We start from the raw sequence: 144,179 nt of genomic DNA on the forward strand, positions 1-144,179 counted from the left end.
CAGGAAAACCGTTTGCAAAATCACCGACTGATCAAAAACAATAATATCAGACATGCGCAAATTATATCGCTTCAACAATTCTAATAGATATCGAAGTGGTTTTTAATAGACACACGAGAGACCAATAGAATCTAGTTTGTCTTTGACATTACTTAAGGGGTGGGGTATGAACGTTTGGACAGTATTTATTTTGGGACATTAGAGCACATCAGACATATCGAATTGCATTCTGAATATGAAGAATGTCATTCTGATATCAAATAATTTTTGAAATTCGCAATTTAATACACATTTTATGGCAAATGATTAAAATTGATATTTTTGATATTTAACAGTACTTGAAGTAAACTTTATAAATCTGATGATTTATACTTAAAGTGTATGTAGGTGGGATGAAAAGTCGACGATCAATTGAAAATTTTGACCTTTCGTATTGAAGATATGGATTTTTCCCAAAACACCCAAACAAGTTAGGTCTTTTGGGGAAAAATCCATATCTTCAATATGAAAGGTCAAAATTTTCAATTGACCGTCGGCTTTTCTCTCCTACGACATACACTTTAAGAATATATGATTAGATTTATATAATTTACTTCGAGGACTGTTATATATCAAAATTTGAAAAATATCAAATTTTTATAATTTGTCATAAAATTTGTATTATATTGTGATTTTCAAAAATGAAAATTATTTGATATCAGAAAGACATGCTTCGTATTCAGAATGCAATTCGATAGATCTGAGGTGCTCTCATGTCCCACAAAAAATACTATCGAAACGCAATAAACGCTCATTTTAGATCCCTTGAGCGATTACACGCAATGGATCATAACACACCAATACTTTCACAAATGAAGTGGCAACCAAACCGATCGGACCTCGCTGGTCGATAGTGAAAATACTAATTAAACTTGGGTGTCTGAAATCCCGGATGCACTATTGCTGTTTTCAACCAAGGAAAAGTAACTTAATTGTTGGCTCCAAGTATAAATAAGCATATCTTGCAGATCGTCTCATTTAAACAGTTGGATATCAATGCACTAGTCTAGTTTGCAGGGAGTTTCCAATCCCTAAAATATACCAGCATGGCGCGTATTTTCAACATAACACAGGGACTATTCGTCCGGCTCTTATTCACCGTTTCATCTGCTATAGCTGTTTGGCGAGTGGTATCAGAATCAAAACAGCATATTTATTGGTTATTGCTGTTTTTCAATGTTTTACTCTACGTAGAAGCTATTATCACATTCAATCAAAGGAAATCAGGGGAGTGGAAATGGTAAGTTACAGTTATTTCGTTACCTGATATTCTTCAAACAAGGAGGGGTAAAATTAGGGCGACCTTGACTTTTTGAACGGCCCTTAAAGAGTATTGTGTCCTTAAAATGACTAAAAATGGGACCAAAATTAACAAATGTGGACGAAAATATTGCTTTACGCCTTCACACTCAAATCCTGGCTACGATATGATTGTGGTTTTCAGGTCGGGTATCTGTGGCTGAACGCTTTTGAAGTCTTACTGCATTACAGTACAACTTACTGCGCACTCCGCGATTGTGAATGCAATAAATCGTATATAATTAAGACGCATTAACAATTTAATCTGAACATACATTCATAAAAACCCATTAAAATGATTAATACGAAAATCAATTTTACGTCAATTCTTTTAAAATCTGATTACACCCAATGTCTGTTCGGTAAGTATATGTATACATAACTTGAACATAATTAACACGAAACACAACTATATACTGATAGCAAATAACTATGTCGCATAGTTTAAGGTGTCTTTCTGCGAGGCACCCCTGTATCGGAAAAGAGCACATTACCGTACAAATTGTATACGATACAACTGCTATGGCAATGAGAATTGCAAAAATAAAGTTATGAATCGTTGTCATTAGAGCTATTGATTATGTTATTATCTTTCAACACGATAAATAATATATTAAGTGTACCTTTAAGTTTTTTCTAAAGCATTAATAAAATGTGCTCATTAATTGTAGCCAGCCCATTTATAACAAGAACATTAGCTGTGACGATCTGTTTGCCACGAGTAAATAAATACTAAGCACTCCACTCGATTGAATGGATTAAGAACAAATCTGTGGTTATTTATAATGCAAGAAATTTGACATTTTATATCTTTAATGTTAGATTTAATATTCATAACAATTCATCACAATCATGTATATAATATAGAATTCCAAATCGTAACAACAGGAAAACAGTTTTCAAAATCACCTACTGATCAAAAACAATAATATCAGACATGCGCAAATTAGATCGCTTCAACAATTCTAATAGATATCGAAGTGGTTTTTAATAGACACACGAGAGACCAATAGAATCTAGTTTGTCTTTGACATTACTTAAGCGATTACACGCAATGGATCATAACACACCAATACTTTCACAAATGAAGTGGCAACCAAACCGATCGGACCTCGCTGGTCGATAGTGAAAATACTAATTTAACTTGGGTGTCTGAAATCCCGGATGCAATATTGCTGTTTTCAACCAAGGAAAAGTAACTTAATTGTTGGCTCCAAGTATAAGCATACTTTGAGGATCATCATCTTATTTAAACAGTTGGATTTCAATGTACTAGTCTAGTTTGCAGGGAGTTTCCAATCCCTAAAATATACCAGCATGGCGCGTATTGTCAACATAACACAGGGACTATTCGTCCGGCTCTTATTCACCGTTTCATCTGCTATAGCTGTTTGGCGAGTGGTATCGTCATCAAAACAGCAGATTTATTGGTTATTGCTGTTTTTCAATGTTTTACTCTACGTAGAAGCTATTATCACATTCACTCAAAGGAAATCAGGGGAGTGGAAATGGTAAGTTACAGTTATTTAGTTACCTGATATAGATAGATTAATTTTTCAAACGAGGAGGGATAAAGTTAGGGCGACCTTGACTTTTTGAACGCCTCTTAAAGATACAATATTGAGATAAATTTAAGAAATACATCCCAATTAGGGACGTAGCCAGGGGGTCGGGGCCCACAGAAAATATTCAGGAATAAATGGAATGACTAAAAATGGGACAAAAAAATTGACAAATGGGGACGAAAATTTTGGTATCTGGGATTAACGCGTCTGAAGTCTCACTGCACTACAGTGCAACTTAGTGTGCACTCCGCGATTCTGAATGCAATAAATCGTAGAATTAAGACACATTAACATTAATCTGAACATACATTCATATATATAGTCCATATAAAACTCATCAAAATGATTAATACGAAAATCAATTTTACTTCAATTCTTTTTAAATCTGATTAAACCAAATTTCTGTACGGTAAGTATGTGTATACTTAACTAAAACATACTTTAACAAATGTAACATGTACGGATTATTTGTAATTTCAATTAAAATTAAGAAGAAAGAGTCCCAAAAGTGACGAATATTTAAATATGACGTAATACTACAATGTCTTCCTTTTTATTTGTTTATTTAATTTTTTGATTATGTTTTATAAATAACCTTACATTTCTTCTTCTCAAACACAAACCGAGTTCGTTTAAATGACCGCCGAACGAGTATGCAATAAACTTAGATGAATATAAAAATTGATGAAAGTGAACAGTGGGTTGAACTGGCAACTCTCGGCATTAATTTCCTGTCATTTCTTGTCTATACCAAAGACACCAATGAAACAAGTTGTGAATGCTACCGGGGTGGGCGTTGTCGATAGTTGTATGACGTAAAACCCATGCTGAAATAATATCGCAAGTAAGGCCGGAGTTAATTTAGGTTTTTAAATGATTAAAAATGAATGTGATGTTTAAATGAGGAAGAAATATATAATTAGTTTAATTCATGAGAAGTATATTCACTCCAGAAGTTTCAGCGGAAACGAAGCCGTAGCACCAGTATAGCAGTTTAATTGACTAATAATTTTTGCTCACTGTAGTGTAGCTATTGTAATTTTAATATTTTGCTTTGCCTTACAATTACCACTACATGATGTAGGTCGAGTTGGCAGTTGAAGACATATTATTAAAGCAAATTAGTTTATTAATTATTAAAACAACTCATGGGATCAATTAAAATATAAGCTAAATACAACCTGGCGTTAACCTAATATAATGAAGGTTTTGGACTTTCTCTTCGACTCATAAAAATACATGGAACATTTTCAAATTGCATTTAGTACATCTATAAAGCAATATTTAATATATGTACTAACAAAATGTCAATCTTCCCCCAAAAGTATGTCCTTATTACAAGCCAGGTTGCTTACGCTTAATCAGGAATTGACCTTCAATTCACGCTTGGCAAACCTTATAGCCCTTATAGCCAAGTTTAAGCCCCTTAACTGTCAAAATGTAGTGTATGGTGGGAACTGAACACTTATGTAATATCATGATACATGCAGATTATATCTTAAAAGGGTCAAGTTCATGGTCGGCTTCCTCTTTATGCTTAGTTATGCAGGATGCTCTGATATCATCCTCATCCCAACAACATCTTAACTTGTCAAGATCAACATGGAGATTGTGGTAAACCTAAATGTCTTACCATATGTTTACTAAAATATGGAATATCAAGAACAACAATCTGCTTCGTTTGCAAGCACATGCCATGAATATTGCATTAATTGACACACATGTAATATATTAAACACATAAAAACACCCCCCCCCCTTATTACGAGACAATATAACTCAAATTCTATGCATTACATTTTAAGATTGAAATAGCAAAAAGAAATCCATTTTAGTTTTGCTACTAGTTTTGATATCTATTTGACTGGATAGCTCAAAATTTGTAGCCATGGTGATTCCTTAAGGGAAGGGGTATGAACGTTTGGACAGTATTTATTTTGGGACATTAGAGCACATCAGACATATCGAATTGCATTCTGAATACGAAGAATGTCCTTCTGATATCAAATAATTTTGATTTTTGAAATTCGCAATTTAATACACATTTTATGGCAAATCATTAAAATTGATATTTTTGATATTTAACAGTACTCGAAGTAAACTTTATAAATCTGATGATTTATACTTAAAGTGTACGTAGGTGGGATGAAACGCCGACTATCAATTGTAAATTTTGTCCTTTCGTATTGAAGATATGGATTTTTTTCCCCAAAACACCAACAAAAATTTGGTCTTTTTGGGAAAAAAGCCATATCTTCAATATGAAAGGTCAAAATTTTCAATTAACCGTCGGCTTTTCCTCCCAGCTACATACACTATAAGAATATATCATTAGATGTATATAATTTATTCGAGGACTGTTATATATCAAAATTTGAAAAATATCAAATTTTTATAATTTGTCATAAAATTTGTATTATATTGTGATTTTAAAAATGAAAATTATTTGATATCAGAAAGACATGCTTCGTATTCCGAATGCAATTCGATAGGTCTGAGGTGCTCTCATGTCCCACAAAAAATACTGTCGAAACGCAATAAACGCTCATTCTAGATCCCTTAATTGAATGAGAACAAAATGTAGATTCAACATTTTGGCACTGCAGCAACAAAAAATATTTTCAATGCAACCTTTTACTCAAAGAGCCACCATGGCAACAAATTTTGAGCTGTTTAAGACAAACGATGCATCAAAATTTGTAGAACAAAACTGGATTTCTATTTGTTATTTAAGTTTTTAAAATGTGATGCACAGATTTTGAGTTATTCTCTCGTAATGAAGAGGGGTGATTGTGATGTGTTTACAAGCAAGAATTTTGATAACAAGTGGATGGGATGGGACGGCGTATTCAAGGTCATTCAAACATAGTCAAAGCAGCATAATGATACAAACCCTCCTTTAAGTGTTATACGGCCCATACACCTTCAATTTTTTGGGCAATATCAAAGACCCTAGATACAAAATCTACCATTGTACACTGTTAATGATCGTACGTACAGCGCACAGTGGTAGATTTTGTATCTAGGGTCTTTGATATTGCCCAATAAAGTTGAACGTGTATGGGCCGCATAATACTTAAAGGAGGTTTTTGTATCATTATTCTGCTTTGACTATGATTGAATGACCTTGAATACACAGTCCCATGCACTTGTTATCAAAAGTCTTGCTTGTAAAAACATCACATGACGTAATTACTTAATTATGTACAATGGGGAAAGAGACAATGAATTATATAGGTGGTTCTATCATAGGAGCCCACGTCACAAGGGTCTATTGCCATTTGGTCTAATACCATTTCGTCTAATTCCCGTTTAGCCTATATTCAATTGGTCTATTACCAGAAGGCTAATTGCCACTTAGTCTAATAATCATATAGTCTAATGTCTATTTAGTCTAATATTGTTTGGTCTAATAACCGGTATGTCTACTAACCATATAGTCTAATAACCATTTGGTCTAATATTTCTTTAATAACCATTTGGTCTAATAACCGTTTGGTCTAATAACCGTTAGGTCTAATACTCGTATGGTCTAATAACCAGTTAGTCTAATACCATTTTGTCTATTTATTAATAAACCAAATGCTTGTAAGACTAAATGGTGTGTAGACCAAATGGTATTAGACCAAATGGCTATTAGACCTATTGGTTATAGACCAAATGAATATTAGACTAAATGGTTGTTAGACTAAATGGTTTTAGACTTATTGGTTATTTTAGACTAAATGGTTATCGGACCAAATGGTTATCGGACCAAATGGTTAAAGGACCAAATGAATATTGGACGTAGTGGATATAGACCTAATGGGTTTGGACGAAATGGATGTAGACGAAATGAATATTAGACCAAATGGTATTAGACCAAATGGCAAATCCCCGTCACAAGTGAAGGTAGCATCGCATAGGATCATTTATGGTAGGTTCGGGTAACTTATATTTTTTAACTCTGCGGACCGGAAAAAAACAACGAGAATTTCCTTGAAACATTTTATCAAAAGGAATGGAAGAACATTTGCGACAAAAGGGATAATATACAACCATTTTCACAATTTATACAGGAAATAATATGGCTGTTCATATGGCAACTGTGTTAATGTAAATAAATGTAATCGTGAGTGTGCGCTGGTTCGAATCCGAACGGTTCTGATTTTTTTTCTCTGCTTTATTATAATGCCAGTTTGTCTGAGCTCCATTTCTTTATTTAATGTACATTGGATTGCAGTATTTTGAAGTATGATTTTTCTCTGAAAATAATAGGTCATTCAGCTTTTTAAATGTGTTAGCTAATCGTATGTGTTGCAAACCAGTAAAGGGGAGGAATACACCTATTTTCCTTTCAATGCACATGTAGGCCTGCTAGACATGCAAATCACCAGTATAATCCGGATTAAAACATTTGATTCACTCATGTCTCCTGTAGACATGATAAAAATATAAACATACAGAATCAGCACGCAACCATAACAAAATGAGAGGAAAAAATGAGTTAAAATACTTCCTCTTCAGTTCACTCAATAGTGAAGCAGCATGCATCAAATGTGTAGAGGTAGAACTATCGACGGAGGGGCTTAGTAGTGCACCGGATTCAAATGCACTATAGGTCTAATGTGACGTGAAGAAAAGATCGATAATAATCATAATAAAGTTATGTCCCCTAGTTTATGCAATGGGCGTACCATAAAAATATAGATTTTCTAGAAAGAAAAAAAGCAAGGTACACCAACTTGACGTGGGGGAACAAGTAAAATACAGACTAGACAGTACGTAGGGGGGGGGAACAAAATAGGCATTAGAAGAGAAAGTGTACTAGAACAAGTGATGAAAATCACTGAGCACACAAGTAGACAAAAACCAAACAACCAATGTAGGCCTAAAAACAGGCAAAGTTAGGTGCCGAGTGCCAAAGTTTAATGGCCAAAAATTGCCAATTCCAGAACCCACGGAGGTGTCAGAAAAACAGTACAAAAGTACACTGGAGTGATGAAAATCACTGTGCACATAGTAAACAAACAAAACCTAACAGACAAAAAAAAAATAAAAAATTGATAATGACATTATGTTCCTGTGTTGTTCTGTGTTCCTTTGGAAGTCGACATTTTCCATTGTGCACTGCGTATTTTGACCTCTCCCTAGCAAACGCTGGAGGCGCATCGTATTGTGAATCGACCGAATTGTCCAATAAGTAAGTCTTCATAATTATGCCGAGATTATGTTCTTTGAAATGTAAGTGTACTTTCATTGTAACTGATAGAAATCTTTTCATGACTATGAATACTTTACTTGTGATAAACATCTTTATAATGTCAAGTTCAACTGAATGCGTTCTTCATGATTAATAATATAATTATTTTTCAAAAATCGATCTAGTAGGCATTCTTGTAAAAGGAAAGCGAACACTATTCACAAAAAGAAACGTTTCAAAAATCGGGGCATTTGTTAGGTAAATTGTATAATAATATTATATTCATTATAAACGACCCAGCTTTTAACCTTGACATGCATTCTGTTACATACTGTAACCGATTTCTTTTATACTACATGGTGCAATGTGCCATTTTCTACCTACTTAAACTGATAATGAATATATACAGGGTGTCCCAGAAAAAATTACCGAGTGAATCAAATTGAACATAAGTCGAGAAATAAACATCAGAATCCAAACATTTAAAAAGTAACGCATAGCCTTTTTTATTGTGCATCACTTATGACATTATTATTTGATTCGGTTGACTGGTTGCGAAGAAATTAACGATTAAATAATGCGCGCATTAATGCAATCTCATTAAATTTAGTCCACATTATCTATTTTACAATCCGATGGTGTTATATTATTCATGCTTTCACTGAAGATGAATATCAGTTTGTCCGAGAAAACTTTAATTTCTGCAATTGGAAGCTTTCCATGTTTTTTTTTTGTTTGTTTGGTTAGGTTGTGCAAATATGTTATATTTTAACTTTCCGTAGAACATTTGAGCCAGGAATGGCAATGGTTACAGCTTTACGTGTGATTTTTGATAGCATGCAACATTAATGTTGATGTTTTAAAAGATTTAAACTTTGCATTACAATTTCTTGGATTTTTTTTAAGCCGGTTGGAATTTTTTTTGCAATAGTTCTGTATGCAACATTTATATCAACATTAATGCAAAAATATATTTACAAGTACCGAGCATCATCTTACATGCAAGCTTTCATTTTCAATATCGTGTAGGTTTTCAAATTTGAACAAAACCCGGGACAAAACCTAATAAATGTTTTGCAAGAAAAAGATTGTTTAAAACAGTTAACCACTAGTGCGCATTGTGTTGAATGATCTTTCTTTCAAACTTGGAATGAAGTGAATTGACGCATGCGTTATGTAATCGCTCGTTTCTTCGCAATCAGTCAACCGATTCTAGTAAAATTAGCGTATAAGATGCAGAATAAGATGGGCTACACGCAGATGTTTAGAGTTTTGGATTTTGATGTCTATTTCTCGACTTATTCGCCCGGTAATTTTTTCTGGGACACCCTGTATTGCACATATAATGATATTGGATTGTGAAAAACGTCACATAACTTAAACTAAGTTTTTTAACAGAAAATATAATAGGAACCACTTCTGAAATTAAGGAGTTCATGATGCAGCGGCTCAATGGCGAACTAGCTGATAACTTCCGGATGGTCGGCACTTCCTAATAAAAAGTGGGCATTAATCCATCTTTATCGGCAAACCTTTTGAAATTTGAATTTTTATATTTAATATTGTGGTTTAATATGTTGAAATTACTTGCAAATGAACTAAAATCATCAATGAGTCTGTAGGTCGCCAGTATTCAATATACAACCGTAATGTTAATACACTTTAATTAAAATATCTTAAAATTCTGAAGCGAACTACCTATCAGGAATTCACAATCCAAAATGACGAAAATCTACATCAGTGATTTGGATCAATAATAATAATAATAATAATAAACTGTTTGAATTTGAGAACTTTTGCCTTTGTGAAATTAAAGTAATTAACTGGATCGACTGTTACCAATGTGATCAATCTATTCTTTGTGATATAAATCATGTGTATTAATGGTTTCAAAATGCTTTGTTTCTTATCATTTCCCTGCATGTTGAAAAGCTTACATCAATAAAATGTCAGTTAAGAACATCTTGAACTCTTTACATTTGTAATCACATTACATATTATGTAAAACTAAACGAAATGACTTCGCTGGACACATTAAGGAGATGCTACCCAGGTTATAAAATTGTCAAATTATTGATAATTAAAGTGCATACACGGTTGTTTGACGGTATGTAAAACTGTGTTAATTTTTAAACAAATAGTTGAACACTGATGGCGCGATTCATCTTTTTTAAAATCTTGTTTGCATTTTTGCAAGGGGTAGACACTTAATAATGACATTAGAACATCATAAAAACGAGTAACATATAGCAAAGAAATATTCAAACTATTTTTTATCATGAAATGAAAGGAATAACTCATATTATTGGGCTAAATTAAGGCAAAATTGCCGCAAAAGTGTACAACAAGATCCTTCTGAACAGGATCCGACCCCACATTGATCCTTTACTGAGAAGCAACCAGGCTGGCTTTAGATCGGGTCGCAGCTGTGCTCAGCAAATACACATTTTGAGGAGGATCATGGAAGGCTTCAAGGAGTACCAACTTCCCTTAACAGTCACTTTTGTGGACTTCAAAAAAGCCTTCGACTCCATCAACAGGTCCGTCATGTTTTCAGTGCTGCGGCATTATGGAATACCAAAGGTTGTGGTCAGTGCCATCCAGGTGCTCTACAAAGACTCCAATAGTGCCGTTATGGTAGATGGCAGTATCTCAGAGCCTGTCCAAGTAACAACTGGAGTGCTTCAGGGTGATGTGTTGGCACCATTCCTGTTCATTATCCTGGTAGACTACCTTCTGATGAAATCAACTTCTGGAATTGACGCTGGAATTGTTACCTACCCACGTCGGTCAAGCAGGTATCCTCTCAAGATGCTGAATGATCTGGATTTTGCTGATGATATTGCCCTGCTGGAATCTTCCATAGACCGGGCCCAGTCACAGCTTACTAGGACTGCAACTGCAGCAGCAGATCTAGGCCTTGTCATCAGCGCACCTAAGACAGAATATATGACTGCAAACTGTAACGCCCAACCAGCACTTGAAGTCTATGGTAGTACCATCAACCATGTCACAGACTTCAAGTATTTGGGTTCCAAGATGGGCTCTAGTGTTGGAGACCTAAAAAAACGAAAAGCACTAGCCTGGGCAGCTTTCTGGAAACTGGAACGCCTTTGGAGAAGCCCGTCCCTGCCAATCGAAACAAAAATCAAGCTGTTTCAGACAACGTGTGTTACTATCTTTCTGTACGGATGCGAGTCATGGGTAATTACCAAGGACATGGAAAACAAGATCAATGCATTTGCAACATCTTGCTACAGAGTCATGTTAAACATCAAGAGTGTGGATCTGATTCCAAATGAAACCATCTACAACCTGACCAACACCACTCCACTGGTTGCCAGAGTCAAGATTCATCAACTCAAATTTCTCGGCCATATACTGCGTCTTGAAGATGGCGAGCCTGTGAAAGAATATGCGCTTTATATTCCACCACATGGGAAGAGGAAACCGGGACGGCTGCGCACACTGTACTTACAGTATGTCCAACACCTCCTGGGAGATACTGAAGGGATGCTGCAGCCAAACAAAATTGTTTCGCTTGCCCAAGATCGCATTAGTTGGCGAAAGCTTTTAGTTGCCTGCTCCGCAGCCGACTGATGATGATGATTAAGGATATACGGGGTATTGTTGGTCGAAGCAGCCAAAATAATCGATTTTCATTATCTGAATTAATATACTATTGCAAAATAATACTTTGATATTTTGCAAAAGTTCATTCTACAAATCATATACTTTGAATACTTGCTTACAATAACTTAAAAGTTATTGTTGTTAATGAGTTACGTACGTTTTACAAAAGTGTTGTTGTTTCAGCCCTCTTTACAACATAACTCAAGAACCACAGGACCTACAAAAGTATATCTGTGATATTTGAATTCTTCTACATGCTCGCTATGAATTGAGCAAGATGCTATGAACTACTTTTTTTCTGCTGCTTCGTCGACCAACAATACATCGTATACCCTTAAATTTAAAATATATGTAAATAGCGCCCTCAAATTTCACACAAATATTCAATTTATTACATTAAAATAATCCAAAAATCTAAGGTAAAAATAGCTTTAAAATAAATGCGTATGTTAGTGTGATATATAGGTGTTTGTGTATCAAAAAGGTCTAGAATGGAAAGATTTGTAATGTTTTGTTAGAATCATTAATAAATGATCACATCAAACAACCGTGTATATCAAACAAGATGCAATGGAATCTAATGTTGCCCTGGTATTTCAATATTAGGATCGCAATTTTGTTTTTAAATGTATCACACATTGTTAACATTAATAGAAGTCTCCTGGTTCCTCCTTAAAATAGACACGTCGACGGTTGAGAACCAGAAAGCCTTAACTCATAAACCTGATCCTCAAAATGAGCATAAAGTCGCCAGGGCGCTATAGCAGATACAGTCTATTAAATATGACAAAATTCAAGAAAAGTACATAAATTCTGGAGGAAATATTGATTTTTGAAGACTAAAGCAAGGGGCCACCCTAACATGTTTCATATGATTTTAGGGTATAAAATAAGATTTTCAAATCGTGAATATCTTATGAAGTTATTTTGTCAACTTTATGCTCATTTTGTGAGAGCAAATCATTGTGAAGGCTTTCTGGTAATCTGAATTCTTGAATTGTCTAGCATTGTGCCGAAATTTGTAAAGCGCCATTATGATTTGACAAGGTTCGACCAGTATTTATAACCTTTTCACTAACGTGCCTGACCGATTATTATAGTTTCGTTGACCCATGATAATATACCAATTGCCACCATGCAACCACATTAAAGAATAGAATACCTAATCAATGCTTTATCAAATACTGGGAAATGGATAGCTCACTCGATGTAAAAATATTTATTACCTATATTGGGTTTATAATAATATTAATATGGAGTTATAGATGTTGACAGTTGGTTTCCGAAAGAGCTGGGCTGTGGTTCATTTGGTCTTATACCACCAATTAGTGCACGGATTTAGCCTCTGTAAGGGTGTGTACAGGAATGGCACTGTCGGAAAATTTCATTTTGAGTATATTAATGTGATGCAGCGAAACAGAACGGAATAATGTATGTTTATAAAGTAATAACCAGTTATCACATATTCTTTTGAATTTCAAAAATTGACCGGTCCGTTCTTGAATTATAACAATTTGAAAATTACACCTCATTTGAATCCATTCCATAACTCAAAAAATAATCTGCATTGAACCATCCATGGTAAATACTAATGCTTAATACTTCAGATACAGATCATCAGTTGCTGTATTGAATCCGTGCAAATGATTAAAAATGAACTATCATCGTGCAAGTGGGAAGCAATCAATTTTCAATTGCTTAAATTATTTATTCTAGATTATTTAATATCTTGATTGATTCATGGAATAAAATACTCATCAATTACAATTTACAATAATCTTTTCAGAGCAAAGACTCTAATTTAGAGTCTATGTTCAGAGACACCCTGTCTCAACATTCCTAGTTTTCGTAGCTGCTTCAGAATGTTCATGTTAGTCAGTCATTTGAAAGGAGCTAAGGTATTAGTAAAATGCTGTATATCTTGACAAATAGCTTCTGAGGTTAGCGTGTTGGAAAAACCCCTATGAGAATTACAAATTCAAACTTATTATCCTTGATAATTCTTATAATGGAATGACACGATTAGTCTGTAAAACTGATATTTATCATATTTACGTCGGTTCTTATATAATATACTGGCAATTTAGGTATGGATTAGCCTTTTCGTCTAAAACCCAATTGCAGGATAAATTGCTCAAATCTGACAAATATAATACAGCAGCGCTTTTACAACAGGGAAACCACAACTGGTGTAACTTGGATTAACATTAATGTGTGAGGCGGAGTTCTATTTGCAATACCTGTACTTGCAAAGTTGCAATGCTCTGTTCACAAGGAATTTATGTAGAATGCCACATTGCTATGAATTGATGAACACCATAATGACCAACAAACAGCCAAACCATAGTTTCATCGATCCTAAAAATGTTTTACCCTGAACTCGTAGAATGTAGGAGAGCACATTTCCTCGAATCTTTAGAGCCGCAAAATAGATCAATGATGCATCCTATCATCTAAGTTGAAACCTAATAATTCCATTGATAATTGTTCCTTCTTTCATGCATTCTACCACTTGTCTAACTTGTCAGTAAAGCAAGTGTAGCATTTAATTAGAGTAGCAGTTAATTTTCAAGTTGATGATGCAGCTGATCCCGTACTGACCTCATTGATTCAGCTTGTTTTAGAAAAATATGTATCTGAGGTCACCTATCTATATGTACCCATCCCCTGACCTACTATATGATTTGTCTATTTCATTAGGTCCCTGCAGTCGTAACAACCTATTGGATGTTAAAAACCAAGCTTTAGAAAAGATCGTAACAACATGTTTTTATTTATTTCAACGCTTGTTTTGATCTTGCTGAGCGATTGATAGCTATAATAGACGCTGACGTGATAATACCTAGCTACAATTGGTAAGACAAATAAAGCAAATCGCATAATCTTTAATTTTTTACTATTTGCCACCTTAAAAGAAGTTACCCACTATAAAGAGCAACATCCCACAATATATACACGTTTCCTTTATCAAAACAATGGAGATTTTGGAATCAGTTGATTTTTGTCCACAAATCAAAGTAGGCTTCGTGAATGGGGTCAAGGTCATGCATTCAAGCTTGTTATAAAATCAGTTCCTTATTTTAGCATAAATCGGTCGAACAACATTAATCCCATACTATGGAATTCGCACGCTAATACTGAAAAGCACGAGGAGTTCCTGAAGCAGGAAAGCGTACTTTACATTCAATGTATTGCACATTTTCCTGGGTGTGTAGTACTATGCACTTTCCTGGGTGTGGGTGGGGGGATGTGTGTGTATTATACACCGCATACCACCACCCACACCACCCACACCGCTCGTTTCCAATGAACAGTACATTTTGTATTATGTATGTGCGCCATTTTAGCCATTTTCTCATCACCGAACATTTATAGAGATTGCCTTGACTATGTCTTGAAAACGTCTATTGAGACGATAAACCTAGCGGTTCCGTATGATCAGTCAAGTACATTTAATAACACCTTAACTAATAGGCTGATTTCATTATTTCATGACGTAACTATCTCTACTCAGTAAGCGTGAAATATTAGTCCTTAACCCATTCTTATGCTGGCCCAATCTAATCAACGACACGCGAGCTATATGATATCAATCTTTCCGCTCTTTGCAATCAATAGCAATTTTAGTATTTTATGTTTATAATTCACTTTATATTTCAAAAGTACATTTGAAGGCTAATCGAGTTTATCGTTTTTGTTTATTTCGCATGCCGGCCATAATTTGTTTCAAGCCAGATACATTCAAATCAATGTCCTATTTATCTACTTATTCATCTCTTCTTTTTAAAATATATATAATCTAAATTGACCAGAATGGTTTGTTTTTCCTTGCTAATAATTCGTATTTATTAAATAAGCTGACTAGATTGCTGAGCCTGTAAACAGTACAGAGCAGTATAAGTAGTATAATTAGTACAAAAACTTAAGTTGATAAGCGAATTAGCTATATAGTACAAGATATAGTTTTGTACAACATCAGACTATGACACAAATGATTACCAAGGACATATGGACAAGTACAAAAGCCAAACAATATTATATCTACAATCCAGGAAAAAAAGGTTGGCACACTTTGCCTGTCTTTTGGTATATCTCTTCCCCCGCTCCCCCAATTCAATGTTGGACCAAGCCATGTTGTCAACAGGTCCGTGAGACCCTCCAACATTAAAAGATGGGGAGTGGGGAAGGGTGAGATATAGGGGGTGTCTGTACTTCACATATATTGCATGCATGTTTCACTCGCCTCTCCAATTGTGATAGGGCACGCATTTCCATTGTTTAGTGCAAGTGTGCCAACTATTTTTTTCCTAGATTGTAGTATATTTTTCTTCTTTAAGTGAGTTCTTATATACATGTACATATGAAAGTATGCACATATAAATGAAATAGGGTCAGCACTTATACCCACGAATTTTAATGTCACTTAAATTTCTATAGTAAATCCTACTTATCCAATGATTACGTGAATTCATTTTTTTAGTAGTAGACTAGTTGGCACCAAATAGTCGCCACTAGTCGACTAATTACGACTTCTTGGAAGTCAAAATTTGAGTAAAAATTTAAGGTTACTTTCATGCCCAAAAATAGTTAGGGTTGTACGACTTAGTCGTCAATAGTCGTAGTCGCGTTCATAAGCGGTCGTAGCGACTTTCGACTATGACTTGGTAATAGTCGACTGTTACAAGCCGTAATGACTCAAGGTCAAAATTACCTTTTACCCAAATTCACACGAATGAACAACAATAATACACTGTTTGATTAAGTTAACAACATCTGGTCTTTAATTAAAAGTAAAGCAAAATATGTTTGGTACATGAACAATAAATTCGCATATAATACATTCTTGGTGATCATAGAGTTCTGTTGCAATTTCTGGACGGCTGATGTATATGTCCTCTTTCACTTGTCCTGCAAAAATCACTGTTCAGCAAAGTCCACTGTATACTTGGATTTATATATATTTTTGCGTATAAAATCCTCGCACAAATTTTATGCTACTTTCTCCAAACGTTTTTAAGTTAAAACTCCTTGCACAGATGACAATATCCAAAAATGGTGTTTCTTTCACTGATCACTCGCTTTCTCCAGGAAACAGGACTCTTTCTGCACTGCTCCACTTTATTCCGGGACTTTATTGACAGATGTGTTGTTTTATAAACCAAACTCCAGCAAGTATTTCATACACTCAAAATCTCATTCGTTGCTGTATTAAAATAGCACATTATTGGCTATGCAAAGTGGTTCAAATGTACCTCCTTTTGAAGCACAACGACGACCAAGACGCCGAGAGCCCACAAACTCTCTTCATGTTCTGTAAAGAGAGAACTCCAATGCTTTCACCTTTTTATATTCCCAAAAACCCACAATTTATTAATAGACTATTACGTCACATTCATCTTATTTTAGCAAATGGGGTTTTCCCAGTTAACATTAGGCAACACTGAACATTCTGGAATAGTGGGTATTTTTAAGATTATTGATAACTCTGACTGAGTTTGTTTGTTTACTGTAACCAAAGGGCTTTCCCTAAAACACACAAACTCTTGGTTTTCCACTTTCTCCTATTTCTCATGACATAGTTTTAAGTTGTAAACAAATATAAATATTTAAATCAAATTACTCAAAGCACATCACACCACTAATAACGACTATATATTGGATCCTCAAGATACATTAAGAACATGAAGTAAGACAACATATAACATAAAGTTTGGCAACTAATCATTTGACATCTACACAAATAAATGTTGCCGAAAATGATCTGTCTTGTGATCGTTGGTTGCATTGCCACATATGGAAGCAGTTAGATTACTCACTCAATCCATCGAGATGCACGTGCATTTTGAGCATGAATGGTACCTCGAATTTGTACTGAAATTTCGACTTCCAAATAGTCGTAATTAGTCGACTAGACGCGACTATTTGGTGCTGACTAGTCAATTATTACTAAAAAATACTAAGTTGTGTAACCTTACCAAAATGCACAAATCAACACGTGCATCGCAATGGACTGAGTGATTAATATAACTGTGGCCACATGTGACAATGCAACAGACGATCATGAGAGAGAGAGCAAATATAACAAGATCTATACCTACTAACATGAACAGCTACTACCGAATAAACTTGCACATATCTAAACAAATTTTAGCAACATTTATATTGATGTCCAAAGAGTAGTTGCCAAACGCTCTGTTTTAAAGTTGTCTTACTTCATGTACTTAATGTATCTTGAGGATCCAATAGTTTGTCGTCATTAGTCGACTATCACCAAGTCATAGTCGAAAGTCGCGACTAGTTGCGATTACGACTATTGGCGACTTAGTCGTGCAATCCTATCAAATCCCTACCTTGTCAGAGTGATGTATTAATGAAATTTCGTTAGGCACTTGTATTACAACATTGGTGAAGTACCGAAGTCATGTGTAACAGGCAGAATCTACATTATTTTGAAACTCGATTCTACTGGTTTGGTGTTAACTGGATAGTTAATTAATGAGAATCTTCATGAATGAGTAAGAACTTGCAGATAGCTTTCAGATCATAGTATGTTTCTGATGGCTAACAGGTGGTGTATATCCGTCAATACGGGTATCAAACAGGTCAAAGGGACACATGTTCACTGTATTATGATAAGTAAGGTGAAGTCGAATTTAATTTACTACATGACATGTCCTACTTCGTACTAAAGCATTTTCCACCCTGATGTGGCAGTGACGTCAAAGCGTTGAGGCAGCTGTTTCTTGCGCGCATCTATGCGGCGTCTTTGGGCATGTGCGTGTGTACGCCAGCGCTTTGAGCTAACACTAGCAATTTGTAGCTGCGCCCAATGAAATGTGCACTGACGTCACTGCCCCATCAGGGTGGAAAATGCTTTAGCCGCAGCATAGACATACCACCTGTTTGTCTTGTTTTGGTACTTGTTTGTCTGGGAGCCGCAGTGTGTCACCCTCACGAATTTAGCGAGCGCGAGGCGTGAGGCGTTCAACCGAGCGCATAGCGCGAGGCGTTCAACTGAGCGTAACGCGAGGTGCTCACCACTCTAAAATACTAAAGCAACAGAGCCAGAAAGTAGTGCTAACTTCGCACAGGAAGTATCATTATCCGTATTTAGTATTTTACAGAATATCTCCAATCCAAATGAAACATGACACGGCAATACCTGATATTCCAGGTAATGCTCCTTCGCTACAAACACGAAATTTATGCCACAAATGACCGTCAAACGACTCTCATAACAGCTTGTTAACATTTATTTTCGCCCACAGTTATGCAGTCTACCGTAACAGTTAGTCACAGGGACTTTGCAAAAGTGTGCGATTCACATCTGTGCAAAAAAGTACAGTGTAGCTCTCAAATTAATGATCTTTTGATAAGAGAAGCTTGTTTTGCTTCCGCTGTCGTCTTCTTCTCTTCTTTTTCTTCAATTCTTTAATTTAATCCTTTACATTTTATTTTGAAATTAGGGACAGATCCAGTACCATCAACCTCGCCCCATCACTGACACCAATGCAACAGCAGTCGCTCGGCGAGCAGTGCAGGTAATGTGTCTTGACGTATAGACGCATTCATTAATATCAATATAAATAAATTATGTTGATCTTAAGTTAACTTTGGCAGGACTGCAACGGTAGATTTGAATGAAAAATGGAATGCAAGAGATAACATTATTCTTAAATTAATATATTAACGAAAAACAAACAAACCTACTGCATCACTTTTCTGCAGTTACTTAAGGAGCGTTCGCAGCTTTAGATTGACTTTCTTTGTCCAATAAGTTGCTCCAAAGGCTATTTTACTGATCATTACCGTCAATTCAATTGCAATTGTCTTTGTCACAACAAATCACAGCAATGCGTCTTGTGGAATCCAGTCACGTGTTAACGTGTGTAATTCGCGTGTTGCATAAAATATACAAAACGCCACCGAAACTTTTACAAGTAAAATTTTTATTTAACATGAATAGTATTATCTAATTACCCAACTATTACGTGGTTTGTTTTTCGGAAATGTGATCTCTTGCTTTCTGGCATTAGCCTTTCCGAGATATGGCGGACACAATAGGATGGCGTTGCACGAAAAATAAAGTCTTTTGAATTTGCCGGGTTTTACCCATATTGAAGACTGCCCTCCTATTGTGTACGCCATATCTCGAAAAGGTTGATAGCTTACTCTGCTGAGGTGTAATCATTAAGATCATGTAATTTATTTGTATACTATTACCCCCATGGTATATATCTGTTCCCCCACAGACAATCCCCATCCTCCCTGGCCCTACTTTCTCTTTCTTCATTCTCTCACAGGTATGTCGTCAAAGAGATCATACCTTATATGGGCATATCCATAAAATCAGTGTGAAGCCCTTGTGATGATTTTGGTAAATTAAAGTTTTAACTACGACGGAAAACATGCTGTTCAATGGCTAAGGAACATAATTACATGCCTATGATATATATTACTCTCTTCCTGTGACACGTTGGACGCAGATTTTGTAATCTTCTATGTATGCTTAAACGAATGAGTCAAAATATCAACATTACTAGATTTTCAGACAATTTCTCTACTACAGAAGATTATCAAAAAACTGTGCACAATATTGAAAATGCTAGCATTATCCTTGTACATGTCAAGAAACAAATTGGCGACGGATCAGATTAAGTTTATCATTGTTTTTGACACCATCAGAAGTTTATCTCGTGAGCGAAGTTCATTAAAATGTTTTGACCGTGTGAGGATATTGCTACAGTATATTGCTTGAACTATAAGACGTCTTCTTTTCCCGAGGAATTCCCGAGGAAACGGGTATGCCTAATGTATATATTTGTCATGCATTTTTCCAATTGACTATTCGGCCTCTCATAGCATGCTCATTTATTCATTGTGACCAAATTTGATACTGGTGAAATATTTATTCATATAATCATACCAACTTTGCATGCTTTGAGTTTTGGTACCCTATGATAACAAGTCTGCGCATGCGTCGGCTATCTCCATCTAATTTACTTGTCTAATAACACTAATAGAATGTTCCTTGGTACTGAATGTAAGTAACATGAAACATTTTACAAAGTGAGCATGACTATTACATTGTGACCCTCAAATTTCCTTGTTTGTTTTGTGATCTTAATCAAATATTAATCATTCTATACAAGTCCTGACGAGAACACCCTTGTACTGACGCTTGGCATCTATATATTTACTTCACATCAATAATTCATACTCCGTGGTAGGGCGGTAATTGGAAAGTGCACATTACTACACAAGTACACGGCCCTTAGAAATCATTGTTTTAAGATTTGTCATAAATACCACTAACGTATTGTTTTCACAAAAAAGAAAATAAGTAAATGGAATGGGAGACGTATTTAACTTCAAAAGTTCACCTTATTTCTCTTTTTGCATCGTGTTCGCCTTACAGCCTGCTCTAAAAATGGTTTTAAACAGTGTCCAAGTCATGGTCTTCATATTAGTACTTATAAATGCAAGCTTTCACCAGCCGTTCAAGTAGCCGTTCAAGGCAAATAAAAAATGTTTAACGTCTTGTTTATTGTTTTCAGCATCAGACAAAAGTCCCAATAGAAAAGGCTCACACTAAAACAGCTCTTTGAATATTAAATGATGATAGCAGTATATAGTACCTTAATGTAAATGAAAAAACGATTCTATTAACAATGAGAACATATCCATTAATTGATAATAAACATTTTTAATGTTTAAACACATTATTAGGATTACACATTTACTTGAATTGAAAATCGAGATCCGCCCAATATAATAATAATTTCTTTCCTTTTAACCATGGTAACTAAGTTGCATATAATATGCCAAAATGGGCCATTAATTATTGACATTTAAAATTAGATAAACAGTTTCAGATACAGTCTAGATTCCAGTCGCCAGTGATGGACTATAAATTGACCAATTAAAGCGGATTGTTTCAAATAAACGACCAACTCATTGATCCGATTTTGATCGCCCGTCGCTACAGCGACTATCGCATATACAAAAGTATTCAGTGTATTTTGTGTAAGCTTAAGAGAATCTGCCATCGCAGGGACAAGGTCTTACGTATTCAGATAACAGTCGACGGCCATTGGAGCATGGTGAAATATTATTTTCTTATGTTTGTTATTCTCTGTTTCCTCTCAACCTCAAATTAAAAGACATTATGCGTTTTGTTACCATTATTATGATTGTCAACTATATATTGATCCGAGTTTTATTAGATAAATATACTTTTGGAAACTCATTTGCAAAAACGAGGTAAAATAGGCCAATAATGTAATAAAATTCGTCAAGGACAGACAAAAACACATGGCTCGCGCTCCTAAAACACTTTTTTCCCTAAAGCAAGTTAAATCACAATATAAAGTTTGAATCAACATATTTTCAACTTATTGGTTCAATTCGCAATAGAATTGCATTCGGAATTTATTTCCCGGATTGATTTGACTAGGTTATTGACAGAGACGACAGGTAAATCATTGTATAGCGTAAATTAAATAAGCTACGGTATGAGTGCCAGGTTCTGTAACAACTTAAGTTAAAGCGCCACTATGTGGAATTGCAAGTCATTCTAAGTCATTCTAAATGTATAAACGGAATACATTATAAAAGGTGCTTAAAATGATAATGAACTGATTGGTGTTATCATGATAATCATTCGTTTTATTACTGCAAAGGGAATGCGCAAGTTAATGAACGTTTGAAACATTCCCCTGCGTTGAGACCTGTATTTTGATTTCATTTTTGTAATGATTTATTTTTAATTTTAATTATATTTAAGTTAGGAGGAGAAAGTGAGACAGACAGGCAGACACACAGACAGACAGCCAGACAGCTAGACACCCATACACCCCGACAGACAGACAGACAGACAGACAGACAGACTGGCTGACAGACAGAAAGTCTATATCTTAACCAGTCTACCGAAGGGGTGGTGGCAAGTCCCCTTAAAGGGGGATCCAGTTGACCAGGCAAACTTTCAAGGACAACCCAATTAAGTAGGCTTAAAATATAATCAAGTCAATGTTCACCTCTATACCACTAAACTTTGTACAGCTCCCAACTTAATGTGTTTTCCAGATATTTGTAGCGGCCTTTAAAGAGTTTCTTTTTGCTGCACTAAAACCTTCGGATTTACTACCAAATGACTTGATGTTATTGTGGGACCATACTTTGCACTTATTTTAGCAACATAGCAACAGCTTACTAAATTACAGCTTACCTCGGTAGACGAGGGGTGGAGGCAAGTCCCCTTAAAGAGTTTCTTTTTGGTGCACTGTCTAAAACCCTCGGATTTACCACCAAATGGCTTGGTGCATGGTGTAATTGTGGGGCCATCCTTTGCACCATACTATACACAATACACAGTGCTCTTTCCCATTGACGCGTGACCTCTACAAATAGCCCTACGTTAAAAGTATGGGGATATGACTAGTTAACGTCGCTGTGTGAAAAATAACCGGCCAATATTAAAAGTACTCTTCTAAAGTTCTAGAAAATATAGTTTTTTAACATGTCCTAAATTTTTAGCTAATTTAGATGTTTGGAAATATGCGTACTTTGGTGTTTTAGTTAATGTTATAGGTAATAGTACATTGCCTAGTTAACGTCGCTGTGTGAAAAATAACCGGCCAATATTAAAAGTACTCTTCTAAAATTCTAGACAATATAGTTTTGTAACATGTCCTAAATTTTTAGCTAATTTAGGTGTTTGGAGAGGGTCGCACTTTTGTGTTTTAGGAAGGATATGTAAACGACAGATAACACCAAAAATATGAAGAAATTATTTCCAAAACGTGTTAAGTCAACAATCATTATGTTGCTCATTTTCAAGAATGCTGGTTAACAAAAAGCAGGTCTTTGTCTCATTTCGTGAACAAAAGTACACATACCATTGTTTCCTTTCGTTTCCTTTATAATCGGTTACCCAACTGAAGCTATAATACGCAAACTTTATTGCGATATCGCACATGAAAACAGTCACATGTGCACAGAATGCTGGTTTACAAAAAGCAGGCCATTGTCTCATTTCGTGAACAAAGGTACACATACCATTGTTTCCTTTCGTTTCCTTTATAATCGGTTACCCAACTGAAGCTATAATACCAGCTTTATTGCAATATCGCACATGAAAACAGACACATGTGCACAACCAGAGAAGATCCGATTTAATCAGTTGAGCTGTTTCAATGAGTGTTATCTTGGTTTAATAGCTTTTAATGGGGTTTAAGTCCTGCAAAGGTCGAGATGAATTCTACTGTAGACATGACTGCATCATGCTTATTTTTAGCAACTAACCTATCAGTGGGTAAGACCGACCGTCAAGCTTTGAGGGTAGGGATGTTGAAGTCCACTGATATTTCGCGTTTCTAAGATTTTAGCTAAAAATCAATAACTAACCCATTCCCATCACCACATAGAGCCCATTTAACCCTTTCCAGATACTTGGAGGCGCATTCACAATATGTCGTCATGACAAATTTTGCTATTTATTTTGGTATCACTGGAAACACGTTATCAAATATCAACTATGAGACGGTTAGCATAGCTAAATTTTAGAAGGGGCTATGCACCCCACCCCACACCCTCTTCGGTAGACCTAAGAACATACTTCTTACTCTCAACAACGGGGTTCTGTTATACTAGTCACCCCGGCGCCGTTGTTGTTGGCAGCCACATGATGTGATATATCCTAGTGACATCGGAATAAGCTTCATAATTAAATGCAGAGTTTTTTCCAAGACAATATCCTAACAAGTTTTCAACCGCCGGGATCGAACCCGGGCATGCACCACAACCGATAACTACGTTGATTTGTTGACTTTATAACAGATTTATTCGTCTAAATTCTTGTTTTTGATTTCAAACGATATCCAGAACTGGAGTTATGGTTTGTTGAACTTTGCTTCTTCAGCAAAAGGGTGCCTTATTTCGGTGTTACAAAAAATATGTCTCTTTTTCCACATTGCTGGTAAATATCAAACGGTCATAATTGCCGGTCACTTCAAATCATCCTTAAGTCAGCGAGACAAAATACAATGATTGCAATCCATCACTTGAAGAGCATTTAGCCATAAATAAAGACTAGAGCTATTTAAGAATTCTCTGTATAGGTAGAAGCTTATTATCCTTTTCAACAATAGTATAAATGATTGGTTTAAAAGGTGTTTGACTATCACTAGCAAAATGAGATATATGTAGCACCAACTTGAGGTACCTTTGAATACAACCTTTATGCACATTTTGCACTGTAACTCAGAATACAATTTGCCACTTTACGACCATATATCACTGCCTATTATGTTATCCATTTTACTCATGTGTGACTTCTACCCCCGGGCTTCTATCAAAGGCGCTGGTTCCCGTAGTATTCCTCATTCAATCCAATTCAATGCACGACCTCGGAGTTACCTGCTTTGGCGGGCTATTTTGAAACAGTCATGGTTGCACATCCAGGTACTTCTTTTGAAAGTACTAAACAAGGTATAGCAGTCGCTGATAGGATATGTAGCTTATCACGGATAACCTCTATTGTCATGATTGTAGCCAGATATTTTTACATTTTAATTGTCTAGTCGTCGTATTATATAGAAATTAGCACATAAAATTAATCAAACTATCAAGGTATTATAACCTCTACATCTTGTCTTTTTGTTGTTGTTGTTTTTATCACAAAATATGTTACACAGTTCACAGTTAATCTCTTCCACTATATTCGCCATACAATAATATCATTTGATTCAGAATCGGTTGTGAATTACATGATCAAACTGAGTCGTATACCAATATTCCTTATTCTGAGACTAATGATGTGAAATACTTAATATGCATAAATAATGTTACTAGAATAACAATTTATTTTTCCGTTATTATCCGCAGTTGTGAATTTATTATTTTTCATCTTATACCGAATGGCGCGATGAGAACTACAAGCGTTGCATATCTTTTAAATCATAAAACATCCGTTCCTGGTGTTATTACAGTCTGTTTACCAACATGTGAGATACTTGCACCGCCGATACATTGTTCTCAATACACTCCCATGCTTGTAAATATATCAATTTAATGCATCCTTTTAGGATTCAAGCGGACCGCAAATTTGCCTTGTCGCCAAAATCTATACTAATTGAAGCGAAATTATATGGATTTGAGAATTGCTCTCTACCTTGGTCGTATTTAACAGGCGTTTATTTGCCAACAAATTCTAGATAGCTCACAATTTTAATTAAATGCATTTTCAGTTTTCTTTGCCAGTAGACCTATATGTATTTATTATTCTTTCTGACTGTGCGAGAATTTTTACGAGGTTTTGCTTCACATCTCACCTTAAAGGGGGATCCAGTTGACCAGGTAAACTTTCAAGGACAACCCAATTAAGGGCTGGGGTATGAACGTTTGGACAGTATTTATTGTGGGAGATTAGAGCACATCAGACATATCGAATTGCATTCTGAATACGAAGAATGTCATTCTGATATCAAATAATTTTGATTTTTTGAAATTCGCAATTTAATACACATTTTATGGCAAATCATTAAAAATTGATATTTTTTATATTTAACAGTATTTGAAGTAAACTTTATAAATCTGATGATTTATACTTAAAGTGTATGTAGGTGGGAGGAAAAGCCGACGATCAATTGAAAATTTTGACCTTTCGTATTGAAGATATGGATTTTTTTTCCCAAAACACCCAAAAAAAAATAGGTCTTTTGGGGAAAAAATCCATATCTTCAATATGAAAGGTCAAAATTTTCAATTGACCGTCGGCTTTTCCTTCCTGCTACATACACTTTAAGAATATGTCATTAGATTTATATAATTTACTTCGAGGACTGTTATATCAAAATTTGAAAATATCAAATTGTTATAATTTGTCATAAAATTTGTATTATATTGTGATTTTCAAAAAATGGAAATTATTTGATATCAGAAAGACATGCTTCGTATTCAGAATATAATTCGATAGGTCTGAGGTGCTCTCATGTCCCACAAAAAATACTGTCGAACCGCAATAAACGCTCATTTTAGATCCCTTAAGTAGGCTTAAAATATAATCAAGTCAATGTTCACCTCTATACCACCAAACTTTGTACAGCTCCCAACTTAATGTGTTTTCCAGATATTTATAGCGGCCTTTAAACAATTTCCGTGTTTTTCTGATGTATACTCATGAAATAGCAATACGCGAGAAGCAAAGATGGTAGCAATCATCAGCTAATCCTCGTATATAGTTTTATACCTCGCATATACCCAACGCTCTGCAGGGTCTATTGTTCTATTGTTTCCGATTAGAGCGCTGACATATTGGAAAATGTTGCCAATCAATATTCATGAGAGTGTACATTCAACGTCTAGTTTGCGAAATTGGGTGAGTTGTGTTTGGTAGGTGAGAAATACATCTGACTGGGCGTTTTAATTACGTAACGAATAAAGGCATTGACATCGTCGAATGGCTGCCCAGTGCTGTTATGTGTTTAGTTATTATATAGGCCTAATAATAATTATTAAATGTATTTATCATTCCCTTTCTTTTCCCTTCTCTGTACTTATTCTTTCCTAGGCCTACACTTCTCACTCCCTCGCTCTCATTGTCCCCTCTCACCCTCCCTCTCTCATTCCCATCATTTTCCTTATATTTCTATTTATCTACTTGTCTCTATTATATCTTTTATTTCTCCTTCCTCCAGCCCTCTCTCATTCTCCATATCCCTCCTCCCTCCTCCTTCCCATCCCAAGACTTCTCACAGAGGTGAATCTGCCCTCCCCAACCCCTCCCTCTTTGGGTACGCCACTATTTCTATACCAATATCCTTCTTAAAATAAAATTAAATAGAAATTTCTTTAAAACAACCTTTATAGGCCTATACTTATACTTACATGTATACGTATAGCGATTACCATTATAGTGTAATATAGATACATGGACTGGACATGGCAGCTTTCATACATTCTAATGTGTAATCGATCACCAAGAGCATTCAATTTATTTAAATGAAACGCCTATCGTCAGGTGGGTGGTAAAGATGATTGCATCGACAGCTAAAGCCTCCTTATAGTCTTCAGACCCACACAAGCACACATTTTGGATACATGAGTACAATGGTACCACTTTACACCTGACTGCCCTTACACATGACTGTATTGTGGTCACTTATTGATACTCGCTTGATGTGTAGAGCGTTAATATGATGCCGGCCTAGTGACCAAATTAATGGCTGAACCCCTTTCTTCGAAACAATGGTACCACTTTTATGAATAGCCTGTCGCAACTTCTAATCGGCATCAAAAGAACAAAAGATTATATAATCTATTGCGACTCTATTTCTATTAAAAGCTCTTTGCATATACCTACTTAATAAGTACATGAAGGCAGTTAATCTGGTGTATTCATTTGGACATGTGAATACATTAAATATTGTGATTGATGGCTGACATTTTAAACGTAAAAAATGGGTACAATCTATTCACGTCAACATGACAAGTGGCGCATATTGGTGTAATCTGAAGCACCATCATGACATGTGCTGGGGGTGCTTTTAGCTTCTAATGTAAGAAGGCGGACATGAAGCGGTAAAGGATTGATTTGGTAATTTACGACCCAAATAGTGTAAGATACTCATACGCTTATAACAAGCCATTCATACTGCAGTTACTGTACGTTTTCCTATACACAATACACAGTGCTCTCACCATTGACGCGTGACCTGTACAAATGATGTATGTTGGGAGAATGGACACTTGCCTAGTTAACATCACTGTGTGAAAAATAACCAGCCAATATTTTATTTATTCTCCAAAACTTCTAGCAAATATATTTCTCTAACATGACCTAAAATTACAGCTAGGTTAGATGTTCAGAAATGGTCGCACTTTTGTAAAATATGAGTGAGGGCAAGGCATAGCTAGCCAACTCCCCGTGTTAATTGAATGGAGATTTGACCGAAAATATTGGTATCGGACCGCTCACTTCTGAAGGATGCCACAAAAAAACGGTAAAAGCTACATTTAAATTATTCTAAATAGGTTCTAGAAAATAAAGTTTTGTAACATGTCCTAAATTTTAGCTAATTTAGATGTTTGGAGAGGGTCGCACTTTTGTGTTTTAGGAAGGATATGTAAACGACAGATAACACCAAAAATATGAAGAAATTATTTCCAAACCGTGTTAAGTCAACAATCATTATGTTGCTCATTTTGAAGAATGCTGGTTAACAAAAAGCAGGTCTTTGTCTCATTTCGTGAACAAAAGTACACATACCATTGTTTCCTTTCGTTTCCTTTATAATCGGTTACCCAACTGAAGCTATAATACGCAAACTTTATTGCGATATCGCACATGAAAACAGTCACATGTGCACAGCCAGAGAAGATCCGATTTAATCAGTTGAGCTGTTTCAATGAGTGTTATCTTGGTTTAATAGCTTTTAATGGGGTTAAGTCCTGCAAAGGTCGAGATGAATTCTACTGTAGACATGACTGCATCATGCTGGCCCCAAAATTGCCCTATGCATCTTTCTTTTTAACCCCAATAACAGCATGTTTTTGGCCTAAATAGGGCAAAATTGTAAAAAAATTCGCGATTCGCGCGGGTTCAAATAGCAAAGTTCATGTTGATCTGGGGCTAAAATAGTCTGAAATTTAATTTGAATTTGAATTGAAAAGGTAAAAGAATTTTTGGCACAACTGAAAAGATAATTTACGATTTAGACCAACAGTTTTAATTTTTTCTTTCCTTTTAAATTGTTTTTGAACAATGTATTTCAACATACTTAAGCTTACAAACCATTTACTTTTATATGTGACTTGGTATATCAAAAGGAGATACTTTTGGGCAGGTTATCAATTTTGAGTGTGTTTTACATATCCTAAAAAATCACGGTTGTTTGATGGCATGTAAAGCTGGGTCATTTTTAAGAAAAGTTGAACAATGATGGCACTATTTATCTTAAATCTTGGTTGCATCTTTACAAGTGGTAGACACTTCTATAATGATATTAGAACATCAGAAAAAAGACTTACAAATGACAAGGAAATTTTCACAAAACTTTTTATCATGAAATGTAAGGAATAGGTCAATTATTTAGCTAATTTAAATTAAAAATATATGTAAATAGCGCCTCAATTACATTTTATAAAAATTACCGCATAAAAGCGTAAAAAGATGAATAGTTTGATATATACTTGAAAATCTATGCTTAAAATAGCAAAAAAATGTATGTTTATATTAGTGTGATATAGCTGTTGGTATTATCCGGGTCTAGAATCGAACATTATATAATATTTTGTTAGAAATTTTAGTAAATGATCACATCAAACAACCGAGATATTTTACTCCACAACGCCATTTTTCCTAATAAAATCGGACATTCCTAAGCGAAGATATTGAGTTCGTAAGTTGTTATATTATAAAATTGAGATATCGGCCATTAAAAAATATTATTGGCAATGTTGAGTGTAGGTATGACCTTGAACAATGTCTGAAAAAATACAAGCCAGTTATATTCCGGTCCGAAACTATCAGACAATATTTAAACATTATTAACATCACATATTTGCAACAAACCCAAATTGGAAAAAACATCACCCGGGCAGATTTTTGGCTATTTCTCCATTTACGATCCTGCCCAAAAGTGTCTCCTTTCGATATACCACGTCACATATATGGGCGTTATTGAGCACAATACTAGTATGTATTTTGAGAATAAAGTTTTACCTCTCATCGATTTGTAGACTATGCCATAGTCGATTTTTGATAAATAAAAATACGTTATTAATCATGATGAACGCATTCAGTTGAACTCGAATTTATACTGATATTTATTACATCAAAATACTAGTATAAAATGGTTATGAAAAAGTTTATATATATATAATTATATTTGTGACAGTAAAAGTAAAGTATACGTAGGCTTATATTATTGAATGCAACATATCATAATGGCATAACTGTAATGGCACTCCAATACTGAACAATTCTAATTTTAGAATCTGCCAGTTTATTACGATTTAAAATCGACTATGGACTTTCACTTTTAAGCAGAACTTTACCCCGGGACTCACACACTGTCAATCATACTTGTTTATCAATAAAATCTAACCACAAGACTAAGCATGGTGGTACAATACGCGCTAGATGCATACGTTCATCCACCAGCACAAAAGCGCCGCATTCCCTAGATAGTTGTGTACCATGTATAGTTATAATGGTACCAGTACGCGTCGGGAGGATTTAAACAATAACGAGATCTGGGCGACCAATCACAAGCCAGATTCATTTTAAAGATGCATTACATCATCACCAATTTTAGTTAGGCCAGAAATTGGCCTAACTCTCAAGGCTAAGTCAGTAGTCCACTTGGGAAGCTAACATACAGAGGGAGTACGGTGACTGAAAAGATGATCAGTTGTGAAAATCTATCAATTGTGCACAAATTATTTAAATCGGAGTTTTAAGCTTAAATACAATATCCAAAGTATGCACATTCATGACAATGGGCAAGTGGACTACGGAGTAGTCTAATCGATTTGCTGTTGTGTGATGACACATAAGTTAAAAGTCAACTTGACATCAGAAGGCTCTTATATCACTTTCATATCCTGTGGACATCCATTACCATATTTACATTCCCAACAATTATATACGGTATACGTAGTAAAGAAGCTCTTTAATTAAAATTATAGCAGATCAGTTGCTATTTTCCCACGGTATCTAGACAAATTACGATACAGGCGTACCTTTAACGTATTGCTACGGTAACCGTGCAAACAATGTTCGTACCAATCGCCGAAGGGTCTCAGATGAAACACCTTTGCGATAAACCATGATAGCCCGACCTATTAAGACTCATTTGCTTTTTGTTTTAATTATTGAGTCTCTATTTTAATTAATATTAGTGATTTAAAAAATTTACCTGAAAACACACTGGAGAGTGAAAAATAAAACAACAAAAAACGCATCAAGTAAAATGTAAAGTTGAAAAATTGAAAAATTGACCCACAAATTACAAATGACTTGCTTTACTCTAATAACTTCCTTTGAAATGATTGATTTGATTGAAGATCGGGGACTGGCCAAAGAAAACCTTAAGACAATAAACTGACGGATGTAATAGCATGCGTGTTTGCCATCATTGACAAAACTACATTTATCGTTTGACGATATTGTTTCTAGTGCTCAAAAGAATGTCACTTTTCTTTACGGTTTGTGGTAAAACGCCTTAGAACAAGCCGTCGGAATACGTCAGTCTGAAAAGTGAAAGAAATTAAATGCTGTATGACTCATGACAAAGGACGATACATAGATAATGTACAACAAACAGTACAGGTACATTAGTGCGTAAGCTGTACATTCGCAGTCGTTGTCTATAACTTTGACTGATATTGTCACGAATAATACTCCCATGATTCTCCCTTTACACTTTACATCAAAGTCTGGTAAATCCACAAAATTTGAATCGCGTCACGTTTCCATATAACATTAGTTCCCTTGTAAATGCTTGTAACAACTACAATGACACAACGAAGAAATCTAATTTCATGATTGCTTCGTCTAAAAACTTGGCGTGTTTATTTGAGGAATTCAACCGTGTGATACGCTCAAAATGTCTTCTTATCTACTTATTGTTACCTTTCTTTTTCTTTCAGGGGAGACACTGCTTATGTAGTGATTACTTGTTTTCTACAAAGCATTGATTGAAGGGTTTTATTCTCCACTATCGAAATATTTAAAGTAGGCTATAGTTATGATTGCCTGAATGGAAGACAATAAATAATAAGTTATCATTCGTTTTGCGTGATTTATTTTGGTTGATTAAAATTATGCTTCAAAATCATCTTAAAAGGCGAGAAATGCATTCATTTTCAAATTCTGACCTCAAAACGAGATGATCATGATTATCATGCAATATGAAATAGCTCTAGTGTTCAGCTTACAATAACCCTTTGTGCAAAAGGTGACAAATTGCGAGGAAAACATGTTTACATTGTCAAAGACGGCCCAGTCTGATGATACTGTTAGAAATGAATAATTTAATTTTTCAAGGACATCAAAAATTTCATAATATTGGCAGATTTGATATGGATTCAAATTATGGTTTTCGGGTTGATGGGTCAAGTATATGAAAATATATAAATTTTCCACGTCTTCCGCTTGACAGCCTGCCAATTTAGTGCCACTGGTAATAAATACTGTATACCAGTGATAGCATGAAATAATCTGTACCATTTGTTGATGGGTTAACATGTTAACTTTAACCCTCGTCTACCAAAGGGGTGATGGTTGGTGGCAACCCCCTCCCTCCCCAAGAGTTCCTTTACGTGCGCTGAAACACAAAAAAAGGTATACAGTATGTGTGGCAAATCGCAACACAGTACATTTGTATTTGTAGCCACATAATTTTACTTCAGACATTTAAATTGTCTAGTCATCGTATTATGTTGCAGTTAGCACATCAAGTAGAACATTTGTCAAACTGTCAAGGTATAAGCATCGACATCTTGTCTGAATAGAATGCTTTTGGGTTGTGTGTTTTTTTAGTAGCAAATGTTGCATGTTGCACAGTTCACAGTCAGACACTGTTGCGTGGCCCATGAGACCGTTTTTGAATCTGTGTTGTATAATCTGGTCGTCGTATTCAATGTTGCAAGTAGCATATCAAGTAGAACATTTATCAACTGGTCGTCTTTTTTTATTGCAAATGTTGCATAATTCACAGCCAAACACTTACACTATTAAACTATTGCGTGATTTATGAGACCTTTATAGATGAAATGTTGTATATAAATAAGCTGCTGTATTAAGAATGTCTAAAGCATTTAGTTTACCAGTCATTCATGTGCTTACACAGGTAATACGTTTTAATTATAGAATAACGAATATATATGTATGTAGCTCGTACTACAACAAGATCACTTGACTCAGACTCGAATATGAATTTCACGATAATATCAAATGAGTCGTAGATCTGACTATGGTTTAATAATGATGTGAAATACTTGACATCGGTAATCTTATAAATAACAATCTCTCCTTCCGTTGACCTTCAACAAAGACATATCCACAGTTGTGAATTTATTTTTCATATTTTACTGAATGGTGCTATAAGAACGACAAGCGTTTAATATCTTTCAAATCATAAAACATTCGTTCTTTTTGGTGTTACTACTTTTTGGTACCAAAATGTCAGACAATTGCATCGCATAAATGTTTCTTTAAAATCACAGTTAAACTGTTAATACAATGTTCTCTGAGATACTCATACGTTTGAAAATATCTCAAATACATGTCATAAACTCTAAGTTTTAACCTTTCGTCAAGGTTACGCAAATCTACAAATTGAATCAACATTATAAGGACTTTAGAATTGCTCTCTATCTATAGTCCTCTAGTTTTAACAATATCGTTTATTGGACAACAAAGGTATATCAACAGGTTAACTAAATGTATATCTAATCGTTCATTGTCAGTAATTCTAATTCTCTCTGACGAAGAGAAACAATTTTACCTTTCTGGCACACGAACAGGTTTGAATTTCTTTTTGCTTCCCATGTCACCTTAAATTAATTACCATTGCCATGTTCTTCTGACGTTTGTAAATATGCTCATGAAATAAATAAGAAGAGAAGTAAAGATGGTAGCAATCATCAGCTAATACTCGTATATATAGTTTTATACCTCGTATATCATGGTGCTTACCTACTTAATAGTGCATGAAGGCCGTTGATTAGTGTATTTATTTGGAAATGTAAATGCATTCAACATTGTGACTGATGGCTTCTTGTTTACATTAAACATTAAAATTGGTGCAATTTAGTCACGACAACATGACAGTGTTCAAAGTGGTGCATATGTTTGAATCTGAAGCACTGTCGTAGATATGTACTGGAGTGATTTTGGCTTCATGATATATAAGAAGGCGAACATGAAGTGGAAAGTGGCTAAAGGAATTCAATTTCAATTTGGGGTTTACGACCCAAAATAGTGTAAGACACCTCGTATAATCACCAGTGCTATTTGTTATATTTATATTGATATGTGCCTATAAACCATACATAATTCCACTAAACGAAGAACCCAATGCAACAGCCAAAGTAAACGGTTACACACCATCACACCATCAATCCCACCCGCCACCAGCACCATGTACAACACTAATATCGAAAATTCCTTAGGTCTAATATATTATTCCAATGCCAGTGTCCAAGCGATCAGCTTATACACGAGGTGAACATATTCTGCACTTTCTGCCTTGCTAACTATACGCACTAATAGCTCCATATTTTAGATAATTTAATTAATATTGATGTTAATGGTCAAAACAGGTTTGCTCTAAGATTCCACAGATTCCTATCAGAAGCTTCCAATAACTGACAATAGGATTTTTTACGATTACTTCGGTCATACCTCTCCTAGGACAGTTAAAGAATTTTCAGTTCTTCGTCCTTTTAAGGAAAATAATAGAAATACAGGTACAAGAATTTCTGGCAAAAGTGAAGAGATAATTTACGAGCCTTCTTGCGCAAAAGAATTGCTGGGCTTGCTGGAAGCACAAAAAGCGCAGAAGAACCCCTATGATTTATATTGTGCTACGCACATGCACAACGCCTATACGTTGATCCACAAGCCTCAGCACACTTTACAGGTAGTGCTGACCACTAAGTCTCCAAATCGTTCCATAAACCAAAACAACAAACTTACACTTCAATGTTCTTTGAGGTATTGCTGAAACAGATTGACACATTGTACGTACTGCCTTGAGTGCAGAAATTGGAACTACACTTTATAAATCATCTACAGTGGGAATTACAATTGAATGAACACAGCCTGAGATAGCGTGACGATAATTTTTGGTGTACACTGCGCGATGTACGCCAGCGTGTGCGACTGTGCGAGAGTAACGCAGAAGTGAATCCAACCATGCCAACGCACTTGTAAGGGAACAACCCAAAAGTTCGATGAAGCCCTATAAACGAAAGTCCTTTCGTTAGAAGGCTAACCCCCTCCCCCGCCCCTCTAACGTAAGTGTCAAATATCGAAAATTCCAACCCGTATTCATTGAGCACAGGGCACGGTCGATGGGGTTGTGGAGGGTGCGACATTGCTAGGATAGTTGATCACGTTTAAGAAACAATAATTCTTTTATATATATTGAAATATTTTTCTTCATAAAAAATTAGGACTTGCTGGATTTTCAAATTAAAAAGAATCAAAGTGCGGTACATCTGCTGGTTGCGAGTACTGCACTCTATATATAACTTATTTTGTTTTTCTGTAAGTGTGAGTCCAAATTGGTCCATCGCCACAGTGCGCTTAATTGCCAGTGGCCCAGTGCAGCACTGCTCAGAATGGCACAAAATATTCAGATGAATAAGATCAGGTGAACACCTTGACCTACTGAGCTGTAATTTGGCAGAGTTGTCGTTATTACATGTACCTCTATCATACCCTCTGTAAAAAGGTTAAAAAATGGACAAGTAGATCTCGAGTTAAAAATTAAATACCAGCTTCCCTTTGGAATTTCCAAACACCTTTCGAATCATGTTAAATAGACACCTTTCTGAACATAATAGTGAAGTTTCGTGCTCATTTGTTGTATTATTCACCTGATCTCAACCCTAAACATTTTCTTATATTTATACCATCTGCGCTGACTTGCTGCTATACACGCACAGGAGCTGTACTTTTAAAATACGCGCCTAATCAATAATGAGTCTTTCACTCCATTGTTAAAGTACTGTGCTCCCTGTAGCATATGGAGTGACCAGGCCCTGGAGTGTGATGGTTTTGTAGCACATGACAGTATTCATTCAAACCTATCAAGGTCAGTTATTAGCCACTTGCTGAATGGCTGGGCATTATCAGCTATCAAAGAGATACCTTATGCTGCTGCCAATCACAATAGAGGTTAAACATTTTGTTAAAACCCCAGAAGTGATATCAGGACAAAGCTGTGCATGTTGGTACTTGATTGTTTGGATTCCTATGTTGAAAATCCCTTGTAGTACATTAGTATTTTTCTTATGTGTAGTGTATATTGTTGTGGAAAAAAAGTTCACCTGGACTTTTGATTTTGTGCCACTTTGGCCATTATGGATGATTTTTGGCAAATGTTTTCTAAAAGCATGATTTCAGTGCCTCGGTTTGAAAAAATACTTAATGCTATTGACTGGTAAAGTGCCATTTCATAAGAAACCCCTTTGATACTTTCACAATATGCTTGTTTCATGTTTGCATATAATATTAAAATAAAGAAATATAAAAAAGGTAAATATATGCTTATACCAATTTTGCTCACATTGCTATATTTAGACTTTGTCAATTTATTTCGTTCAATGACCGGTCAGAATGGGAAACTTTGAAAATTCATAATTCGAAAAGTTTTTGACCGATTTTGACCATTTAACCACCAAAATACTTCTGTTGATGAGTTCTTTCCAGAAAACAATCTTTTGTAGCAATAGGGGCAACATGAAATTATGATGGTCATCCCTACTATACAGTAAAGAAGCTGTCCTGGGTAGGATTATACCCTTGTTCACTGGAGGGACATGAAAAGAATGGCACTAGCAACACGATCCTATTATTATATTGATTTTTCAAAATAAAATGCTAAATACCTATTTCAATGCATCCAGAGGCACAGAGAAGTTAATGAGGTGTCATTGGGGCTGGAATAGATCATAATTAAAATCATAGCAGATCAGTTGTTCTTTTCCAAAGGTACATGATAGAACAATTACGATGCATGCCTACCTTTTAACGCATTGCTACGGTAAAAGTGTGAACAAATTTTCGTACAAATTGCCAAAGGGTCTCAGATGAAACAATTTTACAAGCGATAACCCGATCTATTAGTCAGTGCTGTATTTTAACATTAATGGTTTTTAACTTTTATCTAAAAACACATTGTGTGGAAAATTGAATTTTAAGAAACCAAAGATGCATTAGGAATTCAAATGTAAAGCCGAATAGTGTCCTGCAAATTACGCATGACTAACTTTTCTCTATTAACTTCATATGAAATGATTTATTTTGATTGAAGATATGCAAAAATTTGTCAAATCGGAAAATAAGGTCACAGAAAATATTAAGACAATAAACTGACAAAAGTCAATTTGAAATAGCATGAGTGTTCACTATCATTGACAAAAACACATTTATCGTTTGACGATATTGGTAGTAATTAGTAATGTTTTAATAGTGCTCAAAAGCATGTCACTTTCTTTTATGGTTTATGGTAAAACGCCCTAGAACAAGCCGTCGAAGCACGTCAAATTGAAAGAAACTGACTGTATGGTCAGCAGAATGATCGACTGCAGATCCGTCGGTTAACGCTTTTTCAATGGGAAATGAACTTTGCTGCTTGGATGATGTCACGATGAGGTTATCGTTTATTCCGTATTGAAACGCGTGTTCCGACGGATCTGCACTCGACCGGCCTCTCAGTGTTGAGACAAGATGCCCAGGGTCAGATCAATAATGACGAAGGATAAATACTAAAAGGCAATAGTACCAGTGGCGGATTTAGAGGGGGCGCACTCGGCGCGCGCCCCCTCTATTTTTTGCAGATCGGCGCCTGACTCTGTGTGTTTTTGCAGAGCGGCGCCTGACTTTGTGTGGGCGCCGAGCCGCAGCAGCGGTGGTGGTGGCTCGGCGCCCCCTCTATTGAAAATTCCTGGATGCGCCCCTGAGTACTGATTATTTCGTAAAGCTGTACATTACAAATCGTTGTCTAACTTTGGTCTGAAACTACAACGAAAACTACTCTCACGATTCCCCTTTACATCAATATCTGGTTAATCAAAAAAAAAGTTTGAAAAGCATCACATTTTCATATAACATCGTCGTAACATAACATAAGATTCCTCGTAAATACTTACACTACACTGACACAACGAAGAAATCTAATTTCATGATTACTTCGTCTAAAAACTATAATCTGTATACCTTCCTCGAGGCAGTAATTTTGATATTGTTTTTCATTGTATTTTTAAACGTCATGAACGTAATAATGATACGTATATAAAAGTACATATTTTCAGAAAAGACATGGCGCAGTGAATTCAACTGGCATAACAGATTCCTGCAAAAATGAGCAGTTTTTGAAAACAATCACAAAATTTGATTTTAATTTACTGCCTCAAGTAAAACATACGGACGTATAGGAATGTTTATTTGAGAAACTCAACCGTGTGATACGCTCAAAATGCCTTCTTGTCTACTTAATTTTCCCGTTGTTTTCTTTCAGGGGAGACACTGCTTATGTAGTGAGTACACGTTTCTACAAAGCATTGATTGAATGGTTTTATTCTCCACTAGAATGGAAATATTGAAAGTATGCTATAGAAACATCAATATATTATTTTCGCATTATGTTTAAGTTGAATTTAATGAAGCTTAATGTTTTACCATCTACTTATTGTTCCCTTTGTTTTTCTTTCAGGGGAGAAACAATTGAAAAACCCTCCCACATGAATTTATCTGTCCGTTTTTAATTTAGTTATTTAAACTTTACAGAGAATAAGAGAATACATCTCTAAAGCAAAGTTAAGGGTAAAAATAACAAGTAATGTTTCTTCCACTTAAATCACACCAGGGGTAAGTCTGTGGGAGTACAGTGCCAATGAGGTTAAGCAAATGCGTATGCTCACATTAAAAAATGTCATTGCCTCGTGGAGACAGATTGGGTATCGCTGTAACATGTTTCATAAAACCAGACGGTAATTGCTAACTAATTCACTTTTTCACACAAGGTTACCAATGAATTTAAAAGTGCAACCTTTTGCACTTTTTTACTCACCCTGTACAAGTCTGGGGTTGAAGTCTGGGGTTGAAGCTGGGGTTGAAGCGTGTCCAACAGTATGGTACAAGTACATAAAACGCTATGTACCAAATTAGGAGAACACGTTGATTTGTAACTGGACAGATTTATTTGTCTATAAGTTTTCTAATATTATATATATATAGAGAGAGTTACGGAGCCACATAATTTTACACCAGCCATTTAAATTGTCTAGTCATCGTATTATGTTGCAATTAGCACATCAAGTAGAGCATTTGTCAAACTGTCACGGTATAAGCATCGCCATTTTGTCTGAATAGACTGTTTTTGGGTTGTGTGTGTTTGCACAGTCAAACACTGTTGCGTTGCACATGATACCTTTATAGAATATGTGTTGTATAATTATCTGCTCGTCGTATTATGTTGCAATAGCATATCAGGTAGAACATTTGTCAAACTGTCAAGATATGACCATCGACATCCCTCTGAATAGACTGCTTTTGGGTTGTGTGTGTTTTTCATAGCAAAATAGCGCAGTTCACAGTCAGACACTTCCACCATCGAGCTATTAATAGTAGCTCGATGCTTCCACTATCTGTTGCGTGACCCAGGAGACCTTTTTGGAATCTATGTTGTTTAATAATCTGCTAGATTAGGGGTGTCTAAAGCATTTAGATTGCCAGTCATTCACGTGCTTACACAGGTAATATGTTTTAATCAAAGAATAACGAGATATGTAGCTCGTCATACGACAAGACCCCTTGATTCAGACTTGGCTATTCATTACACGATACTATCTGATGAATAGTATAGGAATATTCCTGACTCTGATTTAATGATGATGAGAAATACTTTACATGGGTAATCTTACTAAAATAACAATCTCTCCTTCCGTTGACCTTCAACTAAAACATATTCACTGTTGTGAATTTATTATTTTTCATCTTTTACCGAATGGCGCGTTAAAGAACGACAAGTGTTGCATATCTTTCAAGTCATAAAACATCCGTTCCTACTGGTGTTATTAATTTCTGATACCAACATGTGAGATCACCGCGTAAATGTTTCTTTAATACGTCAAATTGTTAATACATTGTTTTCAAGATACTCGTGACACGCTTGAAAATATATCAATTACATGTCACAAAATCTAAGCTTTGTAGGTTTTAATCGAGCCACAATTGAATTTACGTCAAAATTTACACAAATCTGCAAATTGAAACGACATTATAATGGTTTCAGAATTGCTATCTAATTTTGATCTTAGCGTTAACAATATCGTGTATTTGACAACATAGCCTAGATAGATCATCAGGTTTAAGAAAATATATTCTTGATTGTTCTTTGGCAGTAATTCTGATTCTTTCTGACGAAAAGAAATAATTTGAACAGGGTTGTTTGATGGCAGGTAAACTGTAGTTATTTTTAATCAAATATGAACAATGAAGGCGCTATTTATCTTAAATCTTGTTTAGAAGAGGTAGACACTTGTATAATGGCATTAGAACAACAGAAACAAAACTAACAAATGTATCTAAAGACTAAAAGACTTAAAATGTATGTAAATAGCGCCCTCAATTTTCACACAAATGTGCACTTTATAGAATAAAATTATCACAAAAATGCAGAAAAATATGAAAAAATAGTTATAAAATATATGTGTATATTAGTGTGATAACTCTTGGTATTGTCCAGGTCTAGCATTGAACATTATATGATATTTTGTTAGAAAAATTAATAAATGATCACATCAAACAACCGTGGGAACAGGTTTGTTTGAGAATTTTCATGGGGTTTTGCTTCCCATGTCACCTTAAATATATCTTTTCCCTGTTCTTCTGACGTTTGTAAATATGCTCATGAAACAAATAAGAAGAGAAATAAAGATGGTAGCAATCATCAGCTAATCCTCGTATGCCTCGTATATACCTACTTAATAGTGCATGAAGGCAGTAAATTAGTGCATTTATTTGGAAATGTGAATGCATTCAACATTGTGATTGATGGCTTTTTGTTTACATTAAACATTAAAAATGGGTGCAATTAATTCACGTCAACATGACAGTGTTGGGAGTGACGCACATTGGTTTAATCTGAAGCACTGTCAGGATATGTGCTGGAGTGATTTTGGCTTCATGATACGAGGGGCGGTCAAAAAATTCGTAGAACAAGGTATGTTACTTTCTTTGTCGCACTGTAATGCATTTTATCTCAATTGAAAGCTTGTTCCTTTAAAACATAACTGCAAATATTTTAGATTTTGCAAAGGAAGCGTACCTCCTTGAAGTGAACACATACATGGTCATTATGGACAATTTCTCCCGACGGTGGTGAAAAGTGAAATAAACTTTAACAATCTACAGTTGCTTTAAATGCTGATGAAGTCTTTGATATTCAACAGCAACGAAATTGTCCTTCAAGGATGAAATGAGCGTCCTTGAAGATCATCCAATGTCCAAAAGACTTGCTGACGTCACCACTAATGATATACATGCTTGTAAAATGGCATTGATAATGACTAGAACAAAAAAAGAAAGATGAGATAATATGACAACTGCGATGAAAGTATTTTCAACATAAGTCCACTAACATTTGGGTACTCCAGGGTGTCTTCTACATGGGGTTCCCAGAATCTTCATGCACAAAATTGATACCAGTTGACATAATCAGATACACACCTTCCATACACTTAGAATGAGGACTGAGACAAGGTTTATCTATATTTGGCTGAGGGTGATAATACATACATTAATCACTGGAATTATGAGCCCATCCAGTGGAAGCACCTGGATCTCCCACCCTAAGAAGATCATCACTCGGTCACCATAGTAGAAAGTCTTCGTCACTGTTTTCTGAGATTCAGGGAGAGTCTTGAATGATGACAGATCATTTGCCAAATGAAAGTAAAATCACAGGCATATATCATACAAATTTGATAGCAAACTTGAGGCAAGCTATCAAGGGAAGAAGGTTTTTGGTAGGATTGTGACTATTCTCGGATTGTGTCCTGCACTCTATTTTCAGTTTGTCAAGCTGCCGTTCACGACATAACTAAAGGAACCATATTGTGGTCCAGGCATGGCCTCCAGTTAGTGAAACTTATTTTACAATTTTAAGCCCTACTTTCATAATGTCAGGTTTGCTGCTGATCAAGGGAAAGAAATTAAATGTTGTTCGGTGTTGAGACCAGATGTCCTGCGTTAGTCCAACTCATGTCATGACAAATAACAATAAATATATGCTGAAAAACAAAGAGCACTTATATATTGTTGCTTAAAGCTGTACATTCAAATTGTTGTCTAACCCTTAACTAAAATTGTCACGAAAACTACTCTCATGATTCTCCTTTACATCAAAGTCTGGTAAAATTCTTATCCTCAAAATTTGAATCGCGTCACGTTTTCATATAGCATTAGTTTCCTTGTAAATGCTTGTAACAACTACAATGACAAAACGAAGAAATCTAATTTCATGATTGCTTCGTCTAAAAACTTGACATGTTTATTTGAGGAATTCAAGCGTGTGATACGCTCAAAATGTCTTAACGTCTACTTAATGCCCCTTTGTTTTTCTTTCAGGGGAGACACTGGTTTATGTCGCGATTACATGTTTCTAGAAGGCATTTATTGAAGTGTTGTCTATTATCTACTAAAATGGAAACATTTAAAGAGTATAATACATTATCATGTTATTTTTACATTATGCTTACGTTGTATTTAATGAAGCTTAATAGTTATTGTTTCGTTGGGCTTGTTTAATGGCAGACAACAAATATTTGCATTAAACATTAAAATGACAGACACTCATCACTCAAGTTATCATTCATTTTGCGTGATTTATTTTGGTTGATTTTAATTATATGTCTCTGAAAAGCGGATCATGCATTTATTTTCAAATTCTGACTTTAGTGAATGACTTCTAAACAAAAGTTACCATGGTTATCGTACTAAATAAAATAGATCAAGTGTGCTGTTTAAAATAACTCTGCGCAAAAGCCGACAAATTGCGAGGGGAAATGTGTTTACATTGGCAAAGATGCCCCAGTTCGGTGATACTAGTAGAAATGAACGAATTAATGACATTTTTGTTGTCCACAAATTTTATGATATTGGCAAATTTGATATGGATTAAAAGCTATTTTCTTGGGTTGATGGGTCAAGTATATAATATACAATCTCCCACGTATTTTGCTTGACAACCTGATAATTTAGTGCCACAGGTAATAAAGGCTGGATACTCTAGTGATGGCATGTAATATCTGTACCACTTGATGATGGGGTATCAAAGATGTTAGCTGTCCTATGACGTTTAAAACTGCCTAATAAACTCCGTGCTGGCCAATTAGACTTGATGATATGCGTGATTGATACAGTGTCAGACATAATATCAGAACCAATATATCTCAATCATATCCAGATATAGTAATATCAGTGTTGCTGAATATTGACCAACCGACCTTTCCACCAAATGGCCAACTAGTGTTCTCCTGGCTATCTAATCATGTCACTAAAACATGTGGTATAACATAAAATCGCCCATGGTTCATTGTGTTCATGTCATATAAGAGTACAAATTGAAGGAGAGTATTCTGTTATGTCAATTACATCGACGGTGTAGTGAAGAAGATATTGCGTTCATTGACCTTTTTCCCCAAGAGGTACTAGAGCATAAAAGTTCCATTATATCGGATGCTTTTCATTATTTAGCCTGGGTAACATTTCTGGTAGAAATTTAATTTTAATTTGTGGGAATATAATGTGGGTTTGTCACTCAGGTTGATTTACTAATTACAACATTAATTATTCTCTATTCTATTTTTGGAAAATAAATCTAATTGGAATGGTCCTCATTATTTAACATATTTTCAAAACCGTGTCCCATACTACTAATATCACCTCTAATGTTAACTTACCTGCGCACTACATGTCAAAACGTTATTTACTTGGGATCGACATCTTGACGTATACCATTCTAAGGAACATAATCAGTGCAGTCACACTTTAAATCACCTTAATGGCACATATCTGTTATTGTAAATAATAACAACGGAGTGAATTCAATTTACTTACAATCAGTGGCGTCAATCCATCTTGAAAAGTGAGGGGGTATTTGGCCTAAATTGTCAAAAAGTGACTGAAAAGAACGAAAAATGTGTAATTTTGCCAAAAGAGTGGGTTTGACGTCCATGCTTATAAATATCAAACACTACCACTATTCAATGCAAACAATGTTTGACCACCAACTTGTTTATGAGTAGTGATAGTAAGTGAAGGAATTTTGTCATTGTGTTAAAGCCGGGATTGGAAAGCGCACATTGCTAACAATTCGGCAGTAGCAATAAAAGTTTTGGGTTTTACTTTCAAGATAACAAAATTTACTGAGATAATAATTGACAAATAATTTGTTTATGAGTAATGCGGATATGACACAGTTAATTGAAAGAATGTTGTTGTTGTGTTAAAGCCGGGACTGGAAAGCGCACATTATACTTGCAACTTTGCAGTGATCGGTTTCAATTCTTTTTGTATTTTTTTTTCAGGGTAACTTTTTATTATTTACACATAATTGCCTGTTTTGAATGTAAGATTACACATATGAACTTTATTTGACCGTTTTGATCTAAAAATCAGCTGTTCTGCCACTGAACAGCATATGATTATAGCTGCTACATAAAAATATGATCGCAATTATTTTCGCTCAAAGCTGTTCTCGTTAGCACATATCTTAAACCTTAATTGGGTCATGGATAGGTCAGTCACCTGTAAGACTAACGTGGTCTAAATATCATGAAAGATGACTGCGTTCTTGTTACCCTGAAGCTTATAATTATACCAATATGGGCTAACGTGACTACATAGGTCAGGGTAGTGGTCAGGGCAGAAGCTTTCCATCAACTCTTGTTATTGTTGTGAATTTGTATTGACAGTTACTTTAATCAGTTTTTATTGGAAGATAAAATGTAGTTAGATAATGAAAACCTTTTCAATCTTTGTCAATGTAATGCTTATTGCATATATTTTTAACCTTTCTTTCTAAATTGATTTATAAAAATAAGTTAAAGCACACTTTAAGTCAAATACCCTTTCGGGTAGATGTGATACAGTCATCCAGTTATATTCGTTCATATCAATTTAAACGCATTAACAAGTAAAAATGTAAAACCAACGAGTGACCTACAAATTACACATGGCTTGTTTTGCTTTAATAACTCCTTGTATATCAAGATGAATGATTTTGATGAAAGATATGCAAAAAATGAGTAAAATCGGAAAATAAGATAAAAGAAACTAAACTGGCGGAAGTCAATTTGAAATTGCATGCGTGTTTGACAATTGACAAAAATACAATTATCGTTTGATGATATTGTTTCTAGTTAGTGCTCAAATTAACATGCCACTTCCTTTATGGTTTATGGTAGAACAAGCTGTCGAAGCACGTCAGACCAAAAATGTGAGTGTGTTGTATATGACTGCACCTGTATGGTCAGTGTTGAGACAAGATGCCCAGGGTCAGTTCAATTCATGACGAAGGACGATAGATCCAGTACGGATTCTTTGTTGGATAAAGCTGTACATTACAAATCATTGTCTAACTCTTGACTGAAATTGTTTTGAAAACTACTCTCACGATTCTCCTATACATCTTTACATCAAAGTCTGGTAAAAATTTCCCTTGTAAATGCTTGTAACAACTACAATGACACAACGAAGAAATCTAATTTCATGATTGCTTCGTCTTAAAACTTGACGTGTTTAGTTGTTTAACTCAACCGTGTGATACGCTCAAAATGTCTTAACGTCTACTTAATGCTCCCTTTGTTTATCTTTCAGGGGAGACACAAGCTTGTATATGTTTCTACAAGGCATTGATTAAAGGGTTGTATTATCCACTAAAATGAAAATTCAACATGTTCAAAGACTATAGAAACATTATCATTATGTTTTTACATTATGCTTCAAGGGGCATTTCGTGATCCACAGCCTTATCCCCCACTTTTCTATTTTAAACAAATGAGATTTTTATACCACTGGAAACCTCTGACTGGAAACCTCTGACATTGTGTTTATGTACAAAAAATTTCTTGCAGATTAATTCGTTTAGCATGTTTAGCTAGCAAAAATATCGTCAAATTTGAATTACGTTCAGGTACACCAGAACGAAATTATAATACAGTGGTCTATGGAGCAGTGTAATACACATAAACATGCGTAACTCGCAAACGCAAAATCGGAATCAACAGAATTTTTTTCGTGGATATCTACTGAAAAATGCCACAAAAAGAGGATTTTAGGATCACGAAATATTCCTTTAATAGTTGTTGTTTTGTTATGATTGCTTAATGGGAGAAAAATATTTGCATTGAACATTATAAAATAACACTCTACTATTATGCTATCATTAATTTTGCGTGATTTATTTTTGGTCGATTTAATTGATAAATCACAAAAAAGCTGATCAAAACGAGAGGTATTATGGCATGGTTGTCGTATAAAATGAATACTTTGAATAATGCCAACTCAGAAGAGGTTGAGAAATCAAATATCTAATATCATGCTGGTAGGATATGACTATTGCAATAATCCTTTTTAAGTCTCAAGATTAGCTCTCGTGAGTAGCATCAAGAAATTAAGCATGCAAGCCAACGGAAACCAAAAATAAATTTATGATATAAAATATAAAGGATAGTGTCGGCTAATGTAATGAATATAAGGACCTCCATGTGTCCATTCTGCCTTCCACTAAAGGCATAAAAATCTTATGAACTTTAACTTGTACAACCCTACATGTAATATTGCAGGTGTGTTGCCCTTACACATATGCTACACGCTGTTTCAGTGTATGAGTAATGTACTTAGATGTACTTTTTTATGTTTTACAATCTATTTTATTGCTGTAATGGAGCCACTGGAACATGAGTAAATAATAAACAAATAAATAACGGAAATGAAATGTAAATATGAAGGCCAGGGCGTTTTCAATCCATTATATTGACCATATTGACTCATGGTGAAATAATGAATTCATAGAAATTATGGTTCATGAGTCGTCATGATATAATTGAAGTATAATTATGTTGATTATTGCCTATCAATTAAATATTATACGTTAGACCATTGTAAATTTTTCAAACTTCATAACAATACTGTCAGTTTTTCTATTGAAACTATGGCAAATCTCATTGAAAAGTCTTAGAAAGTGACACGGTGTGAAACCATCTTTTATGGAGGTGAGAAAGAAATTGGTATATTGATTCGTTTCTTTTTGATGTCAACCAAATTCTATTTTTTGATTGGTTTAGATATGTAAGGCAATAATCTGGCGCGGACCTAAATATACTCCTGAAATAACCTGAAAGCTAATCCTTCAAAAACAAAAAATAACTTTCACAGCGACTTTAATGAATAAAGATAACTGTGTCCTTTGATTCATCTCATGTATCATGCTGCAACCCGTACGTCTGGGACTATAGGTTAAAGACCACTAATAGGCCTGGGCGATACATTGAAATACGATGAGGAACTATTTGTTTTCATGGCATTCGAAAAGACTGCATTAAAATCGCTGAAATTGATCAAGTTATACAGCCAAAAACGTACTTTTTAAAGTTTGATGCTTCAAAATGGTACATTTTCTCTCATTATATGACATTTTTGATGTAATAGTACCAAAATTCATACGCACGGCTTCGGTTTTAGTAAATAGTCGCCCTATCATATTGTAACTTTCAGCTTCGAGGGCGCACTATCATTTTAAGGTGTTTACGGTTCAGTGCGTTAAAACAAGAAAAGTCTCAGGTCAACCTATGTTGAATTTTTGATCATTTGGCATCTAAATCATATAGTTTCACCTGATATTGGTGGCATTGAACTGTGAGAGTTCTGAATATGAGAAAATTCCACCCGAAATTAGGCATTTTCCCATTGAAACACGTGTAATACATAATTAGTGGTATTTAACCTATAATAATAATTGCCGTTACCAATTCACAGATGAATTGAGATGTATTCACGGTTGATGATTATTTTTTTGCCTAAATTGGATCATCGAGTTCTGCAATTGTGAACCCGTGAAAATCGACCGCAATAATAAATTAAATTACCTTCTATTTTGCATCGACCTATGTTTTCAATAAATTAATTTATTTTCCAAATCTTGTCTTCATGTATAAAATAACAATTAAAGAGAAGAAGTAGAAACAGTTGAACGTTACTTTTATAAGAAAATACCATAATATTGGGCTGGGCCTGTAAATGCCAAGTTCTATTCATTTTGATGTACGTTCTCAAGATTATTTCATCTCAACATGAAAGAAAAACATAACACTTTCAGGGATGACTGTCTGAAGTTAAGAATATTTTCTCTTCCATATCAACAAAACCGAAATAACGACAAAAATTATAAAATATTCCATTCGTTTCAAGTTAGATATATATATATATATATATATATATACAAATATATATATATATATATATATAGCATATTCTAGCGTATTATTTCCATTGGTCTATTCAGTTTAGATCCATACACCCCCATGATAGACATGACCTTAATTCTTCCACACAGGAAGTGTGATTTAAAATCTACATCCCTATGTGGAAGATTAAGGTCTTATCTTCCATAGATGGTGTGTATGGATTACAAATGTAACAGCCCATTTTTGGTCAAACCTCAGCATTAATCCTATCTCATACTTCTATCAAGACTTGCATTATTCAAACCCTTGGTGTCAATAATTTAAATATATATATGTATATTACCAAGAGCGTGAAATACATTGCTATATCTAATAATTGCTTGTCTAGCCCCAAAGCATGGCTTAATCTTGGTTTCACCAATTAAGTATGATTATGCAGATGGGCTGAGATGGCGATTGGCGCGCACATACGATAGGAGAAACCAATGACCATCATGAAGTCGGAAGTGGAAGTGCACATTCTCGTCGTAGGTTGTAAATATCATATGGTCACAACAGATTAACTTTGTGGTGTAATTTTTGACCTTCAGCGTTGGCAGTATAAGGCCACAAGGAACATTATTTTTGTTGTTAATTTAATACTCACGTGTTTTAGATTAAAGATGGTCGCCAATATTATGTCCAAAATGTTAAAACTTAAATTCCACGCCATTACACATTATTTATCTGTGAGGTCATGGGTCACTCAACGTTCAACCCTTCAACCTGAGAGTTAGTCTCCTTTATAGGCGGTTTATGGCTTATGGTATGTGGTTTGAATGCAGTCTGAACCCAAAACTATATCAACACTGGAGATACATATTTGGTGTATATAAACGAATCCAATTTTACGCATTCCTACACCTCAATGGCTGCCAAAGTTGGGTCCCCGTCGGCTCCATCTCACCTAAAATGTGAAATGATGCGGTCTTGGGGGGTATTTTATTACTGCATTCTATCACCTGTGTTACACGTAGACAAAAGAATAATGACAGTGTACAACACAAAAGAATCTAACATCGAATTTTAAGCGGCTTTAATCCACCCAATTGGGCAGTCACTACACCAGTTTGGTGCATGCGGGGACCCGGTGTGTTACATTTCAAATCAGTATAAAAGTGGTTTCCGCTTTGAGATAATGCCACAAAGCTTTTTGGTGTAAATCAAAAGCAGTAAGTTTGTGGTATCAATTACATAAGAATGTTTAAATTAATAATGGATATGAACAGGAAAGCTCGCCCTTCGATTGATCCAACCAATCTCCAATGCATATATAAGACAAGGTTGGGCGTAAGACCATCCTCTTTTAAATATAGCAGCTCGGGTAGTTCTGACCTTGGGTGGAAAGGCTGCATAGTGAGCAACACTGTGCTGAGTGTAGCTGAGTGTGAATGACCCTCTGACTACTTTCTCTAAACCACTGAATTGGAAAACTGTGCAACGTGTCCCATAGAATAAGTTTCTTATGTCGGAGCTTTGTCCTCGAGACCAACCAGTAATATCAATCCATTTTGAAAATTGGGAGGGGGACAAAAAGTGTCTCATTTTGTCACAAAGTGGGAGAGGGACATGTCCCCCCCCCCTGGATTGATGCCCGTGAGACCAATCAGTGACGGACTCTAGCAACTACAAACATGGCGTCCTCAAGGATCTATAATTACTGCTGGCCCCTCCTAGCCACGATTTCAAATAAATACTGTTGTGTAAATGATCTAGCTAAACAATGCTAAACACACAGAGGTCTGATGCTTGATTTCTAAGTCAGGTGTTCCGACTATAAAAGCAACCACCAAAATGCTGAGTATTACAACTCTCCAAAGTATCAGTTGACACAAAGTAAACCAATAAATTCCATGAAGTGTTTATGAATATTCTAATATAAGGATTAAACCTTGATATTAAACTACAAGTCGACCTACAAATAAAATGATTTTTGTCAGATGCAGACAAGGAATAGAGTTATTAATCGAATATTTCAAGCACACTGTTTTTATGAATTATCAATGGTGACATCTGTCTATTGACCATCTGTCGCCAAAAACAGATATTGTTTCACGAAAGACATTTGAAATTAATAAGATATAAAATCATAATAATTACCTTTTCGCATATATCTTTCATAATGAAACTGAAACTGTAATATCCATAGCATCACAAAAATGATGTATGATTTAATAAGACAGCAAGATCAAGCACTGAGACTTTTCGTGTGCAAAGATGCGTTATACGGGGAATCATCAGTCTTTATAGTAACCGACAAAAGTATTTTCTTTATCTTTCGCTAAAATTATTTCGCTCCGGTTCTCTCAACCTTTTTATTACTCGTCTGCCAATCACAAATCATGGTGTATAAACTCAACTGGGGTTTTCAAGCGTACTGAACATATCATTTTTCAAGTTTTTCTTGTCAAAATTAAGTAAAACAATTTTACTTACATCGTTTTGAGCAGCAAACATAATATTTATCTCTTCACCAATGCAAGGCAGTAAGGGAATTAAGTAATTAATTCTTGAAACCCTCATTAAAAGCTACTAAAACGCCATTCAATAAGAAACGTCCTTAAACGGATATCTCATATTTTCTGTAAGCTTAAATTAATAATTCTAGAATTTTCCTTCACCTGATGACCACAAAACATTGTAAATATTTATAATTCTTTTTAACTAACAGTGTGATTTTAGAGAGTTACAGATTTTTGCGTAATTTAGGATTATTGGTGTTTTTTAGAACAATAGAAACGGTCGACACATCGTAAGTGCGGTTCATTTTTTCTGTTGCCTGTAAGACTATCACACTTACGATGTCTTGCATGTAAACTCATTTCTTTTTCAGTACAAGCCATCGTATTCGTTAGTGGTGCACTAACGATAAGTTTACACTCAACTTCAAATGAATGTAGTCTGTCAAAAAGGACCTATACGAATGCGTTAGCACGACAATCCATTCCTGGTTTTTTTTTTCAGGAGTATTTTTAAAGGAGTCCCATTTACATGTCAGTGACCAGAGTCCATTATTTTTTTACACCTCCCACGGTTGTTTGATGGCATGTAGAACTGTATTAATTTTAAGCAAAGTTGAACACTGATGGCACTATCTATCTTAAATTTGTTTGCATCTTTACAAGTGGTAGACACTTGTATAATGGCATTTAAGCATCATAAATGAGTAACACAGCAAGGAAATTTTCAAACTACTTTTTACCAATGAAAGGAATCGGTCATATTAATGGGCTAAATTAAATTAAAATATATGTAAATAGCGCCCTCAATTTTCACACAAAATAAACACTACTACAAAAAGGCAGCACAGATGACAAATTTGATGATAAGAAAATCTAAGTTTAAAATAGCTTTAAAATGTATGTGTATATTAGTGTGATAGCTGTTAGTAATTGTAAAGAATTGAAGAATTGAGAATTATGTAATGTTTTGTTAGAAACATTAATAAATGATCATATCATTCGGTTTGCAAAATTTCTCAACACACAGACCCAAAATAAATTATTTAAAACGGTCAAGAAATATGTTATATGAGCGCAAACTGTAATTTTGGCCTATATTTTAAAGGAAATTTTGTTCAAGCCATTGTGTGTGAATTATGTGGAATCCTGACATCCCCTTACGATGGTCTTGTATAAGTATAGTCGTATATCCTTTATGGTACCGGACACGTATTGCATCTGTACACTCGTGTCTTTTTCAGTGCAAAACTATCGTATAGGTAATTTGTTTTATTAAAAAAATAATTAATTGACTATTTCAAAATGCTTATTTTCTTGTGCTTTTCAAAATACATCAAACTCATTTTCGCCAAAAATGTCTCCTACGATGGTTTTGCCCGAGGTCTTGCATTTCCACAAAGAAATTTCCCCCGTCTTTCAAGTTTTATCATGCATTGTGTTTCTTTTCCAGAATCCATGATGTAATAAGTGTTCTTAAAAAAAAAAACATCAAGTGTGAATTTGTAACCAATCGCCTCTTTATTTGCTTCACTTTTCCAGGTTTTGTCCAAGTGTGTTTATATACCTACTGATGACTATTCCCTGCATATGGGTCCTGGAAATGGGTCTTATGGCTGACAGACTAATAGTATCAGAGCAATCCAATTTCACCGACTGCGTTGATTCAGAAGATATCTTTGACCATGTTGATCAACTCGAAGCTGTCGAGGTTAAAGGAATTGAAGTAAGTTCAAATATGCTTTCCCGAAGGCTACCATGCAATTGAAGTACCCTCCATTTGAGAACCCAATGAACCGGCCCAATGATTTCTACAAATATTATAGAAAAATAAGTACATTCCCCTTGCCAGGTTTCAAATGTGAAGAGAAGTTATGTTTGCTTGCCGTTTAACGTTTGTCACACATGGGCATGATGTGGTGAAAAAGACTCAAATTTAAAAACGTTAATGTGGCAATATCAAACCACGATTAACGATTAGAGTAATAGGCTATTCCAGTTGAAAGCCACACTACACCTGTGGAAGATTTTGAAAATATGTTCCAAAGGGGGAGTATGTTTTTCAAATGTAATTGGTCTGGGTTAATCATTTTGAAACTCATACTCCCCTCGCATAATGGCTTTACCTTTATCTTCCACAGCTGGAGTGAGTATTTCAAATGGAAGCTACGCATGTGTCTATTTGTCGAAACTCATACTCTCTCCATGGAAGATTTTAGCGGAATCTTCCACAGGGGTTGTGTGTATTTCAAATGGAACAGCCCATTATAGGGGGATTGGGTGAGTGAATGAGTGAGTGAGCGAGCGAGTGTAATATGCAACACGAATGTGAGGTTTATTAAGAATACCTAGAAAAATACTATTTAATTACACTCTAAATAACCACATATGTAAGAGTATGTGATCATTGCAAATACATAATGGCTAACAGATTCACCGTCGACCCAGAAATCAATGCACTTTCCGTTCATCAAAGTTCACAAGCTAAAGTGATCAAATTGGGATGATATATGCAATATCTACCAAGTTAGCTGTCACCCTTGAGCTAGTATTGCACTTGATTCCAGCAAATTGATTAGTCCCATTTGTATTCCAGTAACGTGATAGTCATTGCATGTCGTCGTTATTACGCATATCACTACGAAAACAAGATTATAACAAATATTATATTTCGTCACAGTTCAAGTATTGAATTTGAATGTATTTTTAATGTACTCTAAAAGTAAATTGGTATTAAAAGGACCACGTTGCATTATCTTCTAAACATACAGGGTGAGTAAAAAAAAGTGCAATACAGCAAAGAATCGATATTTATGTAAGAACCAAGTTGAACCTTCACATTATTGAATATTTCTATAAATGCCACACTCAATAGTCACCTTCTGTGAAAAAATGAAGTGACTGGCTTTTACCGTTTAATTTTTATGAGTCCTTTTGCTGCGATACCCAATTTCATTATTTGTCCACGAGGTACCATGCATTTTGAATGGAAGCACACAATGCACGATTAATGCCCCAGCTCTGAAACTGACTTTAACATAAATAGGGTTGATTTTTGCGTTATTTTTATTTCTTTTTTCTGTTCAAACAAACTTTCTAACATTACTTTAAGTCCTTCATACCTCACTCGACTCCAACTCCAGTTTTTTAAATCCCAATATGTCAAACTTACTGGATCTTTTGTAATTCACTCCACTCCAATTTGCCCGTATTTCATTTCGACATTTGAAATACCAGCCTACAAATTTATATGGTTTTGATAGAGAATAAACATCTTTAAAATAAAGGGAAAATAAAGATAACAACATATAATGTTTCTTCTCCTTAAACAAGACCAAAGGACAATAACGCTTTGGGTGCTTCATTTTATTTCAATGCCAATGAGGTTAAGAAACTGGCAGTGGTTCCAAATCTATCTTACACAGAGTGGCCTGACATTCAAATTTTAGGTGTCTCTTGGACAAACATTAAAATCGGGTATCGCTATAAAATGTGTCATAAAAACAAAACGCTAAATGCTAAGTCCTTGATTTTTTCACACAAGATCACTAATGGATATGTTATTTATAAAATGTTTTAAAATCTAAAAGGTTCAACTCGGTTCTTTTTAAAAATAAAAATGGATTCTTTTCTCTATTGAACTTTTTTTGACTCACCCTGTATTACCTCGAAATTTACATTCTCTAATTTTATGGATCTAGTTTTGACCAATGACATTGTAATTAAATGGGGTTTGAACATGTAAACTCCTCCTTTATTCAAGATTTTAATACTTCGACCATTTCTTATATTCATAATATTACTCTTAAGTAAAAGGCTTTATTCATGTACAGTTATACATTCAATCATCTTCATAATTTTACAGATTATGGACAGACCGGACCTATACAGATCATCTGTATGTTTCCCTAAACCTAAAATAATCAATTTATCGCGGCCGAATATATTAAAATCACGTGAAATACCAAACGAATAACACTTTAACCATATACACCATGTACACTAAGCCAACAAAGAAACTTTTATTTTTATTTAAGTCATATCTTAAAATCCTGTCCATCAAAATGAACCAAAATTCCACAAAGGATTACTTATTCTTTAACACATGTAAGTAACATAGCAGTTGTCCAACAGACACAACAGCAAAAGTGTACTGATATGGAACAGCTTCCTGGACCACATTCACAGCCCAATAACTGGCACCCAGAACAAGAAATCTGTGAGAATCGTTGAACAGATGATAATTTACCAAACGGTGCTGCTTTCTGCTTTTCACGCATTTTCTTTAAGAAACAGGCCTTGTTCCACACTATTCCACTTACTCTTTGGGAATTATCTGTGCAAGGCCCTTATTCACATTCTCACAGATTTCTTGTGCTGGGTGCCAATTATTGGACTGTGAATGTGGTCTAGGAAGCTGATCCATGTCAGTGCATTTTGCGGTTGTGTCAGTTCGTCATAACTCAACAGGAGAACATAAGTAGCATCCAGAATTGCCGATCATACTGCTCAGCTGATGTGGGCTCAAATCACAATCTAGTGATCGCTAAAGTGGTGTCAGCACCAGTCAGAATCAAACGCCTGAAAACAACTCCAAAAAGCTATGACGTCAGTAGATTTACCAACCCTCTGATTGCAGAAGAGTTCAGAGCCAAGATTGGTGGTACTTTTGAACCCCTGCTTCAACTGGAGGATACTGATGTAGAAGACATGTGGGCCAAGTTCAGAGACACCACAAACAAAATAACTGAAGAATCAGTTGGTATTAGGAGGGCTCGCCAAGTGAAGGGATTGCCTGAAGAAGTCAGGAAAATGTGCCACTTGAGAAGGAAAGCCAGAGTCTTGATGTTAAACAACCCGTCAGCTCCAAACAAGAAGTGCTATCGGAAGCTGAACAAAGAGGTCAAATATCAAGTGAAGCAGTGGAAAAGAAAACTTCTTGAAAAAGACGTTCAAGAAATGGAAGAAACCCATGCAAAGAACATAAGCCATGATCTCTTCAAGAAAGTCACAAAGCTAGCAGGTGATAAAACCAAAGTTCAAACTGCAGCCAAAGACAAACATGGTTCACTGAAAACAGCCCCAGAGGAAGTGATGAAATGCTGGGAGGAATACTTCAGTAAACATCTGAATACAGAATTCCCCAGGGACTGTAATATACTTAACTCCATCCCGGAGCCTGTCAACACTGCTACAGCAAGTTTGCCCTTTTCAATAGATGAAGTTAAAGAGGCCATCAAGAAGATCTCAGCAGAAGTGTTGAAAGCAGGAGGACCCATGATGAAGCAAATGTTGTTGAAGATCATCAACACCGCCTGGGTTGAAGGAAAAATCCCTGAAGACTGGAGTAAAGGTCTAATAACCCCAGTATACAAAAAGGGCGACAAACTGGACCCAGCCAACTACAGAGCTATTACCCTCTTGTCAATCCCGGGAAAAGTATTCTTTAGGATGGTTCTTAACCGAATACAACAGACTGTAGATAACCACCTGAGAGAGGAACAGTGTGGGTTCAGGAGTTCCAGAGGCACCTCAGATGCGGTATTTACAGTACGCCAAATCTATGAAAAGGCTAAAGAAAGACGCATTCCAATACACTGGAACTTTGTAGACTTCAAAGCAGCATTTGACACCATATGGAGGGAGGCCCTTTGGAAATGTCTGCGATCAGTAGGAGTAGACACGAAACTGGTGAACCTCATTGCAAAAATGTATGAGCAAACCAAATGCTCAGTCTTCAGGATGCCTCTACATCGGCTTCCCCACCAAGCCTACATTAATGACTTCAGCAAGAAAAGACCACCAGGTCGTCCACCAACCAGATGGAAGGACCAAATTCAGAGGGACTTGGGAATGACCCCACATGAAGCAAAGACGCAAGCAACAGACAGAACTGAATGGAGGAGGCTTACTCAGAAGAGAGCAAAGGGCCACACCGGCCTGTGCATTTAAGTCAAGTAAGTCAAGTCAGTTGGACAACTGCTTGGTTACTGACATGTGTTTACAGTAGAGTATTGAAGTAATCCTGTGTGTAATTTTGGTTCATTTTGAGGGACAGGATGTTAAGATATAACCTTGTGAAAAATTAGTTTCTTTTTTGACTTAGTGTATAGCATCGCGTAATAATGATCTTATAAACATAGTAAAACTGATTTCTCATTTTCTGTCTTTCAGATTAATATTCCGCTAAACCTGCAACCACACATGTGGTCGTTAGGTTTGCAGCAGATTCTCCTGTTCGTCTTGATCATTGGAAGATGGTTGCTCCCCAAAGGAGATCTAACCCGTGACCAACTATCACAGTTACTTCTCGTCTATATTGGTATCGCCGCTGACATACTTGAATTTTCTACCGAAGGTCTTAAAATGAAAGAAACACGTTGTAATTCAATCATGGTGTGCTGGATCCTGGGTATATGGACTTGGAGTCTGCTACAGTTTACGCTAGGTCTAACAGTGACAAAATCCAGGAAACCACGAGTAGCAAGTTCCAGAGATATGGAACCACGAATGCAAATTATGTGTTGTGAAACTGAAGTGTGGGGCATTTTAGCCACAGTGGTGATGCAGGACGGTCCGTTTCTGGCTCTTAGAATGTATGTACTTATAGAATTTGAAGCAATCAATCAGATGATGATTTTTTTCACCTGTAAAAATATGCTCGTCGTACTTCTTCAGTTCTATCGATTACTTGTGGTGTTCATTGAAAAACCTAGGCAAAATCCTCATTCGATTATGGGACGCATTCAACGATATCGGCATCCAGGTATGCGATACCATTCCGGTGAAGATCTTAGGCGGCATGGAATGCCATTAGAACGAGATGCCTCAACAACTAAGTTATTAAGTATCGATCCTGAAGCGTCTACGGGCCATCTTATGCCACTGCTACCAACGGATCACTTAACAATGGATGGAAGACTTAGGCATTCTGTTAATATGTCAAACCCTGATGAGATCAATTCGCATACTCCTCAGCTTCCTGAAAGATTTCCTAGTAACGACATAGCATTTATTATCGGTAGGACTCTTCCGAATGATGTCCCAGTCGTACAACTGCCTGATGAACTTGATGAGTGTGATTCTCCCACACATAGCAACAGTGATTATGAAAACCTACATACACCATTTGGGAGCGTACCAAATGAAAATGGAGACATTGAACGGCATTTTATGATTCCTGATTTCCCTGAACTGGCTAGTGTTTATGATTCAGACGAGGAGGCGGCCAAAAGAGCGGCGGCCGAAAATACAGAAGTATATGAAGAGGACGAAACCAGTGGTGAGAAGAAGAAAGATAAAAAGAAGAAAACAAAGGAAGAAAGGAAACAAGAAATGGAAATGAAAAAGAAACAACGAGAAGAGTCAAAGAAACAAAAGGACTCAATAAAGAAGAAGGAGAAGGAAGACAAACTGAAAGAGAAAGAGGACAAAAAGAAAGAAGAACAGCAGAAAAAGGATGAAAAGAGACAGAGCAAGAAAGAAAAAGTAGAAAAGAAGAAAGAAGAAAAAGAGGAAAGGAGACAGAGCAAGAAAGAAAGTAAAAGAAGAGCAAGCATGACAAGCATGACAAGTATTAAATCGGATGTTGTGAAAGTTGCACCAATACCGGAAGATAATACTAACGAAGACACAATTCTAGAAGAGGAAGTCGAAGACAACCAAGCACCAGAGGAACAGCTTCGAAACACGGAAGGGGAAAAAGAACAAAAAGAACGGAAAGAACAAAAAGAACAAAAAGAACAAAAAGAGCAGAAAGAACAAAAAGAACAGAAAGAACAAAATGATCAAAAGGAACAAAAAGAACAAAATAATATTGAAAAAACAGCAAATAAACCAGACCAAAGCAGTACTGTTGAGGATACAAAAGAGGTACCGGAACCAAAATCACCTCCAAATTCACCTCCAAAATCGCCTCCAAAATCACCTGTTTTGGTTTCATTTGATAGTATATCAGATATTTAATGAAATATTATCAGTGCTATATGTTTCTTGTATAAAACCTAATCGCTATTCCCAAGGGGTAATATTAACTAATATTCTGTGAAAATGCACATGAAATATAAGTTACTTCAAACGTATTGTTTTGAAATCAGATATGTAACATCTCATATTTTGATTTAAAAAAAGAACAAACAGTGTTGAATTGTGACCGAATCCAGTAGACGCGCATAAACAGATACACAGTGTTGACTATTACAGTCATTAAACATAACTTATTTCTAGTATATCACCGTTGGAAAGCCTACCAAACGTTTGATTATGTTCTTGGATAATACATGTATGTCCGTTTTGTGTATTGGATTTGCTATTTCGTAAAACAAATGTAGCTTTATATTGCGTTTTCCTGCAACAGCAATGCCTCGGACTTCTTATTTTACAGAGCTTTCGAATTACTCCGTTCATCATGTTCATCAATTATACATATTGAGTTTCAAAAACACAACAATGTAGAAATTGGGGATTCTACGTGAAATACAGAGGGAGATATGGTTCACGTGACAAAAGAAATATTTGTGTGTATACATACACTGGTAAAACTATTGGAACCTCATGATTGGAACATTGGATAATGCATAATATATTTTTAAGTTCCTACTGCTATAGTTGCAATTACTTTGTGCAGTTCATTATCTTTTTTGCTCATGACATGCTGGAAAAGTTACTTTGGGGGTAACTTACTTGTTTGATGCAGTGTATTACGTCATGCCACCTGTATTGGTCGAATTTGGCAAGAAGTCTTGCCAGAGACTACTACACTGTATTAATAGCTGTATTTGATTTCTTTTAAACTATATACTCGCGGGATTACCTGAACTGTATTGGGCCATTCTCGTGATTCTGGAGAGAGATGGGGACGGGTGGACAACCTAGCAGAAGGCACTGAGAGATTTAAACAGGATTTATAGGCATTGAACTATAATGGCCTGGGACAAGTACAAAGAAATATATCGACGCTCAGTTTCGATCTGTGAGAAGATATTTTGGAGATTTGCAGACGATTTGTGTTTACCCACGTTGACACGTTTGAAATACGCTCACTTTGAAAGGAGCTGTTGTTCATTGATTCTTATAAAAAGAGGTGTATGTTGGAAAATCTAACGTATATAAATAATCACGGTGTGTGAGCTTTGGCAGTATTTATTTAACTCAGTTTGTAAGGGCAAGTATATTAAATAAACATGTATAGTGGTAACATGTAGTATGAATAGTAATACTTCGACATTGAAGTTTAAGGCCCGTATGCACAAAAGTGGTTGAAGTTAGACCGAGTCCAACTCTACACTGAGCTTGGTCTAACTAGAGTTTATACCGAAGTCTAACTTAAAGCACAGTTTCGGCAAATAGTTTAAGGCTACTTTAGATACGGGCTTTAAGTTACTAAACCTGTTTTGTGCATGCCGACCTAAGAGTTGTAAAGATGCTGGCGTTTTTACACAAGCACACAGCACACTATAGCCTTAATATTACGCCATCACTACAATGAATGCTGAAAACATTTTGTAATATCCAATTGGTGTGCTATTTCATTTTGTAAATGCAATATTCTAGAAACCTGGCTGTTGGAAATATTAATAATTTATCTAATGACAGTAGACGTGTACCTTATGATAGGCAATAGCTTGTATTGAGTCATCAGTCACCGCCTTAGAATCAGATATACATGGTCATATCACGTTTAATTATAGGTGACAGGGTTTAATCGTCATCTAACATTCTTATAGTCTATGCCTGACCGATTCATTGGAAAGCTTAATATAATGCATTTTGAATATATGTATTGCAAGTGGTTTTTATTTCTCCAGAAGCTTCCAGAGGTCACGCTATATTCACGTTATCCATACACGACCATAATCCACTTCATTGGTCTACCCAGTGTCCGTCTCAACTGGTCTACCTTATATCGTGGGCTAAATTTGTGGGCGATGAAGATGTAATAGTATACATGTGGTACCTCTGATCTGGATCTACGTGAACGACGCGGCGTCGTGATCACGTCTGAGCAAATTTCTGGAGAACACAAAACACAATGGTGCGGGTGGTTGTACTTCACTAATCTTTGTGTGTACCACACAGATACTGCTAGGAATAAACAAAACGTTAAACAGAATCAGATTGTGTAAATAACACGTGCTAAAATAATATCGGCCGCAAATAGTAAAGAGGTTGCGATTCACATACGCCGTGACTGTACGTCCGTTTAATTATTCAAAGTCTTCTGTAATTTTGTGAACTCGTTCATTTTATAGCCAGTATTGAAGATTCTGCACATGCTTATGTACGAATTACAGTTGCGGACAACGCAGAAAATGCACAAAATATGTCCGTTTTGCAACATATTAAAACCTGTCAAGGATATTGAACATACGAAGGAAAATCTAACTATTAATCCCGCTATTAATATGATCAATTTCGTTTGTAAGAAATTATTAAAAGCAATATAACAGTGAGGTTTGACAATTTGACTTCATTTATACGAGCGGCTCATACGTGCAGATTTTCTATTAAAATGTGTGCGAGATCAGCCGTATAAAAAGGAGGTTGCGATTTACATCTTAAATACAAATGTTCACGTGTAAGAAGTAGAAATTGTCAGTTTTGTACTGCGTCACCCATGACCATTTTTGGGCGGTCCTACCCGGGGTAAGTAGCTGGGATAACAATGTTATCACTAAAATGAGAGCAAAGGATGGATCTACGATTAGTTTAAGTCGTTCGGGCGTAAGCGCGTGTGGTTTGTAATTGTATGGCGGATGAGGTTAGTACTAGAGTTAAGCGGCATTCCTGATTAATAAAATCAAAACATTTATGCGGTTAGTTCGTACAAATGAACGGGCGAAGGAATGGACATTAGTTGCAATAAGTATGAAACATCGCAGCTTCTTTACATGTAGTACCTGCAGAAAATAGAAAACGGAACAAAGAGTCAGGAACACAAAACACACAAAATTATAGATGCAGATAATCAAATTTTACACTCGTCATCACACAATCATTCTCAGTATGAAAACCTATTCATTCTACAACCGTGACAGAAATAAGACAGGGTACATTTCATTATTTGATGTGAAAATGCGCCACAAAAATACGATTACATTCTAGGCTGATTTGATACATATCCCAAATATTGCTGGACAGTGTGTTGATATTAATGTTAAAGCGTTTTCTACTAAGTGCACAAATAATTATTTGAACACATGACATTTTGTGGTGTAACGTATTTAAAAGACTGAAGAATGTTTAATTTAAGAAGATACACGTAAATACATGTTCGGAAGTTATTGTGGCAAGTTTATTATTATTTTGTTTTTAATGTTTGATGTTATTGTAAGTATTTTTTTGTCTCAGGTAAACATTTTAGATGTATGTATTGTTATTTTACTTGCTTGTTTTAACTTAATTCTGTCTTCGTTTTAATTTGATATTTTCAGTACTTTGTAAAATATACAATTCTATTCTCACGACCCATTATTGAAAATCACGCACTGCATGTGATTTGTCAACAACGCGTCACGTGCAAGCACTTTATTTAAATTTATGTGCTCTGAATTGGGGCAAAAAGTGATACTTAAATTGCACTATTTTTTCAGTAAAAGAATAGCAATTAAGGTTGCTGTCTTATCCTTTACACCCAAATAATGTGTCTTCGGCAGTAAAAATGTTTACATAATGAGTTTGGATGCGCCTTATACATTTACGTTTGTACTACCTCGGATACATTTTGTGTGTAAAGGTTAGGGTATTACCTTTTATTTCTTACATGAATTCTTCATATTTCAGTACTATAATGGGCTCGAATACAAAAAAAAACCTAACAGTGACCCGTTTTGTAATATAACATGTATACTAAGGAGATACAAAATTATGAAACATGATGTATTAATGTATTCTTTTGATAAACTCTTGTGTATTTTTTTGTTGTGATAAAACAATTGGCAATTTTAATATTCAAACTATTCCGTATAATTCAAAATTCTGTCGAAATAGATTTGTCCGCAATAATGAACCGTATAATACTTTCGAAATGTCAGATCTTTTATCTGACATGATAGTATCTAGATATCTTTTAAGTGTAACCATAAGCTGAGGCCTTTTGATATTTTGATATTACGTTCCCTGGTAAATAAGCTAATATCAGCATTATTTTGATGAACGGAACAGTACTTGAAGATTTATGTTTCGATCATTAAAAGGCGTTATTAGAGAATATAATTATTGTTGATAATTGATTAATAATTTCTGCTTTTATTGTATGTATACTGTTTATTCGCATATGATACCATATTTTAACAGTTCGCCCAGGAAAGTTAACCATGGTAGCAAACAAATTTAGGTTAGATCTTTGATTTATGTTACCTTCTTGTGCATAATCTGCAGTTACTTACCGGTCTCAAACTACTACCTGGCAATCCTGCAAAGTTGTTGAATACCAACAATAATATTCTTATCTTTTGACATTTTCCCAAAAATGGTTTCATAGCATTGTCTGTTTAGATTATGCACAGCTCTTTTCGGAACCTTTTACATTTTGGTCCTTGAAGGTCATCATCCTTTTTATCGTCATACCTGTCCAACTCTTGGCGATTGAGACAAGTGTGTTAAAAAACGAATGAGATTTATATCATGTAGCCTACATGCATGCTGGTGACCAGTAGACTGCGATTACCATAATAAACGATCAAAACCATCCCGAATTATCTCCACAAAATTAATACGTGTGCAAATTCAGAGACAACTTATTGATATCAACTCACCATCACATATTTTCAATTCATTCTGGGTTGCCGTTCGTTCATATAATTATTTTGATCATGGTACTTATTTCACAAATTGAGTTTTGATGCGCGCTCTAAACAATTTCGATGCATGTATTAACAAGCGCGGGCAGACGTTTTGTCGTATGAAAGTAATAAAACAATCAAGCAAAAGACGCCTTTTCTTCCTGACATCCGTTATGACGATCATAACACGGCCATAGTGGTTTCAGCAAAATACGTTTTGATGATTGCCATATTGGTCCTAGATTGTGTCCTTGGGAATCAAATTCAAACTTGAATGAATTATGTTAATAAGTGTTCATGTAATATAATGTTCGCTTCTAAGGATCAAAATGGTTCCGGTGACACACGAATGCTCAATTGATCATTATGGCTGAAGTAATCACTTAGGATTGTCACGTAGTGGTCGCAGATTCTATAAGATAAAAAAAATGACTACTGTATGTTCATTACTTGAAATTATTCATAAGATTTCGTGGTAAAGAATTTGTGAAATGTTACCAGCGATGCCTGAAGCACGTGTTTTCGATCAGATGACTCAAAGAATTCACGTTGGTTCTTTGCACATTGACATCCGTGAAGCGAAGCTGCACAGTAGTTCGCTTTTTATTTTTTTTTATTTTCAAGATCAGGGTGTAAAAATTATAATTTTGTCTTCTGGGTGATGTTAATAAAACGCATCGCAAAACCACTTGTGAGAATGTTTGATATAATGTACATGTATTGTGTAGTCTGTAATCCACGTCATGTTTGTGTTTAAATGAAAGGACTTTCATAATTATCTCTTTATTTACGTTAAAATCAATTTTAATTTTGATTCTAGGTGGATATTTCATGTAAATGCTTTGTATATTTAATGTATACCTGTATATACTATAATTAAGATATATATTATATTATATATTTCTTCAAGTGACAAGCGTGATGCTTGGATCTTGATCGGTTCATGGCAATTTTTTCGCCAACGAAGTGGTTACTTAACTCCTTGGTAACCGGATCACACACCTTTTGGACTCGATAGTACATGCTATAGACTTTGTGTTGCGATCATTTCGATCGTGGTGCAGAACTCAAAAGCGTGATCCAGTTGACACAGTGATAATCGGATTACACATAACACTTCGCTGGCAAAAATGAAGCCTTGACCTTGAAGTTGTTAATTTTAAGCTGTCTGTATAAAAGATATTGTGATATTACTGAATAAGTTTGCTATAATGATAATTGAAAAATGCATTCGCTGACAAAGATCGATCTCGAAACTAATCGATCCAACTAAAAGGGTATAGAGGCCCTGCATGCTTTTATCGATTGGTTCCAAACAAAGGATTTGAACGGTGTCCTTCACCGTAATCATGGCGCAGTGCAGTCCATTCAATCAAATGTTGTAATCAACATATTTGATCGTAGTGCATTTCTTATGTGTGTAAGACGAACTGTCGCGGTAGATTGCAATCATTTTGTTGAATGCATTTGAGTAGTCCGCCATATTTACGGTATGATACGTCATATCACGTGCGTCATATACACAACCTCTATAACCAAACAAGAACCTTGATTTCAACTTATAGGCTGATAATGAAAAATACTAATTAACAATAATTGAAGCCAACACATGCAGACTGGATCAAGTTTCAGTCTATTGCATAACGGTATGCTTTTCCTACACTGAAGATTCGGTGGCTCTGGAAAGAACGTTTCAAACAGACAGACTAGAAAATGGTTGGTGCCTCTGGAAAGAGTTCAAAACAGGTTGCCGCTGTTCTTGAAATATTTGATAGCTCTGAAAGAAATCTGGTCACAGAGCCTAAAGCTATAGGATCAAAGCCTAAATTGTATGGTGGTTGACCTTCACCCCGCTAAACCCAACATCGTACATGTGGCAAACTATACCATTTTAATCTATACGTCAGGATAGACAATTTGAGACCATTTACATTGAACCGGATAATGTTCACAATTTGACCCCTGTAAAAAAGCTTGCTGACTTTTGATCTATATTTGGGCTCATATCGTACAATCAAAGCATCTAAGACACACCTGACGTTTGACTTCATTGTGACCATAGGAAGAATTAACTCCTTAAAAGCTTGAAGGAAGGTTCATGCCAAATATCTTGCTGTTATCCAGATGTGTGCGATCATGGTGAAAATAAGGAGTTATTGACCAGACTAACAACCGGCACACGATTTACATAACCACGACCGCATGATGTTAATTGACCGCCACTGGTTCCGTCTGCGTTCTCATGTAATTACTTTAAAACCATTAAAAAAAAAAACCCAGATGTAGAGGTGAGATGCTAACCATAGACCGTGAAGACATGGACGGTCATCTGGATTGTAGTTTTATAGAACTTTTACAATATACAGTAACTACACTCAGTTATTGTAAAACAAATATAGTTTACAAGAAATGTTATGGTAAAAACTGCTTATTAGATTCACATTGAAGTTTAATTAAATAAATACCGTACCGTACATATATTCACCGTTGTGATGTATCTAATAATATCTGCAACACTGACATTGAATGAGTCTATTAACTTGGTTACAAGCCCTGGTCTCAACGTCATACTTGTCCGGAGGCTCCCAGCAAACACAAAAACGTTTTTAAAACATTTTAAATAAGTTATATTTTGGCTTTTGGTTCAGGTAAAAACGTTTTAATAACATTAAAATGTCGGGTTATATAAAGGTCATGATAACGTTTTAAAACGTTTTGTATGAAAACACACTACAACAATATTTGTAAATGTTTAAAAAAAATGTTATTGTAAACTATTTTTGCAAACATTTTTGCCAAATATTGTGTCAATACTTAAATAACATTGTGTTAAAATATTTGAACCCAGCAAACACAGAAATGTTCTTAAAATGTTTTTTTCAAAACATTTTAATAACATTTGAATGTCGGGTTATATAAAGGTCATGAAAACGTTTTTAAAACGTTATTGAAAATATTTTGGGCAAACATGTTTCGCAAAATATTTTTTCAACCCCAAAATAACATTCTGTTTAGAATGTTTTGTATCAAGTTTTCAAGAAAGTTTTTGGAATGTTATTAATACGTTTTTATACCCTTTATATAACCCGACATTTAAACGTTTTCTGTAAAACATTTCTGTTTGCTGAGCAGTAGATTATCAAAAATGTTTTTAAGGTTATGAAAACGTTTTATACTCTTAATATACCCTTTATATAACCCGACATTTAAACGTTTTCTGACAACCTTTTATAACCTTTTGCGAATGATGTCGAAAACGTTTTGTGTTTGCTGGGCAGAGAACATTTCATGGTTTGCGAATGAAAATTCACAGTAAATCGATTCGATGGCAGGACTATCTTGTCTTCGTGTTCAGGCGAGACGATCTTAGCGTCAAAGACGATGCAGTAGATGATTATCCATGACTTCACGGTCTACCTGACCAGATGAGGTTCTACATACGGTAAATGTAAGGCCTATTGCTTTGACTAATCAGATGGACCCTAGACCTAATTGGAAGACCATCCCTGTGCTCAAGGTGAAATTTACACCTACTAATGTAACTGACCATTTTCCTGGGAACCGACCATTCTGAATGTGTGGCTAAATACCTACTTATAATGCTTATGGACTTTTGCTAAGAAACAGGTACTGATACTGATGCACACAGATGATGGTGGATGCGATATCGCTATTTTTGACGTCGCCATTGGATTAACACATAATCATGAATCTTCACAAACAATTCTAAATTTGTTATGTGGTGTCAAAGCAAAATTATCTTACTCTAAAACCGTTGGGGTTCTGCAAAGTACCCCACTGCAAGTATGTTAATTGTCCATTTATAATCGCTAACCGTGTATTGTGAATGGGGCTGTCAGCCCTGTATCTTCGCCAGCCTCGTACGTCCGTGTTGCGTGTCCTATGCCGCCTGGATGCACAGACATTCAATGCCCTCAACGGCCAGTCAAACACAAATGGTCAAATACAATACAAGGCCATCACATTTGCCATGTGTATGACGGGGATATCGTAGCGGAAGTGGATGTTTTTTGACACACACACAAAATAATAACTTCAAGATCAAGTTCCTTTCGTCATTATGGACTGCAGATTTTAGCTGCCAAATGTTGATTCTACCTGGGAGATACTGAGTCAAAGAGTGCGCCAAGGAATAGGTAGTCTCACGCACAGATGGTCATTTACAATCAAGGGATCATGATTCCATGCAAATTTTAGAATGTGTTCCCTTTAGTTTTACGCTGATATAAATTTAGTAGCGATGACGTCGTTATAGAGGAGAGATTAAAACCTCGCAGACCAAGCAGGGGCGTAACCAGACCTGAACTTCCGGGGGGCAAGATTGAAAAATTTTCCAATTTTTGACCAAAAGTTGTATTATTTATGTGCGCATCGCGAGCGGCTTGCCGCGAAGTGATAAACGGGTGGGGTCCAGGGTCCTTCCCCCCTTTTCCCCTTCCCAATTTTTGCTCTTCTTCCCAGTTTTTTTGTGTCCGGGGGGGCAGCTTGCCCCCGGCCCCCACTGGTTACGCCACTGAGACCAAGACAAGCTATGACGCCCTGACGCCAGCCAGATTTGGCATTCGTTATAATGCACGGGTTATTGAAGGCCTTGACTAAAAAACAAACACCCAATAGTAATCGCAGGCTAAATTAAAAATACTAGTTTGCGTCTGACAATCAAACGATTTGATTACGATTTTTCATGATGATTGAAATTTCTGAACGCAGCGGTAAAACAGCGTGCCATATAGTTAATTTTGTATCTTCGAACGTTCAAGCCGTCTCAAAAGTTAGGTCTTAGCAATTGGAAACCATTTTTCCTGAAGGCACCATGTCAACAATGCCTAGAAAAGTTACTGTTTACCTTGTAAAAGTAGGCTACTGTAATTTTCGCCATTTTCTGCTATTCCTTTTCTCCGATAAAGGCACCAGATGAATAAACTTTCCTTTTACGCGCTGCTAAGAAACCAATCACGGGCTGTGGTGAGTTGATCGTCAGACGCAAACTAGTCTTCTTAATTCAGTCCCCGATTGTAGTGTTGCATGCAATAAAATGGGTCTTATGATGTAAATTACATCATCCCATGTGAACAATGTTGTCTATAATACGATAGGACACTGTCGTATCTGTCTAAGCATGGGAGCTGTACAAAATTCCCATGTTTATTTGTAGGTTATACTGGACGTTTGGATGGACAGTTTGGCTGTAATAAAAAAGATGGTAGTGTTTGTATGTAAAGCCTCAGTATTGAGGATATCTGACATCATACTTTATGTTGTAGCAAAATAAATACCACTTTAAAGCAAACGATGAAAAAATCTCTGAATTCATTTTGGTTAATTTGTTACTTTTTAACTCGTGTATATTATCAATACAATAGGGGAAGCAATGAACAAGAGCACTTACACCTAATTTGGATATTGAAATTTAATCTAGTAATCTAAAAGAGTGAAAAGAAAGAATGAGAATTTCATTTTAAAAGAATACCTATCGTGATTACTCCAATCGTGCCAATGTAAGGAAATAAAGGAGTGGAAATAGAATGAAAAAAGAATGAAAGTCACTATGAAAAGAGTGAATGTGGACAGTAATCCACTCTCAAAAGTGTGAAATTTCATTATTTTTCGTTTAGAGAGTAGTTATTCAAAACTCCTTTTTTGACAATCCGGGATTTTAACATCATGCTTCCAACATTAGCGGCATCTATATCATGTAACGGTAACCATAACCACTGCCAGGAACAGAGAGGAAAGAAGGGGAAAATGGCTTTTCTTTTATTATCATTTTCGTGCAAGTAGTGATAGGGTCTGTTTCAAAACTATCTCAGCAGTCTTTGTGGACAACAGGCCTATCATCTATGTGAGATAACCCTGACAACCATGATAGTCTACTCCGATATAGACCCTGTTTTAAACCATTATTTCTGTTCCCAAGCTGATCCATCGCTAAGACCGATAACACAGCAGCCAAGTTGTACCCCAGCATTACCACTTCTTCTGCTTCCAGCATCTCCTCCCCGGCCTAAGTCATCAGGACCGGCATGTATCTGAAAAATATTTCAAAAGAGATGCCTTTGTCGTTAAATGGTTAAGATGTTCAACCTGGGTTTCAATTATTAGATAATTAGAATTCTCATACAAAGATTATTATACAGTATTTATAAGGCGCCTTACGGAGTACACAGCGCCTTTATACAAAAACAAGCATCAAAACACAGCAAGACACAGGGAACAAAGATACAGGGAGAAAGGATATGCAGAAAAATTAACTCCGGTACAGATGTGTTTTCACAGAAATTCACACGTTGTTTTTTAATACAATACAGACACAGACGCCGATTCCTGATGGCAACAGGAAGATTATTCCAAAGCTGAGGTGCAATAACAATAAAGAACCTGTCTTCAACTCGTTTTCTAGATCGAGGTACAGCGAGCCTTGTTGCATCAGAAGAAGTACGAAGTCTGTGCCTGTATCCGCCAGAAGCAGCGTCCTGAAAGGAGCTTGGTTATTTAGACACTTAAATGAACACAGAATGATCCTATAAACAATTCTTTGTTACCCCAGGCACTTAAAGCTTCTGCATAATCATGGTAATTGTACTAGTCATATGTTTTCCTATTTTGCAATTAATGCTACTATTTTTAAATTGGAAATTATGTTTGTTTACTTCCTTTTGGCAATACCGAATAATATAGAGAAGCAGAGAACACTATAATAATCAATTATTCGGTTGGGCAATTCCTTGCTATTGCTTACCAACATTGTGCGTCCAAGAACGGAATATTTCCCGATGAGTGTTGCCACATTATCCGTAATTTCACTGCTAATTGATCCCGTTTCGTCAGCCTGAATGTTGCCAAAGTCACCGATATGCCTATAATTTAACAAAATAAAATGTCAGTAAATAAAGGCATAATTTTCCACGAGAAACAATATAATGGGATAGGTTTTCTGCACCATTATTTTCCGAGTTGAAAACCCTGTCTAAATCGTTTATGTTAGTTGTACGATTCTGGTGGCGTCGTGTAACACCGTTGATTATCTAATAGTCCTGCTGCTTTATTGTACGTCCAAGAGTGGTATATTTCCCCGATGTGTGATCCCACATTGTCTGCAATTTCAGTGTGGTTAATTGATTCCACGGCTATGCCAAAGAAGAACTTCCCTGGACCACCTGAATGGGGGTACTGGTCGAAGTGAAGTGAAGTGAAGTAAATCTCAAAAAGAGGGATATCGTAATACCGAAGATGTGACCTGCGTATGCGGCATCGAACCACAGCCTATGGAGCACATATTCAGATGTCCTCTATTTGAGCTAGAATACAAAGCTGAGGACCTTGTAGAGAACAATAATATTGCTAAGAATTGTGCAGGCTGAAACACAATATCTAGCGTTTGTGGATACGGTAAGACGAAGACCTGAAGGTTAACTTTTCCACCGCGAATCATCGCCATGATCGCGAATGTAACTTCAGTGAATTGTTTGGAAAGTTTTTATTCCTACGTAGATTAGCTAATTCAGGAGGTGAAAACAGTAGTTGTGTTTATAGGTAACTTAGATACGATACCTTCGAAAGTAAGCGCCTAGATGTAGTGCCCATGTATGTAGACGCACTCCTTCTTACGAGTTACCTACGATTTACATAAAGGATTTCTTGTACATACACTAGCCAAAAGTATTGCAACATTGCTGAAAAATGAAGAATTTGGCGAACTGATAAGTTCTAATATCCAGCCGATTTCAGATAATACGTACTATAGATGGAATAGATGGAATGTTCTTTGCATCTAAGCTAAGATCCAGTTATTCAATGAGATGGCATGTATCACACGTGGGTACATCATGCGCGCATTCCAATGCTTACAATGACGGAATAATGGAACTCTGGCGCAAAGAATGTCCGGTTGCCTTTAGAGTGGTCGTCAATGGGTTTAATTACTTCCTGTAACTTGTACCAGGAAAATGATTACTGAAGAAGGTTACACGGAAGTAGTGTTTGGACGAAAATAACGGTTACAGATGGTCGACGTCTTGCAAGGGTGTGGGGACTTAGGAACTTCAGCTGCAATAATAGGGTCACATGGTTAGTCCATAAATGACAGAGGGTCATTTAAACACGTAATGAACACACAAGACAATGTTTTAGTGCGATTCAAGGTCATCAAGTGACTTATGTAGTAGCCACGTTACAATTCTTTCTCCTGAGTCTTCCTGACATTAAAGTACATTTTGTCTTCTAAGTTCTAAGGCTTGTAATTTCTTCAACCCGGCACATCCATAAATCATTCTCCCACCACCATTTTCCTGATACCCATGCAGAAAGCAATAAAACCATTTGGTGACCATTTTGTAAAGGCATGTGACATTTTGTGGACTATTAAAGATCTGCGAAAAAACCCAAACCAACCCAAAATCAAAAGCGATCAATGATATGAATTCAGACTGAAGTGTATTTTATTGTCTTCATCTGACTTAGTGGTTGAGACTCGTTTAGACTGGCCTAGTCTCAACCAATAGGCCAGATGAAGACAATAAAATAAACTTCAGTTTGAATTCATATAATGGATCGGTTTTGATTTTGATTTTGGGGTAGATTAGTTTTGCAATCGCAGATCTTTAATCTAGTCTAGACACTAGACTATAATAGCCTAGACAATAGGCAATATTTGACTAGATTCTGACTAGAATTGGTCAAAAAAGGGTCCTTCAACTATATTATGTTAGGTGCATACATTATTTTTTGTCTGTCTTCCTCATAAATTCAATTTTAACCAAGCTTATTTGCCTGTACCGTGGCTGTCCTACCTTATTTGGTCATCAGGTCCTCCATGATCGTATCCTCTAGGTTTATAATGCCCGCCACTCGAAGCGCATCCTCTTCTTAAATCTCCGTATGAATGAACATGCATGCCATGAAGAGAGTTTGGCGTTTCAAAACCATAAAGGTTCAATTTAACAGACAGTGGACCACCAGAAGCCTGTCGATGATAACATAGAAAATATATAGTTAATCAAATTATTGCCACAAACCACATAAGTTGCAAATGCCATAGCATGGCATGACTAGTTCTTACATTAAACAAGAATCGTAGAAGGCAGCATTGCATTCACAATACGATGCGCCGCCTCCAGCGTTTGATGGGGGAGAGATCAAAATACGCAGTGCATAATGGAAAATGTATTATCACCCTAGCGACGTGAAAGTCCCATGGTGGCTAGAACGACATTGTCGACCCTGAAGGTGAATAATTGGACGAGCAAGAGCAACGCGGCGCATCGTATTGGCAAGACTCGCAGCGGAGAACCGATATATTGCATCACCAGCGTCGCGGAGCAATAAGCGCTTCTATAATCATCAAGGGCGTAGCAAGCGGAGGGATAGGGTATACGAAGTCCATGGGCCCCGAGGGTTCAGGGCCCCAAACAAATCAAAAAATGAAATAAGCGTTGGTTAAGGAGATGCTAAAAGGCAGGGCCGAATTTACCTCCAGGCCAGGCCAAAATTTAGAGGCCCCAAACTCACCGTGAGGGAGGCATGTGGACTCAAGAAGCCAAGTTTGGTTTACAAATTAGGGGTCTACTATAAGATCGACAGTGGCGGCATTAGCATTGCAATTTAGAGGGAGATAGGCATATTTAGTTCCGATCTTTCTAATAAACTTAAAATTTCAGACAATTTTAGCCCAAAATGAAGCTGAATTTTACTAAATGAAAGGCTAGTATGGAATGCGCGAAGCGCTCAAAATTTTGCAATCTTACCATTATGTTGGTCCAAAACATGGTGTTGTTGGGCTAAAATGAACATGCACAGGGCAATTTTGGGGCCCCCTCTGGCCCGATTTATAAATCCGGCCCTGCTAAAAAGGCCCCGCACTGTTTCCTGTCCATGAACCCCCGAGGCTCTTGCTACGCCCCTGATAATCGTGTTGAGATCTGTTTCGAAATGGTTCAAAATCTGGCCAGGTTATTTGACATGTTTGATCGTTGCGAGCGACTACAGTATTATGTTTGATCATGATTTTCTACCTTTTGTTTGAAGTCTATATCCCCAACAATCGGTTCATACAAATCACGCTGTATCCCTGCATTGGGTAAGAGACGGCAATGTGCGAATATGTACTCAGATGGATCGTCTGAAATGAAACAATGTGATAAGATGAGAGGAAGATACACGTACAAGTGAATAAATAGAGAGATTGCGATGTTCCATACGCGGCACGTGGACCTAGTGTTTAAACGTGCGTTAATACGCACGTTTATACACACGTTTAAACATTCACTATTGGCTGTATAGTCAACCAACAATTTTGGATACAGCATTCGGCCCTCTTGTGGCCAAATGTTTGAAATCAAAATCTGGTATACTCTGGATGGCGTTTACATGTTTTTAACGGTGACCCATCATTTGATTTTAGAACAGGCTTAACATTAACATGCACCTTAAAATATTATTGATTGTTGCGATGTGGAGTCTGAATGGGCTTTAGTGCTCCTAAACGTGACATTAAGCTGAATTTATACTCCATCGCTGAGCGACGAGCAATTGGTATTTGACCAATGAGGTAACACGCTTTACCCAACACAACAAAAAGCGAGCACTAATCGATGGAGTATCATTCAGCTTTACGCGTTCACGTATGTAACGACGTTTTTGTTACGTTATGCGTCGTTACACACGTACCGCGTCCACATACGTAAAACTAAAACGCATCGTGACCATCCAGGTCATCCTCCGGAGTAACAGGTCCAAAACTTGCGCATGGTTGATTATAATTAAAAATAACATACATTTTCACTTTTCCGTCCAAAATGTATCCAAAAATATTTTCTGAGACGGACGTTATTCTTTCCCCTATGTGAAACTTAGTAAGTCTTACATTCAATTTCTGGCACGGGTGTTGTGGCCAAGCCCGCTTCACCTCGCAGTTGTTGCACCTGAGAAATCAATGTATCGACATCGGATCGTAGCTCTGTTATCTGACTTTGCATTGTTTCAAGTTGTACGGCAAGGGTTACTCTCTGCGCATCTGTAAATTTGTGTAAGAGACAACAAAATGAATTTGAAAATACATCAAATTATACATAAATTGATTGAATAATTCCACCTGTGATGCTCAATGATATTTGTTAACAATATAATCTGTTATCATAACATTAATTAATCAAATTTAACCTCGATTTGTTAATCATCCTGTATCATTAATAGCTATAGCTATCATTATATAAGGCCTGAAACACTTTTCCTGAAAGCACCAATTATGTAATTTGTTTGGAACGTAAAGGTGCCCCGTAAATGTTTGCCAACATTGCTTGCCCTCCCCCCTTTCGACTTGCCAAAATTTTATCCTCCCTCGGGGCTCATAATCAATTCACAATCCCTACTGATGATACTGCTTGGCATATTTTTCACAAAGATATGTGCATAATATACCAATATATCATCATTATTATCACGTTTATGGCTTTTCAATTTAGCATTTGCCCTTAATATCTGTTTCTCCACTTCACTTTTTCGTAAGTTAAGAAACTCGGGTCGTGCGTACATTCCGTCTAGACGTGATAGAATGCGTGGCCAGAAAGAAAACAAACCCAAGTCGAACAAAATGAAATAAATATTTATTAAATTATTCCAACTGTTTTTAAAAGGAAAAATGAAATTAGATTTATTCAAAGTGACCATACGTTGGAAGGTGGGCTGCATCAGAATTTTGAGTGGGAGATCTCAACAACTAAATCAAGCATTTAAAATAACAAACTGCAACATATGGTATAATGCTAATTAGAAACTTTATCCTTAGGATCTTAAAAAGCATATAATTGTATAGGGTGCTGGCCTTATATGCTTTTGAGGGGTTTGATCTAGGGTGGCCCATATGCCCATACAATAATCATGAAAATTATATATAATCCTTTCCCACAGTTTCGGTGGAAATCTAAATATTATTGCTTTAGTCATATTGTGAAAATAGTTCAAACGATTCAATTTCAAATTTACCAGGCTTACGGTGAATTCACCTCCGACCTACTTTGTGTCACCCAATAGCAAACATGCTGGTAACCATAATGAAATTGTAGGATTATTATATCATGTCTATATTGACCTTCACCACCTTCACCATGATCACCGTGAACTAAAATGTTTAAACACGTATACTTTGAAAACATTTTTCTAGAAAAATAAAAAACACTTTATATCTTCTTTCTCGTGGGAATTTTTAATGTATCGCAAAATGTTGGTTTCATATCCGTTTCTTTGATCAACATGATCAATAGTAATGCAAATAATGCTCAATTCGGTGGACAAAAACACAATAATATTCTTTTACAGGCCCCGGGTACATGCCCTTGTATTCTTTATTTCTTGATATTGTGTTATTTCCGTTGCAGCTACTATTGGCAAAAACAACATTGACATTGGCATATATTCTACACATGTTATATAAACTTATTTCTATCATGTTTTCAACACCCGCGTGTATTATAGAGAAAGATTGCATAAAAAAGGAAATTACTTAATTAACAAATTGCCATGCTGTCTGTCTGTTCACTATAATGTTGGTCATGATTCCTGATCACAATAAAAGTTCCAAAATGTCTATATATACATGTGACGTTATGGCTGCAAATTACGACCATTCCTCGAACAAATTATCTCAATGTATACGACTCTCCTTGCTTCTTATATCTTGGAGACAAGAAAAAGAGGAAACTACTGTAATATTTTTAACAATATAAGGGCCTTGACTTCCCCAATGTTATTTAGGATTGTCTCCATTTCTTTAATTGTTCTATAACCGGTTAATCATGTTGGATACATGAATTTTGAATCGTGATTGAGTCTCATCATGACAGACCGAGGATGTGCTCTCATTGAACAGAAAACAAAACTTGTTTGGTAGTTTGAGTTCTAGTTTGGTTACAAATTTCAACAACAGAAAATAGCTAAACCAATAAGATTGCAGTTCAAGTTGTAAGGTATATAGGGCCCTACGGCTCTAAACTTTCTCAATCGACTCGACAACAGTGAAGTGTCAAAATGCACCCGACTAAAAAGTGTTGTTCCACCCTGTTTTTAAAGATTAAGGTGCGATGCCTAATTTGTGACTTGTGACCTCTGTAAAACAGGGGCTTTTTGTTTTCCTTTGCAACTTTTCTCTAAAGTGTGCAACACGATAGGTAGATAGCCTGATGATACTCAAGCTATAAGTACGTTGAACTAATTCACAATACAAACTACTAGTATTTTATACTATTTGCTTTGCTATGTGAAGAATCCACCCACGTTTTTTTTTTTTAGACAGATCATCTAAAGCCGAGCGGCAACGGGAAGAATTCAAAAGCATCATTTGAATAATATTCAATAATTGAGTGGAATTATGATTTACATACATTTTCGTGATTTTGTCCAAACTTTCAGCATCACTATCCTCATGATGTAATATAGATTGGGCCAACCGTTTCTGCAGGACCGGCCGTTTTGGTTTTTTTTGCACATTTTGGGCACGCTGCAACTATTAGGACCCTGTGCACTAAATATAGGCGTAGAAAAACAGTACAAAGACGTTTTATGAAACTGCGTCGAGGTGGGGAGGGCAATCATAGCAAGAAACGGGAAACGATTTAAAAATAAATTGCCATTTTTTTAATCATCCTGTGGCAATTTAAATAGTCGTCTCATGCACTCTGAATCTCAGAAGAGCTATATGGTCCTACCGTGTCGATATAAATAGCATACAAAACTCTAGTATAAAAACACAGAAAAAAATTGTCAAAAACAAAGAAATGTTTATACATACCAACTTTGAAGGCATTTTTAAAATAACTGATAGCAAATAATGCGCAGAAAACAGCAGGTAGTGTTCTTAACTCCATTGTGATGTTTGCAGTAGCCCTGTGATCAGTGCTTATGAAAATAACGCAAAGTGGTCACCTTTCAACCCCCAATCTATGAACGGAGGAGCGTGTGTAGAAGTGTAGCTAAGTGTGCTCATTTAGGTTCCCGATAGTTTCTCTTCTGAAAACGACCGATATACAATGTAAACTATTTGACAAGACAGGTTTAGACACAGACCCTAAGAACTTTGGTAGGCCCTATATGTACGATGCATGGCCCGGGGGAGGGGTTCTTAGTGGAAATGAGCCTACAGGGATGTGCGGCAGATTCAGGTGCATTTTGGCTTATTGATAAACAGTTCCAAAAAAGTAAGCCCCCTCCTAAAGACATTTTGGTATAATCAAAAACGGCTTGATCAATTCTCTTGTTTCAAAAGTTTGGAAGATAGACTGATTAGTTATATGCATCAAGTTGTCATTATCTTGTCAAACACAAATTGAAAAATTGCAACTTTTTTTTTGGCCGAAAATTTCATAAATGGCTGTATTTCGCAATGAAGATGATAAACAACAAAAACCAGCTCACTTGATGCATACCTATAATCAGTCTATGTTCCAAACTTCAAAACAAGAAAATTAGGGGGATTTACTTTTTTGGAACCGTTTATTATTATGTCAACATTTACCGCGAAAACGTTCCGAAAATTGATATAATTTCGGTTCTGTTTTTCATCAAATTTGGTTTAAAGTCGGGTAATTTTTCAAAGTCCCAACCACACATCCCCACCCAAACCAAAGGTGAGACCCCCTGGGTGCATGGTGGCTATGTATTAAGAGTTTAGCGATCATTTTTATTAGCATTATCTACTTCAGGTTGTAAAATAGATTTTGATTAGACCTATAAGTTACTTCCAAAAAATTAAGTTGGGTATCGAGTTACGGGGCTATAGGGTTTATGCATGCATATGGGTTAGAGCGGGGCTGGGCATAATTCCGAATCGAGTAAAACGCCAGGCGCGTTGAAGGCGGAGGGGCGGTTACAGACCTAAATATAGCGGGAGATGAAAAATAATAATAATAAGTCCATGAAGGGGGTCAAAAAGGTTTCAGGTTTGCAAGGGGGTCAAAAAAGGTATTTCAGTGTATTTCAGAACACTTTGATAGGCAGTTTTGATTTTTGTGGCTACGTTACGTTTAACCAGTAAGGTTAAACCAGGGTTCCCTGATTTAAGGTAGGCCTATATTTTGATTACACGCGTCACCAACAGGTAGTCCGTCAAGAAAGGACACACAAATGAATCACGACAAACCACACCAACGCCTGATGGTGCAGTCCTTATGCACTCGGGGTCCCTTCTTGACGGCTGAACGAGGGATTGGTAGTTACCCCCTTCTGGATTTCTATATTATAGGCCCCTACCTCCCCCTAATTTTTTGCAAGAGCCGGGGACGTCCCCCAGAAAAATCATAATAGAAGGAAAAAGCAACATTTGCATGTACACCTTCCTGTTGGGCCCAAAAACTACCGTGTTTTGGGCACAAAGAGAGTAAAGGTGCACAATTTTGCGCGTTCCTGTATCAAAACACACAGTCTTATAAGTTATAATCAGTCTACAATTGAAAAAATCACAGTAAACCCGGAACCAAATATGCTTGGTGTCCACCTCCCTAAATTTTAATGCTTCCGCCGCCGCTGGACAACAAAATTGACCAAAAGCTGCCATGTGCATCTTCCTTAGCCCGATTTTCAATTGGGCCCATTTCAGCATTGAAATGACAAATTTTTCGCGATCCCCGGTATTCTTTTAGTGGCAGATTCTAAACAGTAGCGTGTCCAGGGGGAGGCTTTGGGTACTGAAGCCCCCCGCACTTTGTTAAAAATCATGTAAAATCAGCCGTTTTTTGGCGATTTTAGCCATAAAGCCCCCGCATAAATCTGAAAAAGGGGCTGAGCCCCCCGCAGGAAAAGATCCTAGACACGCCGGTGGATTAATGGAACTGACGATTTGGAAATGCTCCCCCCCCCTAGCTCGGTGACTCCTGTATCATGGGCCTCACCATGAGGGGGTCAAAGCGGGCCCGCACGGACCTTTCAATAGTTTGAGCTCACGCTTCGCACTCGACACATTCAATTCTGAGCAAAAATTATTTCTCCATATCGCCCCTGAGAAAACAGTCTAGGAAATAACTACATGTACATCTCTGATGACTGTATGAGAAAGTGAGACACGCCGAAATAAGACATTTAACTTATAGAGAAGATTTCAAGAATGAAACGGATATAATATCACACAAGACAGCAGTTCGGGACCAAGATACTAACAAAATGGCAAGCAAGACGGAAAAAGGGAAGAGGAAAATGGAGAGATGACAACATCACCTACAATAACATAGAAACAACTTGGGGAAGAACAGCCCAAGGCCGAAACTCCGGGCCAAAACTGCAGATGGAAAATGCTGGAGTAGGGCCGCAAGTTCACACACTTACACATACTGAGAGGCAGGGCAGTTCCGACCATTAGGCCAGGTAAGGTGGTCGCCTCAAAGGGCGGCAACCTCTCTAATTGGCGGACGGAAGTATTTCGATGGGAGTCGTGTCCCCGTCCCTCCAAAATACTAAGTGCCGAAGAAGAACAAAAAGTGGGATAATAAATACAGAAAAGAAGGAAAACGGCCATGGGCAGTTATACAAATAGGTCAAATCTGATGAGTTTTCAAGGCGGTAACCCCCTTAACACATTTTTGGCATTTGGTAGGGCGGCAGGGAGAGGCTTTGCCGCCTAGGGCGGCAAAATCCCTGGGAACGGCATGCAGGCTATGTTAGTGGGTGAAATTAGTGTGATGAGGTGAGGTGAGGTAGGTGAAACTTGTGGAAAGTCTATAAAGAATCTTGTTAACGTAGCGTAAGAGAAGTCCTTTTTTTAAAGCATTAAGTTTGTTTCCCAATAAATATCCACGTAACTCCCATTTCGCCTTGCGACTAGGGCGACTACATGTATTATGCCTGAAAAAGCTACGTGAAGCCTTCCCTAGTGAAGCCTGGTTTTTCTTTTTAAATTCAAACTTACGCCACCAATCTTACCAAAATATGAATAAAAGAGGGCGCTCAGCAGGTACCTATAAGGGCGCATTACACTAAGTCACTGGTGACGAGCGAGGCCTATATGGCTGTAATACAGGAGACTCCGCTGGAAACAATTTGGTGTCCTTACGAACCATGTTCTTCATGAGGTTGGCATGTTCTGATTTAAATGAAAGATGCTAACCTATCAATGACTGAAATAGATATGAAATTACACAAATCGATTTCACAAGAAAAGTTATTTGGTGGTCTACGCCCATAATTGATTTTTTTTATTTACACAGCGCCCTCTGTCATTCACTGTAAAAAAACAAAATGGCGACCCACTGTGGAAAATTAATTTTCGGGGTTTGCAATGTAGGGAAATTCAGACTGAATCATGCATTTAATGGTTTGTCAAAGGTTTGTACTATGTTTATATGTATTCGGAACCCATCTGTCAGAAAGCATGACTTATGTCAGAACTTGTACTTGTAGGTATGTCTAGTTCAACTGTTATTGTTATGTTAAGCTTACCGGGGTTGCAAATAGTCCGAATAATCAGACCCAGAACAAAATATTAATTTCTGACATGATCTTGTACTGGGTCTGAACTGTTTCCATATGAAATCTTGATGGCAAATTGGACAATAGAAGCACATGGTTCTACGTGACAGCTTTTTAATCCCTATTCAGGTTACGTGAATCACGCTATTGTGGACCATCCTTCTGATACTTGAGTGTTTGGACAAGCGGAACGGTTTTTGTCTACTCTCTGTTTGTAAACAAACCAGGAGGTCGAAATCGCTCCTCCTCGCCGAATACGAAAGTCAGCGTAATAGTACGGCACTAGTTGCAAACATGACAAACGTTAATTAAAACTAAAGGCCCATTCACATGATTCAGTCAGTGCTAGCCCTAGAAGTTCTGGCCATAGTATCCGTTTTTACTTCCACTAGGGCCAGAGGCACTTACATTGAAAAATTTGTTGGACATACTTGAACGATCCAGTACAAAAAATGAAATTATTTCAATGCTTGATCGAACCAATACAAATGTGTGTCAGGTCACTAATTAACATGATAAAACCCACTTGAGAACACACAATCGCCGGTCATTTAAAAGATGCATTTATACTTTAATCGCTTTTGCAGAAACCTGAATCGCACACATGACCAGTGTACTAAATCGCCGTCATATTTGCCTGCTGAGCATGCGCATGATTCGCTGTTTTTCAAAAGCGACACGTAGGCTATCATTGACACCCTCTGTCGGTCAACGTTCTCTAGAATTGCACACATTGTGCAGTTAACGACAAGGATTCAGTCTGATGATGAGCAACCCATGGGTATAAACACAGCTTTACACAATGACTAATTTACATAGGCACAAAAGACCGTGTTCATGTACCGTTACTCAGCCAAACATGGCAGAGTAGGTCCCGGATGACGGTACATGTTCCTATCTCCTCAACGTTATACCTTTCCAACAAGGAAAGAGATACGAAAGGCGAACGTCTAGTCAGTGCTTTGCTCATCCAGACAATCGTAAAAATCATCAAAATTCAGATGTTGGTACCTAACCTAGATGTTCTTCGTTTTTTGCCAAATTTTTGCATTTTAATTCAAATAACAATTTGAATGACTTTCATTTTTAAGCATTTAACTTAAAATTTTTAAGTTTAATTTTGAACAGAATCAGAAATGAGTTTTGTGTAGGTACATGTATCAAACCTTAGTTAACACCAGGGGGTTGACAGTGATTCACCGATTCTCCAAATTTGGCCAAATTTGCACGCTACGGTATGCTGTACAGAAGCTGCCGCGAACCACCAAAATTTGACACACGTATGGGGCCGCCATTCATAGGGTGCTAACAGCGCGACTGTTAGCACCCCCGCTACCTACGCGTACAGTTACGCGTTCCCAACTGTCAATCATTGGGGGTCAATCACCTCGAGCTTGACAACGATGATCTAAATAGACTATTGTCAAATCTTACGTGTAGGCGTGTAAATTAGGGTTAATTTTTGTGTTTGAAACAGTATTTTCTTGTATATCTTGGCCAGGATAGCGGGATTGTTGGTCGTTTGGATGTATTAAATCAATAAAAATATGTCATTAAAATATTTAAAATAGCTGTTCAACATTTGAAAAAAAATGCACTGTAGCAGGCTTGAAAAAGTCTAACCGTGGATGCAGCAAGCCGCGATTTTACGGGTTATTTTCATTACTGCAACGCGGACCATGGGCGCGATGCAGCCGGTAGAAATCGCAGTAGTGTTCCAGGCCTACGCGATGGCAAGGACCAAGGTAATGGCGGCTTCCATAGTTGTATTACTTTTTATATAGAGTGACACTTCCCAATCTTTATTTATTCCCTGTTAACACATTTGCTAGTCAGCCAAATTGGCCTAAACTGGGGCCCAAACACAACATACTTACATAGAAATTTAAAAGAAAAGATTGGTCAAGGAAACCTACATAAATATGTTGTCAATACTTCACTTGACCCAAATATATGATTTTTTTTTGGTGATGAGACAATCGCACATTTTAGAGGGATTTTGACAGCAGTTCCACATAGAAAAGCTGCTATCATCATGAGACTATGATCTAAAAACACAGCCATCTTTGACAGTACACAAATATTCAGCTGGCAACACTGCCAGGAAGTGATACAGCACGATCGATATGCAAGGATCAAATTGTTGTGGAGGATAATTCAATGGTATTTTTGAAAACCGTATTCTGTGTGCCATTCTGCATGTGGGTGAAGCTCATTAGCTTAGGCTATGCAAATTTCAAAATGTGCATGCCCAGACTGCCGATCAAAATTATGTACAGTGTCAATGGAGCAGTTTTGGTACAGAGAACCTATACTAAGCCGTGGATTTTCGGGTGGGGTCGCTGATGCCCGCCCGAGATTACATTACCCGGGCAGGAAATTGCAACAACAAAAATCTTATTATTACGGTACCGATAGTTATTTATTTTTTGGGTTTCGGAGTGTCCCTGGACCTAGAGCTAAATGCTAGGATCATTCATGGTTGACTACTTACCAAAAAATTTTTTTTAGTGTTTTCAATATGCAAAGTGATCATTAATGTTCAGCTTAAAAAGTGCCAATGTGTGGGTACCAAACACCCTGAATTTGCAAGTGTAGTATGTCTGCTTGGACTTGATAATCGACATCCCAATGTTTGGAGATTTTCAGCAGGAACAACCTTTCAAATCCTGGCTACAGGTACATGTATTTACATTTAAATCAAGTTCAATTAGTGCATTATTAGATCTACATACTAAGAAAACAATATCCCTGCTTCTTATTCATTCATAATGTGAAAAATGCCTGTTTTTGTTTATATTGTTTGCAGCTTAGAATTGCTAGTTCTTCATACCATGTGACTAACCAATCCCAAAGGAGGAATATTTCATCTGTGGTAAGTCGTATGGGAAATCCATTGTACAGTATAAGTAACTTGATATAAAATTGATCTGTAATATTACTGATAGCTTGTGACATTACCAAGGATGCTGAACCGATTTGTTTTCTTAACTCAAACGCCCCAGGGGCTTTTTGGCAACGGGAAGGGATTAAGGGAAAGAAGGAAGGAATAAGGAGGGGGAATCCTGCCTTCTTTCTGTGTGAAAACGTGGTAAGGTATTTCGATATGAGCCCTTAGGGTTAAGGATAGCACAGTCGTGAGCACAAGTGTCACCCCAGTTTACGGAATCAGTGGTAAATCGAAGGAATATGATTTCAAGATTGTACCACTTTCGATAACAATTTATTTGAGAACATGATGTAGTTCCCCACATTTCTCAAACTAAGTGCCATTCAAAAAATTGCATGTACATGTATCACATGCAGATGTTTACTTTTCAGAGAATTCTTGCTTCACTACATATGCTTTTTAGCGAAACATTTTTCTTTTCATATTGGACCAGAGTGACCATTGCCTGGTAAAATATGTTGGCCTCGTGGACGTAAAAAAAATGTAGATATGGCAGATGACACCACAAAACATCGCTGACATTCATTCATTTACTTTTTATACCCGCATGCGAAGCATGGACGGGTATATTGCCATCCTGTGGTTTCTTCTTCTCCTCCTCCTCCTCCTCCTCCTTCTTCTCCTATCAAACACATCATTCTGTCAAGGCTAGCGCTAAAACTACAAGGGCCCCAGGGCCCATATGTGGTACACTTATGGGCCCTACCCGTGAGATGTGCCTTTTGCCCATCTCGGCCCCAGAGGTCAAGGTCACGGCCCCAGGGGCCCAAATGTAAAAACACAAACCATGCCGATTCTCATCAGATGAAGCAGCCTCAGGGCCATAAGTTGGTACACTGATAGCCCCAAGGGTACTCTATAAATACAAGTATACATGAGCCCCTATATGTTATATATTATGGGCCCCAGGGCCCCAAATGTTAAAAATATGGGGCAACAGATTGACAAGCCTAGCTCTATAGCTACAAGGGCACTAGGGCTCATATGTTGCACATGTATAAGCCCTAAATTGTAGATGTGCCTTTTGCCCATTTTGGCCCCAGATGTACAAGGCTAGAGGCCCCAGGGGCCCAAATGTTAAAACAAAGGGCCGGCCGTTTCTCAGCAAATAAAGTAGCTACAGGGCTCAGATTTGGTACACAGATAGGTTTTCAGTATTATATTGTCATATGTATATATGTACCCCATATGTCACATAATATGGGCCCCTGGGCCCCAAACGCTAAAACATAGGGGCTGGTCGTTACTCTGTAAATAAAGCAGCTTTAGGGCTCAGAGTTAGTACACAGATTGCACCTGAAAATCACATTGTTATATGTACATGTGAGCCCCATATATTACATTATATGGGCCCCAGGGCCCCAAACGCTAAAACATATGGCCGGCCGTTACTCAGTAAATAAAGCAGCTACAGTGCCCAGCTTGAGTCTACTGATAGCACTAGAAAATTAAACTTCAACATATGTCCATGGGCCTCATAAGTCAAATATTATGGGCCCCATGGCCCCAAATGTTAAAACAAAGGGCCGGTCGTTTCTCATCAAATAAAGCAGCTTCCGGGCTCAGAATTTGTACACAGTAGCACCTGAGAATTATATTGTTATTAACACCCACATACCCCCTCCCCACCCTACACACGTAGGACTAAACAGACATATCCGTATTATAATTATATTAATATAATAATTGGAAATACCAGCGTGAAGCGTTAAGGCTGTTCCAGTTAAATTATATACCCATTGGCTGTTCTATTTAATTTACATACTCCCTCTAAAATGGCTGTTCCATTTAATTTACATACTCCCTCTGGAATAGTTTTCTCCTAATCATATTGCATAGCCTCACTGTGAATAAGAGAGACTGACAACAGCAATCTATGGAGAGACAACTCCCCTGGCAGGGGACTTTTTACAAGTTCTTTATTTTCAGTGCTACGAGAGTGCAACTTGCATTAAATTAAAGCTTGTGACTTGGACTTTCAATTTTTACACATTTTCCACCCAATTGGGCGACTTTTTACAATTTCTATATTTTAAGTCCTCAGCAATTTGTACACAGATAGCACCTGAGAATTATATTGTTACTAACACCCACGCACGCATCCATCCACCCCACACACGTAGGGACTAAACAGCGTTAAGGCTGTTCCAGTTAAATTACATACCCATTGGCTGTTCCATTTAATTTACATACTCCCTCTGAAATGGCCCCAAAAGGCTGTTCCGTTTAATTTACATACTCCCTCTGAAATGGCTGTTCCATTTAATTTACATACTACCTCTGGAATAGTTTCCCCTGAATCATATTGCATAGCCTCACTGTGAGTAAGAGAGACTGACAACAGCAACCTATGGAGAGTAAGAGAGACGACTCCCCTGCAGGAGGGGACTTTTTACAATTTCTTTATTTTAAGTGCTACGACAGTGCAACCTACATTCAATTAAACTTAGCCTTTCACTTTTTACACATACAATTTCTTTATTTTAAGTCCTCAGCAAATAAGGACTCTAAGTTTGGGTACACCGATAACATGCGGGTATAGCCGTATTTGTGTACAAATATATAGCCTTCTAGTTTATGCTGAATCCAAATATTTGATCCAAATGATTTATATTATTTATAGCCTGATGTTCATTTGTCACAGTATGAAGTGGTAAGTTGCTATCATGTGTCACCTATGTACCAGTTCACTGCTCATGTTACACTTTAGAATCACCTGTTCACCAATCGTTTTATTACATTTTGTAATCAGTAGATTAAAATAGAAATTAGAATATTAGATAGAGAAAATTGAGGGTAATGGTCTCCTTGCCAAGTAGAAAATCATGTACAATGTACCTGTGATCAGATGCACACAAGCTATACGGCATACCTGCCGTAACGTGCAATATTTCAAACGTTGCAATGTCCTTGTGCTGGCTTGCTCCCAGAGGTTCTCCTGTGCTGGTAAGCATTGGTTAAATATGCTGAATAAATAAACATATAATGAGTCTATGATTTAAAGTCAAATGCATTGTGAGGCATTATATTGGCCCATGATCAAGATACATGTTGGTCTATTATGGACTTTGGTTGACATTGTACCGATGTTAGAGCCAAGCCCGGGAGAGCCAAGGCTCCCAGTCAGTCAGTACCCCACTACACACAAGATACAGAATGGGATATAAAACACCAAGCAAAGGACAACAGACTTTGAGTACTATGTCAATAATCCAATTACCCTCAATTTTCTCAAAGTGAGTGACAATGTCACAGCCATATTGGCAATCCTTACTATTTTAAATCTGTCCATAACACAATTCACAAGTTTACCTTAAATATAATATTTGACCTAATCTAGTTCCATTTTGATTAACTAAAGTAATTCCCCCTATTAATTTCCTTTTTAAGAATGTATATCATGTCTTAAGGATAGTAGGGGTAATTTATAATTAAGCAGACATTGAAATATTTAAAACATGTTATGAATCGTACATTATAATTTAATTGCAGCTGCATGTTCAATTGTTCATAGTTCACTCATACTAATAATAACCAGCTAGTAGTACTTTAAAACTAATTCATCTGTTAATTGTTATTTACATTAACTCCTTCTTTAATTCATGTTCAAATCATCTCTTATTAGTTGCTCAGTCATATGCATGTGTCATTTCTGTTATTTATCGTGCTTACAGCTTGCATGCAATTCATCCTGCTTGAAAAATAATTCAAATTGTATTCTTGATTACTTGTTAATTGTTCAAAAATGATAACACTTTTGATTATATCTAAAGTAACCATTCAGTTCTTTAGTCTGCTATTACTAAAATGACTAATATTTACTGTCAACATGAATGTTTGGAACCAAAATTGAAAATATGTATACAATTATTTTCTGATACTTAAATCCCGCATTCAAGTTCTTTCTTTCAAAAAATATCTAAGAATTAAAATATGATTGATGGCAGTGAGTGACAATACACCAAAACAAAACCATCACGTCCATAACATTTCAATTTTCATGTGTTGAGGAATGATTACTTGATATTTTACTTAGCTTGTGTAAGTTACATGTAGCATTTGGTGTTACATTTTGGTATATCAAATTTGTATTTCTGTACCTCTTGGCATCATTTCGCTGCACAATACTGGTGTTTATTTTGACCCTGTTCTTTTATAGATAGCGAGGGTTATAAGCAAACCTATATTTTGGAAGTAGTTCGTTCATCACATAAAGTCATTCATTTTCACTTAGAGGTTTTAGGTTTTTTAGTTTGAGATGCATGCATCAAGCTTGTTATATTTTTATTTGCCTTTATTTTGTTTCATGTTAGTAGATGTTTACATGTAGATGTAGTCACTAATGAATATATTTTTTATTTATTTCTGGTGGCCAGGAAGCTAATCTTCTTATTGCTCTAATTGCAGGCTTGCAATGCCTTATAATTACAGCTAATTCGTCATCTGAGAAATTGTTCAATTTAGGAATATTAACATTATTTTTAATGAAATTTCTACAATTTATGCAATTGTTGATTAAGAAAATTATCACTTTTCTCTTTGGTTTGCAAAATATATGTATTTGGATAGTTTATTGAACTTATCCTGGCTTGAAGTATGATCACAAAATTGAGTATGGAGCTGGTGTTAAATCTTACATACAATATTATGACTTCACACTTACACCAAACAGATTATTGACCCCTTGCACAGATCCACCATCCTGCTATGAAAACAAGGTTGCCCCTGCAAACATGTGCAAAACTGTGTGTACTGTATACATGTAAGGGTGTAATTTGATTTACTAGCTGTCTAACAAATCTTATTTGGTTTGTTTTCAGCCACCACCAGCTCGCTATGGAGGCCGTCATACAGTCACACTTATCCCAGGTGATGGCATTGGACCAGAACTTATGACACATGTCAAAGAGGTCTTCAGGTAATACTAAGGAGTGGGTGATACCATATTAGGCCTATACTTTTCAACACATCAGGGGAGCCTCATTGACAAACACTTTCAACATTTTGCTCAATGGAATAACAGAAAGATCTCTCCAGACTACAAAAAATACAGAACAAAATGTACCAAGCTGATATATCGCAAGCCCAGGTCTGATCATGGGAGCCCACTCTTAAGAGATCTTCATTGGCTACCAGTTCATGAGAGAATCAAGTTCAAGACACTCACGCTTGTGTATAAGTCCCTGAATGGCTCTCTCCTCAGTACATTTCCAACTGTCTCACAGTCAAGAGCTCCATACATGCTAAGTACTAGGTCCAGTGAGAGTGTTCATTTTATCATTCATCGCACCAGGAAATGGGCTGGGGATAGAGCCTTTTCAGTGACAGCTCCAAAGTTTTGGAATGGCTTACCATCTACTCTCAAGTATGCTATCAGCTTGATCAAAACTCACTTATTTCCTTAATTTTTGCTGCCATTGCTTTCTATATTTTTGTATAAATATTTTGGTTTTCTTTTCTCTTGCGCCTTGAATCCTTGGGCAAAGGCACATATAAATACTTGTTATGTTATGTTCTGTGCATGTATTCAACCTCACAAGAACATTTTGTTATATTTAGGAGCACAGTTATTTATTTCCCTTATGAGAATTGATGCCTAGTGATAATAATATGACAAATTAGATGCTGATATTGGTCTTGAATAGCTACTCATACGGGTGCTTTTAAATCTTAAGACAGCATTTGGCAACTCATGTTAGAGAAGTTATTTTGATGCTTGCTGTAGAGCGATATAACTTTGACAAATTAAATGTAATTTCTGTTGGTCTTCTCTTTTTGATTTCAGGCATATTGATGCACCTGTAGATTTTGAAGAGCTACTTATAAGTGGTACAAATGAAGTAGAGTCCATAGAAAATGCTATCATAGCCGTTAAGAGAAATGGGGTTGCAATCAAAGGAAATATTCACACTGATGCTTTAGGGCTGCATATTGCTGGCAAGTCACATAATGTCAAGTTAAGGTAAGTACCACAGTGACAATACACAAGAGATGTATACTCTATACTCCATCAAAATAGAAATTTTAGCATCCGAAGAAAGCTTAAATATTTCTCCCATAAGCAAAGTTAAATTTCAGGCCTGATATGGATATCCATTAGATGGTATTACTAACTAAAGTAAGACCCTCATCCCTCATGGTTGTGTATCACCCAAACTGTTGTATGTGCCATCATGATACACATTCTTGCTTCTAATATCCAAACCACTTGAAACAATTTAACTCAAAACTTTGGAATTGTTTTGCTAATAACCTACCATGCAAGGTACAAAACACCATATGAAAAAAATATAGACCATCCACCTTTAAATGATCAAATAAGACACAGTCTGTTCTCTTGGCTTGAATTAATCACTTTTGCAAACTAATTGTCATTATTAAAATACCAAAAGACTGGGACCAGTAGGAATGCAGTTGTCGATTATTGACCCATTGCGTGATGCAGCTGAATGAAGATAAGGCAACGTTATGATCTTTGTATTTGTATCCAACTCAGACTGTATTATAATTTGTTTTCAGAGTTGGTTTGGATGTGTTTGCCAATGTGATACACTGTAAATCATTACCAGGAATCAAAACCAGACATGATAATATAGACATTGTAATCATCAGGGAAAACACAGAGGGAGAATACTCAAGTCTGGAACATGAGGTATGTTATATGAGTTAATTATTTGAAGAGAATGGAAGTAAAATCCGAAGAAGGGGTAGGTTCCCTCCTCCCAAATGGCATGTGATTTTCGTAAGATAAATATCCAATATATCAGAATAAAAATAGGCAACTTGTTTATTTCCTTAAAGATGTTGTCAATTTTGTCTAGTTGGCAGGCAATACAGTGAGTGCTCTTACTGCCAATCAAGTTAGTTATCATGACACAATAGATTGCACTTTCTTTCTATTTGTACAGAATGTGTCAGGTGTGGTTGAGAGTCTCAAGATCATCACAGCTGAGAAATCTCAACGCATAGCTAAGTATGCATTTGATTATGCTACGTTACATGGCAGAAAGAAAGTGACAGCTATCCACAAGGCTAATATCATGTAAGTTAAACAGTGGTCTTATTTGTATATAAAACTTGTTATCCATCCTTCGGCTGCAGAGCAGATAACCACAAGATTTTTCCATGTGTAGCGATCTGTGGCAAGTGTGGCTCTATGTTCTGCATGAATACTTTCATCATACCCTAGTACATATTGAATGTAGGTTACATAGGAGGTGTGTGGATGTCCAGGTCTTCTTTTGCCACAAGTTGGTATGTAGCATATCTTCTAGCAGACTCCTCCTTTAGAAGAAGAAGGACATGCCTCAGGAATGGCGATATCTTACACATTGGATAAAGGCTCAGTATTGGTCATGGCACAAATGCTTAACATCTCTCTGTTTAATATTTAGCATGATCCTGAAGCAGGAGGTAGCACAATGTGCTAGCATATGCATTGAGTTTATCCTCCATATCCTGCAACAACACCCAGGATTCACACAAAAAATATAAAGCTAGCACTATTACTTTCATATTATGGTATTAAGTGATTTTGAAGAATGTTGTGCCTCAATTTTGAGGCCTTGTTTATGTTGGGTGTTTAGGTTTGAAAATCGCTATCCGAAAGTTTTGCATGTGTACATGTATTTTCAAGGCTACTGAGTACAGTTTTATTTCTCAACAGGAAACTAGCTGATGGATTATTTCTGCAGACTTGCAGAGAGGTAGCAAAACTCTATCCAAATATTGAATTTCAAGATCTTATTGTGGACAACTGTTGTATGCAGGTATGTCAAAGGGTAGATATAAAATCAATATCTAAGGAAACATTTTATTTGTATGAATTTCTATGGCAGGGACATTGGAGTTGGGCTTTGGAATAATGTATCCTGTATATCATGAATGAAATATCATCATTATCCTAACCTTTGACCTGCCAAAGTTTGTGATATGATTTCACTGCTAGTTAAATTTTATATTTGAAAATAATTAAGAATTCACTGAACAGAACTAAGCGATAGCATACACTCTCTTTTAATTAAACCATACAGTTAAGTTAAGTGATTGATCAGAATACAGAAAGGCAACAAAGAAGCTATTATCCTATAATTTGCTCATGTTAAAATGAAAAGAAAATAATTTTTAAACAAAGCTTGAGACTACCACAGAAGTTTGAGCAATATGTTGTTACTTTTTCAGATGGTGTCCAACCCAAATCAGTTTGATGTGATGGTAATGCCCAATCTCTATGGTAACATCCTCACTAGTGTTGGTGCAGGGCTTGTTGGAGGGCCAGGAATCGTACCAGGAAAGAATGTAGGAACAGATTTTGCAGTATTTGAAACAGTAAGTTGCAGATGTCATTGCTAGTTTTTGCTTCTTGACAGATTTAAAGGAATTAACCATTTGGAATACTTAAAATGAAAAAACAAACATTTGTAAAATGTTTCCAAAATGTGAGTTTCATGATACAAATAAAAACATCATTTAGTCTACCTTTCAATAAAGAAAACAAATTAGTACTTAAAGGCTCTGACAGTGATCCCAGCCTTAAAAAATTAAACTTTTATGGAATATCTTAAGGGATCTAGAATGAGCGTTTATTGCGTTTCGACAGTATTTTTTGAGGGACATGAGAGCACCTCAGACCTATCGAATTGCATTCTGAATACGAAGCATGTCTTTCTGATATCAAATATTATGACAAATTATAAAAATTTAATATTTTTCAAATTTTTGATATATAACAAAAAAAAAAAAAAGTAAATTATATAAATCTAATGATATATTCTTAAAGTGTATGTAGCTGGAAGGAAAAGCCGACGGTGAATTGAAAATTTTGACCTTTCATTTTGAAGATATGGATTTTTTTTTCCCAAAAGACCCTTTTTTTTTGGTGTTTTGGGGAAAAAATCCATATCTCCAATCTGAAAAGGTCAATTTTTTCAATTGATCGTCGGCTTTTCATCCCACCTACATACACTTTAAGTATAAATCATCAGATTTGTAAAGTTTACTTCGAGTACTGTTAAATATCAAAAATATCAATTTTAATGATTTGCCATAAAATGTGTATTAAATTGCTAATTTCAAAAATCATAAATTATTTGATATCAGAAGGATATTCTTCAGTATTCAGAATGCAATTCGATATGTCTGATGTGCTCTAATGTCTCAAAATAAGTACTGTCCAAACGTTCATACCCCAGCCCTTAAAAGAAGGCTAGTCAAAACATTGCAATTAGATATTTTTTCACAAGGAAAAAATCAACATTATTGCTAATTATAAATAAAGCTCCATCCAATTGTATGCAGCTACAAGTGTTCCTATGTACATGTACAAACTCCTCAAACATTGATCAAAATGTGACATTCTACCCTTACTATGCCATGCCATGTTTGGTCTTTCTACTCGCAGTATAAATTATCACATCCATTCTACAAAAATACAAAAATCTTGTTTTAATGATTTTTTTTTCTGAATCTCTGATTCTGCCTTATAAATTGTGTATATGTTTTTTGCAGGCAACAAGAAATACTGGTGCAGCCATAGCTGGAGCAAATGTAGCCAACCCTAGCGCCATGCTACTAGCCAGCTCATTGATGTTAGAACACCTAGGTCTACATAATCACGCTCAAGTTGTATCAAACGCAGTATATAAAGTACTTAATGTTCAACAGGTAAGTTTGATCTTAAGCGTCTTCAGACATAATAAAGATGTTTCAGGCTTCTTTTGGTGTTACTTTAATCTGTGTGCCCAGGATAAGAGGTCCCCAGACTCTTGATTGTGTGGATACTATAGTTCATTTGGCTTTCTCAAGACAGTAAAGCCGTTGTGTGATACACAGGTGATCAAGGTGATGCATCTGTAACATGTGATGCTACGAAAAGTGACTGCGCCCTACAGATACGCCGCCTTTAATTTGATCATGTATGTATCACACAAAGCTGCTACTTTCTTGAGAAAACCAAATGGATTATATGTTCCCAATCAACAATTTTGATGATAAAACCATTCCCGTTAATAAACAGTGCAAATGTGATTATCAATTTTGTTTGAATTTGTGTTTCTTACACAGCTCCACACACCAGACCTTGGAGGGACAGCTACCACATCAGAGTTTGTACAGAGTGTACTTCAGGAGATTCACAGCCATGATACATCATCAGATTCAGACTAGTTGTGTTACTTGTTTTCAATTTGATATAGTTGGTTCAGTGTGTGTATTGAACATGGTGATCCATAGAACTTATATTGCTGATTAATACCACTGCAATGATATGGTGCTGCAACACAGCTATTATGAAGCTGCTTCATGTGGATGATTGTGTTTGTGATATTTACTACTAAACAGTTAACTGGACAACAGTGAACTAAGGTTAACTTCAGGTACTTAGTTGGTGAGGTGAAGTTGATGTAGCTTGTCAAAAATCAAAATGTATCAAAAAAAGCAATCTACTTGCAAAACTATTGTTATTTCTTTAAAATTAGTGTTACAGCTCATTCTACTAATTCATTTCAATAATAGAAGCAATCAGTTCTGAAGTTTTAACCCTGTAAAACTGTAAGTTCATTGTACATGTGAACTTAAAGATGTTGCATGTAGAGCCTAACCCACGATGTGTTAATCATACTTCACCTTTTACTACATATACAACGCAACTCTTTCGTGACCTTTGTGAACTGACCTGATTAGTTTATCCAGATAACACAAGAGCTCATTATAACTAGTATCTGATGTGTTTACATTCTGTGGCTGTAAAGTAATGGTGGTACTTTCTCATGAAAACTTTTCTTATGAGGTATACAGTAAGTCCCTACCAATTGGATGAATATGTCCAGTTTCTAAACATTGTATGTAATAGGATCAATCACAGTAAGTCAGATGTTGTGAAAATCAAATTGATTATCAATTTTGATGCAGGTCACAGTACACTATAGTATTACAAAATAAAATATTGCTGACCCTGACTCAAGTTACTTTATCGCATTGCATGTTTTAAACATGTGCATTTTCTTGTATCACCATAATTATATTATGGACTAAATAAAGATTAATGGCCAAACCCAAGCATGGATTTTGCCGACAGTTTCATCGATGAACCACCAACTTTCTCAAAGCTGTTGTTGTTGTGATCCAACAATTGTGGTGTTGTTGCAACAAAGTCTTACCATCACAAGGCAACATAACATGTTTGACAGCTGTTGGATCACAACAATACCAGTTTCAAGAAAGTTGGTGGTTCACCGACAAAACTGTCAGCAAAAAGTGATTTTTTCGCTTGGGTTTTGTCAAATTAAACTTTGTTTAGATCTGCTTCACCCAATAGGTCCTTGTCACAAGTGAGGATGTAACCTAGTATTGAATATCATAATACAACAAGATCACCATGATTTAGAAGCAAGTGCATGATGATATTACCAAGCAAGTTATATATTTGCAAACAACTCTAACTCAAGTGCAAATAATAAATATTAACAAAAGTTTATGAAAAGATACCATACTTGTTGCGTCATAATTTATTGTACAAAGTTTGTATGAGCTCTTTCGAAGTTGTACACTTGAATATTAAGATCAAGTTAAAAAAAATATTAGTTTCTTGTCCCCGCCCGCATTTTTTTTTGCTGCCACATCAAAAAGGTGTTTTTTTTCAAAAAAAAAAAACAATTGTCTCGTTTGCAGCGAGTTTGTTCCCTACCTATATATTTATGTGATTCATAGCCATACATAGGGAAGTCTTGCCGAAAAGATCTATCGTCTTTAGGGAAAAAACTGTTGTTTTGGAAAAAGCAAAACAAAATGCCCTCAGGACGAGAAACTAATATTTTTTTTACTTGGCCTAATAAGGGGCCGTCCATAATTTTCGCCATTTTAAGTTATGCACAAAGCGTGCGTAAGAGGGGGGAGGGAGTAAAAAATTTGGGCATGTGTGCATAAGAAAAATATGAAAGTGTAAAATAATGGTATTTTCCCAACATTTTATTCATAGCTTAATAACCTAAGAAAATTTTAATGAAAGTGATTAACAAATTCTATAATATACCAATACTGATTTTATCTTTAATGTTTTATTTTGAGTCTATTATGCACAGCGGTCCTATATATATACCTTTTGTTTGAACTAATATTATTTTTCATGTTTTATTATGTGGAAGTCTTTTAGACCAAGGGGGAAAACAGGGTTGTGCATTTTGGCTGTAGGGGAAAATATCAAATTGGTAATCACCATCAATAAGATTAAGTGGTATATACCAGAATCTTACTTCAATTAGGCCACATCAGAAATAGTTCGGTATTGTGGGGAGTCTGCATGAATTGATGAGGAAGACGGGTTTTAGTGTATGTGTGCATATGTTAACATCTCATTTAAATTCAGAATTGGCTTTGCTATCATATCCCGTACATTTTCAGATATCCAATATTAATGAAACCAATACTCAGTCTCTATATTTTCATCACAAACATTTTATTATCAAAATATTTGGGGTATCACACATTGTTACAGTTACAAAGGTCAAGCTTAATTCAGTTAAATCTCATCAATAAATTTCAAAGCAACTTTTGTTGATTTGTTTACAGCAAGCAGAATCCACTTATAAAGGATGGTGGTCCAATTTCTTGTGCTATGTTATTACTACCTGGATAATTTCAAGCTTGTATTTCAACCCCTTTATCAAATATTTGTTTTTGAAGATTCCATAGAATCCTGGGGTGTGAATAATGGGATAACACACATTTGATAAATTTTTGCTACCAAAAAACCCCTTCCATTCTGTACTATGTCACAGGGTCAATGAGAAAAATTAAAGTTTGCACCGATTCATTTTGCTTGGGGGAAGGGATGAGAGTTCCTTTAACTGCCTATGGCTCATATTAACTTCTTTAGAAACAGTTGTGGATGTGTAATTGGTTATATACAAATTCAAGTTACTCAGATTTTACTTTTAATAGATTTATCATACAGGGAGGTAAATAAGTGAAATTCTTTTCATCTTGGTGGGCAGATCCATTGTTTTTGCCTAGACACAGTTGAAAAGACCTCAAGTGCTATTTACCTGCCTGTTATCCTATGGAGCAGTGTACAGTTTGATGTTTGTTTCATGCAAATCAAACACAATCCCACTTACAGAACAATCTATTTATTAAAACATAGTGTGAGACCACCTTGTCAAACCATGTTACATGCACAGCATAATAAAGCTGCACCAATTTGAAGAGGTGAAATTCTTGCACTGAATCCCTTACAAATTCAAAATAGCAAATTGATGATCACATGATAAACTGTCATACATTTTTCTTATGCATTTGTTATCTATCACAACATAAAACTTTACAGATTCAAACAATTCAGAGATACATAAAATTGTCAGGGAAACTTTAACAAAGTTATTAGGTCAGATTCTAAACTTGGAGAATAAACAGTGATTTTCTGAACCACAACTGAATGTATGTGCTTTTATCTCCATTCACCCATTGCATGGTTCCACCATGTGCGAGAAGAGTCTCGATCTGGTAGCATGCATGAATGGGAATAGAACCAGTCATAACATGCAAGGATCTCCTTGAATCATGGCGGAACCATGCAATAGGCAAATAAATGGGTGTGCATACTTTTATTCCAGTGAGGCTGATGAATTAGGAAACCATGATTAGCATAGCAAAGCAAACAGTCCTCACAGTGATAGCCATGATCACTTGCAGAACAAGTTACTTGTAATACATTTACAAGATTGCCAGAATATTTGTACAGAAAATCTCTGATTATCACTTTTAAATAAATCGAACAGTTCAAATTTTTTAATTGAAGCCTCTTGAAACATATAATAATGCAAAAATTACATGCCATTGTGAATATCACATTAACTGGTTCCATTTTATCATCTCTGATTAAAAACACATTGCAGATAGGTTCCATGTTTTAAATTAAAATAATATTTATAACAATATCTTTACAAAGAATTCTGTGATGTGACATTAAAATCTATGCTCATTACATAACTTGTGATTGTGTAGACAAATAAGCGCAGACAAAACAATTTAATGCCATTAAATATAACATAATCCAAGACATTTTGATCTGAAATTGTAATAATCATACTGATTCCTGGTGCTTGATGATATTTCTGATGATCTATTCGCCCATTGGACAGATCCGCCATCGTGCATGTTTGTTTCTTGCGCTTTTGAATAATTTTCTAGCAATGAAGGCTTTTTGCAACATGTATGCGGTAATTAAAGCATGCGTTTGACAGGCGTACACACACACAGTACACCCATTGTGGGTAGAACCTCATTTTGAGATGACCAGTTTATCAGTAGACTCATTTGATTTATTGCGTTTATTAAATCTACAATTCTGTCTGAAGTTTGAATTATAATGGTGATCCAACTTGGTATATCTCTCTCAGTGTTACTTCACATTTCAACCCAGACAGTCGCTTATATATTATACAAGTTAGTGTTCATTCTCCTTTGTATACAGGTGGCCTTTTCTCCTTGAATGCTTTGAGTCCTTCCAGACGATCTTTTGTTGGAATTGTCTGTATTGGTAAAAAACAGAAACATGTTTATGAGAAATACAGAGTAGAGGAGTCTAATTCTTTAAAAATTAGTCATGAATAGTTGTATCCACTTAGTATAAAATAATTGTCTGAACAACTTTATTATGCAAAGAATTGCAACAGTTGTGTATTTGAAAAAAATGGCAACAAAAGGCATCCATTTTAACTGGAGTTAAAAGTACACTGCACTGGTCATCACCAGTTGGTAATAGCCACTGACCACTACTCGAGTTGACTGCACAGCACTGAGAGAAATTCTAGGTTGATTTGAGAGTTGCAAATCCCCCCCCAAGCAGCTGCAAATGTCTCATGAGAGTATTTTGATATCAGAATAAATTAAGGATAAGATAAATTACTATAGCTTAATATTCTGATGAATACCAGAAAATGTAAGATGCTCTAAACACCTGAATACCCTTTTTTCAAGATTGCTGAGATTAATAACTGTAGGTATACAATAGTGTGATTTTGTGTGATTACTGGGTACTCGGTATCACTTTACAATTGTTACCCAGCATTAGCACTCACCCTGCAATCAAATTCACTACCATCCTGCATGTTTCTTCTGAAGCTCAAAATCAGGGTTCCAATTGTACCGGATTTAAATTACTTTGCAGTGTAATAATAAATACTGCAATAATATCCCACAAAAACAAGACTAACCTGGGCATAGTATGCTTCCTCAAAGGCTAACCCACTTGCCAAGTCCACCTGTATCAGAAAGGCATTAAATTCACTGTTATATGCAGCACAAATAGAAGTATATCAATAAAGTTGAATGCATGCAACATTCACTGAAGGACCGTCATCTTACCAGCAATTTACTCATTGTCACTTTTAATGTATTCGTTCTAAAAAGTCCAGTCCATGACTCAAATTTTAGTAGAAATATGCCATAAAATACTATTTAGATATGATTAGAGAAACATAGGGTACAATTCTGGTTTACCCTGTGTTTTCAATACAATTCTGGTTTACCCTGCACACCCCATTTTTTAGGGTTGGGGTTAGGGTTAGGATTAGGGTTACGGTTATACTTGTGCACAGGGTGTACCAGAATTATTCCCATGATAGGTAGTGGTAGAAGGGAGAAAAATGGGTCGGCAGGCCAAAAATAACAAGGGGAAGGATTTTTAAAAAGGGAAGAAAGGAAGGTGTATATTAAAGGAAAACATGGACTGAGGCAAGGGTATGTGCTGAAGAAAGGTACAAGTGGAAAAGTAGCGTGGAGGCCTTATGTGCTATGTGCTCAAAGTGAATAGGTAAGGTAAGTAAAGGTATGAGAAACACAGTAAACTACACAATGTACTTGAAATTTGGAATTGAATCAAAATACTGGACTTGCTATTTTTAGCAATGCTACATTGCGTGTGATACCATCACACTTCATCAGGCAACTGACCCGCTGGACTGGTCATGTGACCAGTCCAGCGGGTCAGTAAAGTAAGTCCAGTATTTTGATTCAATGCCAAATTTACACAATGTACTATTTGGGAGCTGTAAGTGCACTTCAAAATCACACCAGGCCGTGAAAAAGAATGGTTTAAAGAAAGTTGTTTCAAGAAACAACTATTCAAAACTGGTGTGACCTTGGAATGTTATATTGATAACAGGTCTGATACAGAATGATTAAAAATGCTATACATGTATACCACTTAATGTTCCAATATGATGTTACAACACTCACCTCAGCACCTTTATTGATAGCTAACTTGGCCATTCTTACTGCTATTGGTCCCTGCAAAATTGAAACATACATATAGAAATATTGGTATACAGGAGAGCAATTGGTTTTGTCAAAGATAACTACATGAGATGTCCATAGTTCACTTTCATTCCATCTTAAAAAAAACATACAAAAGAGATGACAAAATTACAATGAAATAGAGGAGGTGCAACAAAAATAATGTTGCCCCTTGGTACAAAACATAGAATATAACTAATGCACCTACATCTTTCTCTTTTTGGTTTACTGTAAAACACTTTCAAGTTTTAACACTCTGCCAGTAAACATGAGTTCAAGTTATTTTGCAAATTCAAAACAAACAGTATTTAGGGACAAGATCCTCCCCTTTATTTTCAGTAAATGATTGGCGGACTCCATACTGACCTTCTGTAAGATTACATTGCCTAGCTCCAGTGCTCTCATATAAGCAGCTTCACTGGATTCATCCTGTTCTACTGCATGGTTTTATTGGTTTACAATTAACTGTCTTCATAAGATACTGACCCGAGGTAAGATTTCTTTGCCTAGCTCCATTGCTCTCATATAAGCAGCTTCACCAGACTCATCCTGTTCTACAGCATGGTTTACAATTCTCGCGATTCCAAATACAGCGCCACCTGCTAACGGCAGTGAAAATTGGCATTTCCGTGTCTGGGGTCGACATCCTTTTCATCAACCATAGCTGACCATGTTTGTGATTATTACACTAAAAACACAATGTTTTGTAGTGCTTTTTGAAAAAATTTGAGATTTTCTGTGTTGAAGTGAAATATTGCACTTTGATATTCACATATGTCTTTTTCTAAAACCCGCAAACTTGATGTTGATACTAGGTGTTAACTTTTTGTTATCCCATTTTCTAAAACCGCCCTTTTTGTTTTTAAACTTTACGATGCTTTTCAGCCCGATCACAGCGCGATCGCGCGAGCCTAGTCAATGCGAAGTATAGGCCTAGGCCTGTCCTATTTTAATGGAAAACGATAGGTTTTATTTTGGTTATTAGAATAAATTGTTTTAATTCTTTCTGAATTTATTGTTTGTTCAATACGATAATAATATAACACCAGCATACTTAAGAACATCCATACTATAGGTGTTGCGTTTTTGTAATCGGCCTACATTTTCTAAAAATGATGGTTTTTTGCACGAAAGGCGCTTAGCGGCCGCCCTTGGAGATAGGCCTACAGCAAAGAAATTCAAGTAAATTTTAAAAAGATGTTTAATACTCATCTATACTATTAAAGAGGAACTTGCCGATAATCGATACTTTGAAGAGGAACTGATCGATTCATCGGTATCATCTCGGAGATTATAGATAAATTATAAATTAATAAATAGATAAATAAATAAGTTCTAGCATTTCCAGATGAATGGTAAATGCATAGATAGATAGATAAATTAATAAATACAAATAATTATTTGGATTTATTCGGTAGATCAACCAATGGTGGCCCGCTTATTTACGGTCCGTTGCTGCGTTGCTATACGCGGATTACGCACAGGTCGTGGCAACTTCCCGACGCGCTAATGGTAACAAAACTTCCAGTTTCATCTAAGACGGAAAATATCACATCTCTTAGACGGAACTAACAAATTAATGGCTGAGACAAAGGTGGTTTTAAGTTACGTATTTTGAAAATAAATGGTCCAAGTGATCTAATAATTTTGAAAGTGATATATTATTAGTTTATCCGTTCGTGGTGACTTTCGACGGAGAGTGGGCATTATGCGGCATGGTAACCGCAACGGCTATAATAATAAATCAACTGCATTCGTTTATGCAAATTATGACTTTCGGAAACTTCTTTTGTGATGACTTTCCGAAGATTTTAAATTCAAGGTAGGCCTAGGCATATATACGGTATTGGAAAGTAATTTGAGTTTATTCGTTTGTCATGTTGTGATGAATTTCGATGGGGAGTGTGGGAAATTATTAGCAGATTATAGCATGGTATAAAACCGCAACCGCTAAATATCCGTGGCGTAGATTTCTTTTTTGACATTAGGGAGGGATGAAAACATTTCTTGAAGTAGGCATATTAATAGTGAATCCGGCATCTTTTGGCAACATTAACAATGGCGTAGATTTCTCTTGACATGGCATGGGGGGATGGGTCCGTTTAAATCAATTTCTTGCAATAGGCCTACAGTGAAGCCAGCATCTTGGCGACAGAATAATTTATGGCAAGCTAATTAGGCCTACTGGTGAATTATATTGTGCAAAAGTGGAACAAATTCGCACGAAGGCCGCAAAAATTGGCACTTTTAAGTTTGGCCAAAAATGAGGTTAATTTTGTCAGAAACCCACATCTATTATAAAAGTGTGAACTTGGGGTGATTGTACGGACCATTGACCTTATCAAAACATTGGGGGGTTATACCCACCCCAACACCGAATTTACGCTATGTAACTCAACCTTCTTGAAACCCAATGTTGCTATAGGCCTACTTGATGAAACAGAAACACATATAAAAAAAAGAACTAACGAAAGAAAGAAATAAAGGAACCCACATACATGCGTCAACATGGAGGTGATTCAGTAGATCATGCCCCTTATCGAAATATTGAGGAATTTATTACTCATCCCGGGATTTATGCCTATGTAAAGAAAGAAGAAGGAAGGAAGGAAAAAAGGAAGGAAAGAGGGAAGGAAAGAGGGAAAGAAAGATGGAAAGAACGAAAGAAAGAAAGAAAGAAAGAAAGAAAGAAAGAAAGAAAGAAAGAAAGAAAGAAAAAGAAACAACGGGAAAGCAAGAAAGAGAAAGGGAGAGAGAAACGAAAACAAAGAAGAAATAGACAGACAGAAAGAAAGAAAGAAAGAAAGAAGAGAGAGAGAGAGAGAAAGAAAGTGAACAAGCAAGAAACAGAAAGAGAAATGGAACGCAGGAAAGAGAGAAACTGAAAGAAAAAAGGGAAAGACAAAGAAAAAATAAGTAAAAAGGGAGGGAAAGAGGGAAAGAAAGAAAGAAAGAAAGAAAGAAAGAAAGAAAGAAAGAAAGAAAGAAAGAAAGAAAGAAAGAGGGAAAGAAAGAAAGAAAGATAGAAAGAAAGGGAAAGAAAGAAAAGAAAGAAAGAAAGAAAGAAAGAAAGAAAGAAAAAGAAAGAAAGAAAGAAAGAAAGAAAGAAAGAAAGAAAGAAAGAAAGGAAAGCAAGAAAGAAAGTGAGGGAAAGCAAGAAAGAAAGGGAGGGAAAGCAAGAAAGAAAGGGAGGAAAGCAAGAAAGAAAGAACGGAAAGCAAGAAAGAAAGAACGGGAAAGCAAGAAAGAAAGAACGGGAAAGTAAGAAAGAAAGAACGCTGTTTGCAAAGTAGAGGCAACAAATGGTAGGCCTACCACATCACTAACCGCGTAATAATTGAGCTGTTAAAAGCGATACCAATTGACATGATTACCATTTCCATCGTTTATACTAACCGATCCCGTCAGTTACTAACCGCTCCCATTTACTCATCTAGCGGGGGCCCGCGCGAAGCGCGGGTACCCGCTAGTTACTTATAAACATGCATCACATTGGTTTGCCGTTTTTGTTATTTGTAATTGTTTGATTTGTCCTTATTTTATTTTTAGCCTAAATTTGTATTTTTAATTATATTACTATCAAACATTTAAAAAATTACGATCGCAATAAAAACACTTTGTAGGCATAGCCTACCGCATAAAAATAACATTTATTTTTTTATTAATATTTCAATTTGAGACTTTAATGCATAAGTTCAACAATACCTCATAGAGTTCTAGCATAATAATAAAGATGAAGAAAGTTTCAAACTGCAAAAGAGTACATGAATTTTAAAAGATCATTATTAAGGCATATCAAGAAAATATGCATGAAAAAACTTCATAACTTTAGAATCAAGTATTCTAGACCTTTGGTGTTTTCAGTTTAAAATAATAGCCTATTGTACGTGTAATGGTTACACAATTTTCAAAAATGCCTCCTTTGGCCCCCATGAACCAGATCGTGTCACAATTAAGGTTTAAATTTGACAATTGTCATGTCCGATTTTAATATTAATTCATGTTTCTTTTAATTTTTCATATTTTATTTTTACTTCCGCTTTCTTGCATGTCATACCATCTTTATTTCATCTTTCCCCTTTAATAATTCATAACCCAAGGAAATTTACTCTTAATGTAGGCCTAGGCCTACTCCCAAATAGCACACGTTGGTTGGAATGAGTTTCTTTTTAGTCATATTATCGGTCGGCACAACATTGAAAAATCAAAAACCTTTTCGACTAATTCAATTGGACAATTTTAAACACCTAGGCCAAAATGGAAAAGATTAAAATCTTTCCCATTTTCCTTTTCTTTCTCATGAAATTATAAGTCAACACTGTGAAAAGAATTGAACTGTAGTGTAGCCCATCCTTTACGGCACTGACTTTGGCCAAATTGGAAAGGTTTAAATTCGGAGGGTCGACATTTCTTGCATATTAAATAATGGATCAGGCCCATGGATCAAGGACTCAACCTACAAAGTAAAGAGGTCAAATCTGGGGATGGACTTTATTGGAGGGGTGAACGCATTGTTTAGGCCTGCTTCATTTGAGACTGAAGGGGCGAACCGGGACAACCCCCCCCCACACACACACCGATTTACGGTGAAGGATATACTGTACACTGTACAATAAGGGACAATTTGCAGTTGATGTTTTTGACAAAAACAAGATAACTTAACATGCTTAACAATGTAGTTTGGAGGCCATTATAGGCCTAAATGAAAATGAAAACGTGCCTATTCACACAGAAGGGTAGGTCTATTCGAGCCCCCGCACCAAATTTATTGAAGGGGCTGAGCCTATGTAATTTTGTTGACAGAACTGCACCACGATAGTTTATTTTTAAAATTAACAGGTTTATTTGTTTAGTGCAAGTATATATTTTCTCCCGACATTATACATTGGGGCCAAAGTGTTTTGTTTATAGGGCTATATATCGAAGGAAATAGCTTCTAAATCTACGACCTTTCGTAGGCCCCATGACACAAGGGAAAAAGCGGTAAAATGAGCAAAATCGCTCAAAAACGCTAATTTTATAAGTAAGCTTATAATCTGAAAAAAGAGGAGAGATTCTGCAAATAATGTGCAAATAATGTGCGATTTACCGCTTTTTCCCTTGTGACATGGGGGCTTCTTACTTGCAGATGATTTTACATGCAGAACTCAAACAGGTGATTAAACCATTGGCTATTCCAGTTAAAATCCATACACCCCTATGGAAGACATGCCCTTAATCTTCCACACAGGGAGTGTGAATTTCAAATGAAGTTACCTGAATAGGCGATTCCATTTGATATCTACACCCCTGTGTGCGCGATTGAGGTCATGACCTCCATCTAGGGGTGTATGCATGTCAAATGGAATAGCCCATTGGCTGCAAGCATAGACTCTGAATACACTGCAAGAGTGTGGCAGTCAAATTTCACTGTATCAGCTACACATTGAGTATGTACAGTACACAGCCTCTGGAGCAAAATATCGATTTCAATTTTTTGCGGCTTTTTTTTTTTTTTTTTTTTTTTTATCTCGAAAGCCCTAAGTAATATGCGAGTTCTCGTTGCGAAACTTTGATCCGGAATGAATTCTAATTTTTTGACGCCAGAGGAAAAAAGCACTTGAAATTCCGGAAAAAGCCATTTAAAGTTTGAATTCTCCCATTGAACCCTGTGGTAAAGCCACATTTTGGAACTCAAATTGGGCAATATCCTATATATTGACTGCCTTAAAATTGCAGGGGTTGAAAGTATGGGCAATTTCAAACATTTTTTTACCCCCCCCAAACACTTCATTAATGCATTTTTTTCCCTTCAAAAAAAAAAAAAGGGAAAAGCGGTAAAATGAGCAAAATCGCTCAAAAACGCTAAGATCGCCAAAATTTGCCACAATTTCTGCTAAGTAAGCTTATAATCTGAAAAAAGAGGAGAGATTCTGCAAATAATGTGCAAATAATGTGAAATAATGTACGATTTACCGCTTTTTCCCTTGTGACATGGGGGCTTCTGGCCTACATCATGCTACAAAGAGTGTTTCAAACGTCACTCGAAAAATGCTTTAAAACAATTAATTCATATCTATTCAAGTTTGTAAAAAGGTTATAAACGTAAAACATCTATAGGCCTAGGTTAGGAAAAAAATAATAAAAAATAAAAATAAGACAAGCGTTCAAAACATTTATGAAAACCAAAAGCTTTTATCTTAATCATGTATCACGCATGGTAATAATTATGGGAAAAGTTATCCAAACAAGAAATAAAAAAGGCACGACTTTGCGGTTTAGATTAAATTTTCTGTTTGAAATTGTCTTGCATCAAAAGCATTTGCTATTATAGGCCTACAATGTACCCAAACTCGAAAATTGACATTTTGACATCGGGTTTATAGGCCTAGATGGTCGATCAGCATCAGAGACATCAACATTTTTGACATCGAGTTTTAACCGTAGATGGTTGAATAGGAATAGAGTACATTTGAAATTGAAAAACGCTTTTAATCGTATTAAAAAAATAAATGCTTTACGCTGTCCATGCGGTTAAAATATGTATTGAATATTTCGTTATTCTAAATATTGAGAATTAGGCCTACTTTACTTAAAACAAACAAGGTTTAAAAATTGTGGGTATTTTAAGGATATATTCACGAGGGTCTAAGTAGGCCTATCCCCAATCATATTTTTCAGTGTTTTCTTTTCTTGTAAACGAGAGCCTAAAGTATTTTCCCAAGAGCCTCGGATCGGGTTCGGAAAAGTTTAAAAATAGGGGTTTAATTGATGCCCATTATTTTGTGTGGGAATAGGCCTAACACTCTGAACATTCACAGAGGTAGGCCTAAACCATGACTGTCGAAATAAACTTTATAAAGGAGGCAGAAAAAAACCATATTAAAAAAATAAATGCTTTACGCTGTTCATGCTGTTAAAATATGTATTGAATATTTCGTTATTCTAAATATTGAGAATTAGGCCTACTTTACTTAAAACAAACAAGGTTTAAATTTTTTTAAAGGATATAGGCCTATGCATGAAGTAGGCCTATCCCCTATCATATTTTTAATCAAGTCTATTATAGGCCTACTTACAACAAAGCTTAAAGACCTGAAAGTGTTTTCTTTTCTTGTAAACGAGAGCCTAAAGTATTTTCCCAAGCGCCTCGGAAAGTTCGGAAAAGTTTGAAAATAAGGTTGTGTGGGAATAGGCATAACACTCTGAACAGAGGTACCATGACTGTCGAAATTAACTTTAAAAAGGAGACAGAAAAAAAAAAAAAACGTCGGAGGGTTGAATCAACAGCTGATCATCATCAACGTAAATAAGCAAATTTGAGTAATCGATAGCAACACTCGTTTCTGTTTCCAGGGTCGATGGTTCATCGTCGACGCGACGACTCATGGATGTCGACTTTTACCCATGATGCTCTGCGCGAAGTAGATCAGCCAGGCGTGATCGTAGGTGGCGCGCTGTATTTGGAATCGCGTCAATTGATTGACTCCATAAGATACTGACCTGAGGTAAGATTTCTTTGCCTAGCTCCATTGCTCTCATATAAGCAGCTTCACCAGACTCATCCTGTTCTACAGCATGGTTTACAATTGATTGACTCCAATAAGATACTGACCTGAGGTAAGATTTCTTTGCCTAGCTCCAGTGCTCTCATATAGACAGCTTCACCAGACTCATCCTGTTCTCCGACATGGTTTACAATTGATTGACTCCAATAAGATACTGACCCGAGGTAAGATTTCTTTGCCTAGCTCCAGTGCTTTCATATATAAGCAGCTTCACCAAACTCATCCTGTTCAACTGCATGGTTTACAATTGAATGACTCCATAAGTTACTGACCTGAGGTAAGATTTCTTTGCCTAGCTCCAGTGCTCTCTTATAGGCAGCTTCACCAGACTCATCCTGTTCTACGGCATGGTTTACAATTCCTAGCATAGCTGCTTGTTTCCCATCTAACACTCTGCCAGTAAACATGAGTTCTTTGGCTATCGCAGGTCCAGCAGCACGAACAAGTCTCTGAGTGCCACCTGTAAAATACAGGATACACCACATTAATTGATTTAACTAGTTTCACATTCATATAACTGAAATAAACAAGCTAACCGAATTATTAAAAACCAGTTTGATTCAGTAGTAAATCGGATGTTTGTTTACAAACTCACGAAAATGGTAGCATATACAAGAAGTGCACAGACTTATTGAATGCAAGAGAAAGAATTCCACGATGTAACTTTTTTGCTCAAGTTAGTCTTGTTTTTGTTGGATCTAATAGAGAATAATGGCACAAAGATAAGTCTATCTGCTCTCTTTATGTGAGGCAGATGCAGTGGATGACAAGGACCGGATATGCAGTCAGTTCTGTTAAGGGTAAAGTAAGTTTGCGTGTTCATACACTCTGACTTGGGCACTGTGAGAGAAACAATGAATGAACACGGAGTATTCATACAGCTTTAAATTTTATACAGGATATATTTTATATAGGATGAACTTACCACCTCCTGGTATGATAGCTAGCTTGGTTTCAACCAGTCCCATCTTTGCTGAGGTGGCTTCAAAGAAGAACATGATGTAATGTTGTTACAATTATGAGGTTTAGAAAGTTTGGTGAATAAAGTGTGCAGATCCAGAGTGGTTGTCAAGGGCATAATATATTCATAAGTTAGAAAACAAGGTTGCTACGTGCCGCACGCAAAGTAAAGTAGGCCTGCCACATTAGCCTATAGTTTGTAGGCCTTGTGGTCTCATGGACATGTATTCGACGCTTTACTTGGAACCAAACTCCAAATATATTCAGCTCATGTGAGCAAGTAAGTCCACTCAACCTAGAGCACCTGCATTCTGCACATTGCAGCCACTCTGGACTCCACATCCATCTCTTAACATAATTACTATACCTGTAACATTGAAAAAGTTGTTCTCTCCCTTGTTATCCTTAATCAATCACATACACTAGGGGAGCAATAAAATCTTGTATATTTCAGGGAGTAAAATGGTGGACTGTTCTCAATATTCATTCACATGATGGTACTTAAAACAGGTGGTAGGTGAAATTTTGAGCTTGAAGAACTTCATTATGAAGAATCTTACCTTGCCTTTATGTTAGATATGAAAGCCACTAACGTCTGACCCATTTTTATTTACAGTGGTAAAATAACTTCTGCATAAAGTTGCTGACTGTTTGATTTATTCTATTATTGACACTGCTTTTAGCAAGCAACCTGTATTGTCTATCTGTACACACATGTCTGATACCTACATGCTATTCTCATATCACAGGCCAATGCTAGTTCCATACCGCCTCCAACTGCAACACCGTCCAATGCTGCAATTACAGGCACGGGCAGATTACATATATCACCGACCATCTGACGGAGCTTGGACACAAATGGACCGACTTCCTTTGGAGACATGGTGGCTCTTTCTTTCAGATCGGCACCTGTTATGATCAAAAGTTTTCAGTTGGAATCAATTGATTCAATATATACCTACATGCAACTCTCAAATCACATGCTAATGCAAGCTCCATGCCACCCCCAACTGCAGTTCCATCTAAGGCTGCAATCACTGGAATAGGAAGATTGGCTATGTCAACAGTCATCTGGCGTCCTTTAGCTACAAAAGGTCCAACCTCTTTGGGAGGTATGGTAGCTCGCTCTTTCAGATCCGCACCTGTTTATGTTATAGATTCCAATATCGTTTTAGATAAAGCCAGGCAATGTACAAATGTGTACACTGCACATCCATATCAAAACGATTTTGACTTGTCGGCTGCTACATTTGTCTCTTTTTACATTTAACTAGCAATAAATACCATTTATCTCAAGTAGAGGTCACTTAATCTTCGTCCCAAGTTACAAGGTTTAGGAAGTGACCTCCACTTGAGATAAATCTGGTATTTATTCCTAGCTATTATGTGAAATGAGACACATGTAGCAGCCGACAAGTGCAATGTTTTGATATGGATGTACACAAATGTGTATCTCATTCTGTCTAATATTTTTGTTTTTCATCTATCTGGAGAATTATTTATAACTTCAGCATTTGGTACACTAACTTGTTTTACTTTTTCTTTTTTATGTTTGGGGGTTTTCTATAAAGGGAAAAAAGCTTTCAGCAAAACAATGATGAGCATATTTTCAGCATAATATGTGATATAATCTGACCCACTCAATTTCTCAAATAATGTTGGCAATTTTGAAAATTGAGCTCATGATCATGAAGGTATCAATACGTTGCAAATCCCTATCTTATCTACATAGACAAGTACTTACGCGTACAAAGTGCCCATTTTCTTCTTTAAGTTAGGCGGGCAGCCTAACTTATTTCTTTCTTGCCATTTCTTTCTTTCTTTCTTCTTTCTCACAATTTGCTACTGCTTCCACATCCTTGATCGGATTTCGACCAAACTCAGTCACAAGCAGTATTGGGTAGCTGGCTACAAAAGTTATGGGTTGTTTAACGTCAGAGGTCATCCAAGGGGTCACAGGGGTCAAAAAAGGTCATTTTAACAGAAAATGCTCCGATTGAGCTGATATTTAAATGCAATGATCCTTATGACATTCTAAACATGTTTAAAATATTTTGAAATTTATTTAAGGTCATTAAGGGGTCATAAAGGGGTCAAAGGTCAAGTTTTTCAAAATGCTCCAATTGATCTGAAATTTAAATGCAATGATCCTTACGGCATTCTAAACATGTTTAAAATATTTTTAAATTCATGTAAGGTCATTAAGGGGTCTTAAAGGGTCAAAGGTCAAGTTTTTCAAAATGCTCCAATTGAGCTGAAATTTAAATGCAATGATCCTTATGACATTCTAAACATGTTGAAAATATTTTGAAATTCATTTAAGGTCATTAAGGGGCAATAAGGTGGTCAAAGGTCAAGTTTTGAAAATGTTTCAATTGAGCTGAAATTTAAATGCAATGATCCTTATGACATTCTTAAAATATTTTAAAATTCATTTAAGGTCATTAAGGATGTCATACAGAGGTCAAAGGTCAAGTTTTCAAAATGCCAACTTTCCACGATCAAGGTATATTAAAACGGCAATTAATGAAACAGTCTTATTAAAATTAATACTATCCATCCAGCACAGTGTTGCTGCTGGATCAGATCGTCACAGTCATCCGCCTAACTTACCTCGTGCCCTTGCAAGGGCACAGTTGCTCTAGTAATGTTTTCTTTCTTCTTTTTCACATTATATAATTTCAAATTTCTTAGAATGGTCTGAGTGGATTAGATCGTATCACATATAATGTTATCAAAACTAAACCCAGTATCATTATTGTTCTAGTTCTGGTATGTAAACATTTTGGATTTCTGTTTGACAAAACCGAGTGAAGTTTTACTCACTACAATATTTCATCATACACATCCGAGGGCTTCATCAGGTATGACTGATTTGGTCATCTGATCCACTTTCACGGCTATCCTCTCTATTTAGGGTCTTGATTTCTGGTATGTGCTGGAATTCTAGTGCCAGTGCCCAGTTTTTATTATTATCAAAAAGGCTATTTTGAACAGTATCTGTGAAAAGGAGCATGTTTTCACCCTGTTGTCACACTTTAGCATGCCTTGTAGCGATCGATAGGTGTTTTGGGATTCGCTTCAGGTACCTATTTGCCTAATGAAATATGCACAGCTTGTTTCTGTGCTGTACAGCTAGCTAGCGATGATCAGGTACCTATTCAGCCTATTTAGGGTTAAGGTTAGGGTTAGGATTTAGGGTTAGGGTTCACTATTGATCGTAGATTATATACGTATTCATTGGTAATATATACTAGTATTACAGTATATCATGTGTATGTGTTTTATTACGTGAACAATAAGTATGATATATAGACAGCTTTCTGCCAGGACGACTTGTAGCATAGTGGTATAGTGTCTCGATTATTGATGCATAGGACGCTGGTTCGAACTCCAGTCGAAACTTGGTAGAATTTTAAATCTAACATGTTTCGTTTCTTTTTGTTAAGTAAGAGGAAATAATAGTATCTCCAATGCAACGCTAGTAAGCATTTTGTTAGGTGTGAAGAGGCACGCTTCGTAGAGCTTGTCAGCAACCTAATCGCCAATCATGAAAGTGTGACAAGAGGCTGATGTTTTTGTACATTTTATAATTTTTTGCTATTTTTGACATTTGACATGAATCACCCTTAGCCCTGTGTATTTTGAGTGTGCAAATAATTCTGAACAATTATGACAACACCTTTAGTAGCATTCTAGTGGATTATAGTTAAAGCCATAATGTGTTCACAGCGACACCCTCAATTTTACTCAGATTTCTACTTTTTGCATAATTATAATGCCCAGTGGTGTACTAAAATACCACGTAAAAGACTAAGCCTGAAGTGCTTTAATAACAGTAAAATCTAACTTTTTATATTAAAACCGGGTCGACCCGGTTTTATTCAGAGTTCATCAATCGACTGCTTGCTAACATCTCCCATGGATGTCAGCTTATGTATACACATGTCGAGCCGGCCCCATGCTCCGTGTAGTATTACATGTTACGATCGGCGAGCGTAGTACACACATTGTAGGCGCTGAAATGAAATCGCAATTTTCTTCGTTATGTCTCATTTGTTTGGCTCGAAATTAAAAGGGGATAATGTGATCAGTGTAAACAAACATTTAAATAGGAATCTATTCTTTATGCAAATCACACATTATTGCTTTAACTGACTGACCTGCACAGAAGATTCCTGGGACATCACTCTTGATGATTAATGTTCTTACATTGGTATCAAAACGTATGGTTTGGATCACCTCCTCAATCTGTACAATAATGAGAAATGAGAGTACTGATTATTGGTTGTTTTTACACTAAATTTGTTAACTTATTAAAACCAGTTTATGGATTTTGAGATTGATACTTCAGGTTCTTTATCATAATGTACCATTCAGCCAAGTTACAGTTACTTGAACTAGGGGGGTGTACATGCATGTGTAAAAGAATTCTTGCTTCTGGTCAAGTCTATATTACCAGTCGTTATCCATGAACCCGGGTGAGGGTCTAATGATTGTACAGAACACTACATAACATTAGTGGTGGGTTAAGGAATCCTGATGTTTCAAATTTCTTAGGGAACAGGCTTATTTGATGCAGTATGATCTCCTGACTCCTGAGCATTTTGACACCATTTTAATCCAAATACAGGGTGTATCAAAATGATTGGTACCCTTCACCTTTGTTGTTTAATAAAACGCGTGCTTCTTTCCAATTCAACATTAGATCATGTTGATACTACTACAATTTATAGTTTTATAACCTTTTATTATATAAATCTACAAATAAGGTGGATGTTATGCTGCATTTTGATGTGGCAGTCTTTCCAGGCTGACTGGATATTGACTTGTACCAGTCATTTTGATACACCCTGTAGGCCAAAAAATGAGTTGGTGCCGGCCAAAACAAGTATTTGGACAGGGGGTCTGTGGGGGGTCTGACAATAATCATTATTATATGCCTAATTCTGTTAAAGTTGGTGCTGATTTGTATGTAATTGATGTCTAGAATTCCATTTATGAAAGTTGCATAAAAATTGGAGTTGATCCATGCAGGCCTTGCAGTTTGAGGTTGACAAGCGATACATTGATTAGGCTGACTGCTCCAGGACCATAATTTCGGGCAAAGATCTCACAAAAGCCGAACCTCCATGATCATCCAAAATTGATTCCAATTTACATTCAAGTTTGTATTCTTTTGATTTAACATAATAAATTATACTGGCCTTAAATCCCTGAAAACGAAACAGAGGGTATCAGTAGTGTATACGTGGTTCATATTGGTATGAATTAACGATCTTTCAGACCTAGAGAGTGTAGACCACTACATACAACTTAAAGGGTGATTTGACTACTCAGCTTTAAAATCGGGATGGCAAGGCCCTGGGCAAGGCCTGATACTTACCATGGAGATCATTTTCCTTGAAAAGGAATTTCTAGCTTCTGGTCGGTTAAATGCGCATACTGCAATACCTGTATGCAAATTTTAAGGAAAATATTTTGAATTAAAACTCTCTTCATGCACATTAAAATCAAATACATTGTCAGCATCATCTAAACTCCTCAACAAAAGTTTGGAAAGTTTTTTCAAACATCTGTATCTCAAATTATTTGTGACATGTTCAAAGGTTTTTAGTTTTGGCTTTCTTTAGGCTTTTTCTTTTCTTTGATATATAACATGATGCAGTTTGATGGCAAATTTGAATTCACCTAGCATATCTAAATATGCCATAGCATGCTACAAAGACTGTGTAGGTATGCTAGGTGAATTCAAAGTTGCCATCAAACTGCAATACTGCATCATTTTATATATCAAATTAAAGCCCTTGATTAAATTATGTGTTGCAGATGTTCGGTCATGGGCAATTCATAATAAGCTGATGCTTAACGATACCAAAACTGAAATAATCCATATCAGATCAAAATTCCGCAAGTCATCACCTCTTCCTACTGTGAATATTGGAGGTGCTGAAATACAGTCTTCCTCTTCTGCTAAAGACCTCGGTGTCATCATTGATAGTACTTTACAAATGAAACAACACATTCGCAATGTCTGTCGGTCTGCCTCTTATGGTGTTTATAAAATTGGCAAACTCAGGAAATACTTGGATCAGAGCTCCACCGAGCGCCTGGTTCATGCCTTTATATCCTCCCGCTTAGACTGCAACAATAGTCTCCTTTACGGTTTACCATCTTGTGACATTGCACCTCTTCAACGTATCTAGAATGCAGCAGCAAGACTTGTTACTCTCACCAAGCGCCGTGACCACATTACACCTGTCCTCCGGAAGCTACATTGGTTACCAGTTAAACATCATGTACTGTTCAAGATCTTGCTGCTAACTTTCAAAGCTAAACACGGTCTTGCTCCAAAATACATCATTGAACTCATTTCAGACTATGCTCCTACCACAACAATCTCTCTTAGATCTTCAAAACAGACTCTTCTCAAACCCGGTCCGCGTACAAACACCGCGACTTATGGTGACAGAGCCTTCTCTGTTGCTGCTCCGTATCAATGGAATAAATTACAAGACTCTATTCGCAATGCCACTACTGTACCGGAGTTCAAAAACAAACTCAAAACTCATCTATTTAATCTGAATTTATAGCACCATGCATCTCTTCTTTGCTTGTTGGAGGACAATGTTCATGTTTTTTCCACTTATTCTGTGCTATGATATAATATTGTATTTTATAATGTATCTATAATGTCATTTTACTTTTTATCTCAATTATGTTATAATATTGTATTTTATAATGTTTCTATAATGTTTTTGTACACTTTTTATCTCGATGTATTTTTTAAAAACTTTATGCTAGCACATTGTATATCTTCCTGTGCTTTTTATTTGATGTACAGCGCATTGAAACTTCAGTCTTATGCGCTTTATAAATGAAATTTATGTTATGTTATGTTAAATGTTAAGAAAGCCAAAACTAAAAACCTTTTTGTCAAAGATTGACTTTCATCAAAAAGATTCTGCTAGCAAAATTATGAAAATTCCCAAAACAGCATCTCGGGGTAGTACAGGGATCTATACGGTGATTTTTTTATTTTGGGTGGATCACAGTATAGGCATTTTACATTGAAAATACACATAACCCATGCACAGGCCCATGCACCACGCAATGAATAGCAACCCGATACTGCACAGGTTCGCTAGATCGCTGGTTACCAGTTGCTCTCGTCTATATGTAATCGGCAATCACAGAACCTAAAAAACAATTGACGCAAATTTTACGGTAAAAGCAGTCATACCTAGAAAGGATAAAATTCAAATTGAGAAAATATTTTAGGTATGACTTGTTGTACTATCTCGGGGGTGTTTCGAGATCTTAGTCTTGTGATGATAGCAGCTTTTTTTAATGGAATTGTTATCAAAATCCCTCTAAAATTCCATGTGCGATTGACATATCACCATAAACTAGAGCGATAACCGCACCATAGCTGAACCATGTGGCTTCGGCAGTATATTGTGGTAGGCCTATTATTATACCACCGTCACCCGGAGTCTGTAATGGACATAATCTCGAAATGCTATGAAGGTATGACCGCCCGAGTGGTACGTGTTAATGAAAGAGGAAAAGTAAAGAATATAAAATGAACTAGAGCAACCGTGCCCTTTGCAAGGGCACGAGGTACCGTATGTTAGGCGGATGACTGTGACGATCTGATCAAGCAGCAATACTGTGCAGGATAGTATTAATTTTAATAAGACTGTTTCATTAATTGCCGTTTTAATATACCTTGATCGTGAGAAGCTGGCATTTTGAAAACTTGACTTTTGACCTCTGTATGAACCCCTTAATGACCTTAAATGAATTTTAAAATATTTAAAACATGTTAAGAATGTCATAAAGATCATTGCATTTAAATTTCAGCTCAATTGAAGCATTTTGAAAACTTGACCTTTGACCCCTTTATTGCCCCTTAATGATATTAAATGAATTTTAAAATATTTTCAACATGTTTAGAATGTCATAAGGATCATTATGTTTAAATTTCAGCTCAATCGGACATTTTGGAAAACTTGACCTTTGACCCCATATTTTTTTAATGTTTAGAATGTCATAAGGATCATTGCATTTAAGGCAGCTGTGTACTCTCAGACATGCATACAGTGGTCATTTTCACAGTAAAGGGTGTAACTTTTGATTTTTTGGGTCAAAATTTCAAACCACTTAAATATGTTTCTGTTTACTGAAATCTTGCATAGAAGCAACTTAAATTACAGTAAAATAATGTTTTAAGGCTTAAAACTTTAGAAATAAAAAAAAAAATTTGACATTTCTATAACATTTTGGTTAAAATCTAAGAAAAAATGTATTTTACATGACCTCAGAAAATTATGACATGAAAGCTGGAATACATGTGAAATCCCATTCCAAAGCAAGTCAACAGATATAAGTTAAATTTTATACCATGTTTTGCTATGTTTGTAATTGCAGTTTTGAAAATTTTTAACATCAAGTGTCATTTACAATGGAAATTTCCAAACCTTAAACATATTTTTAAAGTTTTAATTGGGTTCCTAAAATAATTTGAATGTCTAACTTCATGTACAAATACTACTTGATGAAAGGAACCTCCCAGCCAAGTTTCACAGAAATTGGAGTTATTTTTTAAAATTGGCAATTCAAGCGATTTGTGTTTCGGAGGCTTCAGTTAACAACACAGGTGATCATAAAAGTAAAATATTTGGCTAACCACTACAAGGTGACATAAAAAAATAGGTAAAAAATATCACAATTACCAATTTTCATGCTTTGCTTGTAAGTATTGAATTTCAGTTGTGACAAAAATTAAATTATCACAGCAAGTCATTTTTTTTGTTTCGGAGGCTTCATGTTAACAATTGTTAAACATTGCAGAAGTAGTTTTTTGAAAACAACAGTGTTGGGATCATCTAAGCTGTTATTTTCTTGTGTATATTGAATCAATGATTCTATGCGGCAGATATTGTAGATTTATCACATGTTAATTTTTTCACCCATTTGTTAAGGTTACACGAAGAAACGTATAAAAAACGTATAAAAGACGTATAAAGTTGTTCTCTAAAACCGCGTTTTCTCAGCAATCAAATATCGCAGTGAGTCAAATGTTGGTGCATGGATGTATCTTAACATTATTTTTGTGCGTTTATACAAATGTTTAGAATCCGTTTGAAAATACTTCGTTTAAATCATTTTTACGCACCATGTTCGCAAGATCAAAAACACGTTCCATGCAGTATTTTTCAAATATTCGCTCCGTATAAAACCACGCCGAGTGATTGTTTTCTCCTTTTTACCTAGCCGGGATCCGGCTAGGTCCTGTGATCCTATCGGATCTTTCTTCTTTCTTCTTCTTCTTCTGGCAACAAATTTCAAAATGCTTCTTCTCCTACATGTTACATCCTACAATGACGTCACTTGCACATATGCATCGGCTATATCCAGTGTCTATATGATGTTCACAAATTTGGGGTCAAAGGTCATTAAGGGGTCATTTCCGGTATAAAAACAAATATCTTCAAAATGCTTCTTCTGCCACAAATTACATAGTACGATGATGTCACTTACACATATGCATCGGCTATATCCAGTGCCTAATAATTGTTCACAGAATTTGGGTCAAAGGTCATTAAGGGGTCATTTCGGTCTGAAAGCTAAAATATTCAAAAAATCACTGTTTTTACAAATTACATAGCAGAGTGTTGTCATTAGCACACATGTATTGTTACCAACCAGGGTCTTTGGGGTGTCTACAGTTTTGGGGTCAAAAGGTCATTAAGGGTCGCTTCGGTCAAAAACCAAAAATCATCAAATATGTTCATTTTTATTATCTCAAAACGTAACCAGACCAGAGTGACATAAACTTCATATATGCATTAGTAATACCCGATGTATGCACGGTATTTTTATTTTTTGGTCAAAGGTCATTTAGACGTCATTTCCGGTTTTAAGCTAAATAACTTCAAGAATTTTTATCTCCATAACTAAGCATAGTAGATTTTTTAATTTATACTGTAACAATGCATTTTCTCGGTGTATATGCGGGTTTTTTTATATTGGGGTCAAAGGTCATTAAGGAGGTCAAAACGTCAAATTTGCAAAAAATGTTTAAAATTATGGAAAAGTAGCTGTATCTCAGCCTATGGAAGACGGATAAAGCCCCTACATGCTACAGTGATGCACCATTGTGATTGTACCTTTCTGTCTCAAGTTATATGTAAATAGGATCAAAGGTCAAAGATTAGCATTTCCGGCCCGGAACGCCCGGCTAGGTTCAGATCTGTTCCCAGATCTAGTTTGTATTGTACTACAAATCGACCAAAGAAATAATGTTGCCATGGGGAAGAACCAAATACAGTACCGATTAAATTTTATTAGCCCGTTTTTGGGAACAATTTTCGAGAATCTTGTACCACAAAAACACTGTTATGTTACATTATCGATATCTGGATTGTGGAACGTTAATTTTGATTTCTAACTGCCTACATTATTTCTCAAAAGTATGTCGATTCGTTTACCATTTGAATTTCACTCCAAATTTAAGCTACTTTTGCAAAAATCGAGGTTTTTCGCCATCGATACCTCCGACATTTACAGCGGTGATGAGATTGTTTATCATAAGAGCCTGGTATGCACTATTCCATAATAGTCAGTTTGAGATCAATCGATTTCACAGGTCACTCAGTAGCTCAATCGGTTAGCGCCCGTTCGACTATAATAATACTATAGTTTTGAGCTGGAAAACTTTGGTACGTGTTCGAGTCCCTATGTGGTCCATTCCATCTATTTTATTTTACTCTCACTTCTTTTTTCTGTTCGTTTCTTTCTTTCTGACTGCAGCGATTGATTGTTTTTGCCCGGTTTTTTTTTTTTTCATTATATAATTCAGGAATTTTTAGACTATACTAGTCTATTATGCGCTGCCTATGAATATATTTTTACAAATTAGATTAACAAAATATTGGTTGTTGGTTTTGTTACTGTTGTTGTAGTTGTTGTTGCATGCCTATATATTGCATAATCAGGGTATAAATAGGCATAATAGGCCTATTATAGCCTATAGAAGCATTGATTTATTTCACGACAGATATCATCCAGAATAATTTTAAAAATTGAAAATTTAGAAAATCCAAAGGAAAATTGCCAAAACGGCTGCCCACAATCACCCCCCCATCAGCCCATATGGTCCTATCATGGTCGCCCCTTCCCTATCCCTGCAACATAGAGGATGATTCACGAGCCGCGGTTTGTTTGTGGCCCTAGTTCAGATTGATACACTATTGTACGTGTGAGTTCATTCTTTTCTGCATGGCTGTTTCCATTATTAACTTACGCCCCTCTGGAATCAAGCCTTGAAAATCAATTGTATTTAACCTTAAGTATGGTGTTTTTTGCATGTGAAGCCTCCGAAACAGGCTTTTTTGGGTATCAGTATATTTTTCAAACATTAACCATAATGTCAATTTTTTTTTAAATTTATGACATTCTGCACATATCAAGTAATAATTACAATGCAGATATCAGTATAGACTTCTCCGTAGTCCACGTGCCAATTGTGCACTACTCTGGCTATTACATTTAAGCTTAAAACTCTGATTTAATTAATGAGTGCACAATTGATAGATTTTCACAACTGATCTTTTTCAGTCACCGTCACGCCCTCTGTTTGTTAGCTTCCCAAGTGGACTACTGACTTTGCCTTGAGAGTTAGGCCAATTTCTGGCCTAACTAAAATTGGTGATGATGTAATGCATCTTTAAAAATGAATCTGGCTTGTGATTGGTCGCCCAGATCTCGTTATTGTTTAAATCCTCCCGACGCGTACTGGTACCATTATAACTATACATGGTACACAACTATCTAGGGAATGCGGCGCTTTTGTGCTGGTGGATGAACGTATGCATCTAGCGCGTATTGTACCACCATGCTTAGTCTTGTGGTCAGATTTTATTGATAAAGAAGTATGATTGACAGTGTGTGACTCCCGGAGTAAAGTTCTGCTTAAAAGTGAAACTCCATAGTCGGTTTTTCGGATAATAAACTGGCAGATTCTAAAATTAGAATTGTTCAGTATTGAAGTGTCATTATAATTATGCCATTATGATATGTTGCATTCAATAATATAAGCCTCAATGTAGGGCCTATACTTTACTTTTACTGTCACAAATATAGCCTAAACTTTTTCATAACCATTTTATACTAGTATTTTGATGTAGGCCTACTAAATATCAGTATAATTTCGAGTTCAACTGAATGCGTTCATCATGATTAATAACATTTTTATTTATCAAAAATCGACTATGGCATAGTCTAATATCAGTATGAAACACACCAATTTAGATATGCATAGATGATAATTAATCTTATTGTTGTTTCGGAGGCTTCATTTGTTTCGGAGGCTTCAATTGTTAACGGAAAGTTTGTATTGGGTCCCATTTTCAAACGGTGATATATATCTCCACGATTTAAAAACATGTGACTTGAGGATCTACTTTGCTACATTTTGATAAATAGATTGGATGAGCTCTTTTATTTATATTTGCACAAGCTTGCTGAACTGTTTGTTTCGGAGGCTTCAAAAAAGTTAACGGAAAAACGGCTCTTTGAAGTCAAGATTTTATAAAAATTTTAAAAGCTTGCAAATCGACTAATTTTTGTTACCCATTTCAAGTTAAGATAACAACTGTTATGAAGTTGATTAGCAGTGAAGAAATAACCAAGAATTATGAACCAAAGCTACACCCACAAAGTTTGTTAACAATTGTTAACGGAAAATGAAGCCTCGAAACGACAAATATCAAGTCCGGTTCTCAAAAATACAGGGCTGTTCACAATTAAATCTAATGTGGCAGTGTTTACTGAACATATGACTGTACTTTCAGGATAAGAAAAATTATCCATGAACTAACTGAAGAAAACACAGGGTTTTACAAAAATGTTACTGTTTTTTATAGTTTTTCAAAATGGCAATATTAAGTACATTTAAGCCTGCTAAAACTGAACGCAGTAACTCCCAAAGCTGATTATGCTACCCAAGGTAGCTGCTAACTAGATGACTTATGTGGCCAAAAATCATGGAATTCTGTGGCTTTATTAGAACACTACGGATTAAAATGTTAAAAATCCAAAGTTACACCCTTTACCGTGAAAATGACCATGTAGTAAAAGTGCAATAACTTTGTAATTATTAGCACAAGACATATAAAAGTATACATTTTTATGAAGGCAAGACATCAATAAATCTTAATATACAGATTTGGGGTAAAAACAACAATTATGAAGAAAATCACAAAAAAGAGAGTTTTTGGCAATATTTGTTAGGTACATCATAACAAAAAAAAACTCTTTCCAAAATATTTTATTTTGTTTTAGCTCAATCTTGAGGCTCTATTCCAAAAACGTTTTTTTTATTTTTTTTGATATTGGCCTTATTTTTTTGAGATATTGACCATATAAGGCATCAAATTGAACTTTTAAAATTCACAAAGCGCCTATTTGCACAAAATGATGCCTAAAATCGGAAATAGACCAAAACATCGGGTAAATCCACAGCCCCTTGAGAAGTTTGAGCGAAATCCATTCATAACTTGATATTTAAATCGGGGAAAGAACTTAAAAAACCCACATTTTATCAGCTAAAACGGAGCCATTTGACCACTAGGTTTTTGTGAAATCAGTGCTTCCGTGGTGTTTCCATAAGATGTGCAGCGCATGCAGATAAGTGAATTTTAACGACGCGTCATTGCTGCGCGCAGGATTTCTCAAAAATGATATGCCCTATGGAGATGGGATAAAAAGCAAATTAAAACATATTAGTTAGGCTACAAAATGAACTAAAAACTTTCCATTAGTCCTATAGGAACCTATTTTTTGGGGGGTCATTGTCCTAAAAAGTAAAAAAAATAATTATTTTTGCCACCTGTGGACCAATGAACCCCCCTCAAATGGGTTCCTATGGGACTATTGGAAAGTTTTTAGTTTATTTTATAGCCTAACTAATATGTTTTAGTTAGCTTTTTATCCCATCTCCATAGGGCATAGGCCTATCGTTTTTGAGAAATCCTGCGCGCAGCAATGTCGCGTCGTTAAAATTCACTTCCGAGATATCGGCAATTATGTACAGAAACAGCATTTTTTAATTATTTCCATAGTTTAGAAACACTATTCTATTTTAATATTTAGTGAAAAAGAAGAAATTGAATTTTCACAAATGATTATGATAATTTGAAACTAAAAGCTTAATTAGTTTTTGAGATATGCATTTTTAAATTGGAAAAATCAAATATCGCAGCTTGAGAAAACAATAAAATACATAAGAAATATCACAGGTTGAAAAACAATAAAATACATAAGAGATTCTAATTTACGAAGTTACATTTTTGACCGTAACTTTTGAACAGAAGCTCCGATTGATGTCAAACAAAAAGCAAAAGAAAGGTAATGTTTCCCTTTCTATAAATATATCATTTCTTATTAAAGCCCTTCCAAAGGCATATTCTAGGTATGCTAGGTGAATTCAAATTTGCCATCAAACTGCATCATTTTATATATCAAATTAAAGCCCTTGAGTAAACAAAGCCAAAACTGAAAACCTTTTTTTCATAGCACTTTCCGTAGAAAGTTACATCTTGTCAAAGACTGACTTTCATCAAAAAGATTCAGCTAGCAAAATTCCCCAAAACGGCATTTCGGGGTGTTTCTAGATCTTAGTCTCATTAGTACAGTTCCATATGTCAGATATTTGGATCCCGCTGGATATGCGTGCCAAAATGGATTTTATTGGCTAACTTTGTCAATTTGAGGGTGCTGATTTCAAAAAAATAAGGTACCATTTTTTTCAATGGCGTCTTCGGTCGCCATTTTGATTTTCAAAATGGCCGCCATTTTTCATTATATTTTGTCCTATATCTCAGCTTCTGAGCAACATAGAAGAATAAAAATGATGCCAATACCCATGTTTGTGATGCCAGGGATTCCATTGAAATTATTGTCTTACTTGTAGCTATTCACTAGCTAATTTGGTTAGGCCGCCATCTTGAATTTCAAAATGGCCGCCATTTTTCATTACATTTTGTCCCATATTTCAGCTTCTGAGCAACATAGAAGAATAAAAATGGTGGCAATACCTATGTTTGTGATACCAGAGATTACATTAAAACCATTGTCTTACTTGTAGCTAATTTGGTTTGGCCGCCATCTTGAATTTCGAAATGGCCGCCATATTCAATACACTTTTGCATTTATCTCTAAAAATGATGGCAATGCCTATGTTTATGATGGCGAGGATTCCAAATGGATATTGAAAGTTGGTGAGCTTCACGCATGTTTTGCTTTGCAACATGCTGTCGCAAAGTATTTTGAAGACAGTGGTCGTGAAATCATCAGCACTGAAGCTGGTCTTTATTCTCCATCGACAATCCGCCAAATAGTCACTGGAAAATGGTATAAGCGTGATGTGGAGTACCTTATGACCAATATCATGAGCTATCATGGCCTACTACGACCTCATTTTTGAAGCATCTTCACAGCAAGAAAAGAATGACACTGAAATGTCACAAATTCCGCAAGAAGCTTCATACTAAACAAGATGACATAGCAGTTATTTTTAAAATAGTAATGTCAATCTTCAAAGGACAGTTCCAAGCTACACCTGACCAACACCTTGGTGAGATGGCCCAATTTCTCCTAAATTATATGAAGCAGGTAGAGAAATTACTTTGCTTGATTTGAGTGAGTAGACAGCGAGAGTAGGACCTTCATCTTGGTGCTCTTGAGGAGCAAGTTCAGTACTACTTTGCTCATGATCTTTACAAATATGCTTGACTCGTGCCAGCTTATCTTGCCCAAATGCAGTTGCTTTATCAAGAAACCTGGAAAGCTCTGAAATTTAGCGATTATATGGTGACTAAATTGGGCATACCTTTGACAACCCTCTTTGTGGATCAAACAGTAGAACAGGTTATCAGAGAACTCAAGGTAGCGTGAGGAATCACTGGAATTACACAGAATGAAGATGCACTCAATAGATATGAGATATCTCTTAATTGCCCCTGAGCTATATCAACACCATTCAAGACTTTCAAGATCTTTATTGCATTAAGAGTGACCAATCAGCAATCAAGGAGCATTATCAGCTGAGTGGCTCAATGGCAGTTTGCATGTTTAACAATTCAGCCATGATCAAGGAGGGCATTGTCAAACAATGTGGCGGAAACCCATTCTTGATATGTAAGGCCATCAATCTAATGAATTTGGCATCTAATATGGAGGTTACAGAAACTTCTTAGAGATGACAAGGGTACAGAGAAGCTTGAAGAGTTCGTGTCAGAAAGAGTAGTTGCGTCAACAGCAGATAAATCCGTTTTGGATCTAATGAGCACATTAAGCTGAAGACCTTGAATACATGCAAGTAGAAGGTATCTTTGCAAAGTTGGAAATAAGCTGGTCAAGTTAAGAGAAGATCGACAACTATTGGCAATATTTCTTGTTGTTCAGCAGTCATGTCCTAGTATGATACAGTCTCCAAGCGATACAGTTCGATTATGAGTTTTCTGAAATCCCCAGGTCACTCTTCTCTTCAGATGGTCTTCTTCTTATCCCAACTGACAAAAGTATCTTTGGTCATGCCTATGAAGAGTATAGTATGGAAGTACCGAGTGAATCTGAAGTATATGTAACACCAGACGATGCATCAAGCAGGATGGAGAGCCGACACAATGTGTGTATTATCGATGCCATGGCAGTTGTCCAAGCTATCAAGAAAGGTCCATCGATGGTGTACTGTTGTGCTTTTTGTGACTGCCTTTGTTAAAAGTATCCGTAAGATCATATCTGAGATGATGAAGGATGCGTTATCTTTGACAGATATATTGGCAACTCTTTGAAAGCTCAGACACGTGGCAAAAGGTCTGCTGGTAAAGTTTGACATCAAAGACTCAAATGTCAAACTAGTACCACTGAAAACCAATAAAAACAAAGTCTAAACTAACAGAATATTTGGAGAAAGCTGTACTTCATGAATATGCAGATAGCTGCAAGAGTGTAGTTGTCGTCTATGGAACTTCAAGTATTCCAATTACACAAACCAGATGTCTTTGATTCCAATATCAGTGAGGAGGAGGCAGATCCTTGATCCCTAATCATGCATCTAAGACTGACATGGCGGAGACATCCGAGATAGATGTGTTTTCCCCAGATACAGATGTATTCATTTAGTTAATGGACCTGTTTTTAACCAGTAACATTACAGGCAAGCTTTGTTCCATCACAGCAAAGCATACCACACAGTGTCATTGCCCGATAGATATCTTCATGGCAGAAATTTGCCATGATGGTAGGTCGAATCCTCTAGTTCTTCAACAGCCACGCATGGCCATTTTGTTGTGGTCTACACTGCGCTATAGTACCGTGTTATGTTCCGTGACCCGAGTGTTTTGCGAATGAGGGCAGCTGTCATTTTTTGGTTCTGCACATATAAAATCTGAATTTTTGTCAGTTTTTTATTTCAAAACGCACACTTGAAGTTCAATACGCTCACTTAAGATGATTGTGTTCTTTCAACACATATATTCAAGTGCAAGCTTTACACTTGGGTTCTTTAGAAACCAAAAATAACGGGAGATATTCATCATTTTCTACCCTGATATCCCCAAGATCTATCGTCTGAATATCAAATCGTGCATAGCAGATACACATGTATTGATTTAGGTTCCCTGCCTGTACAATATAATTATTTACCAGGCGTTATCGCTGTGGGCGTGTACCATTGACATACTTGTAAGGGTTGCAGCTGTTGGGAGCCAAAGAAATAAAGGTTTATTAGGTCTCCATGCCTTTAGTGGTGCTGATTGGGGAGCAAACCTTTGCCGATTTATCTATGAGTCGGTGGACTTAGCCTGGAATCAAGTTGTGACGTACTTGATGTTAACCAGAACTTCAGGGAGGATGGTTTGACCGGGGCAGCATGTCAAATGTTCCCGAAAACTTTGTGTGCACAGTGTATGCTAAGAACACTGAATGCAGCATAGTCAGGGAGTTGAGATGGGAATTGTTCAAATCCATACATTTTGTTGAAGCTGAAAAGTTGCCACAAACTCTTAGAGCACTGAAACCACGCATTCAGAGAGCAAAGGTTTCAAAGAGCGGCAGCCGCAAATACCATTGCTAACTAACATTGGATATGAGAAAACATCAGATGAGACAATTGCCCCTGAGAAATGTCTTGAACAACCTGCACCTCAGGCAGTTTGTTGAACTTGTCAAGTGTGGACCTGGACCAATTATTCAAACGTATCAAAAATTGTTTTCTGCACATAAAATGGAATAGCGGTCATTTTGAAAGCCTTCATGGTGGCTGAAATGGTAAACAGGCAGGAATTTGGAATCCTCGCCATCATAAACATGGGCATTGCCATCATTTTTAGGCTTTTGTGTTACCCACATACTCTGAGATATATGTAAAAGTGTACTAAATATGACGGCCAAACCAAATTGGCTACTTAGCATACCGCGGAAACATGGCATGTTGCCTCAGGGGATCGACGCTAAGTCAGGTACCATGTGAGCAAACTCAAAATAAGCGCAAACAGCGAAAGGCATACCAAAAGAAACTTCTCGTGTAAGATAAGCGATGTCGCCAGGTCTGTACGCTGTACCGGCGTCAGCTGAATTCGGGTACGCTTAGAGCGCACAGGCATGGAAAATTCCAATCTGTGTATTAATAATCAAATGCTACTAGTATTGAAGTAAGACAATGGTTTTAATGGATACCTAGAATCATAAATATGGGTATTGCCACCATTTTTATTCTTCTATGTTGCTCAGAAGTTGAGATATGGGACAAAATATAATGAAAAATGGCGGCCATTTTGAAATTCAAGATGGCGGCCTAACCAAATTAGCTACAAGTAAAACAATGGTTTTAATGGAATCCCTGGTATCACAAACATAGGTATTGCCACCATTTTTATCCTTCTATGTTGCTCAGAAGTTGAGATATAGGACAAAATATAATGAAAAATGGCGACTGAAGACGCCATTGAAAAAAATGGTACCTTATTTTTTTGAAATCAGCACCCCAAAATTGACTAAGTTAGCCAATAAAATCCATTTTGGCACACAAATCCAGCGAGAATACATATGGAACTGTACTACATGGCGATAGCAGCTTTTTGCTGAACCATGGAATGGTATCAGCCTATATTAGTGTATGTTACTAGGTTCCTAGGTTCCTAGGTTACTAGCTCACTAGGTTACTAGCTCACTAGGTTACTAGCTCACTAGGTTACTAACTAACCATTTGGTCTGAAATGGACATATCTCAAAATGCCACGAAGGTATGACCCCATGAGTGGTGTCATATGAAAGAGGAAAACATAAAGAATATAATAAAAATATTTCCAAACGTCAGAGGTCATCCAGGGGTCACAGGGGTCAAAAAAGGTCATTTTAACCGAAAATGCTCCGATTGAGCTTAAATTTGAATGCAATGATCCTTATGACATTCTAAACATGTTTAAAACATTTTAAAATTTATTTAAGGTCATTAAGGGGTCATAAACGGTTCAAAGGTCAAGTTCTTCAAAATGCTCCAATTGAGCTGAAATTGAAATGCAATGATCCTTATGACATTGTAAACATTTATAAAATATTTTAAAATTCATTTAAGGTCATTAAGGGGTCATAAAGGGGTCAAAGGTGAAGTTTTTCAAAATGCTCCAATTGAGCTGAAATTTATATGCAATAATTCTTATGACATTCTAAACATTTTAAAAACATTTTAAAATTTATTTAAGGTCATTAAGGGGTCTTTAAGGGGTCCAAGGTCACGTTTTTTACAATGCTCCAATTGAGCTGAAATTTAAATGCAATGGTCCTTATGACATTCTAAACATTTAAAATATATTTTAAAATTCATTTAAGGTCATTAAGGGGGCAATAAAAGGGTCAAAGGTCAAGTTTTCAAAATGCTTCAATTGAGCTGAAATGATGCAATGATCCTTATGACATTCTTAACATGTTTTTAATATTTTAAAATTCATTTAAGGTCATTAAGGGGGTCATACAAGGTCAAAAGTCAAGTTTTCAAAATGCCAGCTTCCCACGATCAAGGTATATTGAAACAGCAATTAATGAAACAGTCTTATTCAAATTAATACTATCCAGCACAGTATTGCTGCTTGATCAGAATCAGATCGTCACAGTCATCCGCCTAACTTACCTCGTGCATACCTTCGTAGCATTTGGAGATTATGTCCGTTACAGACTCTGGGTGACAGTGGTATAGGCCTACCACAATATACTGCCGAAGCCACATGGTTCAGCTATGGTGCGGTTATCGCTCTAGTTTTTTTATGGAACTGCTATCAAAATCCCTCTAAAATTCCATGTGCGACTTGATTATCACCATAAAAAATCATATATTTGGGTCAAGTGAAGTAAAAAACATATTTATGTAGGTTTCCTTCACCGACCTATTCTCGAAAAAAAAATTCAAATTTCTATGTAAATATGCATTGTGTTTGGGCCCCGGTCTCGGCGAATTTCGCTGACTAGCAAATGTGTTAACTAAGGTTTGCCTGGGATACCTACATATTCCCCCTTAAGCTCAATCGGAGCATTTTCAGTTAAAATGACCTTTTTGACCCCTGTGACCCTGGATGACCTCCGGCGTTTGGAAATATTTTTATTATATTCTTTATGTTTTCCTCTTTCATATGACACCACTCATGGGGTCATACCTTCGTGGCATTTAGAGTTATGTCCATCTCAGACCAAATGGTTAGTCAGTTAGTAAGCTAGTAAGTAAGCTAGTAACATCCACTCTTATAGGCTGATACCATTTCATGGTTCAGCAAAAATCATATATTTGGGTCAAGTGAAGTATAGAAAACATATTTATGTAGGTTTCCTTGACCAGCCTGTCCTTTTCAATTTCTATGTAAATTTATGTATTGTGTTTGGGCCCCGGCAGAGAGTTGATATTCTTGAGAGGGCACTCTATTCACATGGTTTCTTTTCCAACGCTAAAAGATCACAAATTTTGGTGGTTTGCAAATGAAAAGTGTCCGCACTATCGATTGATTACGTAACTGTTATGAATAATTTATTAGGTTTTTCAATGCAATCGCCTCGACCCATTAATACATATTATCTGTATTATCAAAGTACTTGGAACAGCAATCCGGTGAGTTCACTGAACTACGCCCTAATACTGATGGAGTTTTAATGGCGTTAATCCTCTCCATACACAGATGAACAAATACAATAGATGAAGGTCAACACGTATGACCTCCTATGTGACATGTTATATGTGATGTACAAAAACCTGAATATCATAAAGATCAGTATTCGTTTGTGCATATGAACTGCACGTTTACGTTGCTAAATATTACTCATCATATATAATGACAAATATTGGTATTATGACAATACGGTATATACATTGTATATAAAACGACTAATAGATCCTACTATCATGGCGTCAGGTCAATGTTCATCATATCCCGTATGTTTCTTAAAATTCATTCATATTTGAGACAAATTGCTGTGCCTATTTTATAGGTGCACAGGTAGATCCATGTTTTTTTAATTTTCATTTCCTTTTAATGAAAGAATTAAGGTTTTCCACTGCACGGGGCCACAAGGGTGATACTAATTTTAATGCTATATTTTCAAAACGAATACGTGTTCCCGATTGGCTCTATAGCGATTTCACAAAAAAGGTATTTCTAGTACAATGCAGCGTCGGACTCTAGCTGAGAGCGTAGCCTAAGTCATTATAGACTCCAAAAAGGGCTCTCCATACACAAATGAACAAACACAAAGGAGGGTAGTCTCCTCCGTGACCAGCTTGATTTCGATAGAGCGAAACTAAATTGGCTGCAGAGGAGACGGGTAATTTTGCCATGCAAATGAGGTGAGTGTCATAGCCCTGGCCCCGGTCTAGGCGAATTTGGCTGACTAGCAAATGTGTTATAAGGTTTGTCTCAAGACTAAAGCACACTAGCTAGTGTGCTCAGTCTTGAGACAAACCTTTAATATAACACATATAGTCTACTACTAGTACTAGTGTTAGTATAGTCCGAATAATCAGACCCAGAACAAAATATTAATTTCTGACATGATCGTGTACTGGGTCTGAACTGTTTCCATATGAAATCTTGATGGCAAATTGGACAATAGAAGCACATGGTTCTACGACTACGTGACAGCTTTTTAATCCCTATTCATGTTACGTGAATCACGCTATTGTGGACCATCCTTCTGATACTTGAGTGTTTGGACAAGCGGAACGGTCTTTTGTCTACCTCTCTGTTTGTAAACAAACCAGGAGGTCGAAATCGTCCTCCTCGCCGAATACGAAAGTCACCGTATAGTCATGATAGTACGGCACTAGTGTTAGTAGAGCTACCCTACCCTACCTGAGTGTTCTCCATCTAAATAAGATAACCGAAGTTCATCATCCTTGCCAGAGCTGTACTGTTTTTTATGCTGCCATCGACAGTAACCTGCGCTCAAAAATTGGGCTCGTAATATCCCTACTGTAGCTGTACAAAGACGGTGGGATTTCAAACTTGCTTGCATGGGCGCCGCCATCTTGTTTACTTTTACGACCTTTGACCTGGATTACAGGCCAAGACCAGGCAGCGAGTGGCATAATAGAGCCGGCAACTTGTGAAACCGACCGGCCGCGGCCGGCCGTATGGCATTTTCCATATACTCGGTTAGTTTTTTGGGGTTCATTATCGAACCCCAACGGTTTTAGCTTCTATTTATATTATTTATTAACATAGGCCTATTTGTTTGTGATATTTCAAGCGTTTTAAAAATTCAAAATAATCCCATTCAATTAGGCTACACGGTTGACGATGGAAATTTACTGAATTTAGAGAATGCACGTCATTCACCACCTGGCCAAGACGTGGGCAATTTAGTCGTCATTTTTCGTTTCGCCTTGGAGAGCGAGGTTTTTTTTTTCCAACAAGAGTGCAAATTTAAAAAAAAAAAAAAAAAATAGATAGGGGCAGCCCAACTTTTTGCATTTAAAAATGTCATTATTTCTCCTGTTCTTTCCGTCATGTCCGTGTGGGATTGCCGGGTGGGATTCTTTTGCGGATGCATGCTAAACACCACAGAAACTATATACACATATCATGCAGGTAAAAATTGATCGTTTTTTCCTATCATCGTTTGACACGATTCTTTTTGGCATTCCGGTAGTCATGGTAGTAAAAAAAATGTGATCTTTATTTTCATGGCAATTTTTGTATGTCGTAAACACGGTAAACATAGTTTTTATAAGCTGTAAACATAGTTTTCTAATAATGACTTTGTAAATACTGTATTGCAAATAGGGCAACATTTTGACATTTCTTATTGAAAATATGTATATATAGCCTACATATTCCCCCCCCCCATAAGTCAAAATTTAACATATCTTAAAGGAGTATTTCGTGATCCTAGCATCCTCGTTTTATGACATTTTTCAGTACATATCCACGAAAAAGCCTATTCCCAAAATTTCAGTTGATTCCGATTTTGCGTTTGCGAGTTATGCATGATTATGTGTATTACACTGCTCCATAGACAATGCGTTGTAATTTCGTTCTGGTGCACCAGAACGAAATTCAAATTTCACGATATCTTTGCAAAACGAATTAATCTGCAAGAAATATTTTGTACATAAACATTATGTAGCCAGAGGTTTCCAGTGATATAAAAATCTCAACTTTTTTTGAGAAAAGTGGGGGATGAGGCTGTGGATCACGAAATGCCCCTTTAAAGGAGGATTTCGTGAGGCTAGCATCCTGTTTTTATGACATTTTCCATATAGGCCTACTCGGGTTAGTTTTGTGGGGTTCATTATCGAACCCCAACGGTTTTAGCTTGTATTTATGTTATTTACTAACATAGGCCTATTTGTTTGTGATATTTCAAGCATTTTAAAATTTCACCCTTCAAATACACGGTTGACGTTGGAAATTTACTGAATTTAGAGAATGCACGGCGCATACCACCTGGCCACTGCCAGACGAGTATTCACTGGGAAATATGATTTCAACCCCGGATTTCAACATTTTGAGTATAGAATAACAATTTTAAAGTTTGAAGGAAATCGTACATCAGGGCTTTAATAATATTATTGAACAGACCAATCAAAGCCCTCATCCAATTATATGCAGAGCTAGCAACGAAGAATTCAGTTTTATCTTCATTCAGTTTAAGCTTATTTAGGCCTACATTCATCCAATTCTTGATTTCAGCAATACATGATTCCAATTTGAAAAGAGCAGTTACACTATCTCCAGGTATGCGGGGATTAAATTCTGTATATATTTGCGTATCATCTGCGTATATGTGATAGTTCAATCTGTGTTTCTGGATAATTTTGCCTAGTGGGTATGTGTAGTAGCTAAACATCCCAGGACCAACCACTGATCCCTGGAGTAGGCCAAATTCCATTGTTTGAGTTTTAGAAAAATCACCACCTATAGGCTACCAACTTGGCTATTGCGTCCTTTGAGGTAGTAGGAGAGTATCCATGATCGCACGGCTCCATTAATGCCAAGAGATTTTTCAAGTCTATCTGGCCTAAGTTTATTTGGCCTAACGTGATCATAAAAGTGATCTTATTTTAAATTGTGATTGATCGATGATCGATCTGAGATAGCTAAATATCTTTTACGCATGTTTTTTTTTATCTGTAAACGTTGATTATGATAAAGTATTTCCGAGGGTGCACGCTATGAAAATAAACTAAACTATTTGGCGCATCGCATACTACGGCTTAGTATTTTTTTTAACACCACTAGATTTATATTCGAATGATATTATATAAACACTAGTATGTATGCGTGTTCACTGCTTTCTCCAAACACTTATATCTCCTTGCGAAGAATATACTTGCGAAAATAAACAATCTTTGAGGGCCTACTCAGATGGGTGGGCTATCTATGACAACAAAAGTAGATGATGTTTTCTAGAAGTCACTGTCGTTATTGATTATACCATATTAATTTCTGACCACGTTTATTTAACCTGTATAACGAGTTTTAGGCCCGAACCAAATAATAATTATTCAGTTTTGGTTTATCTCAGTGTGTGTTAGCTACGTCTTTATGGTTGGAGGTGTATTCGGGGCATCGGGCCACAGTTTTGGCGCATTGATCCATGGTTTGGGGATCACCTTTTCAGCAAATTTGGTATATCGATTCATGGGTGGGTTCCCAGCAAACATAGAACTATTATGTAGCCTACGCGTAGGTTTTAAACGTCATAAACGCGCTTTGATTTTGATCGAACCGTTTTAATAACATACCGGTACAGCCTGTCTCAAAAAAAGTTGTGCAAGTGAAAAGCGCACTCTTTGGCAAGTAGTGACATCGCTTACATCAACGTCACGGGCACAGTCTTAGCTCTCAAATACAGTTTGTTCCCGGTACCCCAGGTCAACATAAAAAGTGGTAACCATGTGTGTTCTAACTTTCGCGGAAAAGGGGTATTTCTGTGACTGAAATCGCGGACCGCGAAATCGCGAAAAACGGGGGTATTCTGAGCATTGTCTCCGCGAAATTTAAAAAAAAAGGGGTATTTCTACGACCGACCGAGTGATATTTTTCCTTGGTTTTTAATTCTGTTCGAATTCTGATGCATGTAAGTTTTATTTTGTATCGTTGTTTCTCTTCCCCTGTTGCACTTGAAGTTTGGAATCAGTATCAGGCATTGTAATTACCCCAGTTAATAACACAGGATCATCTGGGAGTACAACAGACACAAAGTAATGTTCATACTTGCACATTTTGTACTTAATATATTAAAATATTTGGAGTCATTGAAAAGGGGTGTCTGGAAATCTTCTCATTGAAAACCTTGAAAAAGGGGTATTTTTTACCCTGATTTTGTCAGTGATTTGGCAAAAAAGGGGGTAAAATCAATGAAAAATCAGTGAAAAGGGGGGTTTTGAAAAAAGGAAGAACACACATGGTTACCACTTTTTATGTTGACCTGGGGTACCGGGAGTTTGTTCTGTTCAATTTTCTTGTTTTAATCTCGAGATATGCTTAGTTAACGACCCGCAGAGTAAAATCACAATTGTGCCACTTTTACCAAGGATTCTCGAGTACTAATATCCCGGACTAATATACTGCTTTTACTAGGGAAGAGAGCTTTGCATGTAGTCTACTGTAGTAGACTCTTTTCATTTAGCATCACTGTTATCTGTCGTCCTGTCTCTGTTCAGGTCTCTGTTTATGCATGGGAAACGCCATCTTTCCTATTTTGATCCAACAGCATAGCTATTAATCTTTAACGTTGGTGGCTCACTCCGATAGCTGCCAGACGACAGCAGACGATGGTGGACTACATTATTCAATGTAGCAACAGCCAAAAGCGTAAACAAAACAGACAATATGACGGCAACACTGCCTGCACGATGGACGCAATTATTTTTTCCCGGAGCCAAGTTCCGTGTTTAGCTCTATTGGCCGGGTGGCCCCATTACAGAAAAAAAATGCACAAAATATATTTCCCAGTGCAATATATAAATTTTCACATGAAAATAAATAATTTTAAATTCAAAGAAAAAAGAAGAAGAAAATTTTTTAATCATCGCCGGGGATGGGAATCGATCTCGGGCCCTATGCGTGGTAGGCGAGATCCGTAACCACTACACCACGTAAACTCATTGATACACGTGGATGAAATTTTCAGTATATATCGTAACATATCGTGCGTTATTCATACAAAAAATATAAAAAAACAGTACTTACAATGAGGTTCACTGGCGAACCTCAACGGATTTAGACTGATAAAATAGTGCTTAATAACATACGTACTGTAACAAAGTGGTCATTTACCTGTTTTCATATAGATGTCTTCACCCATCTGAGAGGAGCTAGAGTAGGCCCTCTATTGTTTATTAATACAATCAAGCAAAGGAATCAGGGGGGATGGGAGCATGATCATAGGGTTGACCCTGATTGGTCAAGCACTAAAAGATCAAGGTCATGTGAAACTTTTGACCAATCAGGGCCCGTCCAAAAACCTGGACGCCCCGTCCAAAAACTGGACGCCGTTTCGGGACACTCTTGTCAAAAACCTCACGAGAGGCAGTCGGGTGTGAAGATTGTGCAAGTTTTGTTTCGCTTTTAAGCAGTTTTACTCTTTTGGATAGGTTAGTTTTAGGTATGTGAGCGTTTCGGGTGGCCGAGGGGTCGGCCCAAAAGACCCGGAGGGAGGGGGGTTTGGGGGTTATTTTTACTGTTTTTACTAATTTTCTTTGCTTGATTGTATTGGGGACGCGCACGAGAACAGACTGCTAGCACCAGGCAGATGGGAAAGGTGGAGTCGGGAACATGTCTACAACCCAAATTACGTCTCTAATTTAGGCCTTGTAAAAACTGTTTAGTGATACTTTTCTTAGGATTATTTTAATTAAAAACCTTTGGGCGTTTATCGCACGCTAGTCGGCATAGAAGTGACACTATAGCGCTACTTGGAAAAGGTTTTGGGCTGAATACGCTACATGGCGTGAGGTCCTTCAAATTCTCAAGCTTAGTAGACATGTCAACCCACGCACCTTCCCTCTATATTGTCAGTTGTCGTTCCCCCATGAGTATTAACATTGTTTTTATATGCATGATAGGAATCCCCTTTATCTTTTTTATACTTCAAACTTTAAGGTCTTTCATGAAAGACAAGACGAAGACCCTTTGGATCCCTTTATGTACTAAACGTTTTCCAAGACGGTCCCTAGGTTTGTGGAGTGGAACCGTTGCATAGTACATGTGCCTATGCATAGCACGGGACAACGCTACCGCGCGCGCTGTGTCCCGTGCCACTGACTTATGGCCATTAACGCATGAAGGTATACGTGCATGCATGCGTGGAAATTTCCAGGTCATGTTTAGAGCTTTCTTAATTCTGTAGGCCTGAATTAATGTTTGGCTTCGTGCGCCGACCGTTTTCAGCCAGGTCACATTTCAAAAGCCCTTGTTTCACTAATTAATCTTCGTCTGGTCTTTTATTTATTAAAACAATACATCCCGGTGATGCTTGCCAATATTTCTGGGGAAATATGGGCAAGATTCGGACCCTTAATAATTTAGTATAATCTTAGTAATGTATACTCTGTTGTATATGAAATTGTATTTGGAAATGAAAGTAAGAAAAGAACTGCATAGACTCATGGAATACGTAAAGACACAACATCATCGTCTCTCTTGTCAAATTACTTTATTAATGAAAACAACTTTGCTATAAAACATGTAAATATGAACAGTACGTTAGCAAGGTTAATTAATAAAATTAATGTAGGGCCTAACTCCTTAGGCTTTCAAATAGTAAACTTTTGAAGGAAATCTATTGGTTTAACTTTGCATGCTCTGGGATCACGACTGCATAATAGATATCGAGCATATTGAATTATGATCTTAAGGGCGTAAACCACCAAATAACTTCTCCATTGAAAAGCACGTAGAAATCAACTTTTTTAAGCGGCGTTTTCTACCAGGCGTGACAATTTTTTTCACTTTTTAACGTCATCCCTGTATTAATTAAGGACTGAAATTTTATTTTAGCTTCAATTTTGGGGAACTTTACAGATTCAGTTTTTTATTAGAAAATGTTGAAAAGCGACGCCGCTATTTCAACGCCAAAACTAGCATTAAAACATGTTCCGTTAGCAGTAATTCGGACAGGGCCTACTTTTCTTGTGAAATCGATTTGTATAATTTCATATCTATTTCAGTCATTAATAGGTTAGCATCTTTCATTTAAATCATAACATGCCAACCTCACGAAGAACATGGTCCCTAAGGACACCACATTGTCTCCAGTAGCCATATACTTTTAACCGGAACTCATCACCATTGCACCTTTCGCGCAGTGATTTGGTGTCATGCGCCCTTGAACCGCACAAGAGGTTTGAATTTTTTTAACTTTTCTCTATTTTTGGAAACAATAAACCATTCTTAGAAAAAGTGTCACTTCTTTAATTCATACATTACACCAATCTCCTATAAGGGTTCTCTAAACAATTTTTGATACATTGAAAAAAACCGCCATTTTGGGTACTTTTGAGCAATTATAGATATAAACAGAGTTTAAAGCAGGTTTGACCGATCTTTAAATACAATAATGACGTCATAATAGTTAAACTTAAACAACATTGAGTCAAATAACTTAAGTTGCACATTATATAAGCAAAATGCACAAAAGTTTCTGAACCCCCCCATGACAAGCATCATCTCATTGCACGAGTATATGCCTAGGTCGGAAACGTTAGGGGTAGGGGTATAAAGACACGACACCTCCCCACCCTTGAGTGCTTATTTTCTCCCAATGTCTGATGATATTACAATATCTTTAATCAAAGAAACTCATCACAAACTTTGTTAATGAATTTCCCTCCAGAGAATTGAAAACAGCCGCATTGCAAATAATAATGCCATATACCGACCAAATTTCGTTAAAATTGAGAGGAAAAAAGACACGTCCCCTTAAAACGCTATTGATAAGGCAGTTGGAGGTACTTGGATACCTTTGATGGGATAAATGTTTCCAAGAGTATCTTATAAACACATTTCATGTTGTACATTTTTCAATTATTATACCATTTTCTTAAACAAAAATTTTAAAAGTTGAATGGGTATTCGATTTTAAGCTCAAAATGGTATATCTGAACAAACATGGCCGCCATTGCCAGGTTTGGTACCAAACCCTGTTTCCAGCGAATTTTCCAGAAATGTATACTCTAAAATCTTGTTTGAAAGCTTCATGATTATATAATAGAATATTCTCATTTCAAAATAAATCAGTTTCAGGGGAAATCTTTCTTTAATAACTTTAAATTCCAAATTTTATAGCTCATTCCACCATTTTATAACATGCTTTCAAGGGCGTAAACCACCAAATAACTTCTCCATTGAAAAGCACGTAGAAATCAACTTTTTAAGCGGCGTTTTCTACCAGGCGTGACAATTTTTTTCACTTTTTAACGTCATCCCTGTATTAATTAAGGACTGAAATTTCATTTTAGCTTCAATTTTGGGGAACTTTACAGATTCAGTTTTTATTAAAAAATGTTGAAAAGCGACGCCGCTATTTCAACGCCAAAACTAGCATTAAAACATGTTCCGTTAGCAGTAATTCGGACAGGGCCTACTTTTCTTGTGAAATCGATTTGTATAATTTCATATCTATTTCAGTCATTAATAGGTTAGCATCTTTCATTTAAATCATAACATGCCAACCTCACGAAGAACATGGTCCCTAAGGACACCACATTGTCTCCAGTAGCCATATACTTTTAACCGGAACTCATCACCATTGCACCTTTCGCGCAGTGATTTGGTGTCATGCGCCCTTAATCACGGTATAAATAAGTGCTCGTGTAGAAAGTGCAAAAATGAGAGGTTTCTTTCTCGGGTGGGAGATTTTAGTATGATTTTATAGGGTTCAGGTTTTCACGAGATCCTTATAGGCTTTCCCTCCAGTCGTTTTGTTTCCTAAAATTACCCCAGGCTTCCACTCCGTCACAGTACAGTTTTGGAATAATTTGAGACATTTTTGTGTTTACGTGTAAAACCAATGACAACGTCAAAATTGAGCCAATCTTGGCCGGCCCCCCTGAGACGACAGGCTGCAGCCGAGAACCAGGCGAGAACCGCTCCTCCCAGGGAAAAAGCTTTTTCCCGGTGCTGCGTGCAAAATCACATACCTTTGCAAAATATGATATTTTGCATATGCAAAATTACATACTTTCCAAAAGCATGTAGTTTTGCATATGCAAAACTACATACTTCGGCAAAATATGTAGTTTTGCATACGCAAAACTACACACTTTACGGTCACTATGAAAAAATACAAGTTTTGCTGGGAAACCCCGTGCAGTTCATGTTTGGGCGCATGTCACAATGATTGGTAACTTTAAATTTTAAAAAGCAAAATATAGCGGAGAGTGTATTTAACAAATGAATTAGCAATATCTTTATCTGTCTCCACAATCCTAAAGTATTAGGTTGCATATAATATAAATTATAAATATAAATAATAATATAAAGTACCGGTAGAGAATATTAGAAACAGTGACCGTATCCATTCTGCTCCCTAAAGCGGCTGGCCGGCCCGAACAACACGGTTGTCTAAATTCTGAGGATTTGCATGCTGGTCAGGTAGAAGATACCGGTAAATAGTCAGACCTACCGTATATAGGCGTAGGCTGCATGGGGTGTATCCTGCATAAATTAGTGTTCTTGTTCAAACCTGAGACTAGTATACCTCAAGCTCAAACACATGTTTCACACTTAAGTGTACGCTGCATGACTGTATTTCTGTTTTCAGTGATGATTATCCTAATGTCTAATAAATGATGAGGGACAGTAATTTGGTAGTATGCACCCTTACAACACACATCGCGCGGTGTTTCTTTATGCAAAATAAAAGTTATGCAAAACATCATACTTTGTAAGTATAACAAGTATGTAGAAATGAATACTATACCGGGATGGAGGTTCTCGGCGGGGACAGGTTTTCGGAGTAAGCCCTCAACTTGAAGATTTAGCTGTTGGCTCAGAACAGCATAGATGGCGCTTCCAAGGTCAGAGGGGGAAGAGGGGGAAGGTCAAATAACAGTGATTATTAAATAAAAAGGGTCTACACAGTAGACTAGATTCCTAGTTGCGAACGAGCGTGTATTGGGGTTTTTTTAACACCACTGAAATTAGATTCAAAAGATAATGATATTGACTTCACTTTTTCCGTTCATTCACTTTAAACAAATAATTATAGTACTTAGTACTTAAACAAATCTTTGGAAGCCTTATCCAGATGATTTGGCTATCTATGACATAAAAGATATTTAAAACAGTGGCTGAGATGATCCACAGAGCACACACATAAGGGGCATGATGCCCGTCTGCATGGCGCTGGCAGTCGGACTCATCCATTGGACTTGAATTTGTTACATGAAAAGAAATGAACACTTTACAAAGCAGGGTGTATAATACAGAAATTGTTCCCATGAACGTAGACATACGGGATATAATGAACCTTTGACATGAAGCCATGATGATAATCATGCTGTAATATACCTCAAATAATATTGTTCCTCTCATTGCTAGCCTTGCTAGGAATTTTTTTAAAAGTCAATTGCACTGGGGTGGTTAGTTCAGGAGTTATAGAGTAAATAAGGTCAAACGTCAAATATCTCGTGCACAGAGGCCACATTTTTAAAACGCATCGATTCAATCGAAATTTGTCTTAAATTCCTCCTCTCGACAAACTAAATAGGAAAATATCTTATTTGAGAAATTTATAACCACAGAATCGGTTGGAATCGTGTGTACATATTTCTGTTGGCCTTTGGCTGCATGAACTCTGAAGGTGGATATGACAATGCAAAAATGCACTTAAAAGGGCATTTTGTGATCCACAGCCTCACCCCACCCCCACTTTTCTCAAAAAAGTTGAGATTTTTATATCACTGGCTACCTCTGGCTACATGTTTATGTACCAAAAATTTCTTGCATATTAAATTCGTTTAGCAAAAATATTGCCAATTTTGAATTTCGTTCTGGTATACCAGAACGAAATTACAACAGTGGCCTATGGAGCAGTGTAATACACTAAAACTAATTCATGCATAACTCGCAAACGCAAAATCGGAATGAACTGAAATTTTGGGAATAGGTTTTTTTCATGGATATCTACTGAAAAATGTCGTAAAAAAGGGATAACGAAATCCTCCTTTATCATGTTTATATTGTGAATTAAATATTTCTTATGTTGAAGAGACCAGTTTGATGAAATCGGACCAATTTTTAATTTTGACCTCTGTGTATGAAATTTTTGACATTTGACCTATTCGACCTTATAACTCCTGAACTAAGCACAGTAGAAAAATATGACAATTGACTTTTTTTTTATTCCGTGTGATAAGAGGATCATAGAAAAAACCAATCAATTTTTTTATCATTTCAGGTTTTAGGATGCCAAATATGTCACATTTTGCCCATTTTTGCAACAAAAGAACTTTGATCATGTTGATATAATGTTTATTTTTCTAACCAATTAAAAGTACCATTCTTCATTAAACAGGAACTTCTGAGGGCCGTAAGCCTTAAACATCAAAATAAATATTCCATTTTTTGTTCATGGATATTAAAGCAGAGGTCACGATCCCGGATTAGTGTTTCTCAAATTAAAAAGTAACTTCTAAGTCACATTTTTCAATTAAATAAGACAAAATTGTTATTTTTTCTTCGAAAATTATAAGAAACGTTTTCTTTCTGCCAAATTTGGGTAAAATGGAACGCCATTTGCATTGATTTACTATGGGATTTTGTTGTTGTTGGGGCAAGATGGGACAGTGCGAGTTAGCATACAGTGACTATTTTTAAGATTTAAGTATTTCCAAAAATCACTGTCCCATCTCACCCTGTGTCCCATTTTACTCCAGTCTACCCCAACAGCAACAACAGACACACATCTTTTGATCTCATTCTTTGTATGTTATTCACTTTTTTCAATAATTATTTCAATTTTATTTATGAAATCCTGTTTTCCGTTTTCTACCTCCGATTCCGCGAAGTTCGTCCGATTTCCGTACAACAAAAAAACTTATGGTTTTTATATGATTGAACATTTTTAAAACGTTTCATATTAAAAATCACAATAGTATTCATAAAATGTTGTTAAAATGTTATTGCAAAATATTTTTTGGCAAATGTATTTGCAAAATATTTTGTCAGCATTTTAAATACCGGTAGCCTACGATCTTATAATAAAAATTATGAAATTGGTGGGTTTTTTTCAAACCTGATTTTTTGGGCATATTTGTATGTTCCAACTTGCATCTTAATAATGGAATCAAGCCAAATTTGCTGCGTTTATAGGTCAACAGAGCAAAGTTCGACATAAAGTCATAATTCATCAATTTATGTCCTCCTACTAACTATACATATAGGCCTAAACTCCCAAAATTACCAGTAGGATTTCTTTCACTTTACTTATTTTAGCTCAAAATGTACATAATCTCTTCCTGACAATTATTTAGGGCTACTGGAGTACTGGTATTATTTCAACATTTTGAGTATAGATTAACAAATTTTAAAATTTTAAAAAAAATTTGAAGGAAATCGTACATCGGGGCTTTAATAACATTATTGAACGGTTCTAGAACAGAGACTGTAAGCCCTTCTTATTTCTGAATAATTTATCCAATGATAATATAATCTCTTAAAGGTATAATAGGCCTAGGCCTACACCCCTGGCCAATTTTGTGCCCATTTTTGCATTTTTCTCAAAAATTATACGGCATTAGTGACAAGTAAGATATGTATATTATATAGGGGCAAGAATTACAACCACTGCTCTGAAAATTCTACTTCAGCACCGGACAACAGTTGTGGAGTTACAGTCAAAAATGAGGGAAAACCAATATTTGATCAATAAATCAAAGTTGTCTTGAATCACTGAAATTCCATTATAGTAACTGGATTCCTTGCCCCTATAATATGCATACGGTAACTTTTGTTACCAGTGTTTTATTTATAGTTTTTGAGAAAAATGCAAAAATAGTCACAAATTTATCATGGGGTGTGGTACCACCTTATGACCTTAACACGTTAAATTCGACTTGAAAGTTTTAAGTATAGGCCTAGGTAGTCCAAAACTACATTTAACAAAATGTTACGTGATCATAAAAGTGAAGTTATATGTCTAGATCCTCATCCTTTCATATTTTAAATTGTCCAATGTGGGGAGTGTTGATTTTGAAAAAGTGG

The 144,179-nt window shown here is 36.3% G+C and overlaps 4 protein-coding genes across 6 annotated transcripts; 2 read left to right on the forward strand and 2 right to left on the reverse strand.

Moving 5' to 3' along the window:
* The first annotated feature begins 2,434 nt into the window (after positions 1-2,434).
* LOC140147316 (uncharacterized) lies at positions 2,435-59,823 on the forward strand. Its single transcript, XM_072169094.1, has 4 exons — positions 2,435-2,849; positions 52,964-53,147; positions 55,892-56,224; positions 57,596-59,823. Exons 1-4 carry the CDS (start codon positions 2,656-2,658, stop codon positions 59,384-59,386), a joined length of 2,502 nt encoding a protein of 833 aa, XP_072025195.1. The 5' UTR covers positions 2,435-2,655; the 3' UTR covers positions 59,387-59,823.
* Positions 59,824-69,533: 9,710 nt separating this feature from the next.
* On the reverse strand, positions 69,534-78,175 carry LOC140148692 (uncharacterized). Its single transcript, XM_072170732.1, has 6 exons — positions 78,005-78,175; positions 75,086-75,235; positions 74,235-74,341; positions 73,014-73,186; positions 70,964-71,081; positions 69,534-70,253 (listed from the first exon to the last, which is right to left on the reverse strand). The coding sequence occupies exons 1-6, from the start codon at positions 78,078-78,080 to the stop codon at positions 70,125-70,127; spliced, it is 753 nt and encodes a 250-aa protein (XP_072026833.1). The 5' UTR covers positions 78,081-78,175; the 3' UTR covers positions 69,534-70,124.
* A 3,255-nt stretch (positions 78,176-81,430) lies between these two features.
* LOC140148693 (isocitrate dehydrogenase [NAD] subunit gamma, mitochondrial-like) lies at positions 81,431-96,053 on the forward strand. 2 transcript variants are annotated; one of them, XM_072170733.1, is made up of 11 exons: positions 81,431-81,525; positions 84,479-84,544; positions 87,243-87,272; positions 89,440-89,537; positions 90,405-90,581; positions 91,139-91,271; positions 91,528-91,661; positions 92,286-92,388; positions 92,801-92,947; positions 94,127-94,282; positions 94,682-96,053. In XM_072170733.1, the coding sequence occupies exons 1-11, from the start codon at positions 81,439-81,441 to the stop codon at positions 94,781-94,783; spliced, it is 1,233 nt and encodes a 410-aa protein (XP_072026834.1). In that variant the 5' UTR covers positions 81,431-81,438; the 3' UTR covers positions 94,784-96,053. The 2 variants fall into 2 exon arrangements, with proteins under 2 accessions (XP_072026834.1, XP_072026835.1); XM_072170734.1 differs by lacking the exon at positions 87,243-87,272.
* Positions 96,054-96,730: 677 nt separating this feature from the next.
* LOC140148694 (methylglutaconyl-CoA hydratase, mitochondrial-like) lies at positions 96,731-132,024 on the reverse strand. 2 transcript variants are annotated; one of them, XM_072170736.1, is made up of 9 exons: positions 131,817-132,024; positions 114,803-114,870; positions 113,580-113,667; positions 110,379-110,558; positions 109,382-109,438; positions 108,729-108,916; positions 100,853-100,903; positions 99,829-99,876; positions 96,731-99,144 (listed from the first exon to the last, which is right to left on the reverse strand). In XM_072170736.1, the coding sequence occupies exons 1-9, from the start codon at positions 131,989-131,991 to the stop codon at positions 99,067-99,069; spliced, it is 933 nt and encodes a 310-aa protein (XP_072026837.1). In that variant the 5' UTR covers positions 131,992-132,024; the 3' UTR covers positions 96,731-99,066. The 2 variants fall into 2 exon arrangements, with proteins under 2 accessions (XP_072026837.1, XP_072026836.1); XM_072170735.1 differs by lacking the exon at positions 110,379-110,558 and adding an exon at positions 110,146-110,325 and having other exon boundaries at positions 96,744-99,144; positions 131,817-132,023.
* Positions 132,025-144,179: the final 12,155 nt, after the last annotated feature.

This window comes from Amphiura filiformis, chromosome 3 (assembly GCF_039555335.1).
Source record: "Amphiura filiformis chromosome 3, Afil_fr2py, whole genome shotgun sequence".
Classification (NCBI taxonomy): Eukaryota; Metazoa; Echinodermata; class Ophiuroidea; order Amphilepidida; family Amphiuridae; genus Amphiura; species Amphiura filiformis.

Excerpts from the sequence above, each read along its gene's own strand:
- LOC140147316 (XM_072169094.1), top strand. The coding sequence starts at position 2,656 with ATGGCGCGTATTGTCAACATAACACAGGGACTATTCGTCCGGCTCTTA. Across the intron at positions 2,850-52,963 it reads AAATCAGGGGAGTGGAAATG|GTTTTGTCCAAGTGTGTTTA; the intron begins GTAAGTTACAGT and ends TCACTTTTCCAG. Across the intron at positions 56,225-57,595 it reads TGAAGGGATTGCCTGAAGAA|ATTAATATTCCGCTAAACCT; the intron begins GTCAGGAAAATG and ends TCTGTCTTTCAG.
- LOC140148694 (XM_072170736.1), bottom strand. The coding sequence starts at position 131,991 with ATGGCGGCGCCCATGCAAGCAAGTTTGAAATCCCACCGTCTTTGTACA. Across the intron at positions 113,668-114,802 it reads CAAGGAAAATGATCTCCATG|ATTGAGGAGGTGATCCAAAC; the intron begins GTAAGTATCAGG and ends ATTATTGTACAG. Across the intron at positions 110,559-113,579 it reads CCCAGGAATCTTCTGTGCAG|GTGCGGATCTGAAAGAGCGA; the intron begins GTCAGTCAGTTA and ends TAACATAAACAG.
- LOC140148693 (XM_072170733.1), top strand. The coding sequence starts at position 81,439 with ATGGCGACCCACTGTGGAAAATTAATTTTCGGGGTTTGCAATGTAGGG. Across the intron at positions 91,272-91,527 it reads ACTCAAGTCTGGAACATGAG|AATGTGTCAGGTGTGGTTGA; the intron begins GTATGTTATATG and ends CTATTTGTACAG. Across the intron at positions 94,283-94,681 it reads AAGTACTTAATGTTCAACAG|CTCCACACACCAGACCTTGG; the intron begins GTAAGTTTGATC and ends TTTCTTACACAG.
- LOC140148692 (XM_072170732.1), bottom strand. The coding sequence starts at position 78,080 with ATGGAGTTAAGAACACTACCTGCTGTTTTCTGCGCATTATTTGCTATC. Across the intron at positions 75,236-78,004 it reads TAAAAATGCCTTCAAAGTTG|ATGCGCAGAGAGTAACCCTT; the intron begins GTATGTATAAAC and ends ACAAATTTACAG. Across the intron at positions 71,082-73,013 it reads GGACCTGATGACCAAATAAG|GCATATCGGTGACTTTGGCA; the intron begins GTAGGACAGCCA and ends GTTAAATTATAG.